Consider the following 124,833-nt stretch of genomic DNA (forward strand, 5'->3'; position numbering starts at 1 on the left):
CTAAATTCACCGTCGGATTACCAGCTCCTCGCAGCTCACGGGCAGAGCGTTCCAGTTCTTCCATCGGAACCCAGATAACAGTACGAACACTTCCCAAGCACCCGCTTGTACCACCGCAACCCTGCCCAACATCGAGACATGTCAACCGCCCTTGCCACAAAGCACCGCAGGTGGAAGCCTCAAGACGACTCCACCCTTCGCCATCCGACGAGCGACACTTCCAGCAGCCGTCTCTTTAACAGGCAAGCAAACCTTCCAGAACTCTTCGCCCTTCTCACAACGCAGCCGCCGAACGCTGATGAAGTTTACAAGCGTCACTGCGACGACGTTGCCGAATACGCGACACGAACACCGGATCTTGGCGCCTTTCAAACGATGGGCTTTTCAGCAGTGAACCAAGGACGAATTGGCGTTGGCAAGATCGGCGCTCCGCCATTATTTTCAAGAAACTACGAATGCCCAGAGAGAGGAAAATGCAACGCAAGCACATACGGTGTCGCCACTGGAGAGGACCGAGTCATCGTGGTTGAAAAACCAGAGTGGAAGGTTCCCACAGAATCGGACACGGTCGTGAGGAACGCGAGAGGAGTCCTGCCGGAGAACGGTTCATGTCGGGACCTACTAGTACCTACAGGTACCGGGATGATTGGTCCTGAAATATACGACCTAGTGATCGACTACAAGTTTTCCCAGCAAGCTCAGAAGATTCCAGAAGGCGCGCTGGCAGCTGTGAACTTGAGGCTGCAATCGGGAATACTTCTCGAGGTCAAGTTCTTCCGCGGCTCCTGCCAACATCCCGACGGCGAAGAGTATGACTGTCTCGACCGGTCGCGACCGTGCTCGAACGTCACCGACCGCATCTACCCGGAGGCTGGTGATGACGGAACTCTGCGCACTGCTTCCTGGTCGTCGAGGTGCGGTTGCATGAAAGAAAGAGCCCTCACTTACTCGTCGGCATGCCCAGCAGACCATGGAGCAAACATGCAATGCACGCACCTTTGGACTGCTAGAGGGGGACTATTTTTTTGCCGAGGCCGGAATCTAGGCTGCGGATGCGCGACGCACAAATCGCAAATCTCAACTAGAGACAGGAAGCCCTTTCGAGAGATCGGTGGCCACTAGCTGTAAGCTGTTTCGTTGGGAGGTCACGGCACTGCAACGTACACTGCGGCGAAGGTGTGCCACGAAGTCGAAGAACACTGCTACCACTATCGCGAAAAGGGGACGCCCACCAGCCCACAAAGAGCAGACGCCGATGACAGTGCGAAAGAGAGAGGTGAAGGAGCGGATGTTTCGGCTAACCCTTCCCAAGACCGAAGAGAAGCCGTCATCGACATCCATTCATACCCGGCATATAAAAGAGTTCGGCAAAGAGACTGATGCAGGCACCAAATTTCAGATAAACTGCACAGCCGTAAGAAGGACGCCGGTGCTGTTCCTTGTTCGGGCGCAGTCAACACGCGATGCAGTAACCCGGGATTGCCTACTTGATGAGAAGGACCGAACAGATTACGAAGACTGCGCGGATGAAGATGCAGAAGCCTGAATACACTATCGACGGAATCGGCACACAAGTGGACCACTGTCAGGTGAATTAAGCAGAGAAGCTTTTCCAGCTTAAAGCTATTCTGCGAAATTCCGCACGCACGTGGCGACCGGGCGTCAGGGAACTCACCTTGTTGAAGGAGCGTTGATTTGCGCGTATAGGACTAGTTATTGATTTGTGCTGTATCTTACGCTATCGCCTATTAAAACGTATCTGTATTTTGCCGTGTTACGGAGGTGTGGACGAAGCTTGATGATTGATTATTTGATTGATTTATATGTGAGGTTTAACGTTCCAATACTACCATATGCTTACAAAAGACGCCGTCGTGGAGGGCTCCGGAAATTTCGACTACCTGGGGCTGTTTAACGTGCACCCAAATCTGAGCGTGGGCCTACACTTCCGCTTCCATCGAAAATGCAGCCGCCGCAGCCGGGATTTGATCCCGCAACCTGCAGCTCAGCAGCCGAGTACCTTAGCCACTAGACCACCGCGGCGGGGCGCGGACGCAACTAACCGTCGTGACGATCTGGAAGATTGGCAAACTGCTTCATTCACAGATGCACAATACATAAGTTGCATTGTGCGCTGTCAGCCGTCCATACGACTGATCATGAAAAAGAGGAAACCTGAAACGTTAGGCGTTCGATCAAGCGCCTTGAGACCTACCTAATTAGAGCAAAAAAAGGGGGGTAGGGGGGTGGGGCAAGCTGCCGGAAACCAAAAAGGACGCGGATTCCTCCTCATTTGTGTTTTTTGTTTGCGCAATTTAGGTATGTTCAGAGGCATTCTATAAGTGCTACGTTTATCATATACATGCCTTCACTTACGAAAGCATCAGCTCACACGTACGAGTACTAGGCTCTGTGGTAGTTCAAGGCCGAGTCTTAATAAGCGAAACCCGTGCCAATCGCAATAAGCACGCTGGTGCTTGTGCATACAGAAAAAGAAACAGTGGTGTGCACATCCTCAGCTCCAAACTACGTGGCTACGTGGCTCATCGGAGATCGGCTCAACGTCGAGCGGCAGGATCCTTTTAGCTAAGATTTGGTTTGCTTTTCATTCCTTGAATTTCTTGTTAGTTTCTCTCAACTGAAACGTTGTTGGAGCCCTTTGGAGGTCAGGCAAGTCAGAATATTCTGATATCTTTCTCATCACCCGGCCAAGGGCACTCCCCTTGGGTGGCCTCACTACCGGTCAAGGATTGGCCGCTCGGTACGTTGCTACGCAGTGGAAATAGCTACGTTCCTGTAGCTCTGGTTCCTACATGTGGGGGTTCCATTCCAATGAAGAATTCGAAGGTGATACAAGTGGAGCTTCAGAAAGCCTCGTCGCTTTTCCAGAAGATTACTGAGGTCCGCCAGTTCGGCCGAGGGGGTATCCTGCGCTGCTCTGCAAATCAGGATTGCGTGCGAGAGCTTCTGAATTGCTTTGAATTTGCTGCACAGCCGGTGAGCCCATTTATTCCAGCTCATCTTGCATGTACGAAGGGTATAGTCCGTGGGGTGGATACGAGTCTGGCACCTCAAGAAATTCTAGACTTATCTGCTATAGCTGGGGGAGTTTCAGTCTATCGATGCACCCGAACGACTGATAAAACAAAATCTCCTACTGAATTAGGTATAGTAACTTTTGCAGGAAGAGTCAGACCAACAGGAATTAAGGCATGACCACTAATCTACAAAGTATAACCACTTTCCCCGAAACCTTTGCAGGGCTCAAAATGTTGGCGATTCAGCCACAGCATGAAAGGATGCAGATCACAGGCTAGATGTCGTCTGTGCGGAGAGTCATGACAGCTGTGATTGCAAATCTGATGACCAGAAGTGCTGCTTGTGTTATGGAGCGCACCCTGCAGACTATGCTGAATGTGGCACAAAAGAAAGAGAAATGGGTGTTCTAGAAATCATGGAACGCAGGCGTTGCTCTAGGAGGGAGGCGGTAGCAGAAAAGCATGAAATATGAAATATGAAATATCGAAAGGTTACGCAGGAATAACAATATATTATATATATATATATATATATATATATATATATATATATATATATATATATATATATATATATATATATATATATATATATATATATATATATATATATGAGTAAGTGAGTGGGATCCCACCTACAGGACGCCTCACCCATCCTCGCTGATTTTTCTTTGCGTTCAACTCCTTCCCTTTGTATCTATTGATGTAATCTACACCACCAGCTGTACTTATTCGAGTTAGCAAAGGTAAATAAACACACTCCAGTTTCAGTTGATTTTCATTCAGAGCAATACAATTCGTTCAGAGGAATACAGTGCAACACTTTTTCAGATATTGGTCATGAATTAAGCACTTGCATCAGGACACTGTATAAATATTTACGCAAAAAGAATTCAAATCTAGAGCATAAAATAAAGCAAAATAAACAAAAAGGTCTAGAACCCGAGTGAGGATGCACTCGAAAAAGAAAAGGAGAACGCAAATACACAATCACATCTACGCTCATCATCATAATTGCCAGCCTGGCTATATCCACCACAGGAAAAAAGCCTCTCCCATATTCCGCCAGTAAACTACGTCGTGTGCTCGTTGCTGCCACTTTAGACCGCAAATATTCTAATCTAATCTACCCACCTAACTTTTAGTCTCCCCCTAACCCGCTTTCTTTCTCTTGGAATTTGACTGGGACTTGCCTACGAAGCAGAGACCTGGATGATTACAAAGAGGGTTCAACTTATGTTGAGGATTACGCAGCGATCAACGGAAAGAAAAATAATATATTTAGCGGTAAGGGACAAGAAGAAAGCAGAGTCTTACAGAGAACAAATGGCTGTTGAAGACATCTTAGTCGAAATGAAGAAGAAAAAAATCACAGCATATCTACGGGGTGAATGTTGACGACTGGGCGAAGCTTCAGAGGGAATCATCGGTAAACCACGAATCTACTATATTTAGTTCGTTCTCCTTACCGGGCTGCAGAAATCAGGTGCCTTCTTCCTCTTCTAACCACAGCCACTCCCACCTTCCGACGACTCCGAGCGCGTGCCAACAGAGAGGCGATTCTTAAGAGCGAAAGGAAAAGAAAAGTGAGCCTCGTAACTGTCTGCTTCAGTGAGCGACACCTCAACAGTAGCTAACAAGGGATGGGGGTGAGGAGGGATAAAAAGGGGTAGGATTAAAGGTGTAGAAAAAAAAAGAAGAAGAAGAAGAAGAAGAAGAGAGGAAGAGACGTGAGGTGGTAGGCCAGAGCGAGCGACAACAAACTGAAGGGATAGAAGAGATAGGAAAGATGGACGCACGGTCACTGGAGTCCGAGGACGTGGCACACTTGCGAGAGTTCTTGTCGGCATCAATAGATGGCGTAGAGCAAGTCCAGTAAGTCAAAGCTACACTGTTGTCAAAGGTCGTCGGCGTCAGGAGGTGACGTAGGGCGAGCCCAGTCGGCCAGAGCTACGCTGATGCCGGAGATCGCAAGCGCGCACAACCGGTCGGCACGGAATCCAGCAAGCGAGTCCGTCGACTGACGGAGCGAGAATCGCACGCGCCAACAGCGAGCGATATTACAACGCTCCCCCTAGCGTACATCGCCGAACTGTTTGTTGCCTTCAACGAATGACACGCGCCATATGTGACATCATTCATATTCTAACATCTCGCATCTTTCATCATCCACTACAAGTACCGCCATCTAGTTTTAAATTTACCTACTACAAGCATAGTCAACTACAAGTACCCTAATCTAGTTTTAAATTTGTCAACTACAAGAATCATCAACTACAAGTCGTCCGTCAACCCGTCCGTGCTTCCGTCCGGCCGCGCTACCATTCGCGTGTCCATCTATGCGTCCGTCCATCCGTCCGTGCGTGCGTGCGTCTGTCAGTTTGTGCGTCTGTGCATGCGTCCGCTCGTGAGTCTATCCATTTGTTTGTACGTCCGTGCGTCTATCCGTCTATCCGTCTCTCTGCCTGCTAGTCTGTCCATTCGTACGTCCGCGCGTCCTTCTAGTGAACACTCCATGTACCGCCATCTCCCATCTCGCATCCCCTGTGGCACATACCGGCTCTAGAGCGGGTATGTGCCACCTGTGGCTACGTACTACTGCATACATACAAGGGATGGACAGACCCATGCCTTAAGGAGCTTCGTCCCTAAAAATTGGCCCCGTATCGGCATGTTACAATGCAAACGTCGTCGAAAATACGCGTCTGGAGAGAGTGAACAGAATGTTTATTTGATGTTCAGCGCAACAAAATAGGTGATTGGTATTCTGGAGGCGCTGCGTTAGAGTGCCTCGAGCGTGCAGGGGAGGCGAACAAGCGCATCAACTCGCGTCACACGTAAGACATGAATGCTATCTGCCAGTCAGTTATCTTGGAAAAGGAAGCGCGCGGCGTGCGTGCCTGTCTGGGAGGTGATAAGGTGTAGAACGCAGGGCGACGAGTAGGTGCCACCACTGTGTCGTCTTAGCAAAGCGTTGTAAACACTTGCCTTTTCGTGCAAGCGTTGCGTGGTCAGTGCAGCGTGATAAACGCTATGGCCCTTAAAATTGCTTATGCGTGCCTTTTCTAGTAAAAGACACACATACAGAATATTGATGTGCTGTTACGGCGCCTCAAATATGCGCAACAATTGTTTTTTAATTGACAATCACACAAGTATAAACGCTGATTCTTGAGCATTATTGGTAGGCGTTGCGAATGGGATTGACCGTTTAGTGTATCGTCTCGCGCTTTTTAAAATACCGTTTAGGGCGGCCGAACAGACAAAGGTGCAGACAGACAGACCAAAATTTTGGCGTTGAAGGTCCCCAAGAAAGACTTCAAAAAAGGTCAAGGGCAGGGACGTAGTATGAAACCAAGATAACCATTGGTCAACAAAAATTACAGACTGGAATCTAAGAGAAGGCAAATTACACAGCTACAAATTATCGAAGGAGAATTGTGTAATGGTAGTCAGACAGTAAATATTTCTTTTATCGGTGTTTTAATACAAATCAGATGGAAATATAATGCCCCCATCCGTTCTATTTTGCAGTCGCTCAGTTAAGACTTCGCTGCTCCAAGTAATATGTTAGAGTCAACGCAAAGACACACTGTGATGTATTTCCGTTTTTCCTGTCATTTAACATGCCGCGAAGGTAAAGTGCCACCATACCGATGTCTTAAGACTTCATTTTGTGAAACACTTGCGTGAATGTATTTCCTACGTAAGGATAACTTAAGTTTAAATCGTAGCCACTAAATCTTGTCCAAGCAGACGATGGGCACTACTAGATAAAATGTGGTCTTCTATACCTTCATAAAGGTGCTTATCCATGTTAACCAAAGATGAAATAAGTTTGCAGTGCGCTATTTGGACGCACGTGCTAACCCCGAATTTTCATTTCTTCTGCGCAGAGTCAACTTCCTAACACGGAAAAAATATGTCAAAAGACATTCGTATACGAAGGCCGTATTTTCTACACGTGTCTCGATAACTATGGCGGGCAAGCAAATGGACACAAAGGTACCAACTGCGATTAGCTCTCATAACTCGCAAAGATTTCTATGCGCATATTACAACTCGAATATGGCACGACCCCCCCAAGTTCTCTCAAATGGGTTAGTCTATATACACATCTTTCCTGTTTGACAGTAAGTGTATAGCTATTGAGGCAGTATAATCTTCGAATGATTGCGCACAGTGTCCACCCCAATCTCGTCAAACTCGGCTTGACGCGGCTGCACACTGCGCTGTATACGAAGTAGCCACATTGCCACCGCAGCATCGCTGACACTGCCACCCCAGCCAGTGCCCGAGGCATACGCCCCGGGCAGTGGCAGGGGTGGCACTGTGGGTGATACTGGAGTGGCTATAAAACCAGGCTGCCAAGTACGCAAGGTCACTACTTCTCCGCTACCCTAGCAATCGTCGCGTTGAAATGTTCTACAATGATTCTGCCAGGGGAATGAACCGTTGAGATGTTTTAAAGGCGACGCTATTTCCTGGAACACTTGGGATAATGCTTGATCAGTATGTTGGTCTTTACGTCCAATCATACAGCTGCGCGGCGGAAGTTTAATTCCTTGCTCAATGTCTACCCATCGGGATCTAATGGCTGCATTCATACTTGTGAGCATTGCCATTCAAGAAGCAAATGGTACGCATATTCGAGGTGCAACATCATTACGTAGTTATTACGTAGTTGGCTTTTTATTTATAAAATACATTGATGGGCAATTTTAAAGACCACAGCGTTTATTACGTTGGGCTGATAATGCGACGCTATTAACGAAAAAGCCGGTGTTTCCTACGCTTCGCTAACTCAACCCGGCGCTGCCTCCTACCAGTGGCTCTGCGTTCTAAAAAAACTTTCGTTGCTTCAAGGTACTAGCAGATGGCGCCATATCTTGCACAGCGCCTTCAGAAAGAAGAGACGTTCTTTGCAGCGAAGCGCGCAGACACGCGGCCAAATTTTCTTTATTTTGTAATTCGTCCTTGTACTCTACACGGTGTTACGTTTGGCCGAGACGGGCTCCAAGCCGCGAGAAGAAGACGCCGTGAGAAGGAAGAACGTAAGCTTTAAGGCGGCATACTTGCCGTAAAAAGATGTGCAAAAAATGACCCACGGCGTGGTACGTGGTCGATTATAAAGGCATGCCGCGAACGAAGGGGTTGGGAGCGCACATCAAGACACATGCGCGATAACAGATTATCGTCAGGAGCAGATGAGCCAGACTTAGGTGCTGGCTGATAAGTGGCGAGCGGTGCGTAGCGCAACAACGGATATCCTACGCTATGTATCCTAATGTCAAACAATGAGAAGGATATTCCAAGTTCTTGGGGAGGCAATGTTTCTGGCCACCATTTTCAAGTGGCGGGCAGCGATGTTTACTGGCTTACTGCGTGTATCTATTACAGCCGTTTGTAAGGAGACGATAAACCAGTTCGGCACATGGATGGTTTTAATTATTTTTATTTCAGTTTTAAAAAGAAACGCAGAAATGTTCGGTCCTGCGTTTCTTTCGCGTCTGGAAATAAAAGTTGAACTGCAAGTATTGGCTCTACATCCCGCGTAGGCACGTCACGTAAGGTAAAAGGTAAAGCAGAAACAGCAAAATGAAATGAAATTTCACGCACAAACCGAGCCTAAAATGCCGTGAACTTGTTCGTTGAGAGTACCATTCGCTTAGAAGACGAACACTGCACTGTAAAGTCTGCAGTAACGGATCATTTATATGCTTGAAGCGGGCGTGTATAGAAACATGTTTCAGCATTCCTACGGCAATTATTCGACGCGCATTTTGTTATTGAACAGTATCCGCACCAGCACAATAGTGAAGTTACTCGTTTATAATCCACTTGTCAAACTGATTCGGTTTCTGTTTTGCTGCGGGAGCAGGCTTACGGAGTTCCTCGTAAGTGTGCAAGAGTGTGCTTTTTGAGAAAGGAAGAGTTTCTGAATTATTGACCACATACACGACATACATGCGTTGTGTCTCTTGTGTGCGTGCGCTGGTGTCTAGAAAGAGTCAGCGACCTTGAAAACCGTCCAAGGCAAGCCGCACAATGGTAAGGTGTGTCGCCGTAATGAGTGCAGTGGTGCATCGTGAGATTGTATCGGGCCCCAAATAGTTGATCGCATAGGTCTCAACGCTAGGGCTTTATGCCCTTATGAAAGAAAAAACGATGTTGCTCGAGCTGCCATTGGTAAACAAATGATTTCTCGCATGTATCGCATGCGTATGGTCGTTTCCGTGATGGTTTCATGACGAGGTTGAAGTTGCCATGGCCACCATGCTTGCGCTGTTCCATACGCGTGGACCCAGTAGCACTTCTGCGAGTAACGAGAAACGAATTTCAATAAGTGTATTGACTGTTCTTTTATAGCGACATCAATTTTATGAACACTCTGGAAAGGTGGTTTGAGTCATGTGAAGCAAAAAGTCCTAATCGGTAGCATCCCCCGGCGCATGGTGTATTCCAGTCGCGAGTAAAAGCTTTCGAGCGCTGGCACCGAACGCGTGGACGAAGCCAGCTGACCATCAAATTCACATGGAGGGCGCATGCATTAACATGATCTCGCGTGCTAGGCCTGAAGTCGATTACTTCTCGTGCAGAAAGGAAACACCCTGTAGCTTTCATGGGCAGTACGTTAAATATCCCAGGTGGTCCAAATCAGCAGTGTCCTGCACTACGGCGTCTTTCATAATCATATGGTGGTTTTGGGACGTTAAACCCCACATACCAATCAATCATGGGCAGCGTCAAAGGAAGTAGATTCGGTCGATATGTGGAGTTTAACGTCCCAAAACCACCATAAGATTATGAGAGACGCCGTAGTGGGAGGCTCCGGAAATTTCGACCACCTGGTGTTCATTAACGAGCGCCCCAATCTGAGCACACGGGTCTACAACATTTCCGCCTGCATTAGAAATGCAGCCGCCGCAGCCGGGATTCAATCCCGCGACCTGCGGGTCAGCAGCAGAGTACCTTAGCCACTAGACCACCCTGGTGGGGCTCCAAGGGAAGTCAGGAAAGGGGTTTTGGCCTCATCGCTCAAAGGGCACACATTGTCAAGAGTCTTCTGGAGACGTCTCGGAAACTCAGTGTGTACTCACCGCCCACGTGAAGTTTAGAGAAGTGACAGCTCGAAAAACACTTCAGTTCTTTGAGGGGCTGTATATATTCCGAACAATCAGAGTGAGTGGTGTCAAATACGGCAAAATCTGCTTCAAGTGAGCTAGTTGCGAGTCTTATTTCACACACACACACACACACATATATATATATATATATATTTTCTTATACTTTTCTTGGCATCATTCTCTGCTAGATCTTATAAATGGTGTCAAAACACGAAAAAACGAGCTCTTAAGTACACACTTCTTACCCTTATTCATTAACGAGGGTCTCGTACTGGCAGACTTGGCACATTTAGGTTGTATACGAGAGGCTATTGGTCAGCTGTCAGCTCGTAATAAGTTCACGTGCTACGTGGCGCCAAACAGGCTCATAAAGAGTGTGCCACACTCGCCGCCATGGCTACTGGTGCCACTGACTTACACTTCCACGTTAAAATTCACACATATACCCAATAAAATGGCTGGAGGGATAGTTGTCGTGGTAGGTCAGTGGTAGAGCATCGAACGCGTTATTCGAAGGCAGGAGGTTCGGTTCCTGCCCAAGACAAGTTATCTTTTCACCCACTTTTCTTTCTTCACATTCAATATACAATTGCGTCTAATAACTTCCCTTATACTTTTTTGTCATAATTGTCAATTATATCTCATTAATATAGTGTCAAAACACGAAATAACAAGCCCTTAGGTATGCATTTCTTTCCCATATATATATATATATATATATATATATATATATATACGGACGGACGAAGATTAAAGGTAAAGAGCCGACCGACCCAACAAGGGGAAACCCTTTCTTTACGCACGCCGTCATGGACCCTCCCGCCACCGCGGCGACAATCTTGGGTGGCCCGACACACGTCGAGAACTGAACAGCACGTGATAAGAACCGTATGTGGACGTACACGGACAGTTGACTTCGTTCTCAGTGTTGACAGTGGTTCTTCCTCTTTTTTACTTTCTTTCTTTTCTTTCTTTTTATTTTTTACGTCTTTTTTCTTCCCCCTCTTTTTTTAGTTCTCTCTCACTCTCGCAAACATCTTTCAAGGCGAGAGGTACGCGGCAGCAACGAAGTTTGGAAGTTCATGTCAGTATAACTCATCCCCTGATGAAGGGAGGACCCCTCCCAAAACTGTTGGGAAATAAATATATTTATCCTTGTTGACAACGCTCCCGTTGTGCCATATCCCATACCTTATATATATATATATATATATATATATATATATATATATATATATATATATATATATATATATATATATATATATATATATATGGCATTATATAATCAAGGCATTATGCCTTGAAAAAGACGGGGTTCCTGTCGAAACGTCGGCACAATAAACAGTTGTTATGTGAAAGCGCATCTACTTTTATATATATATATATGTTGCCACTAGTACAAGTTTTTCAAGTATTATTTCCATAGATGCTGGCAGGCTTGTATGTTCCGCTGTTCAAAAAGAGGGCAAAAATGCACTTGCAGAGAAAAATGATAAAGTATTGCCGTTGATTGAATCGGCCTGACGTCCTTGTGTGCTTTTATCTACAGGTTGCAGTTACGCTGTTACGTGACACTGGTGGAGGTGTCGGGTAATAGTCTATGCACTGTTACAACGAGAAAGATCTCGGCCCCAACATCGGCGCCTTGGTGGAAACAGCCAACCTTCGACGCAGTCAGCGGCAACTAGGCCTACCACCCCGATTCGGCCCTCTTCCGGAACGCTCCAGAATCATGGCAAATGCGACAACTTCAAGCCAGACTGAGCAGACCGTGACTCCTGCAGCTCCATGGCCATCAGCCCCTCGAACCCCAAAGCCCTTCCATGGGGAGCCCTTCGAAGACGTTGAAGACTGGCTGGACCAATACGATCGAGTCGCTGTCGCCAACGAGTGGGACGAGCACCGGAACCTGCGGTATGTCTATTTCTACCTAGACGATTCAGCACGTATTCGGTTTGAGAACCACGAGGCTGCCCTGACAACCTGGCCGGTGTTTTGCACTCAGCTGCGGAACACCTATGGTAGCGCAGACCTGAAAGAACAAGCAGAACGTCGCCTGAATTCTCGCAATAAAAGACCAAATTAAAGCGTAGTCATGTTCGTTGAGGAGATGACTCGTCTGATCCGTCGAGCTGATTTTGCAATGACGGAAGACAAAAAGGAACGCTTTCTGATTCGGGGTGTCAAGGAGCAGCTCTTTGCAGAACTTGTACGAAACCCACCAGCTACCGTGGTGGAATTCCTCCGTGAAGCGACAACATTGAAGTGAAGACTAAGACGGCGGTCTTCACAGTATGAGTGGTCCGACAACCTTGCATGTATGTCAGCACCCTTGGCAACACCTGACGTCACGAGCGTGAGAGACCTTGCTGAGCTAGTCCGTAGCATTGTACCCGACGAGCTGCAAAAGCTTCGCGCAGTGCCTTCACTGCCTCAAGTGGCTGCTCTGACAGACGTCTTCCGTGAAGAGGTGCGGCAGCTGATATGACCATTAGTGGTGCCTCCAACAGAAGCTCTTTTGCTAACGCATGCGGAAGCGGTACGCACTCCTGCGCTGGCATCCGGTTATTTTCCCCGACGGACCAGCCTGCAGACGCCGCAACACTTCTCGGGCCTGCCGCACTATGAAAACCCATGACCGACTTGCCTGCAGATGCTGCAATGCTTCTCGGGCCCGCCACACTATGAGAATCCGCCACCTAATTTGCGGAAATCTAGCGTGTGGCTCGCTGTCGACAATCGGTCGCTATGCTACCACAGTGGTGAGCCAGGTCACTTGTACCGGGAGTGCTCGTACAGACAGATGGGCCTACCTGGATTTCGGCCAGACGCTCGTCGGCCCAGAGATGGGGAACGACCCCACGCTATCGCAGAATTCTTGGCAAGTCTACTATGTATGAATCTTCAGCGACGCCAATCACGCTCTCCGTCTCCTTGACGCCCTACGTCCTCGAATAAATACTCTACTTTCACAGATGTTGTTGCGGGACGATCCGCTAGGTACCCAGGTGCACGCCGGGGAAACTAGGATCAGCGACCTCTGCGGGTGGGACCGCTGTTAAGTTATCGTCAAAACAGCCTCCTCCAACTAATCCGCCGGCCTTACGATTCCTTTCAGTCGACATCTCTCATCACCGACGATCCCGTTTCTGCTGACATTGCCGTTCTTGTCGACAACCATCCAGTAACAGCTCTGGTCGACACTGACACCGAGTACTCAGTTATCAGCGCTGAACTTGTGGCTGACCTCAGAAAAGTTAGGACTCCTTGGGGGCATGTACCAAACCTTCGGACAACAGGTGGTCATCTCTTGACACCAATCGGGAGATGCACCGCAAGGCTGCAAATCTGTGAGTCGACGTTCATTGTTTCTGTCGTTGTGCTTCCCGAATGCTCCCGGAAAGTTATCCTTGGCATGGATTTCCTTCGCGAGCACGGCGCTGTTATAAATCTTCGAGACTGCCTCGTAACGTTTGCTGACGACTATAGTACGAAGCCTAGAGATACCAATCTGCAGAAGAATGCGCTTCGCATTGTCGACAACAACGTCACACTTCCGCCGCGCACCAGCATGTTCTTTACTGTACAGGGCGACATAGATCATGAGAGCAGTGGTATCGCTGAGGACAACCTTTCGGTGCTTCTGTCTCAGCAAATCTGGGTTGCCCGCGGCATAACTTAATTTAAACGCGGGATGACTGAGTTGTTGGTCACCAAATTTAGTGGAGCTTTACCAACATTTGTCCAAGCGAAAAACTATCGCTTATTTCGAATCCATTGACGATAAAGCGTTTACGACAATTGCCCCAATTTCTGCAGCCGTTGAAAGTGACACCGCGGTAGCAGATACAATTGCTGTCAATCCGAAGCTGTCATGTCCGCAGAAAGAGCAAATCCGCTGTATCCTCCACATGTTTAGTGACTGTTTCGCGTCTACATCCAAGATAAAGCAAACGCCAACCGTAAAGCACCGCATCGTCACAGACCGTGCTGAACGACCCATACGTCAGCACGCCTACCGAGTATCACATAAGGAACAAAAGACAATACGTTCTCAAGTGAAGCAGATGCTCGAAGATGGCGTAATCCACCCCTCGAGCATTTAATGGTCGTCCCCCGTCGTACTAGTAAACAAGAAGGACGGCCCTCTTCGATTTTGCGTCGATTACCGCAAACTCAAGAAAGTGACAAAGAAAGACGCTTATCCTATTCCGCGCATCGACGACTCACTAGACCACCTCCGACGTGCCCGATACCTCTCCTCTATGGATTTACGCACCGGCTACTGGCAGGTCGAAGTTGATGAACGCGACCGAGAGAAAACAGCATTCATAACGCCTGATGGTCTGTACGAATTCAAGGTGCTGCCTTTCGGTCTGTGTTCTGCTCCTGCGACATTCCAGAGGATAATGGATACCGTGCTGTCCGGTCTCAAGTGGGAATCGTGCCTTGTTTACTTAGACGGCGTCGTTGTGTTCTCCCTAACGTTCGAGTAGTACTTGCAGCGACTTAGATCTGTGTAAATTTGCTTCAATTCGCACGACAGGCCTAGCACTGAAACCAGGAAAAATATTTTCGTTACAACGAATTAACGTTTGTCGGCCACCTTGTTCTTCACGATGTTATTCGGCCGGATTCAGACAAAACATTGGCTGTCGCAGATTTCCTACCACCTGCCAACAAACGTGTGGCAAGGCGTCATCGAACGTCCTATTGCTTATGCGAGCCGGATTTTATGATCTGCGGAGGCGAATCACACATCCACTGAAAAGGAGGGCCTAGCTGTTGTCTGGGCAACAGGCAAAATTCAGACCATACCTGTATGGTCGCCCGTTCAGAGTTGTTACCGACTATCATGCGCTCTGCTAGTTGGCGAACCTTAAAGACCATTTCGGATGTCTGGCCAGGTGGAGCTTACACCATCAGGAGTTCGATTTGACAGTAGTGTACAAGTCTGGCCGGAAGCATACTGACGCAGACTGCCTTTCCCGAGCTCCTCTTACGACATCGTCAGGTGATCACGATCTCGACGGCCGTTTTCTCTGCGCCATTAGTCTATCTGACTTGGCTGAACAGCAGAAGAACGATTCCAAACTTCGAGAATTTATCAAATATCTTGAAGGCCGTACGCCGCATCCACCACCGGCATTGGCGTGCTTGCAATCATCGTTCTGCGTTAGCAGAAATATCCTCTGTAAAAGAAACTTCGGCCCTTACGAGACTGAGTATCTGCTTCTCGTACCGCCAGCGTTACAAGCCGATGTTTTGTCCACCTGTCACGATGAGCCTTCCTCAGGTCACTTACGATTCACACGTACCTTGGCCCGGATTCGCCAACGCTACTACTGGCCTAAGCTCGATCGGGACGTGAAGCATTGCGTGAAAACGTGTCACAAGTGCCAGAGCCACAAAGCACCACACCAGCGCCCAGCCGGCTTTTTTGAAGCCCGTCGCTCTTCCGACACGACCATTCCAACATATTGGCATGGATCTGCTGGGACTTTTTCCCAAGTCTCGTGACGGCAACCGCTGGATTGCAGTCGGTACTGTTTACATGACACGTTACTGCGAAACGAAGGGATTACAACGTGGCACCGCGATTGAGACTGCCCACATTTTAATGAAGAACATCGCCCTCCGACATGAAGCACCAGCAGTTGTCATAACTGATCATGGCACAGCTTTTACCGCCTGGATGATACAAGACGTCTTGCAGCTTAGCGACACACTACATCGAAAAACTACTGCATACCACCCACAAAGCAACGGCCTTGCAGAGCGACTAAACAAGACGATCGCCGACATGTTATCAATGTACGTTGACCAAGACCACAAAAACTGGAATGACGTCCTCTTTTACGTCACGTTCGTTTACAACACCGCTGTACAAGAAACAACTGCATTCACATCCTTCTGGTTGCTTCACGGCAGGGAGGTCACCACAATGCTCGATGCCATGCTTCTACCAGACAGGCACCAGATAAGCGTTAAGACGAAAGAATTCATCAGACTGGCAGACGCAGCTCGTAAGCTTGCAGTCGAACGAATCCATACGCAACAACGCATCGACTCGCTGCGGTACAACGCTCGTCGTCGCGATGTCTCTTTCCAACCCGGAGAACGAGTATGGTTGTGGACTTCTATTCGACAACGGGGCCGGGCGGAAAAGTTGTTACACCACTATTTTGGTCCTTATAGAGTTTTCCCTCGTCTCAGCGAAGTGAAATACGAAGTTCCTGACAAGGACATGGCTCGTCAATGCCGCCGTTTACAATAGCCACACGTCGTTCATGTTTCGAGAATGAAACCGTTTAACCAACCGCTGACTATTCGTCAAACTTCCATGAGTAGACTTGCAGTGACTGTGAACACCCCCTTGTGTACTGCTTATCGTACATGTTTCCATCTGGTAAATTTGTTGTGACAGAGGGACGATGTTCTTTTGGAAAGGAGGGGGGGGGGGTAATGCCACTAGTACAAGTTCTGCAAGTATTCTTTCCATAGATGCTGGCAGGCTTGCTTGTGCCCCTGTTCAAAAAGAGGACGAAGCTACACTTGGAGCGAAAGACGATAAAGTCATATTGCCGTTGATCAAATCATTCTGACGTCTTTGTGTGCTATTATCTTCATCTGCAGGTTTCAGTTACGGTGTACTGTGGCAAAATATTATATATATATATATATATATATATATATATATATATATATATATATATATATACTGATGAATGGATAAATAGACACGTTCAAAGTCGCCGAAGTTCGCCAAGAGATGCTTCGCATTTAAAATCTAAGGGAACGGATGAACTCAAACCTTGGAGGTCGCAGTCTTAAGGTATTGGGAACGACTGACATGGATACATTTGAGTGCACCTATGATGGCTAGACACATCACACGCCGCGAAGAGAATCTTCTAATTATGGCAGTGGAACTGCCATTCCCTGCAAAACTAACAATCAGCGCCAACACAGTTTGTCGAAGGTGCCACAATTGCACCTGATCTTCAATGTTTGAAAGAGGAAGGAAGACAAAAACGCTCAATATTGGGATACAGACTCCACACAAACACAACGCAGCGACAGCTACTTTGGCTCGGAAGGATCTCGTTGTTAGCGTAGAAACTGTGCCCGGAATTGACATGCCCCACAAAATAGCAGCATTACGGCCTGTTGAGAGAGGTTGGCCGTAGAGCATTGTCGCGAATATCTACAGCTCAGCTGAATAACTCAAGGCAGACTACACACCAAAAAATCTGTCTTGCTATGAATAGCGCGAAGCGACGTGACATAGTCATACTTCTTGGAGATTTCAACGCTTGGCATACAGAGCGGAACTACGAAAGAGATGCGGTCAAAGGAATCGGGCTGCTTAAGGCCACACAGGTTCCCGATATAGTCTTCGTCATGCAACCAGACTCCCCAAAAAAACCGAGAAACAACGTGGCTGAGACACCACTTCTGAGCAAAGTTTCCTGAACGACGAACGAGGATACACTTGGACTAACCCTAATGAAACAGTAAGGATCGATCACTACATCCTCAGCATCTCTATACAAACGGCAAGGATAAGACAATCGATCGGTATTGCATGTCTCACAGACTGGGGGATATTTAGGGAGTGCCAGACTAATGCTGACCAACTCAACACGACAAAAGACTTATATACGAGAGGTGGCAGACCCAAGCTATAAATAATTTCAAGCACCGAACAATCCAACCACCGACAACCATATCGACCATGGGAGGCAAGACGCAGCTCCATAAGATGATGGAAAAGGCAGCGGCTCAACCCGAAGCTGTGATAGCGCGTAAGGTAAATCACGGAGGTAGCCAATACGTACTAGCAGGAACTGTGCACGTCTAACTCGAGTAGCTTGCGTGACTCTACTCGCGAAAAACGAAGCACGAAAACACGTTGGGCAATCCTTCGTAATATGGTTACCCCTGGTACCACACCAAGAGAGAGCACGCTTGCCCTGCGCAGTATACCTAATGACACCGCAGGCTCAGAAGTGGGCCTTCTCCATGAGCTCCATGACACGTACATGTGAAAAAAGAGAACACCGGCAACGATTTCGCCCTATGGAGATCTGGCTAATACTGCCCTTGATGGACTCATATCACTAGCACAAGTGTGTGCACTGCAGCGCAACCTTCCAAGAACAACCCTGCACATGGTGGATCGTATACCACGAGCGCATGATCAGAAACTTAGCTAGTAAAACACGGAAGCACCTAACAAATTTCTTCAATGACACCATTTAGAAGGCAAGAGGATCCGGACCACCTGAATGGAAGTAGACAGAAATTTCAATACCCAAAGCCAGAAAAACCAATATCACTCCAGAACCTCTGACCTACATCGCTAAGCTCTTGCCTGGGTAAAGGTTTCGAGAAGGTCATCCGTACTCGACTTGGGAAGTACTTAGAGGACAACTATCTCCTGCCGAATTGCATGTTTGGCTTCCGTCAGGAAATATACACACATGATATCTTCCTTTTCTTTCGCGACGAAGTTCTAAACTCACCACATCGTAAAATGATATTGCTTTAGCGCAGCTCACTTTGAACGTGAAGAAAAGATACTATACAGTCAAGAAGGGGAAAAGTTGGCAGAACCCACGTACAGTGGGACTCGATGATATACGAAGCACAAATGAGGAGGGTTGAAAGGTCACTTTAAAATCCTCACAACGTTAAGAGGCGGAGGTAAATTATGCCGTACATGACTTCTATGTTATGATTACCATGTTTGGACGTTTCATTATACATTCGTCATCTATTAACGTCACCTGATACCAATTTTGGTATATATGGAGCTAGTGAAATGGTCGTGAGCGTGATATGAGCGTAGCATGTAGTCATGCTTTACATGAAAAGCATATTATAATTATCTGGTCTGCACATGTCATTTACCTTCGTCGTCCATTCACTTCCCGTGATACCAAATTTGGCTCATGTGGAGCTAGCGCAACGGCGGCGAGCGCGTCATGAAGGACCCAATATACTCCGACGCAACGTTGACGCACGCTCAGGCTGGGCGCAGCGACACCACGCTAGCAAAACGCGAGCACTGTATAGTGTGACACCAGCCGCGATTGGCGCGACCACCATCCGTCTTCGCGGCCCGGTGGCGACCGGCGTGAGTGAAATGCGACATGCTTCATTTCGCGCCGGCAACGTTACTTTGACAGCACCGCGTCTGCCTCTCTTCGTGACGGAGGGATGCCGTGTGTGCTCAAACGCGCATGCGTCAAAGTGACGCAGCGCGATGCGCGCCCGCGAGTGTGTGTTATGCAGATCCACTGATTTCTACTAGGGGGATATCAGCGCCTGGCGTGGCGTCGCCGGCGTGACGCGATAAAACGAACGCCAGCGCACACGTGCGCCGGCTCACGTCGAAGTGTATTGGCACCTTGAGTGTGGTGTGTATTTTCTTACATGGCACGCATCTCACGATTATCATGTTTGCACCAGTCACAAACCTACGTCATCCATTCACGTCTCGTAATAGAAAATTTTGTATATGCGAAGCTAGCGAACAGGCCACGAGCACATCATGAGAATGGCATGTAGTGTTGGTACATGACACGCATCTTATGATTATCATGTTTGAACTAGTCACAGACCTTCGTCATTCATTCACGTCTCGTAATACCGAATTCCGCATATTCAAAGCTAGCGAAACAACTGCGAGCACATCATGAGTGTGACATTTAGTCATGTTACATGACATGATTTTGATGTTAGGGTTTGTCGATTGTGTTCGCCATGCAGTTATGTCGTACCATACCAATTTTGCAACATGTCATGTGAATGAAACCAGCGTAAGAGCAGTGAAACCATGAGTTGTATATCATGACATTTATGACATGCATGTCATGAGTTTTGTGTTATGACTAGTCAGTTATGTTCATCATACAGTCATGTTATGCCATGTCAAGTTTGGTATCGATACCATTATCCAAACGGTCACGAGAGCTAAAAGTCGTAGGCGGCTAGATAGATAAATAGATAGATAAATAGATAAATAGATAGATAAATAGATAGATAGATAAATAGATAGATAAATAGATAGATAAATAGATAAATAGATAGATAAATAGATAGATAAATAAATAGATAGATAAATAAATAGATAGATAAATAGATAGATAAATAAATAGATAGATAAATAGATAGATAAATAAATATATAGATAAATAGATAGATAGATAAATAAATAGATAGATAAATAGATAGATAAATAGATAGATAAATAGATAAATAGATAGATAAATAGATAGATAAATAGATAGATAAATAGATAGATAAATAGATAGATAGATAAACAGATAGATAGATAAACAGATAGATAGATAAATAGATAGATAGATAAATAGATAGATAAATAAATAGACAGATAGATAAATAAATAGACAGATAGATAAATAAATAGACAGATAGATAAATAAATAGATAGATAGATAGATAGATAGATAGATAGATAGATAGATAGATAGATAGATAGATAGATAGATAGATAGATAGATAGATAGATAGATAGATAGATAGATAGATAGATAGATAGATAGATAGATAGATAGATAGATAGATAGATAGATAGATAGATAGATAGATAGATAGATAGATAGATAGATAGATAGATAGATAGATAGATAGATAGATAGATAGATAGATAGATAGATAGATAGATAGATAGATAGATAGATAGATAGATAGATAGATAGATAGATAGATAGATAGATAGATAGATAGATAGATAGATAGATAGATAGATAGATAGATAGATAGATAGATAGATAGATAGATAGATAGATAGATAGATAGATAGATAGATAGTGTGAGCGCTAACTTCGAACCCATACTGAGTGATCTTTGTCTCGCCCGTCTTGATGTTTTGCGGCTCTGGTAAGCTCGTGCAGACGAAGGTGTGAAATGTTTTTTTGGTATGCGGACAATTATTTGTTTTGTATTGAGTATTATTCCGTTGAGATTGAGCCACAGGCTGCAGGAATTCTGCCAATTATTAAGGAGCGTCTGGTACCACTTGAAGTGAAGTACCAAATACCGCAAGAAGGCACAATCCGCTTTCTTGGCCTTCGTCTCTCTTGTTCATTTGAACATACTTGCTGGTGCTATGAACCGCTGTCGGAAAAGCCTCTCTTGCAGTACGCTTCGGCGTATTCAGAGCCAATAAAGTGGGGGATTGCCAGGTTATGATTTAGAAATGCCCTGCTGAAGTCATGCCGTCACACTATGGCCGCTAGTTTTGCAGGTGTTGGTACCTGAGTGCCTGTTGAATGGTACACGCATGCGGGGACGAGCACAGACCAATGGTGAGCCCGTCACTGAGAAACCAGTGTGATTCTGTACGTACATCAGATTTCACAGCATTTGAAAAAGATAGCCCTGAGAGAAAATGTCCGCGTGGTGTTCTCTGCTCCAGACAAACTAAGCCGTCTATGTAAGCTTACCAACCCCAAGCAAGAGGTGCAACCCACCTGTGGAAAGAAGCATGTAACCAAGTTTGTTTAATGCGCCCTAGCTGTTGTCTACATGTTCCTGCTGTCGTGAGGCGCAGTTTACATTGGTGGGAAGACTGGTAGGTGTGTTAATGACCACTTGCGGAGCCCCCTTGAACTGTAAAAAGCAAGCTTTCTTCTGGTGGTTTTGTGGCTATGCATTGTAAGACATGTGGATGCACTCCATTCTTTGATCAGTGTGTCATCTTAGGCTGCAATCGTAACCAGTTGGCGAGGGAAATTACCGAGGTGAACACCATCGCAAAATGTGCGAAGCTGTGTGTGAGTACGCCATGTGTGGCCTTATCTCAAAAAGAGCAGAATTTTCTGGAGCACGTGCTGTGAAGCATTAGTATAAAATTGATAATTCGTAGTCAGATCACAACTAGGTTTCCTTGAGAGTGTGCTGTGCCACACGGTGCGGTTTTGTCATGTGTGTGGCGTCGTGTGGGATGAGCTATATAATGTACTGTAAGGGTACGCAATAAAGAAAAATTCCAAGTTAGCACTCACACTGTCATCTGTTTTTTCCGCTTCTTGACTGTACAGTATCTTTCCTTCGCGCTCAAACTGACTTGCGCTAAAGCAAAATCATTTTATCCTGCACAAACTCGCCCAGTCAGCAGTACTTGTCACCACATAGAAACATGAACTTAATCCTACTTGCATGAAATTTGCGGAAAGCTTTCGAGAACATATCTCATAGCACTATATTGACTGACCTACAAGAGATAGACTATGGGGAGAGAACCTACAAACACGTGCAAGGTTTTTTTAATAACAGAATGGGGTCTATAGAATTGGCTCATTTAGGAGGATACATAGCTAATAAAGTCACTCCACAGGGCTCTATACGGTCCCCCTATAATTCAGTATATGGATGCGGAAACGAGCTCTAGTGTTGGAGGAAGACAAAGAACTAGCAGTAGCCATTTACGCCGACGACATCACCCTTTGGGCGACGAGAAGATTCTATGTAGACCAACTAGACACGTCGCAACAAGTAGTTGACACAATTGACGAAATGCCAAACAGGCAGGAATGACATCAACGCCGGAGAAATCAGAATACATACAAATCAGGCCCAAGAACACCCGCGAAACAAGCTCCCCAAGCTTCAATCTGAAGCTAAATGGAAACCAGATGAAGTGTCACAGAGTAGGCTCCAGCCACTCCCTTGTTCGAGCGCTCTTCCTTGCTCCATTCGAAAAAAAAACGAGTTGGCCGTGTATCTGAGTGCTTCGAGAGCGATGCAAACGACGTCCAAAGGAGATAACCTTCTGTTCACAGGAGCTACGTGAGATATGGCACCATCTGGCAGCAATGTGAAGAAACTAAAGTTCCTTTTTTAATCGCTGAGCCACTGGTATCTGTCTAACTAAAGCGACCAGGTCATTTTACCTAAGGACCCTATATTTTTAGTGATGAGTAGGAAACATCCGTGTTTTCATTCGTGGCGTCGCATTTTCAGAACTTCGTAATACAGAACATGTTTTTTTTAGAATTACGCAACTATGCATTTTGTAAATAAAAAGACATCTGCTAAGCGCTTATGTACTTATGCTGCGGCGGTAATATGCGCAATATTTGCTTTTTGAGTGACAATGTGCACGATTATAAACGCACCCACCAGAACAAGCTGGCTGGGGGGGAGGGGGTCAGCAAAGAGTTAAACTGTCACTGGTGCCTGAATTGTGTGACAATCATTTTTAGGTTGAAGTATCCCAAAAAGTGTAGACATTAAATATTTTCCATAGTGAGGGCTCACCTCGAGTCGTATGCCCGCATTGTTTTCACCATGGCTGCTTGTGATGTGCTGGGGAACGATGGTGGGACTGGAAGATGGCTACTTTCGGTTTGCGTAAGATCTACAGTGACTGAAAAAAAAAATCAATTTTTGAGTCGGCACTTCACGGGCAAGGGAAAACGTGTTCGGGTGCTCAGCGACGTTCTTAAAACTTTAATTGATTGATTGATTGATTGATTTGTTGGGTTTAACGTCCCAAAACCACCATTTGATTATGAGAGACGCCGTAGTGAAAGACTCCGGAAATTTTGACCACCTGGGGTTCTTTAACCAAATCTGAGCCCACGGGCCTACAACATTTCCGCCTCCATCGGAAATGCAGCCGCCGCAGCCGGGATTCGAACCCGCGACCTGCGGGTCAGCAGCCGAGTACCTTAGCCACTAGACCACCGCGGCGGGGCGTTCTTAAAACTTTGGATGTGGTTTTAGTTGAGTAGGTTTCATTAAAGAGAGAGCAATACATACGTTTATCTCAATAAAACTGATGGTCAGTTACGTCCTGGAAAACAAAGGGCACATGATTTGTGCTTTCTTTAGAACGGTGTTTTGAGTCTCGCTTTGATTTTTAATAAATAAAATAATAAGTACTTTCCGTGTTAGCTCAAACGGTAGAACATTGGACGAGTAATTCGAAAGTGGTGGATTGGTAACGTTGCGACGAAAAAGAAGCTTTAGACGCGAAGCAGCTTGTGGCGGAGTTTCATCAGGTGTTTTCGTGCGGCATGACCACACTCATTGCGCATGCGCCAACTCTTCCCTTCTCACGTGAGTGCGAGGAGGACGGAGGACCGTCTCTTCATTTCAGCGGCGCGAGGAGGTGAGGATGAGGGGTTGGCGTGAGCACTACCTCCCTTCCACACACCTGCTAACATCTGTGGCTGCGCTGTAGCTAACCTAAGTCTCCCCACAACGTCAGCGGGTAACTGCTGCTTTTGACATGACCAGAGGCAATGGAAGCAACCACGAAAACGGCTAGTCAAACCGATGTAAACGGTGTGCACACCTGAAAGACCAAATCCACGAGTATATCTCACAAAACATCTAACGTGTCATTGTATTATTTCCATACTCTGTCAATAGGCTTTTGTTCACTAAGGTTTATGAATTCAGTAATCTTGGCGTTCTTTTTGATAACATGCTAAATTTTTCTGCTCACACTTAATGTGCTGCGGTGCGTGACCTTCGTTCTATTAGCTGTGTTTGCAGAATCTCTCGACAGTTCAGTTTTCCTAGAGCCTTCCACAAAGTGTACACCGCAATATGTCTTTCTCAACTTGAATGTGCATCTGTGATCTGGAATGTTATCGCAAAATCTGACAGTGGCTCCATTGAGCGAGTCCAAAAAAAAATAAGCAGAACTGACTCTGGATCTCGTACAAACACTGCTAGACTGTTATCAATGGCGTTACTTCACTGGCAACAAAGTTGCGCTGACGTGTTATTTTTTTACAAATTAGTTCATGTTGTAATATCCAGCCTCTCCTATTTGTGCAATTTTCGGATTCCGCGTAAGTTAGCCAGAGGGAATAGACCAGTTCATGTACCTGCTAACTATCTTCAACTCTCTATCTCTCACAAAATACAAAAGTTCTATAGTGTTTACTTTTATGGCTTTCATGTTTTTCACAAAGCAGTGTCATTGTTTTTATTACATTTTTGCACTGTCTTAGGATGATTTTTCAAATTGTAGAAATTGTTCCCTTTTCCGTCTTCGAGAAAGCCTTCAACAAAGTTTTGTATATCCATTGATTTTTCGCACCCGCTTCAAGATTCCCGTCTTGTCTTTTTATTCTTCCCACTTTTTTCTTACCTCGTTTTTTCTGTGCGTGCTCACGTTTTTAGTAGATTTCTTTTTCGTAAGACTGTCAATATTGTATTCTTTATTTTCATTGTTTTTGCGTGTTCCTCCACAAACACCTTGTGGATGTTCCTGGGCACATTATTGTTATTATTATTATTATTATTATTATTATATTATTATTATTATATTATTATTATTATTATCATTATTATATTATCATTATTATTATTATTATTATTATTACGTCCCAAAATCTCGATAGTAAGAGAAATGTCGTAATGTAGAGATTCAGAAAGTTCGACCATGTGTTGTTTTCCAACCTGCCCTGACATCACACAGAAAATACGCCTCAGGACCATTGCAATAAGTACCAGGCCCACTATTTCAGCCTAAAGCATTTTTGTGACCGTGTCATCAATACTACGTAATATTTTAAGGACTGTCTAATTGTTCTTAAGAGTAGTAGTTTCGACCATCTGGCTGGGAATAATGAGCAGCTTTTACAAGTAGAAGGCTAGAGCTTTCTTTATAGTTACCTCCCAAAGGCAGCATGATTCCACACTGATAGACACTCACATATCTTTAACCTGCGTTCTCTGATGGTGGATATATTGAAACCAGTACGCATACTCTGTTCAGAATGCCTGCACCAGACGACTTGAACTAAAATATATAGTTGCTTTCTGTTTTCGGACAATTGGACGATCGGCTACTATCTATGCAGATGCTACTGGAACAACGTCCTCGCCTTTCGTCGGCTCAGAAAGTAGTGAAAGCGGCTTTGTGCTTTTTGAGGACTACAGGCCCACGTGACAACCTTCAACTTTTGTGTAGTGCCACCGCTGCATACGCGCCAGCCGCTTGACTGACAATCCTCTTTTTTTTCTCTTTTTCTTCCCTTTCCCCTCTCTCATCGTTATGCCCCCTTCCCATTCCCCCAGCGTAGGGTAGTAAACCAGGCATTTGCCTGGTTAACCTCCCTTCCTTCTCTCTTGTTGTTCATCCCCCCCCCCCCCCGTTTGGAGACAATGCAGTGTTTCATTTAACGTTTGGTATTGCGTGAGAGATGGCATACTATTTACACGATTTGTCAAGCCACCAATAAAAGTATCGATGCGATAAAAACCGCTTTCCACGTACCAATAGAGCGAGATGTGTCTTCAAAAGGGCGCCAGAGGGCATATGGAGTCCTGCAGAAAAAGAAGATAACTTGACAGTCTGCATGCTTGCAGCAGACAAAAAATTTGCATTGCCGCAGCTGTTAAACACCGAGTATGACAGCCTATTGGTAGGTTACGCGAAGGAATGGGTGCCTCTAACTAGCCCTAACAGAGCAGAACAGAGGCGCAAAGTACGCGGCCGGTGCAGCGAGCGAAGCTACCTTCATGCTGTATGTATTGCTTCAATGCACTTTCTGACAACACAAATCGTGCTAAGGCATCAGCTGTAAGCTTTATCTGATCTAAAGAGCCATCCCGCAAAATTACGATTTGTTGTTCAAGGAGAGCGTTTTTTTCTTGCTGGAGGCACGCAGTCCCCCTCTCCTTCTTCCACCCGTTGTACACATTTTGCACGAAAGAGAACGCCGAAACACTTCATCTCAGCTTGAACCGCGACCGTCAAGAAACCATGCAGGTTTTCCTTCGTGGTCTATATATATATATATATATATATATATATATATATATATATATATATATATATATATATATATATATATATATATATATATATATATATATATATATATATATATATATAATAAAATAATAAATTAAAATTATAAAGTTCAAAACTGTTTATAGGACGTTTTGCAAACCAATCTACAACTTTCTCATTAGAGTTTTCGACCCATATTTTTTTTTCTTTCATAAGATAGATAAAAGGGTCCATATAAACAAATAGTCAGGAAACAAAAGTCAGAAAGATGCATTAGGTCACGTTGTAACAGCACGTGTCGGCATATTTTAAAACTGTGGCAAGAGATAACTGGGGCACCCTGTATAGGATGTTACGAATCCAGATTTTACATGGAACGTGACGCTGACACCAACACCGAAACTGCCCGAAGACGAGCATATAATTATTGCCGCAAAACGGGCAATTAATGCGCCCCTACTTTGTCAGATTCAACTGTCGTACAAACATCTGCTAGTGTGATTGATATATACTCAGCCGAAATAAATTTCGCAGGCAAGCATAACGCTGCATTTTACTGCAGCATCGTTCCACGGCCGTGACACAGGTGTGGAGAATGCAAGCAGTTTGCATGTGGCTCCTATGTTTCGGGATATAATCGAGCTGCGCATGTCTGCTTCAATTTCAAACAACGTAACGAAATGCCGTTAGTGGCGCGAGGGTATGTGGGGCTTGATAAGCAGCACCGCCCTAACTGCCAAGTGCCTAATGCTAATACAAGCGCTCCTTCATTGCCCTTCTTTGCATCGAAAGTGAAAGTCACCTCTGTATCGAAGCTCCTTCGTTGTCCGGACGTCTTCTATCTTGGAGAGAACTCTTAGAGTTCCTGCTATTGTAGGCCGGAGGTGGGGGACGGGTGGATCCGTATTGAGCCATATTCGCGTACTCTGAAAATCACGGAATGTTTAATAAAGCCCTTTGGTACCAAAGTCTACCCTGTTTCATATTTATTGGTTCATGAGTCAGGTTTGGTGAAAGAGTGTCAGGCAGACAGATAGAGAGTAGCGATTGGAGCAATGAGTTGAGGTTTACAGCCATGGCGGCACAACTACGATTAAACACCTATATTGAAGAATCATACGAAACATACGTTGTGAATTGAGTTACTACTTTCGTTAATAATACATGTTTGCTATAATATACAATTTTCGCGGTCACCTTCGACCAGTCACATAGTCCCTGCACATATGATTGTCTTCTCAACCACTTGCGACAAGTACGGCATTCTTGATTACGATACTTGTGGCAAGTGTTAAAACGCAGAAAAACCCATCCGTACCTTGAGCGGTGTTTGGCTGAGATCTCGGCGTACCAAAGGGATTCCTGCAGATTCCGAAATATATACAATGGTATCACGTGATCCGTTGGCGGTAATGACAACGAGTAAAAAAAGTGGTTATGTTGTCGTGTATACAATTGCGACCTATGCCGAAAGCCTATGTTTCGGGCACCCCAATTTTCTTGACAACTACTGTTAGACTCAACTTACCTCATGATCACGGAAGGTCTAACATGGTCACTGCAAAAACAATATTATATTTTTTATTGGTTTGAAGCTGGACTAACCAGCGCAAGTTTTGTGGGAGCAAAGCGAAAGATGAACGTGATAAAGAGGACACGTACCGGTTCATGATAATGATAATTTTTCATTAATTCAGTCTTTAATGCTGACAACACAATCGTTTGCACGTTTCGGCAATGCACCTGATCTAGATTTTTTAAATAAATCTGAACAATAAATAGGTGTCCTAGCGATGCGGAGTAGTTCACATTGTTTAGTTTGGAGTCTATCGGTTTCATAGAATAATTGAGTTTTTTCATTGACGTTGAGAGGCTTTGCCACTTTTGCACGTCAAACATTATATATATATATATATATATATATATATATATATATATATATATATATATATATATATATATATATATATATATATATATATATATATATATATATATGGTGGGAAAAATACACGCACACCCTGATAGAATTCTGCATAACGAAAAGACTTTCGTTGGTTTGACACTGTATATTTTCACAAATATATCGTCTCTTGGACGAGGCTTTATCATCTGGGTAAGTAAATCGTGGTGGACTTGCTAACTAACACCGCTAAATGAGATATATTCGCTGAGGTTATCTATAGCGAAAATGAGAAAATCTTAAAAATCTGGATGCAAGCTCATTGTGTTTTATTTTTTTTATTGAGCCTTTACAGAAATTTTTCGGTGAAGAGTAGGAAACATCTACGTTTTCGTTCGTGGCGTCACCTTGTCAGCGCGTCGTAATAAAAGCATGTTCTTTAGAATTACTCATCTATGCATTTTATAAATAAAAAGACAACTGCTAAGCGCATGTGTATTCAAGATGCAGCTTAAATATGCGTAATAATTGCTTTTTGAGTGATAATGTTCACGAGTATGAACAAACTCAATCGGATCAAGATGGTTGTGGGGGGAGGAGTAAGCAAAGAGTGAAACTTTCGCTGGGGCCTGAACACACAAACGGATAAGCAATCATTTTTGGGTTGAAGTATCCCAAGAAAAGTGTAGGCATTATTTGTATTCCATAGTGAGGGCTCACCTCGAGTCGTATGCCTGCATTGTTTCCCCCATGGTCGCTTGTGACGTACTGGGGAACGATGGCGGGACTGGAAGATGGCTACTTCCGGTTTGCGTAAGATGTGCAGTGACTGAAAAAAACAAACAAGTTTTGAGTCGGCACTTCACTGAGCAACAGAAAACGTATTCTGGTGCTCAGTGACGTACTTAAAACTTTGGATGCTGTTTTAGCTGTAGGTTTCATGAAAGAGAGAGCAATACATACGTTGAACTCTGTGAAACTGATAGACAGTTGTGTCGAGGAAAGCAAAGGGCCCACGATTTGTGCTTTCTTTAGAGCGGTGTCTTGACTCTCACTTTGATTCATAATAAATTAAGTAACGAGTACTCTTTGTGTTAGCGTAAACGGTAGAACGTCGGACGAGTAATTCGAAAGTTCTGGGTTCCTGATGCACTGACGGAAAAGAAGTTTTTAGATGCGAAGCAGCTTATGGCAGAGTTCTGTCAACTGTGCGGGCGAAGTGACCGCACTTACTGCGCATGCGCCAACTCTTCCTCTCTCACGCGATTGCGAGAAGGACGGACGACAGTCTCCCACGTGAACGGCGCGAGGAGTTGTGATGGAGAGGGTGGCGCGAGCACTGCCTCTGCTCCGGGCACCAGCTAATATCTGTGGCTACGCGGTATCTAACCTAACGCTCCCCACAAGGTCAGTGGCGAATGCAGTGGCAGCGGTAACTGCTAAAGATGAAACGCGGGTTTGTCATACTCAAACGCAACGGTAGCGCCGGCAAGCGACCGCGAAAAACATTCAGTCAAACCGATGTAAACGCCATGTGAACCCCCACGCTGCTTCACATCAATTCACGTGGAAGTTAGAAGTGTGGCAGGTTGGGCTAGTTGGTATGGCATGACGATAGTTATAGCGCGAGAACAAAACGACGACACAGCTCGTGTCTTTCGTGTCCTTGTCTCTGTGTCGTCGTTTTGTTCTCGCGCTATAACTATCGTCTCGTGGAAGATTGTGTCATTTTTTCATTCGCTTCACTAATAATGTTGTTGTTGTTGTTGTTGTTGTTGTTGTTAAAAATTTTACGATTCATCAATGAATAGAACGAGAACAATGAAGGCACGCTTACTTTTTCTCATTGAAATCGCTTCCCTGAAAAAACGTGCAACCTACTCTTCAGTTTTCTGGCGTTTAATTGCCGACTGCATCATAACACAGTCGTCAAGTGGAGGGAAAAGGTCTGAGACCTCTGTCTGAGAAACGATCAACGTGTTGGATTTTCAAGTCTCCGACATCTCTCTTCTCATTCCTGACCGATTCCGCCCACCACTTAGTGCAAAATTACCTGTGCACGCCAAAACAATGAGCCACAGCAGTCATTTAACAAATCTCCAAGATTTGCTTTCAAGAGAGAGGACTAGACGGGCTTTTAACATTAGTTGTCAGCCGTTGATTAATGGGAAGTTTAGGTTAACCTCACTGTCTCTTCCTTTTATTTATTTCTCTCTCTCTCTCTCTCTCTCTCTCTCTCTCTCTCTCTATCTCTCTCTACTGACAAACAAGTGTTGAGGACCGGTTGAGCAGTTTACGGAGTTTGTATGATGCAGCACGCCTAAGTTTATTCTGCAATATACCCCTAAAGAGGGTTGTGTATATATATCTCCCCACTGGTTCTACCCTGAACTTTTAGGTGCACTAAAGCGTAAAGATTGCGCGCACAAGAAGACTAAACGTTCTTCATTGAGGAAGTGAAAAAAGAGTTCTGGTTCTTTCTGAACTCCCTATGAAACCATTGTAAACGGGACCACAGTTCATATATTGCAATATTAGAACTAAAACGTTCCTGACAGGCCAGCGGAAGTTTGTAGGCAAACTGTCCACCACATGTGTGGAGTCGTTCAAGCTACTGTAAGTGCAGGTTGTCGCTGAATGTTTTGCCAAGGATTTTTTACCCGTTTTTAAAACCTCCTTTTCTAGGACTCCCATAGGACAACACTACGAGACACATCTAGCGGCCTGTCGCTTGATGTAAAGCTCGTCTGCTCATGCATTAGAAGCTTAAAACCATCCTTATCATGTGGCCCAGATGGCAGCCTTTCCGCCCTAATTATTGCATATGGTAGTATAATTAGCCCAGTACTGGCTACACTATTTAATAACTGTCGGAATTCTTGCACATTTACCAGCGCATGCAAAACTGTATGTGTTTTTTCAGTATTTTAGTCTGGCTGCAAAAGTGATATTTACAATTATCGCACGATTTTTCCACTGGGCGCCACAGCGAAGATCACTGAGCTGGCTCTTCGCAACGTATCACATGTTAGCGTCAAAAATGAATGATTCATAGTTAACAGAGCTTTCTCCTTGGTCGTTCAACTACGACCAATTGTGCTAGTTTCATGGGACATATCACCCCACCTGTTTCTCAGGGAAGACAGGTTAACATAGTCTGTGACCTGAACAAGACGTTTGACTTAGTCAGCCACTCACTGCTTTTGGTTAAACTTGAAAACTTATGTTGACTCATCTGTGGTGAATCTTCCGTACTACTATATGCTTAATCGATCATGTTGTGTTGCGATAAAATGACCGAAAATCTTTCTTGTGCTTTGACTAGTTTTGGCCCTCAAGGGTCGGTATGCGCCCACCCTTACTTTTAGTTTACTCAACGATGTTTTGTTTGTAATTTGTCATTCATTGCTTTTGCACGTTAATGACTTCAAGGTATATAAAAAGCTCATTCACTTAACGACTGTTGCTGGCTTCAGACAGATTTCTGGTGTTTTTCCAAATGTTGTGGCAGCAATAACTTTCCCCTCAACACCTCAAAGAACAATTTTAGGAATATATCTCGCAAAACAACCGAAGTGTCATTGCATCATTTCGATACTCTATCAATACTGTGTCGTTATGTAAGGCTTATGAAAGTAATGTTCGTGTTATTTTTGATAGAATACACATTTTTTGCTCGCAGTAAATGTGCTACTGTGCGTAGCCTGCGTTCTTTAGGCTGTGTTTGCAGAATATCTCGACAATTCAGTTTTTCTGTAGCCTTCCACAAATTGTACACCGCAATATGACTTCCCCAACTTCAATGTGAATATGATCTGTAATTGCCGCACTAAATCTGAAAGTGACGCCATTGAGCGAGTCCAAAAAATCATAAGCAGGATTGACTCTGAATCTGATATGTGGGGTTTAACGTCCAAAAACTACCACACAATTATGAGAGATACCATAGTGGAGGGCTACAGAAATTTCGACCACCTCGGGTTCTTAGGAAATCATAGGACACGGGCCTACAGCAGTTACTCTAAATATCATTCTAACACTGCGATATTATTATCATTGCCATCAATTAATTGCCGACGAAATTGCACTGACGTGTTATTTTTTTAAAATTTAGTTCATGGTAAATATCCTCTCCTTCTTAGTTATGTAAATATTTGGATTCCGCGTATGTTTGCTAGAAGGAATCGATCACTTCATGTACCTGCGAACTTTTTTTCAACTCTCTATTTCTCGCGGAACACAAATTCTTCATAGCGTTAACTCTCAGGACCTTGATGTTTTTCACAGTCCAGTGTCATGTCATGAGTAGTAACATACGCGAGTATGTTACTGACGAACAGTATGTTGATACATTTTGAACGCATTTTTTCCACGTGTATTGATTGTACCTATCTACAATCCATGTGACCAACTGGCATATAAGTGGTTACCATTGCTGTGTTTTGTTTCATTCTGACGAAGGCCGGGCCCACGGTCGAAACGTCAAGTAAAAAATCTTTTCACTTGTGAGTCAAACTCCTTTTATTCTCCTATTATTCCCGGATCCGGCGACAAACGCTCCTCCAATGTCTCTTACTCTGGATTCCGGTCGACCCACAGTGAAAAGAATATCATGGATGTTTCCAAGATGCCAGGTTTCCACAATCGTGTTGGGTGATTCGCAGACCAAGTATTTGCATCAACATTTCGATCCCGTTGTTCCCGGCACACCTGCATTTGTTTCGTTGTGCGGTGCTCTCATTGATGACGTTCACAACTTGCTCGACTTCATCCCGGATACGGCAAAGACTGTGATTATCCATGTCGGCACAAATGACCTTGCGTCCTCTTCAGGTCGCTTCGCCTTCAAAAAGTACTGCTCGCTACTAGAAGCGGTGATTGCACAGCACCCTAATGTCAGGCGCATTTACGTAAGCCTTATTCTTCCACGTTCCGAAAGTCGTCGAAGAAAGTTTAGGAATAGAGCATTCATTCGCCGTTGCAATCGAGAAGCATGTCACTTGAATTTTTTGCTACGCAACCATTGCCGATTCTCCCGACAAGTGTTCTTCATTGATCATGGGTTGGAATGGCTTCCCCCCAGCCGCACACTATGCATGGATGGATTACATCCAAGTTTTGAAGGAGTCGCTTTAATCGCCAGCCATATTCGCAGGCTGTGCGGTCCTTTTCCTAGAAGCACGCCCTCTTCATGGCGCGATTCCTCTTCGGTTGACGCTTTACCAAATGCCGATTTCACTTCCGAATTCCCTGCTCTACCTGCCGTGTCAAATGCGCACCCATCGCCAAGTCCTTTGCTGCGGCTTCCAGTCGACACCTTCGTGCCCGCCTCTACCCAGTCTTCCACCCTTCCTTCCACTACAGCGCCTGCGTCAATGACCTCTTCCAGACTTCCTTCCGGTTCTACTCTGAACTCTTCCCGTGTATCTGTTGGTACACCAACATTTGGGTCTCTTGGTGCACACCGTCAATCCTCTTCGCTTCCTGGCCCTTCTAGTTGTGCCCCTCCCGCGAGGACCAACAAGCGTCTTCGACGTCCTTCTGACTCTGGTTCTCCAAGCCCCCCACCTGTCCGACCTAACCTGACCTCCTCTCCACCTAGTGGCCATCGGGCCACCGCTTCTCCCCCAAGCGCTGCATCCTCTGGTTTTCTTGGCAACCCATTCGTTCAGTGCAGAAACTCTGATGCCACTACGTTACAGCCCGAATGACTACATGTTAGCAATGGTACGTATTCTGCCTCCAACAATACCTATTTTTTGCGCACTAGAAAGGTAGTTGAAAAAACGATACGATCAGAGTTGCATGTTTCCGCATTGAATGCTTACGTGTCAGAATCAGTGGTTCCTAAAGGTCTCATGATTGTGCATCATCCAGCCGTTAAATTGTCGCCCACTCACCAAGCAAAATGGGACGATGCACTAAAGAATGCGTCCTTGAATTTGACCCGTATCATCCTAAATCACTATGAACACTCAGCAAAATCTTTGTCGAACACTGTACGACAACTGCTTTCCCAATCAAGGTTATCATCAGAACAAGTAATACTTCTCGATGAGTATCGGCTTAAGAAACGAGATGAGATTGTCAAGATTAAGATGAGCAAACTTGCGCGTGATAATGTACCTATACCGGCCTCTCTGACGACTGTCGCGTCACGGGCTACGTCAAGAACTTCCTGTAGAACATCCGAGCATGATAACATAGTAAACCTTTCCAATCACTGTTTGTCAGATGACGAGAAGTCTGTATTATCACGTGGCCTCAATTTTTGCCCCGCTTCCGGTGGGTATAACGAATTTCAGTTCCTACAAGATTTAGACAACTTCGCCCGCAACATGAGGCTTCGAGAATTTTTCTATAATATGCCTACGTCGAGTAACTCTACTGCTCCTTTGTTTTCGAATAAGCGATGGACACCTCCAATTCAACGCGAGAAATGCCTAGATCTTTACATTGAAGCGGTCCAGCGAGATCTACTCGAAGCATATCAAAAACAACAACCATTTAAGAGCAACATTTCTATTAAGGAAAAGGAGGCAATAAAGAGCTTGGCTAACAATACCGACATTGTCATCAAGCAAGCAGACAAAGGAGGCGCCATTGTTCTTATGAATCGAGTTGACTATATTTCAGAGGCTTACAGACAGTTACGAAATGACACCTTCTACAGACGCTTGGAAATGGACCCCACTAACGATTTTAAATGTGTCATCAAAAAAGAATTAGAACAACTCGTGGCAGATAAAAAGTTAACAGTCAAGGACCTATCTTTCTTGCTCCCGCTAAGTCCTTCAGCAGGAAGGTTTTATCTACTACCCAAAATTCATAAGACAGGCAACCCCGGCAGACCAATAGTTTCGGCTATTGGTTCCGTAACTGAGAAGATTTCCAGTTTTGTTGACACCCTCATTAGCCATATTCCGCAAACTTACCCGTCCTACATCAAAGACTCAGGCCAATTCTTGAGCGACATTGCCGATTTAATTATTCCTGAAGGATCCCTCTTGGTTACTCTGGATGTTTGTTCCCTATATACAAACATTCCACACAAGGACGGAATCGAAGCTGTTCGTCAGGAATACGAGCGTTCGGCCTCCGACCATTCTATAGATGGCGCAACATTAGCAACATTATTGAAATTAATTCTTCAATACAATAACTTTGAATTCAACGATGACCATTTCGTACAAGTGAACGGGACTTCCATGGGGACTAAAATTGGCCCCAATTACGCTAATATCTTCATGGGTGTGCTGGAGAAAGAATTCTTGAGTAGTCAAACATTAACGCCACTTTTTTATAAAAGGTACATTGACGACATCTTCCTGATTTGGGAACACGGGGAGCATGCATTACTTTCATTTATAACAGCGTTCAACAATGTTCACAGTTCCATATCATTCTCCCATTCATTCTCGGACAAGCGCGCAGATTTTCTTGACATTACTGTTTTTTTGCGGAACGGCAGACTAAGCACCACGCTTTTCAAGAAGCCCACAGACAGGCACCAATATCTTCATTTTCACAGTAGTCATTTAAAGCACTGGAAGACCAGCATTCCATACAGTCAGGCACTCCGTTTCAAACGCGTTTGTACACATGAGTCTGATTATCACCAGAACTGCACTTCCCTGAGGGAATCTTTAGTTAAACAGAATTATCCTGTCCGTCTCGTAGAAGACGCTTTCAAAAAGGCTGACCTCGTCGAACGCAAGACCTTATTAAAGGCACCGAAAAAGACTGCCACCTCACGCCTAACCAACCTGGTCCTCACTCATTCAGCTTCGGCTCCCAGAGTAAACTGTATTCTTCAAAAGCATCATAATATCCTCTTGCAAAGCCAACGTCTCCGAACAATCTTCCCGATTCCACCTAAAGTAATCTACAGACGCTCTAAAAATTTACACGACTTAGTCACATCCTCTAAAGTTACTAAACCGCAATATTCGGGTTGCCATCCATGCAATAAATCACGCTGCAAAATTTGTGCACATATGACAACATCACTTTCAGCTCAGAGTACCGCCTCCGGTTTCAGTCTTAAAATAAAGGGTAACTTTTGCTGTTACACATCGAACGTAATCTATCTTCTGGAGTGCTCTGTATGTGGTATGCAATACATTGGACAAACCGAGACCAGCTTTCGTCTACGTTTTAATAATCATAAAGCACACGCGATTTCCCTTCCTAACTTACCGTTATCGAAACACGTTGCGCTTCCAGGTCATTCCTTCAGCAAGATAAAAGCTACAATTCTAGAGTCAGGCTTTAGCTCCCATCGTGACAGAGAAGTCCGGGAATCATATCTCATCCACAAATTCAGTACCATTGCTTTTGGTCTCAACGAAAATCCCGGCACCTTAACGTTCTTGCGCCAGTAATATGTCATGCGCATTGATCACCTTTTATTATTATATCCTTGAAAATTGTCCGTAACAGTGTAGGTGCTGTTTTTCACGTGTTAATCTTCTGTTATCGGTGTTTTTTTCGTCACCACATGAGCTGTCAATTGCTGTTGAATCTTCTTGTTACGCGAGTATGTTACTGACGAACAGTATGTTGATACATTTTGAACGCATTTTTTCCACGTGTATTGATTGTACCTATCTACAATCCATGTGACCAACTGGCATATAAGTGGTTACCATTGCTGTGTTTTGTTTCATTCTGACGAAGGCCGGGCCCACGGTCGAAACGTCAAGTAAAAAATCTTTTCACTTGTGAGTCAAACTCCTTTTATTCTCCTATTATTCCCGGATCCGGCGACAAACGCTCCTCCAATATATATATATATATATATATATATATATATATATATATATATATATATATATATATATATATATATATATATATATATATATTTCACGCCCGCTCGAAGAATTCTGTCTTGTCTTTTTAATCTTCTCATTTCGCTCGTATCTCTTTTGTCTGCGCGTACTCGCTCTTTTCACTAGATTTGTTTTTCGGAACACTGTCACTATTGTATTGTTTATTTTTATTGTTTTCTCTTTGCATGCGCCTCCACGGAGACTCCTGGGCACGATAAACAATTTATTAATCGGTTAATGATATTGTTACCACAGATGTAATTTAGGTATGTGCACCTGTGTAGCGGGGAACAGGGTGGTGGCAGAAGAAGAGGACGTTCGGTTGGGGCAAAAGCTCGCTGGTGCGCGTTAACTGCTGTATACCGTCGAGTCGGCCGTTACGTCGGCTCTGAATAAACCCTTCTCGTAGCCGTAACAGTGTAGTGGAGGTGCTAGGTACGGCGTGTCGACGTACAACAGAGCCACAGCTGTTCAGAGTTCGCCGTAGCCGTTGTCTAGCCGGTCTGCCACCGACAACAACCGTCATGGCCGAGAGCGAAGGTCGGAAATCAACTGCCTCGACTTCGCGCAGGTCTACGCTGGCTACACCTAGGCATCACTACATGAAACCCCGCCCGTTCGCGGGAATTGCAGGAGAAGATGTGGACGCGTGACCAACGCACTACAAAAGGGTGAGCCGGTACAACCACTGGAACTCTATCGATAAGCTGGATAACGTAGCACTGTTTCTCACGGACACTGCCCTAATGTGGTATGAAAACCACGAAGAGTCCATGACAACATGGGCTCTTTTTTTCTCAAGAACTGAAGAAGTGTTTTGGTGACTTCGACTCAAAGAAGAAAAGCGTGGAGTGGACTCTGGCTGGAAGAGCTCAGACTCCTAGAGAGACGTGCACTGCTTATATAGAGGACGTTCTTAAGCTTTGCAAGATTATAAACCCGCAGATGTCTGAAGAAGACAGGGTCGGACACCACTTGAAATGCATAGTGGAAGACGTTTACAATTTTCTGATAGGCAGGGATGACCTCACCTCTGTCTCCAACATCCAACATCACTGCCGCACGTTTGAAAAACTGAAGACTCGTCGCATTGCCCCGAAATTTGGCAGGCTGGCAAATCTGACAACGCTCGCCAGCGTCGACGTGAGCCCGCCCACCGACCTTGCCGCTACTATTCGGGCAATGGTGCGTGAAGAGCTGCGGTGACAAGGTGGTGGGGTTGACGAAACCATTCCTCACCCACCTACCAATCCACCCTACTACACGGCGGCGCCATTAGCTCCTTTGCCACCATCGGTATGTCTGACAGACGTCAGCGAAACTGAAACTCCGTGGCCATGTCGTGACGAATCCGAGGGCCGACCAGCCATATGGCCAACGCCTTCGTCACGGCCCCGCCACACAGAGGTGGGCAGCCCCCGCTCAGCAAGCTCGTCACCGACCCTCCACAGCTGAGCGGTCTCAGAATTGGTTCGGCGGGCGTCCTCTACCAGTCTGCTACAACTGTGGCTTCGAAGGCCACATTGCCAGGTATTGCAACTACCGGCAGCCGCCAGGGTACGAGCGATCATCGAGATATAACCGTTCCGGCGTTACCCGAGCACCGCCATTCTCGGGAAGCGCGTCTTACGAAATATCAGGACCGCTACGAAACCAATCTCCAGCCTCTGACCGCAGTGTGACACCGCCGCCTGCCCCTCGCGCCAACCGATCACCATCTCCTCGGCGCCGCCACTCCACGCCTCCTACAGAAAACTAGCCGGCGCGGCCGTTGGAGGGGAGGTCGCCGGACAGTCTTCGATTTCAACAGGTGTACCTCCGTTAGCTTCCATGTTTCGAAATAAGGTTCAAGTGCTTATCGATGGTGTACCAACAATGGCGTTGGTGGACACAGGTGCAACTATGTCAGTGATGAGTTTAGTTTTCACCCGCCTCCTTGGACGAAAAGTTATGTTTTGTTGGGACCATCCTGATAGGTTTCGTGGAGTGAGCGGAGAGGTGTTGATTGATTGATTGATTTGTGTGGTTTAACGTCCCAAAACCACCATTTGATTATGAGAGACGCCGTAGTGGAGGACTCCGGAAATTTTGACCACCTGGGGTTCTTTAACGTGCACCCAAATCTGAGTACACGGGCCTACAACATTTCCGCCTCCATCGGAAATGCAGCCGCCGCAGCCGGGAATCGAACCCGCGACCTGCGGGTCAGCAGCCGAGTACCTTAGCCACTAGACCACCGCGGCGGGGCGAGCGGAGAGGTTATAAAACCTGTTGGTGTCTGCACTGTGAATGTTAATTTGGCGTGCCAGAACTTTGTTGCAGAGTTTGCTGCTCTCCCTCATACTACGCATGACGTTATTCTGGGACTCGATTTCTTGAAGCTATGTGGTGCCAATGTCGATTGTCGCACAGGACAAATTACGGTAGATTCCGATATACCAGTTGCGTTTATAGAAAACTCGCCCTGTCAGAGAAGTGCTCTTTGCGTGTCCGTGGACACAAGTGTGCCGCCATCGTCTGCGAAATGTGTCCGTTGTCTGTTCACCTGCAAGCGAGAAAACATTTGACGCAACTGTGGAGCCCGTGCATCTCAGTTGCATAAAGAAGACAGTTTTAATACCCTACTGCACGCTATCGGTTGCGCAAGGGCATATTGGTTTATGGGTGATTAACTGCTCTGACGAACCAACAGTGCTGTCAGAGGGTCTTAAACTTGCACAGATTCGTGAACACCAAGTATTCTTGCTTGCCATCCTTGCAAAAAGCAGCAATTGCCCGGATAAGACCCGTTGCGATAATCTGCACGCCAGGGACACCACTGTTATGGTTATGATCGACAAGTCACTTAGCCCCAAGGAACGTAGTGAACTGGCGAGTATTCTGCACACACATGCCGGTATTTTTGATGTCGCTCAGCACGATTTATCGTCATTCCCTGCTTCTCGCACAAAGCACCGAATCGACACGACAACTCACAGACCTCTCCGACAGAAACCATATCGTGTATGGCCTTCGGAACGCGCAGTGATCAATGAACAGGTTTGCGATACGCCCGAGAAAAATGTAATTCAAGAATCATGTAGTCCGTGGGCCGCTCCAGTAATTCTAGTGAAAAGGAAGGATGGGACATGGCGATTTTTGTTGACTACCGCCGTCTCAACGCATTCACTAAAAAAGACGTATACCCACTCCCGCGGATTGATGATGCTATCGACTGTCTATCATCGGCCTCTTACTTTTCGTCTGTGGATTTAAAGTCAGGCTACTGACAGATTCCAATGCACGAGGAAGACAAGGAAAAAAAACAGCATTTGTTACAACAGATGGACTATTTGAATTTATTGTGATGCCGTTTGGACTCTGCAACGCACCTGCAAATTTTGAGCGCTTTATGGACAACATTCTGCGTGGGTTGAAGTGGGAAGTGTGGTTGTATTACTTGGACAACGCTGTAATCTTTGGGCGCACCTTTTGTGAGCACAACACATGCCTTGACCTCGTGTTGGACTGCCTAAGCAAAGCTCGCTTGGCGCTCAATTCAAAGAAATGTCGCTTCGGAGAGCACCAAACACTCGTCCTTGGACACTTAGTAGACAAAGAAGGCATACTACCGGATCCCGCCAAGAGGGCCGCAATGGAAGCATTTAAGCAACCTCACTCGGTGAATGAACTGCGCAGCGTTTTGGGGCTTTGTTCAAATTTTCGCCGATTCATTCCTGGCTTTGCCAATATCGCACACCCGCTCACGTTTCTGCTTCAGAAATGTGCGCAGTTTGACTGGACCCCTGAATGTGAGTGCTTTTTCGGAGTTTCTTTTGACGTCTCATCCGATTCTTCGGCACTTCAATCCTCTGGCTTCCACTGAGCTTCACACAGACGCCAGCGGCGTTGGTGTAGGTGCTGTCCTGGTTCAACGCTTGAATAACCAAGAACACGTCGTAGCGTATGCAAGTCGCTCGCTCAGCAAGTACGAGCGTAACTACACAGTCACAGAGCAAGAATGTCTTGCAGCAGTCTTCGCAGTGCAGCGCTTCCGGTCCTACCTGTACGGACGCCCCTTTACCGTCGTGACAGACCATCATTCTCTCTGCTGGTTGGTCAATCTGCGTGACCCATCTGGCCGGCTGGCGCGCTGGGTACTTCGTCAACAAGAATATGACTTCACGGTTTCCTATAAAAGCGGCCGACGTCACACTGACGCAGATTGTCTTTCGTGACTACCGCTTCCAACGACGGAATGTGACGCGGACAACTTCGACACCTACATCGCATCACTGGACCAACCATTTCCCAATGCCAAGACCTTTAAGGATGAGCATCAAAGGGACAGCACCATACAGCGACTTCTTGCTACCAAACCAAAATCATCGCGTACACACTTCTGCATCCGAGACGGGCTAGTTTAAAAAACGAACTACACCAGCACCGGCTCACGATTTCTTCTGGTGGTTCCGAAGAGTATTCGCGTTTATGTCTTACAGGATATGCATGATGACCCAACATCCGGTCATATAGGCACAGCGAAAACTCTTTGCCGTCTCCAAGAAAGATTCTACTGGCCCAAAATGTGCCAGACGACGGAACAATACGTGTCAAGCTGTAAAGAGTGTCAACTTCAAAAGCGCCCAACAAGTGCCCCTCCAGGGCGATTACATCTGGTGTCGCCCCTAGAACTCCATTCGAGCAAGTCGGGATTGACCTCCTTGGGTCTTTTTCCCAGTCTTCTGATGGAAATCACTGGATAGTCGTGTGCACCGACCATTTAACATGGTACTGCGAGACAGCTGCCATACCATCGGCAACTGCAGCCGATGCGTCTCTCTTCATGCTACGTTTTGTAATTCTTCGACATATATCTCCCAATATTGTAATCAGTGACCGTGGCTGACAATTCACAGCAGTCGTAGTGGAAGAGATGCTTCGTGTCTGTGCCTCAAGGTTTCGGCACTTCATATCATCCCCAAACGAAAGGTCAAACTGAACGAACGAACAGGACTCTCTAGAACATGCTGTCTATGTATGTCGCATCAGATCACAAGGACTGGGACAGTATTCTACCTTTCATTACATATGCATTCAACACCGCACAGTATGAAACTACCGGCTACAGTCCTTTCTTTCTTCTATATGCTCGACCACATCGTCATACCCTGAATATTATCTTCCCGTGTTTGGAGCACCACAATACGTGCATATACGACATCATCTGTCGGGCAGAAGAAGCTAGACGCCTTGCTTATTTGCGCACTCTTGCTTCGCAAGACCGCTCGAAGGCACATTTTGACCACCGACGCCGACACGTGACGTACAATCGCGGCGACCTAGTGTTTATGTGAACACCTAATAGAAAACGCGGTTTGAGCGAGAAACTACTAGCGCACTATGCGGGGCCTTACCTAGTTCTAGAACGTATCAGTGATTTAGTTTACCGCATAGCGCGTCTCCATTGAAACGGCCGGCAGTGTGCATAAACTGAACTTGCCCATGTTGCACGTTTGAAGCGCTTTATTCCTCGACAGACTGTTTGATTCGCCCAGTGGGCTTCGTCTGTGTGGAGGGAAATGTTACCAAATATGTAATTTAGGTATGTGTAGCGGAGAACAGGGTGGTGGCAGAAGAGGACGTTCGGTTGGGGGCAAAAGCTTGCTGGTGCGCGTTCACTGCTGTATACCGTCCAGTCCACCGTTACGTCGGCTCTCAATTAACCCCTCTCGTAGACGAAACATTATTATTATTATTATTATTATTATTATTATTATTAATTTTATTATTTTTATCATTATTATTATTATTATTATTATTATCATTATCATTATCATTATCATTATTATTATTATTATTATTATTATTATTATTATTATTATTATTATTATTATTATTATTTTTATTATTATTATTATTATTATCCGTTGTACTACGTCCCAAATGCACGATATCTTCTTAAAATGTGATGTACTGTAGGAATCCGGAAAGTTCGATTATGTAGTGTTTTCCAACGTGCCCTGACTTCACGGAGAAAATAAGCCTCATCACTACTGAAATAACCACCATGACCACAGCTCCAGCGAAAAGCATTTTTGCGATCATGTTGTCAGCACCACGTGTTATTTTAAGGACTGTAATGTTCGTTAAGTGTCGCAGTTGCGACGATACGGCAGGGATTGACAAGTGCATTGCTAGAGATTTCTTTATTGTTACCTCCCAAAGGCAGGGTAGTTACATACTGATAGGCATTCATATATCTTTAACTTGCGTTCACTGATGGTAGATATATTGACACCAGTACGCAAACTCTGTTTCGAATACATGCCCCAGACAACCTGGACTAAAATACATCGTTGCTTTCTGTTGGGAGGCAATGCAGTGTTTCACTTAACGCTTGGTGTTGCGTGAGAGACGGTATACAAATTTCACGATTTGTCGCGCCACCAATAATATCTATATGTGATAAAAACCACTTTGCACGTACCATTAGAGCGAGATGTGTCTTCAGAAGGGCTCGAGAGGGCAGCCACTGGGGCAGATGGAGTCCTGCAGGCAAAGAAGCGAACTTTACAGACTGCATGCTTGCAGCAGAGACAAAAAATGAACATTGCCGCAGGTGCTAAACATTGAGTACGATAGCCTATTGGTTTGTTAAGCGTAGGAATAGGTGCCACTCGCTAACCGTAACAGAGTAGAACGGTGGCAAAAAGTACGCGGCTGGTGCAGCGAGCGAAGCGACCTTCACACTGTATGTACTGCTTCAACGCAAACTTTCAGTCAACACTACGCGTACTAAGGCATCAGCTGTAAGATGACCTATTTTAAAGAGCCATCCCACAAAATCACGATAAGTTGTTCAAAGAGTGCGTTTTTTTTGCCGGAGCCACGCAGCCACCTTCCCCTCTTGCACCCTTCGTACGCCTTTCGCACAAAGGAGAAGGCCAGAACGCTTCATCTCAGCTTGAGCCGTGACCGTGCGCATACACACACACACACACACACACAATATTATATATATATATATATATATATATATATATATATATATATATATATATATTATATATATATATATATATATATATATTGTTAAGGCGTTTACTAGCCGGCAACGAGCGAGAATATAAAATGGCGACAGTCACAGCCAAGCACGGGCTCTCAGCGCGAGCGGCGTCCTTGTTGGGTAGCCCCACTAGAAGGTACTCAAGAGTTCGACCCATTTCAGCGTTCAGAGGCTTCGCTACAATTACCCCGGGGTCGAAGAGGGAGCCGCCTGGCGACCTAAGAGCTTGTTACTATGAGTGGGTCATAGTAAGCCTTCAGGCGCTCCACGTTGACGATGTCTCGCCCACGGCGGCGCATGTCCGAAGATTGTTCAACGGGTTCGATCAGATAGTTGACGGGTGAGGTGCGCTCGATGACACGGTAGGGGCCTTCGTATTTGGGACGTAGCTTGGAAGAGAGGCCAGCTGCAGAGGTCGGGATCGAGAGCCATACAAGCGCACCAGGAAGAAACGTGGGCTCAGAAGTGGTAGAGCCATCACGAATACTCTTCTGCCGCTCTTGCTCTTGCGTCGTAAAAGTCTTGGAAAGCTCGCGACACTCTTCAGCAAGCCTGGCTGTCTCGGAAATCGGTGTACACTCAGTTGGATCCGGCGTGTACGGGAGTATCGTGTCCATGGTGTGCGACGGGTGTCTTCCGTACAGCAAGTAGAAAGGTGAAAAACCAGTCGTGCTCCGAGGGGCGGTGTTGTAGGCGTAGGTGATGAACGGCAGTATATTATCCCAATTAGTTTGGTTGGCAGCGACGTACATAGAAAGCATGTCACCGAGGGTGCGGTTAAAGCGTTCGGTGAGGCCATTCGTCTGTGGGTGGTAAGCAGTAGTTTTGCGGGGGACAGAATGGCACTCCGTCAGAATGGCTTCGACGACTTCCGACAAGAAGACACGGCCTCGATCGCTGAGAAGCTCTTGGGGTGGTCCGTGGTGCAGTATAAATTGATGCAGCAGGAAGGACGCAACATCGCCCGCAGTAGCCGCAGGGAGAGCGGTGGTTTCGGCGTATCGCGTTAAATGATCAACGGCAACGATGGCCCAGCGGTTACCAGCCGACGTCAGAGGAAGTGGTCCATACAAATCAATACCTACGCGCCCAAAGGGACGGTCAGGGCAAGGTAACGGTTGCAGACCGGCGTGCGACATGTGGGCTGACGGTTTACGGCGTTGGCAAGTGAGGCAAGAGCGAACGAACTGCTGCACATAGCGGTACATCCCGCGCCAGAAGTAGCGTTGTCGAATGCGATGGTAGGTCTTGAATACCCCAGAGTGCGCGCATTGCGGATCAGAATGGAAGGATTCACATATTTCTGACCGCAGACTGCGGGGTATCACGAGTAACCACTGCCGGCCGTCGGCGTCGTAATTGCGTCGGTGTAGAAGGCCGTCACGGATGGTGAAATGGCGAGCTTGACGACGCAAGGCACGCGTGGATGGCGTTGTGGATGAATCAGAGAGCATGTCGATGAGCGGGCCGATCCAATTATCCTTTCGCTGTTTGGTAGCGATGATGTCAACATCAATGGCAGAAACAGCCGCCGAGGATACTGAGCAGAGCACATCCCCTTCAGGCAGAGGGGAGCGCGAGAGGGCGTCGGCGTCAGCATGCTGGCGTCCGTTGCGGTACAGCACGCGGATGTCGTAGTCTTGTAAGCGAAGAGCCCAACGGGCGAGACGGCCTGAGGGATCCTTCAATGATGAAAGCCAGCATAGTGCATGATGGTCGGTGACGACATCGAATGGGCGACCATACAAATAAGGTCGAAACTTTGTAAGAGCCCAGACGATCGCTAGGCACTCTTTCTCCGTGACTGTGTAGTTTTTTTCGGCTCTCCTGAGCGTACGGCTTGCATATGCTACGACATATTCAGGGAATCCGGGTTTTCGCTGCGCCAGGACAGCGCCAAGACCTACACCGCTGGCGTCCGTGTGCACCTCCATTGGGGCTGTAGGGTCGTAGTGGCGTAGAATGGGAGGCGACGTCAACAAATGGAGGAGCTTCGCGAACGCGTCGTCGCACTCGGATGACCATGAATTGAAGGGCCCGTTACTTCCAAGGAGCTTCGTCAGCGGCGATATTATCGTGGCAAAATTTCGTATGAAGCGTCGGAAGTATGAGCACAGGCCCACGAAACTACGCAGTTCTTTGACAGATGCAGGTTTGGGGAATTCGGCCACGGCCTGAAGCTTGGCAGGATCAGGAAGAATGCCGTCTTTAGACACGACGTACCCCAGTATGGTGAGTTGCCGTGCTGCAAAGCGGCACTTTTTCAGATTTAGTTGCAAGCCGGCATTGCTCACACGTGTGAAAACTTCTTTCAGACGTTGGAGATGCGTGCAGAAATCCGGAGCAAAGACAATGACATCGTCGAGGTAACACAAGCACGTGTACCATTTCAAGTTGCGCAGAACGGTGTCCATGATGCGCTCAAAGGTCGCAGGTGCATTACATAGACCAAACGGCATGACGTTGAACTCGTACAAGCCGTCTGGCGTGACGAAGGCGGTCTTTGGTCGAGCGTCGTCAGCCATGGGTACTTGCCAGTACCCCGAGCGCAGATCGAGAGAAGAAAAAAAATCGGCTCCATGAAGGCTGTCAATCGCGTCATCGATGCGTGGCAGTGGATAAACATCCTTGCGAGTGATCTTATTGAGCCGTCTGTAGTCCACACAGAACCGCACAGAACCGTCTTTCTTCGCAACAAGAACAACAGGAGACGCCCATGGACTGTCCGAGGGCCGAATAACATCGCGTCGGAGCATATCGTCAACCTGATCATTAATTACTCGACGTTCAGCATGCGACACGCGATATGGACGTTGCCGTAAAGGTGGATGGGCACCAGTGTCGATGCGATGCGTAACAACGGACGTGCGACCGAGAGAACTTCGCCCGACATCGAAAGAAGAACGATATTCTTGCAACAGGTCCAGAAGTTGGGAACGCTGTACGGCCGTAAGGTTGTCAGCGATGGAGGGGCCGGTTGCTGGAACGACTTGGGGCGGCCTGGCGACCACTTGCGCGTAACTCAGGGGCGCAGGAGCCGGAGGCTGTGGGGGGTGGTAAGCAGGCATTACCTCCGCTATTTCCTGTTCAATCGCTCGACGGATGGGAGGGAGAAGAGTAGTAGGCGATTGTTGAACAGTCGGTTGGTGGGCAAAGGGCAGGAGCGAGAACTGACGCGCGATTTCCTCACGGATGAAGGACTTTAGGTCTGCCATCAACGCCACTTGGTCACAACTGGCCTCCAAGCCAGCAAGCGTTGCAGCTCGTGGTGGGGAGCGTCGGGTCATCGAACGCTGCCGGCGGAGCTCCTCGTAGCTCTGGCACAGTGTGATGACCTCAGCCACTGTGCCGGGGTTTTTGGCGAGCAGCATCGTGAAGGCATCATCGTCAATGCCTTTCATGATGTTCCGGATCTTGTCAGACTCGGACATCGTGGGATCAGATTTGTTGGATAGGTCCAGGACGTCTTCAATATAGCTGGTGAATGACTCACCAGCCTCCTGAGCCCGTTCACGCAAGCGCTGCTCGGCTTGCAGCTTGCGAACAGCAGGGTGGCCGAAGACGTTGATGATTGCGGTCTTGAAATCGGACCAGGTGGCAAAATCGGACGCGTGGTTGTTATACCACAAACTGGCGACACCGGCAAGGTAAAACACCAAGTAGGTCAGCTTGCCGTCCTCGTCCCATTTGTTGGGGACGCTCACGCGCTCGTAAATGGCGAGCCAGTCCTCCACGTCAGTGCCATCAGCGCCAGTGAAGATGGGTGGATCGCGCATTCTGGGGACACCGGGACAAGGGGGTGGCATTGGAGGAGGCGTTTGCTGAGAAGCGTCGTGGTACATAGTAGATGGCAGGGTACGTGATCGTAGCTCCAAAGGCATATACAGAGATCGCAGCACTCTCTACCAAATTGTTAAGGCGTTTACTAACCGGCAACGAGCGAGAATATAAAATGGCGACAGTCACAGCCAAGCACGGGCTCTCAGCGCGAGCGGCGTCCGTGTTGGGTAGCCCCACTAGAAGGTACTCAAGAGTTCGACCCATTTCAGCGTTCGGAGACTTCGCTACATTATATATATATATATATATATATATATATATATATATATATATATATATTGTTAAGACGTTTATTGGCGGACACTCGTTGATAATCCACGAAAGCGACAGTCAATGCGGGGACCGACTCTCTGCACGAGCTGCTCTTATGAAAAGGGCGACCCACTAGAAGGCACTGGAGAGGACGACCCACTGTTCGACGGCTTTGCCACAACTACCCCGGGTACGAAAAGGGAGCCGCCTGGCGACCTAAGAGGTGGTTATAATGAGCGGGTCATGGTAGGCCTTGAGGCGCTCCACGTTAACAATGTCGCGTCCTCTACGGCGCATGTGCGAAGATGGTTCGATTGGTTCAATCAAGTAGTTTACAGGGGAAGTGCATTTGACGACACGGTAGGGGCCTTCGTATTTGGTCAATAGTTTTGAAGATAGGCCAGTTGCAGTGGTAGGGATCGAGAGCCAGACAAGTGCTCCAGGGAGGAACGTGGGCGCAGTAGTGCTGGCGTCAGCGCGAATGCTTTTTTGCCGCTCTTGATTGTGCGCAGTAAAGGTCTTTGCAAGCTCTCGACACTCTTCAGCAAGCTTGGTTGTAGCAGAAATAGGCGCCCACTCAGACGGATCTGGCTTGTACGGAAGTATCGTGTCGATGGTGTGCGACGGGTTCCTTCCATATAATAAAAAGAAAGGTGAAAAGCCAGTGCTGCTCTGAGGGGCGGTATTATATGCGTAGGTGACGAAGGGTAGAATGGAATCCCAATTTGTGTGATCGGCGGCGACGTACTTGGAGAGCATGTCGCCGAGTGTACGGTTGAAGCGTTCGGTGAGGCCATTCGTCTGCGGGTGGTAAGCAGCAGTTTTGCGGTGAACAGCGTTGCACTCTTTAAGAATGGCTTCAACGACTTCAGACAGGAAGACGCGGTCTCGGTCACTGAGCAGTTCCTGGGGTGGACCATGTCGCAAAATGAATCTGTGGAGCAGAAAGGAGGCCACATCGCTCGCTGTAGCCGCGGGGTGAGCGGCCGTTTCGGCGTATCGCGTGAGGTGGTCCACAGCGACAATGGCCCAGCGGTTACCAGTTGACGTCAGTGGAAGTGGCCTATACAAATCGATGCGAACGCGCCCAAAGGGCCTGGCAGGGCAAGGTAGAGGTTGCAGACCTACCGGTGACAGGTGCGTTGAAGCTTTTCGGCGCTGACAATCTATGCAGGAACGAACGAATTTCTGCACGTAGTGGTACATGCCGCGCCAAAAGTATCGTTGGCGAATGCGGTGGATAGTCTTCGATACCCCGGAGTGCGCACATTGCGGATCGGAATGAAAGAACTCGCATATGTCAGAGCGCATACTGCGAGGTATGACTAGTAGCCACTGTCGGCTGTCACCGTTGTAATTGCGCCTGTGGAGGAGGTCGTCGCGAACGGCGAAATGGTTGGCTTGACGACGCAACGCGCGAGTGAATGGAGTGGATGGATCAGCCAGCAAGTCTATCCGTTAGATCCGTTGATCCTTGCGCTATTCAGTAGCAATGGTATGAATGCTAATGGAAGAAATGGCAAGGTGAGACGCTGAGTTGTGGGCATTGTCGTCAGGCAAGGGAGAGTGTGACAGGGCGTCGGCGTCAGCATGTTGCCTTTCATTGCGGTACAGCACGTGGATGTCGTAGTCTTGCAGGCGGAGTGCCCACCGGGCGAGACGGCCTGAGGGATCTTTCAATGACGACAACCAGCATAGTGCGTGATGGTCGGTGACGACATCAAATGGACGACCATACAAATAAGGTCGGAACTTTGTAAGGGCCCAGACGATTGCCAAACATTCCTTCTCCGTGACGGTGTAATTAGTCTCGGCCTTAGTAAGCGTACGGCTTGCATACGCCACGACATATTCCGGGAACCCTGGTTTGCACTGCGCAAGGACAGTGCCAAGGCCGACACCACTGGCATCCGTGTGTACCTCTGTAGGGGCCGTAGGGTCGTAGTGGCGGAGTATGGAAGGTGACGTCAACAAACGACGGAGCGTTGTGAAAGCGTCGTCGGACTGTGATGACCACGAATGGGGAGGCCCGTTACTTCCGAGGAGCTTAGTCTGCGGCGATATCATAGTCGCGAAGTTTCGAATGAAGCGCCGAAAGTACGAACACAGCCCTACGAAACTGCGCAGTTCCTTGACGGATGTCGGCTTGGGAAACTCGGCCACGGCCCGAAGCTTAGCTGGATCAGGGAGAATTCCGTCCTTGGACACGACGTAGCCGAGTATTGTCAGCTGCCGAGCTGCAAATCGGCACTTCTTTAGGTTCAGTTGCAGACTGGCGTCGATCAGACGCGTTAAAACATGCCGTAGGTGTTGAAGATGCGTCGAGAAGACAAGACCGGAGCGAAAACGACGACGTCATCGAGGTAGCACAGGCACGTGTGCCATTTCAGGTCATGCAGAACAGTATCCATCATGCGCTCAAAGGTGGCGGGCGCATTGCACAGCCCACGCGGCATGACGTTGAATTCGTACAAGCCGTCGGGGGTGACAAAAGCAGTCTTAGGTCGAGCGTCCTCAGCCATAGGTACTTGCCAGTACCCTGAGCGCAAATCGAGGGATGAAAAGAATTATGCTCCTTGCAGGCTGTCAATCGCGTCATCTACCTGTGGTAGTGGGTACACGTCCTTACGAGTGATCTTGTTGAGGCGTTGGTAGTCCACACAGAACCGCACAGAGCCGTCCTTCTTCGTGACGAGAACGACAGAAGACGCCCAGGGGCTGCTAGAGGGTCGAATAACATCACGGCGAAGCATGTCGTCGACATGCTCGTTGATTACATGGCGTTCTGTGGGAGATACGCGATATGAACGTTGCCGCAGTGGTGGCTGTGTGCTTGTGTCGATGCGATGCGTAACGGTGGATGTGTGGCCGAGAGAAGGTTGGGCTACATCAAAAGAAGACCGGAATTCTTCCAACAGGCCCAGAAGCTGGGAACGCTGGCCTGGCGTAAGGTTGTCGGGAATGGAGGGACCGAATTCATCATTGGATGATGAAGCAGATGTCGAAACAGCACTAAGCGTACTGGAACTTGAGCAGTGCATGTCATAGGGTTGATCCATAACTTGTTCGTCTTCGATGGGTTCCACGCTGCCGAGACATTCTCCTCGCACCAACGTAACGCTGTACGGGGATGAGTTCACTACAAAAATAGTGGTGCTGCCGTGAGTGAGTTGCACGGTCGCGAAAGGAACCAGCAAGCCTTTCCTGAGGAAAACACGATGCGATGGCGAGAGGAGTGCAGCGGTGTCAGAAAGGCTTGCGCAGTAGACCGACACTGTCGCGCACGAATTTGCAGGCACTTGGGTGTCATCTCTGACGAATAGCTTGCTTGCAGCAGATGGACTGTCGGCCGGCGTCAAAGAAGAGAATTGTGTGAGTTCTATTTCAGCTGGTGCGCAATGAATGACGGCGCCATGGCGGGAGAGAAAATCTCATCCTAGGATGACGTCGTGGGAGCATGAAGGAATGTGATCAATTCGACCGCATACATCACGTCCTGAATCTTAAGGCGGGCTGTGCACATCGCCGTAGGGTGAATGCTTTGGGCGCTGGCTGTACGGAGGGAGAGCCCGGAGAGTGGCGTGGTCACTTTGCGCAGTAATAGGCTAAGTTTTGCGTCCATGACTGATACGGCGGCTCTAGTATCTACAAGGGCAGATGCACGAACGCCATCCATAAGCACGTCTATCACGTTCGATGGGCTTTCCTGAGGGCTTCCGCAGTTCGACAGCGTCGCAGCCCTTGCCTCGTGGACTGCGATGACTAGTTTTCCTGGTCGTCCTCAAGTGGACGTGGCCGCATCGGCGACAGTGAGCGACGTCGCGGAGATGGTGAACGGCGGGTAGACGGAGCGGGGCGGGACGACGGTGACATAGGCGGCGGTTGGTCATAAGAGCGACTTGATTGGCTTGGAAAGTTAGAGGCGACCTGCGGTTGCTGCACACGATTGCAATAGCGTGCTACGTGGCTGACGTGACCACAGGCAAAGCAGATGGGGCGATTGTCAGCAGTGCGCCATCTGTTTGCGGGTCCCATCCATGTCGTAGAACGCGATGGGCGAGCCGGCTGCTGATATGAGTGCATGGTGGGTGGCACTCGGGGCACGTGGGTGACGTCGGCGTATGTAGGCGACACAGTTTCTTCAAAGGCCTGGGGCCTCGCGGTGGTTTCGGTGTAACTTAGAGGGCAAGCCACAGAAATTGGTGGGGGTGGCCTGGCTGCAACTTGGGCGTAGCTGAGTGGAACAGATACAGAAGGCGGCTGGTGGTATTCAGGAACGACCTCCGCGATTTCCTCCTGAATGGCTCGGCGGAGCGGAGGTAGGAGTGTACTTGATGGCTGCGGAGCATGTTGCGGCGGAGCAAAAGCCAGTAAAGAGACCTGGCGGGCAACTTCCTCACGCACGAATAACTTGATTCGGCGAGCAAGGTTGTGTGGTCAGGAATCGCTGACAAAGCCGAGAGACCAGCATCACGTAGTGGCGGTCAACGGGTCATTAAGCGCTGCCACCGAAGCTCGTCGTAACGTTGGCATAATGTAATGACTTCTGCCACAGTGTGAGTTCTTGGCCATGAGCATGGTGAAGGCATCGTCGGCGATGCCTTTTAGAACATTCGTGATTTTGTCATCCTCTGACATGTTTAGGTCGACTTTCTTGCACAAGTCAAGGATGTCCTCGATGTAACTTGTGAAGGACTCGCTGGTCTGATGTGCTCGTTCACGTAAACACTGTTCGGCTTGGAGTTTACGAACGGCAGGACGGCCGAACACGTCGACGACAGTGGTATTAAAAGCGGACCAAGTCGGGAAATCAGATGCGTGGTTGTTGTACCACATTCCGGCCACACCCGTGAGGTAGAAAAACGGGTTACCGAGTTTAGCTGCCTCGTCCCAATGATTGGGGACGCTCACGCGTTCGTACATGGCGAGCCAGTCCTCGACGTCGGTGCCATTCACGCCGTTGAAGACAGGAGGGTCGCGGATGCGGGGGACACCGGGACATGGCGCCGGCGTAGAAGGGAGCGTTTGCTGAGCGGCGTCCTGGTGCATGGTAGAAGGCACGGTACGGGATCGAAGCTCCAAGGGCATCGAATGCGAACCCAAGATGTTTGAAGGGCACAGCACTCTCAGCACTCTCCACCAAATTGTTAAGACGTTTATTGGCGGACACTCGTTGATAATCCACGACAGCGACAGTCAATGCGGGGACCGACTATCTGCACGAGCTGCTCTTCTTCTTATGAAAAGGGTGATCCACTAGAAGGCACTGGAGAGGACGACCCACTGTTCGAAGGCTTTGCCACAATATATATATATATATATATATATATATATATATATATATATATATATATATATATATATATATATATATATATATATATTGTACTGAAAAATACGGACTCTGCTATAGAAACGACGAAGAAGACGCTTGGTGTGGCGGAGGCTCGTGCTGTTGCAACTGCTGCTGCCTCGCTTCTGTTCGGCCCTTTAACGGTTGCTTAACCCCTGCGTGGCGTCTAACAGTATTCTTACATTTGTGGCCCGGGCTCTGCCTTAACCCCCCGCCTCGCCAATCGATGACATGACCCAGCCACCTGCAGTGATAATCCCATCTGTCACCTGTTCCGGAATGCCACGACCGCGAGATCCAGTGATTTTCAACGCGACCAACGAACAAGATGCCGAAGACTGGCTGCCCCTGTATGAAGCGGCAACCGCCCACAATAAGTGGGACGACACAGACAAGCTCGCTTACCTTAATATGTATCTGGCGGGTGTGGCAGTACTGTAGTTTAACAACCGCAAAGCGGAAATACCCTCTTGGTCAACCTTCAAGACGCGCTTTGCAGAAGTCTTGGGCCGACCCGCTGTTCGCAAGGTCCGCGCCGAACAGCATTTGCGCTGCCGCGCACAGCGCTCTGGGAGTCCTTTACCTCGTATGTTGAAGATGTTCTGGACCTATGTCGTCGTATTGATTCCGACATGTCTGACACTGACAAAATATGGCACATCATGAAAGGTATCGAGGACGACGCCTTTTACATGCTCGTTGCAAAAAACCTGAACCATCGCCCAGCTTATTCAGCACTGTCAGAGTTTCAACGAGCTGTGGAGAGAGCGCATTTCTACTTGACGTCCAAACCTCGACACGATCTCTACATGTGCGTTAACCATTGGCGCTGTTTCCTCCGGCCAAATTACGTTAATGCGGTAAATCAAGCAGTTCCTCCAAGAAAAAGTGTCACGCGAATTGTCTTTTGTGCCGTACGTCCCAACCAGTGCGCGCACGCTGACCCCAACACTCCGCAAGGCAATGGAAGAGCAAGTTTCTGACTCGCTGTCTCCCACATACCATCCTTCGCCTATCTCCGCCCCTCTCACTTACGCTGAGGCCGCCAGACGATTGCAGCCGTCGCTACAAACCGTCACGGATCTTGCTAGACAGCCCCATCCCCGCTACGCAGCAAGTCCACCAAGTCGTTCCCACCCACCTCCTGTTCACCGCCCCTCACCACCATCAACTAACCCTTGGCCCACACCGGACAACAGGCCATTTTATTATTCCTGTCATCTTCCCGGTCATGTAGCACGCAACTGCCATCGTCGGTATTAGAACCCAACTGCTGGTGAGGCGACTTACGACACCTATTGTCCAGAGCCACAACACTCGCCTTCGTTCCCTCCCATGTCCGATCAGTCGCCGCCACGTCGCCGCGGCTTCGACAGGGATCGGTCGCCCTCACCACGTCGCTGCTCTATTTCTCTGATGTTTCCTAAAAAACCCCCTGGCCAAACGAAAAACTGACCATGGCAGTTCCTAAGGCAAGAGCTGCGCACATATTGAAACCTTCAAGGCGTCAATTTTTACCTGATAATGAAATAACTGTGCATATTGATGAACCTGCGAAAGCGTACGTTGATACTGGTGCTGCCGTGTCTGTGCTAAGTGGTGAACTGTGCCGCAAGTTGAAGAAGCTTACGCTGCCACTTTCCGATGTCTTTCTCCACACGGCCACTGTTCATCACATCCAACCTTCTGCGGCCATCACAGCTCGACTGGTCATCCAAAATATTTTTTATGTAGTTGAATTTGTTGTGTTTTCTCCATGTTCACAGGATATCATCTTAGGCTGGGATTCCTCTGCGCTCATCATGCCATCGTTCACTGTGTGCATGCCGGATACGAGTTGTCGATGATGTGTGAACTGCCCCTGTGTGAAGCGCCGACGTCTGAAAATTTTTTCAAGCCGCTATCTTCCCGCGTCACCGTGGCCGCGGACATTCACATCCCTCCTCTATACTGTGTTCTTGTGCCACTCTTCTGCGACGACGCACCCTCTGTCACCGCCCTCTTTATGCCCTCCGACGTCTTCGGCTCTCGCAAAAGCTTCCTTCTCCCGTTTCCAGTTGTCACCGTAGAAAACTCACATGACTCCATTTATATAACAAACTAGCTTCCTTACCCAGCCCTCGGTCACATTGAGGAAAATGATTCTGTTTCATCCAGTCACCTACCTGATGTCTTGCCATCATCTCGCTTAAACACCATTACCTCTGATACCGCTCCCACTTCGTCTCCGGAGGTTTTTTTCCCTTCGATTGACCTTCAACTTCCCGCTGCTCAGTGCACCCAACTCTTGGCTCTACTCGGTCACTTCAGGATGTCATTTGACCATAGCCAACCTTCTTTGGTTCGAACGTCTGCCATCATTCCCGAAATCGACACCGATAGCCATGCACCTTTGCGCCAGCACCCATATGGAATTTCTCACGTTGAACGCCATGAAATTGATGATCATGTAAACGATATGCTTCGAAGTGGCGCATTACAACCTTCAAACAACCCTTGGGCCTCTCTGGTTGTACTGGTGAAAAAAAAAGATGGCAGCATAAGATTTTGCATTGATTACAGGCGTCTGAATAATATCACGAGAAAAGATGTTTATCCGCTGTCCAGAATCGATGACGCCCTCGACTGCCTGGAAGGAGCAGAGTTCTTTTCTTCTTTAGACCTTCGATCCAGCTACTGGCAGGTGCCTACGAATGAAGCCGACTACTCCAACACTGCGTTTGAAACGCCTGCCGGATTGTACGAGTTTAACGTCATGCCATTCCGCCTCTGTAATGCGCCTGCCACCTTCAAGCGTCACATAGAAAACATCTTTAGAGGCGTTAAATGGAACACATGCTTGTGCTATTTGGATGACGTCGTCGTTTTCTCGAAGGACTTCGACTGCCACCTCAGCCACCTCGCAAGCGTCCTGACTTGTCTTTCGGACGCTGGGCTGCAGCTGAATTTGAAGAAATGCCACTGCGCCGCCCGCCAGTTTACCATCTTACGGCATGTTGTTAGCAAGCATGGTGTCCGTCCTGATCCAGCCAAGCTTCGCGTGGTCATCGACTTTCCTAGGCCAGCTACACTAAAGGAACTCCGCAGCTTCATCAGCCTCTGCTCATATTGTCACCTTTTTGTGCGCGATTTCGCCACCATAATCACACTCCTCACGCAGCTACTTTTCGACAACCAAGATATCTCGGCGTGGTCTCCAGCATGCATTGAAGCATTCGCCTCTTTACGCCATCTTCTGACATCACCACCTATCCTACGCCACTTTGATGCAGACCCTCAAACTGAAATCCATACGGACGCCAGTGGAGTTGGCCTCGACGCAATTCTTGCTCAGCGTAAATCTGGCTTCGATGAGTGTGTTGTATCCTATGCTAGTCGCACCCTCACTATAGTGGAAAAAAATATTCAGTCACCGAGAAAGAATGCCTTGTCATTGTTTGGGCAATCTCAAAATTTCTATATTACGTATATGGCCACCCATTTGACGTCGTGACTGAACACCACGCATTGTGTTGGTTGTCGTCATTTCATGACCCATCTGGTCTCCTAGCCCGCTGGGCACTACGTCTCCAAGATTACGACATTCGTGTAATTTATTGGTCAGGTCACAATCATTCCAACGCCGACGCTCTTTCTCGCTCGCCACTTCCCCACGATCACGTTACAGCGTCTGTTTGCAGCTGCGAATGTTCTTCACTTGAACATGCTGACATGTCCGCTGAGCAACGCCAGGATCCATGAATAGCGTCTTTTTTAGAGTACCTGTCTCAGACGTCTCCACGTACCAACAACCGTTTACTTCGACGAACTACACGATCCGTGACGGTCTTCTGTACCGGCGAAACTACCTATCTGAAATGGTTGCTGGTAATCCCTCGTTACCTACGTTCTGACGTCTGTGCCTCCTTCCACGCGGATCCGCAATGCGCCTACGCAGGTGTAGTGAAGACGTATGCTCGCCTAGAAATTCGATATTACTGGCGCGGAATGTACCGCTTTTTTAGGCAGTACGGCCGTTCATGTTTCCTGTGCCAACGCCGGAAGAGCTCTCCTCGCAATGCCACAGGGCCACTCCAGCCACTGCCTTGTCCTTTTCGGTCTTTCAGCCGAGTCGGAATCGACTTGTACGGTCCCCTACCATACACAACAAATGGAAATCGCTGGGTCATCGTAGCCGTGGACCACATTACGCGCTAGGCCGAAACTTCAGCGCTTCCCGAGGCCACTAAGCGTGAAGTCGGCTTGTTCATTCGGCCCAACCTCGTGCTTCAGCGTGGTGCACCCCGTGAACTTCTCAGTGACCGCAGGCTTTCCTTCTTGTCGGAAGCTTCAAAAGCCCTTCTACGCGAAAGCGACATCGTGCATCGAACAACCACCGCATATCTCCGCCAAAGCAACTGGATGACCGAGCGATTTAGTCACACACTGGTTGACATGCTCTCCATGTATGTTTCTGATGACCATACGAACTGGGACCGCATACTGCCATTTGTTACTTATGCTTACAACAGCGCAATTCGATCGACAACTGGATTCTTCCCGTTCTTCTTTCTTTATGGTCGGGAACCTTCATCGTTCTTGGACACTATTCTTCTGTACCACCCAGACCCTTCAGAATCGACAACTTTGGCCGAAGCCGTCACATATGCCGAAGAATGTCGACAGCTCGCACGTTCGCTCACTACGCAAGATTAAGCTCGCCAGAAGCACTCCCATGACCAACGCTCATTCCCATCGTCATACGCGCCTGGAACAATCGTGTGGCTCCGCGTGCCATCGTCCGCCCCAGGCCTTTGCTCAAAGTTCATACCCAACTATGACGGTGCGTGCCGGATCCTGCGCCCGACATCACCTGTGAACTACATGGTTGAAGCTATTCAGCCGCCTAAAGAACAACGGCGCCGCGGACGCGAAACTTGTACACGTCGACCGTCTAAAACTTCACTACGACCCACCAGTCCTGTCTGTGCCATAGGTCGCCAGGATGGCTCCTTTCGCGTCGGGGAGTCAATGTAGTGAGAAATACGGGATCCGTATAAAAACGACGAAGAAGACGTTTGTTGTGGCGGAGGCTCATGCTGCTGCAGCTGAAACCACCCGCTGCTGTCTTGCTGCTGTTAGGCCCATTAAACGGTTGCCTCACCCTGGCGTGGCGTCTAACAGTAGTTGACAATATATATATATATATATATATATATATATATATATATATATATATAGTCAAGTAGATCCTCCGTGAGCGGTCACAACGTGGTTTATTTCGAACTTTCGGCCTAGAGTCTGGCCTTCATCAGGATTGAGGGTACAGTTTGTTGGTGCTCGGCTTATTACAATCCTAAATCAAAAGAGGAGAGAGAAAAAACAAAATAAATAAAGAAGGAAAAAAGAAAAAAAGAAAAGAGACAAACGGAGAATATAAGGTGGATTTCGCCAGGCGCCCCCTTTCACTCTTTGTTTCCTTCCATCTCTCTCCCTTTCTCCTTTTCACCTTTAGGGTGTCTGCGGTCTGTCTATCCTACACACACATATGCATATATATTGTAGTGAATATGAAAGACGTTGATACCATCGGGTCAGCTATCATCAGCACAAGAAAAAGGCACGAGATCGGCGATCAAGCACCGTCATCTGGGTCCGCCTGCGTTCCTTTAGAGCTACCACCCGCTTGCTCAGTCCTTCAATAAACCCCCTTTACAATATATATATATATATATATATATATATATATATATATGTATATATATATAATTAATGCTTGCAGATCTGCCTTGTCTAACCATTACCGCATACACTAGAAGCTCCCGAAAGCATCTAGTTCTAAGAATCTGCTTTCGGGAGCTCCTAGTGTATGCGGTAGGGGTTAGACAAGGCAGATCTGCAACCATTATATATATATATATATATATATATATATATATATATATATATATATATATATATATATATATATATATATATATATATATATATATATATATATATATATATATATGTGTGTGTGTGTGTGTGTGTGTGTGTGTGTGTGTGTGTGTGTGTGTGTGTGTGCAACCCGTGCCAGCGGAGACGTCCTTCTTTGTGTCTCAGATTTTCACAGTCGCGTCTCCTTGTACGTTTCTTCATGCTCCTAGCGCGTGACAGCTGGTAAAGGTGCTGGGTACTGAAAACTTCTGCAGTTCTTCGCGGATTACAGAGCGTATGAGCTCTCGGAAGAAGTCGACGTGGTTCCCAAGACCGCCCATGTAGTCCGTAGCAGAGGCAAAGTTCACTTCTCGCTCGTACATCTGTGTCCGTTGCCAAATCGTGCTTTCAATTTGGACGGCTTCAGCAAGAAACTCTGACGTGGTCTTTGGGGGGGGGTGGCTGCGTAAAATACCACCGAACAACTGCCCCTTCACTACACGCATCAGGCATCGCACCTTCTCTTCCGGCATTTGAGGGTTGGCTCGTCGAAAAAGACTCGTCATGTCCTAAACGTATATTGCTACGCCTTCATTTACCATTTGCATACGGCTCTGGAGTTCACGTTCAGCTCGCTCATGGCGATCGGGCCTTGCATATGTTTCGAGAAGCCGGCGTTTGAAGTCCACCCATGATGTGAACAGACCTGCCCAGTTTTCGTACCAAACACACGCCCCGTCATTCAAACTGAAGTAGACATGTCGGAGCTTGTCTGTGTCATTCCACATGTTATGAGCGGCAACGAAGTCATAGTGGACTAGCTAATTCTCAACATCCTCATGGACAGCACCATGAAAGGGATTCGGCGTTCGTGGTTTGAACAGCGCATAGTGCATTGGCGTTGTGCCTTCCATACCGGTTGGGTTGGAGCCATTTGGGATGGCGCTGCCTGGGATAGTTGGGGCCGTCATGCTCTCTGAGAGAAGTCCGACCTCGGGGTCCAGTCCACGAATCCTTCGGCTAGCACGGTGAACAGGCGTAACCACCGGTATGGTGCTTGAGCTTCTTGTACTGGGAGGGGTTCGGTGCACAGGGTACCCAGCACCTCCACTAGTTGTCGCGCGCTAGGAGCACGAAGAAACGTACAAGGAGACGCGACTATCGAAACCTGAGACACAAAGAAGGACGTCTCCGCTGGCATGGGTTGCTCGTCTTCGTCTTCTTCGTTCACTGGCACAGACCTGGCTCACTGTTCTCTGGCACAGAACACCAGGTGCCAATATACATATATATATATGCATATATGCTGCATATATATTAATATACATATATATTAATGATGACAAAAACAGTGCTCAGGCATGGGCCGCATACCCGGCTAGAGAAGAGAGAAGAACGAAGTAAAAATAAATAAGAACAGCTGGCCCAGGACTGGGTGTTGTCTCTTGTTCTCTTCATTACAATGGCGCAGTCTGACAAGTGAACCCTCTGCAGAAAGCCACCAGTATGCGTCTTCGTGGTTCGTCGGTAGCGCGGGCTTCTCCATCATGGAACGCCGTTCACGCTTCCTCAGCGATGGGGTCCCACCCGCTGCTTCAGCAGCCACCCTTCAGACCACCTGTGGACGGCGTCCAGGCCTCCCCTGTGGTTCTAGGCCATGACCAGGTTGAAACCCTGCCACCGTTTCACGGCAGAGATTCGCACCGGCTCCTGTCCCTTGGGAATGCCGCTCACGTTTCCCATGGCCTACATTCCCGTTGCGGTACTCTTTCAACAAACGAGCCGCCACAGAACGCCGTCCAGGCTTCCCTGCTCGTTGACCTCACCGACGTGAGTGCTGAATCCGCTACTTATTCGAAGACCGTGGTCACCGACTCTTCGGGCTTCACGCCCGAGAGCGCCGCGGACCTGCGGCGTACCAACGCGCTACTACACGCCGAGACTAATGATCTGAGAGCGCTGATCGCCGAGCGAGCTCCTACAATGTTGCCAGCATTGTGCGACATTAACGCAGTCTTGGATGTTGCTGCCTCATACGACCTTGAGGCAAGCACACCGGAGCAACGCAGGCAACTTTGGTCTTCTCTCATCGAGCTCTCACACCAGCTCGACGGCTTCGCGTCGGTGGTCTCTGCGTTGCCACCTGCTATTTCACAATCACCAGCTGTCTGCGAACTACCGGAATTCCACGGGGTCCGGAACGACGCCGACAGCTGGGTGGCAATCGTCAACGCGCTAGCAATGCGCGTGGCCTGGACAGAGAAACAGAAATGGTATGCGGTCATAGACCGTCTTCAGGAAGGTGCAGCGGCGTGGCACCGGTATGAAGGCTGGAAGCAGCTGTCATGGGCGGAGTGGAGCTGCAAACTCATAGCAGCTTTTGGTCGTAATCCTTACCACCTCTCTACTACCATCCCGTCCAACCTGACCAGTACCGAGGATGGAGTTCAAGAAGGGTTCCATCTCAAGGCTCACGCTGAGCACTCCAGCTCTCCACATGAGCTTCCAGACTCGTCGCTGGTACCGGACCCAAATACGTGTCAGCCATCGGCCACCCCGTCTTCTTTCGTGGAGGGAGATACAGAGGGGCACAAGGTAGCTGGACCACTTGTAAACGTGCCCACTACTATATATCGAGCCCAAGTGGGGCGGCAGCTCGACGTCTCATCGCAGTCCTCCAATCTTACAACAGGCAACAAGACCACCCTCGAGCTTTAGCTATTGGCATTGCGGCCTTCGAACCCGACACTTCCTGGGCACGTGGAGTTGTCCAACCCTGTCTTGCCGGATGGGTCACGACATGACACATCCTACCTGTCTACGATACCAACAGTTCCCAGTAATGCCAGCGAGGAGAGCAGACTCAGTGATCAGGCGGTGGTGGATTTGCCTACTACGTGGCAGTCATTGGCCGAGGGTGTGAGTGCTTCACTCAATCAATCCATGTCTGCCGAAGACCGATTAATAGACTATATGCCAGTTTTATCTGTATCTGCCCACCACGCCTTGGCCGACGGTAGTGATGCACCGCAAGCAGGCGAAGTCAGCATCAGCACTTCCGGCCTCCCGGCGTACAGCCCTACTTGGGATCACGGGCAATGCAATATAACTTTGAGACCATCTGAATGCCATGCGGATCACCAGGAGGCAGTGTGCATTGTGGAGGAATCAGAGGTAGATCGGCCAGCCGGCGACCAGCTCGCACAGAACAGCGAGGTGAGGTCTGCGTACGACCCTGGTGTCTGCAGCGTGATATGTAGCTATAGTGGCTTAACCCCTGTGGACGCCGTTGTACACAACCACCAAAAAACATCCTGATTTCTTGCGACCACAGAACAAGAAGAGGCAGAGATGGCAGCGCAGAGGCTCCTGCGTCAAAGCATGATGCCTGGGCATCGCAGCCTGTCCAGAACACCAACGGCAATGAAGACCAGTGCCCCAAACTGTACAAAAGAAATTGCCTGCTAAGCGTGCTGTGACCACTACGAGATAGCCATGGTCATCGACCAGAGTGTTCGACAGCCCAGCAAGGCGAGTCATCGCGTCCACGAGAAGGACCCCACAGATACAGCCAATACCGTCCGCCAGAAACGGTATTGGCAACTCAGGGTTCAGGACTTGTGGGCCGGCGACAACCATTGCGAAACAGCCAGTGCCGCCCTCCAGAGGCATTAGTTCTACCTATGGGGGTTTATGGCCTAGGTCCTATAAATGTTTCCACCTTCGAAGACAGGACCTGTGCCAGCGCAGGGCAAGCTTGGAAGGACTGCATGCACGGAGCGTGGCCGAGGGTAATGATGAGAAAAGCAGTGCTCAGGTACGGGCGCATACCCGGCTAGAGAAGAGAAGAACGAAGTCAGAATAAGAACAGCTGGCCCAGGATCGCGTGTTTTCTCTTTTTTCTTCATACCTATATATATATATATATATATATATATATATATATATATATATATATATATATATATATATATATATATATATATATATATATATATATATATATATATATAGATTACTCTTACTTACCAGAACAGACACGATATAACTGTTTATACGACGTTTTGCAAACAAATCTACAACTTTCTCGTGGAGTTTTCAACCAATCTTTTTTATTTCAGAAGACAGTTAGGTTAAAGTGTCGAATTAAACAATTGAACAAAACACAAAAATAGTGTGTTGTACCCCACACAACTGTAAGAAACGTGCATTTGGTCGCGTTGTAAGTTCGCGTACCGGCATATTTTTATACTCTGGTTAAAAATAGCTGTGGCACCTTGTATATTATGTTACTGATTCCGATTTCATACGCATCATGACGGTGACGCCAACGGCGAAATTCGCCTGAAGACGTCCATACAATTATTGCAGCAAAACTGGTAATTATGGCGTAGCTACTTCATCAGATTCCAATGTCGTACAAATTTTTGCTAGTATGCTTCCTACACAGCCAAAATAGATTTCGTGGTCAAACATAACGGAGAGTTTTACTGAAGCATCGTACTACGGCCGTGCCACAGGTGTGGAGAAAGCTCACAGTTCGCATGCGGCTCCTTGGTTTTGAGATACAATGAAACTGCACATATCTGGCTTCGATTTTAAAACACATTGCAAAGGCCCTAAGTGCCGTGAATGAATGTGGGGCTTGATTAAAAACTCCACCTTAACTGCCAAGTGCCTAAAGCTAATACAAGTACTCCTTCATTGCCCTTGTTTTAATCGAAAGTGAAAGTCACCTCGGACTCTGTATCGATGCTCCTTCGTTGTCCGGTCGTCTTCCATCTTGGAGAGAACTCGTAGAGCTACTGCTATTGTAGGCCGGAGGTGGGGGACGGGTGGATCCGTATCGAGCCATATTCGCGTACTCTGAAAATCACGGAATGTTTAATAAAGCCCTCTGGTACCAAAGTCTTCCCTGTTTCATATTTATTGGTTCATGAGTCAGGTGTGGTTAAAGAATGCCAGGCAGACAGATAGAGAGTAGTGATTGGAGCAATGAGTTGAGCTTTACAGCCATGGCGGCACAACTACGATTATACACCTATATTAAAAAATCATACGGAACATACGTTGTGAATTGGGTTATTACTATCGTTAATAATACATGTTTGCTTTAATATACAATTTCCGCTGTCGGCTTCGACCAGTCACATACTCCCTGCACATATGATTGTCTTCTCAATCACTTGCAAGTACTGCATTCCTGATTACGTTACGTGTGGCAATTGTTAAAACGCAGAAAAAACCCACCCGTACCTTGTGCGGTTTTAGGCAGGAGTCTCAGCGTACCAAAGGGGTTCCTGCAGATTCAAAAATAAATACATTGGTATCACGTGATGCGTTGGCGGCAATAACAATGCGTTAAAATGTGGTCATGTTGTCGTGTATCATTGCAAGCTCTGCCGAAAGCCCATGTTTCGGGCACCCTAATTTTCTAGACGGCTACTGTTAGACTCAACTTGTCTCACGACCACAGAAAATCAGAAATGGTCACCGCAGAAACAGTATTATGATTGTTATTGGTTTCAAGGTGAACTAACTGACGCAAGTTTTGTGGGAGCAAAGCGAAAGATGAATGTGATGAAAAGGAGGACGCGTAGTGGTTCATGATACCAATAACTCTTCATAAATTCACGTGTTCTACCTATACAAGTACTGGCATTAAGCGGACACTCTAAGGACCGCTCTCTCGGGTGTGTGCCACCGGTTGTTACTACGATAACGGGACGATCAGGTGACCCCATGAGAGCTTCGCCCCTATAGAAACAAAGCCCTAGTACCAAGGACACAGTGGGGCGCGAACCCGGGTCCACTGCGTGCCAGCCCAGTATTCTACCACTGAGCCACTTCGGCGCTTTGGAATTGTTCGCAAACTTGCAATGGCCGGTTTGATGTCAGGAAAGGAATCGCGTTAATATCAGATAAACAACGAGGCTTTACACAATGCGAATAGCGTAACCAGTGGGTCGTCCGATGCTGCAACTCATTACAAAAACTTTTTTATTGTTCACCTAATAACTGTGGCGCATACCTACTCCAGGCATAATTCCTTATCGTCGTCCGCCTCTGCATAAACAATCGGCGCGAAATTCCATGCAAGTGTTTAGCGGATACAACGCTTCTCAGAAGAATGACGAAAAAAGCACAGTAAGTGCTGGTCTACTAGTTAGAAATCATTATTAATGCCGTAGTGGGCATCAAGCAAGCGTGCTTCCAGCAGTCTCTCAATGAGTGTTATGAAAAGTCTCTGAAGGGCCACTCGTCTAGCTTTCGCTGTGAGTGTGCTGCGCCTTCCACGCAGGCCTGGCGTTTTTTGGCAAGTGTTCGACGACGTACGAGACGAGATTGTGATCCTTTTCATGTGATGAACAGCGAGTCGTAATCGACAAACCATCTTACGCTCCTGTATTAATTTTTGTGGACCCTGAGTTAAGGAATGTGATGATGAGACCACGGAGATGTAGGCTGACGGAAGGACGGATGGACAGACGAATGGGCACAAACAGACGGACGGACGGATGGACAGACAGACAGACAGACAGGCAGACAGACAGACAGACAGACAGGCAGACAGACAGACAGACAGACAGACAGACAGACAGACAGACAGACAGACACAGACACACCCACCGGTTAGTGTGTATTCTCTGTTGTACACGTCTTTTTTTTGTCGCGAAGTCACACTGCAGTATTGTACTGTCGAAATCACTCCAAACAATCCGAGCTTTAAGAATATGTCGGTGGTAACAATGAGAAGCTGCGGCATCGACAAACTTTGTTTTTCAATAGTTAAATTACTGGCTTACAGATATACCTGCACGTCGCATTATCGGTTACGACAATGAATTCTGACTGTTGGGTGTTCATGCCCAAAGTTAATAATACACAAAATCCCTGAAAAGGAACAAGAAATTGAGAAATCTACCGAGCGAACACTCAGCCACCACCCCGATTTGCCCCAGCGTCTTGCGGATTAGTGGTAGGCTTCCTCACAGCATGATAACATAATGCAGCAGTTGTGCTTCAGTGAGGGACCAGTACTGGTTTCTTTTATTCGCTTTCGTGTACATGCAATACGAGTAAAGCGTTGATAGTTTGAATACGTTTTGCGTCCGAAACGGCAACGTTTTGTTCTATAAGATTTGTGGTGGTCCCATGAAAGCATGCAAGTTTGGAAGTATCGCCAAAAAATCCACAGCCATGATATTTCCATCGTTGATAACCGTTGGCATATCCCATCAGGTGAAATAGTTGTCACAACAGCCTGCCGCCCTATTTATCTTTTTGTCGTGCAACGAACTTATAGGACTTATTTGTTATAACAATAGGATTTCATCGGCACTTGAGTACTGTCGTAAGTTGGTTCGACTGCATTACCAGATAACCGAAAACACTACTCTCATTGGGCTCCTCATTCACGTGACAAATTCTTCGAGTAAGCTCCGGGTACTTATAAAGTGATGGAGGACTTCAAGGTTCGACTATTATAGCTAGTAATTTGAAGTCAGTAGCCGCTTCTGTTCCATAATGGACATTGTCAGAACTTACCTGCCTGTGAATGTCCGCATGGCAAAACCATCAAGAGCCTTCAGCGTAGTCTCCGAGTTGTTCCATCACAAGAGTCGAACAAATCAGGGCTTCATGACGAAAACGAGGCCTCAAGGCGCAAGAAAGCTTTCAGCACAGCAGGTGTCACTGAATGCTACGTTTCGACATGCGGACTTGTCCTCATCGCTGCTGCCTCTGCAGTGACACGGCTACGTGTCGCAGAGTTGGAGCCAGTCACGTGTCTTGTTCAAAGATTGTTTCTTTCTACCCGCCGCGGTGGTCCGGCGGCTGAGGCAATCGGCTGCTGACTTGCATGTGGTGGCATCGAATACCGGCCTCTGCGACCGCACTTTCGACGGGGGCGACAATGCTTGAGGCCCATGTACTTAGGTGCACGGTAAAGAACCACGGGTAGTCGAAATTCCCCGAGCCCTCCACTATATGGCGCCTATCATAATGAGATAGGAGTTTTGGGACGTTAAACCCCTGAAATTATCATGATTGACTGTTCCTTTTTCTACCATTTGATTGATTTGTGGGGTTTAACGTCCCAAAACCACGATATGATTATCAGACACGCCGTAGTGGAGGGCTGCGAAAACTTTGACCACCTGGGGTTCTTTAACGTGCACCCAAATGTGAGCACACGGGCCTACAACGTTTCCGCCTCCATCGCAAATGCAGCCGCCGCAGCCGGGATTCGATCCCGCGGCCTGCGGGTCAGCAGCCGAGTACCTTAGCCACTACAACACCGCGGCGGGGTCCTTTCTCTAATAAAACAAAGATTACTCGACAGTTGGACTCACCTCGGGTCGAGTGCTTGCATTGTTTCCAATGTGGGTGCACGTGATGTGCTAGGAAACGACAGCGGGAATGGGAAGCGGCTACTTCCGGTAATGGTTGGCTGTGCTGTGACTGAAAGAGAAACATTAAATTGGTACTTTACTAGGCAACACGAAACACATTTTGTAGCAAACAACTTGCCTATAACTTTACATGTCGTTTCATTGTAGGTTTCATGAAAGTGTGAGAGGAAAATGCATACATTCAACATAATGAAGCTGATTGACAATTAAGTCAAGAAAAGCAGAAGGGACATTATTCGTGATTACTCAACTCTTCGCTACCAGGCTTACTCAAACGAAACAGCGGTGACTGAAGCATGGAATCGTCGATTTTTGCATGTTGAATCGGTTTCTCAAAAACAAACAACTTTCTGGTAGATGGCACAACCAATGAACTTTCAGAATCACATGGCATTCACCCTTTCCGGTAACATAGTTATCTTTTACTAACTATTTACGTGAAAAATGGGTGCGTGTTTTGTAATAGCACTTCGCTGATTAACTTGGGAGATATGCGTGCCGCTCGTTATTATGCTTCAGTAGCATGAACAGCTGATCGCCACGCAGACGGCCTTGAATTTGTCCTTATAAGGAAAAATTAGACCACAAAATTAATTTCTCTGTTTTATTTGCATCCATTTGCATATTTCTTTGAAAACAAGATAATTTTTTTGCTCACAGCCAATGACGCTGACCGAATAATTTCGCTGAAACGTGCTATTCAGCGCTATCGCCTTAACAACAATAACGACAACAACTAAGGGTTTCAGTCGCAAAACCACGATATGATTATCAGAGATGCCATGGTGGAAGGATCCAGAAAGTTCGGCCATCTTTTCTTCTCTAACTTGCCTTGAAATCCCACGGAACACAAACCGCCAGCATTTAGCCGGAGGCGAAACGCCACTGAGTGGCTTCAGAAACTTCCTTCTCTCGCATCTGAATTAAGTGTGCGTTTCATGGGCGGCCATGGTCTTTCTACAGCCCTCTGCGGTCTCTATCCGGTTCTGAAGAGCGCCTATCCTCAATTGCATTATGTGGGACAATGCAGGCGGGGTGGCGTGTTTATTCGAAAAACAGTTGTGACCTTGTTACCAATACTATATATTATAATGAAGAACTGTCGAATGTACTTTCAGAGCATGAATTTCAATCATACGGTTCGAAATGATGTGGAGCGGTTACAAGTCGAGGGCCAGAACTTCCGTTTGGTTACCTCGGAAAGGCACGATGATTCCATAGTGACAGCACTGTTGGCGTGTGTAGTTATATCGTGTGGGGCCGATGGGTCTTTATCTGTAGCACGAACGGCGGAAGCAGAGCGAAGAGAGCACATGCGCGGGACGAGCATCATCATCGCAAAAAGTGACAAAGGACGGAAAAGTGAATATATATACATACATACATACTTTTATATATATATATATATACATACATACACACACACATCTATATACATACATACATACACACACACACACACACACACATATATATATATATATATATATATATATATATATATATATATTACAATATATATATATATTGCAACGAGCAAGTTTGCGTAAAAACACAGGCTATTATTCGAGAAACCTTAGCCGCAACAAGCTGGTACAGGCAGGAACCCGGCAAGCACGAGCCACACACGGATATCGTCTTCTTTCACGCTAGCACAGAGCTGGCGCAACTATGCTCCGGTACAATTACTCTCCGTGCAGAAAGGAGCCAACCTGGCGACCTAGGGAAATGACACGACAAGGGGGTCATAACACGGTTTGAGGCGTGATACGTGTAATGTTTCACGCCCACGGCAGCGTTGGTCCGAAAGTGGATCGATGGGCTCAACTTCATAGTTGACGGGAGATGTTTGTCGCACCACGCGGTAGGGGCCATGGTATTTCGACGAAAGCTTCGGGGAAAAACCGGGAGGGGTAGATGGGACCCAGAGCCAAACCAGCATTCCTGGGTTATAGGGGACACATGACGCAGAGGCATCGTGGTAAGTTTTCCGGCGCCATTGGTCTTGTGTGGTAAATGAGCGAGCGAGTTGACGACACTCTTCGGCATAAGCAGCTGCTTCGGAAACAGGCGTCGCTTCGGAAACATCAGGCCTGTAAGGGAGAATGGTGTCCATGGAGCATGATGGCTCACGTCTGTACAAGAGGAGGAAAGGGGAAAAGGCAGTGGTTATTTGTGGCGCAGAGTTGTATGCGTACGTGACAAAAGGGAGCACTTGGTCCCAATTAGCGTAAGCGCCAGAGGCGTACATGGCAAGCATATTTCCAAGGGTACGGTTAAAGCATTCTGTCAAGCCATTGGTTTGAGGATGGTATGCCGAGGTTTTCCGATGGACAGTGTGACATGCCTTGAGCAGCTCGTCGACGGCGTTCGAGAGCAATACGCATCCACGATCACTCAGTAATTCACGAGGTGCACCGTGTCGCAAAATAAGATGGTGAAGAAGAAAGGACGCAACGTCTTTCGCAGTGGTAGCAGGCAGCGCAGATGTTTCAGCGTAGCGTGTCAAATGATTGATGGCGACGATAATCCACCGGTTGCCTCGAAGAGTGTAGGGTAGAGGACCATAAATATCAATTCCGACGCGGTCGAATGGTCTCGCTTGGCAGGTTAAGAGTTGCAAAGGGCCAGCAGTGCTGTAAGAAGGCGTCTTGCGTCGTTGACACGTGGTGCATGACCGAACGTACTGGCGAATGTGCCGATACATGCCGCGCCAGTAGTATCTTAGATGAAGGCGAGAGTAAGTCTTAAATACTCTAGCGTAGCCACACTGGGGGTCATCGTGAAAGGCAGCGCAGATGTCCAAGCGCAAATGACGAGGGATGACAAGGAGCCACCTACGGCCATCCGTCACGTAATTGCGGCGATACAAGAAGCCTTCACGGACAGCAAAGTGTCTTGCTCGACGAGAGAGGGATCGTGAAGTCGTTTCTGATGAACTATGAGAGAGAACGTCGAGCAAAGAATTGATCCAAGGATCCTTGCGCTGCTCGGATGGCATGTCTGTGATGCTGAACGATGACGAATCGCAAATGGCAGTTGATAAGCAGGCAAGGTCAGGAGGCAGTGGAGAACGGGATAGTTCATCGGCGTCTGAATGTTTGCGTCCTGAGCGATAAACAACACGGATGTCATATTCCTGAAGGCGTAAAGCCCAACGAGCGAGGCGGCCAGTAGGATCTTTCATGGACGCTAGCCAGCATAAGGCATGGTGATTGTGACATCAAACTGGCGTCCGTCAAGGTAAGTGCGAAATTTTCCTATAGCCCAAATGATAACCAAGAACTCCTTTTCCTTGACGGAATAGTTGGACTCTGCCTTTGTTAGGGTACGGCTGGCATATGCGACAACGTACTCGTCGCCGCCATTCTTGCGTTGAGCGAGAATGGCACCGAGGCCGACACCGCTTGGCTCCGTGTGAATTTCAGTGGGTGCATTGGGATCGAAGTGGCAGAGAACTGGCGGAGACGTGAGTAGCCGGCTCAGTGCCGTGAATGCGTCATCGCAGTGGGAATTCCAGCCAGAGAGGTCCGCGCTACGGGAGAGAAGCTGAGTCAGGGGGGCAATTACAGAGGCAAAATTGCGAATGAAACGCCGAAAATAGGAACACAAGCCTACAAATTTACGAAGCTCCTTTAGGGTAGTAGGCTTGGGGTACTCGGCAACGGCACGCAGTTTGGTAGGGTCTGGCGATATTCCTTCTTTTGAAACGACGTAGCCGATAATTACGAGTTTTCTGGCGCCAAAACGACATTTCTTGAAGTTCAGTTTCAACCCGGCTGCCGTAAGGCACTGGAGAACTTGTTCCAGACGGGACAGATGAGTTTCGAAATTCGCCGAGAATACAACTATGTCGTCTAAATAGCAAAGACAGATGTGCCATTTAAGTCCCCTGAGGACACTATCCATCATTCTTTCAAAAGTCGCAGGCGCATTGCAAAGACCGAAGGGCATTGCATTAATTTCATATAAGCCGTCAGGGGTCACAAACGCCGTTTTTTGATGGTCTAGTTCGGCCATTGGCACTTGACAATGTCCAGAGCGCAGATACAGTGAAGAGAAAAACTCCTCACCTTAAAGGCAATCCAAGGCGTCATCAATGCATGGCAGGAGATAAATATCCTTGCGTGTGATCTTGTTTAGCCGACGATAATCTACGAAAAACCTGATGGAGCCATCATTTTTTCGCACAAGGACCACTGGCGAAGCCCAAAGACTGTGTGAGTGCTGAATAACAGCACGTCAGCATCTCGTCGACGTGTTGAATGATGAGGTCACGCTCAGCCTGCGAGACGCAGTAGGGGCGCTGACGAAGTGAATTATGATGACCGGTGTCGATATGGTGAGCGACAACTGATGTGCGTCCCGAGGGAGGTTGTCCGTGGTCGAAGGAGGCGCGGAAACGGTCAAGTAGTTGAATGAGCTGATTGCGCTGGTCTTGCGTAAGGCCGTTGTCTACGCTGCGCAAGAGAACGTCTTCGTCAGGTAGTGAGGGCGCGGTGGCAGCTGTGACAGCATCCACGGACATCAACGTCGTATCAGAACGGGCATCGAAAGGAAAGATGTCATCATAAGTGTCAAGACTCCCAATACATTTGCCGTGCAATAAGGTAGCGGGACAAGGGAACGGATTGCACACGTACACGGCACTGGAGCCATCGGCAAGTGTTATGACGGCAAACGGGACGACAAGGTTCCGGCGACGAGCGCATTCTTGTGAAGGCATAAAGAGGGCAGTTGAATCGGAAACGGAGTTGCACAAAAGAGATACCGCGGCGACCGAAAAAACAGAGATGACGACGTCAGCGGCGACGATCACCTATTTGAGTGAGCGAGGGAGATCTATGAATGTCGTGCTGAATGGAAACAAAACGAGTTGAGCACGAGCACAGTCGACAACCGCATGATTAGCGGAAAGAAAGTTCCATCCCAGGATGATTTCATGAGACGCATGCGGAAGGACGACAAATTCAACGATTTAAAGCACTCCTTGAATCCCAACACGAGCAGTGCATGTTGCAGAAGGTTGGACGTGCTGCGAACTCGCTGTGCGTAAGGAAATATCAACCAGTGGAGTCGTAAATTTGTTCAGTTTGTGGCATAACACTTCACTGATTATACAAATAGTGGCACCTGTGTCAACAAGAGCAGTTGTTGCGAAACCGTCCACAAACACGGCAATCTCGTTAGGGGGCGAAAGAAGAGGCCTTGGAAATTTCGTTGGTGGCGCAGCTCTTGCCTCAGGAACTGTGACTGTTAGTTTTCCTCCTGGGCGTGGTTGGAACGACGAAGCATGGGGGAAGGAGACCGAAGACGGGGTGAAAGAGATCGACGTCGGCTGCAGTCTGGTCGACGTGAGCGGGGGTCATGTGCATCAGGTGTCACATGCGATTCTGATTGCCGAGGTATGTTGCCGGAATGCTGAGCATCATTAAAATAGAATCCATTGCGATGACAGTAGTGCGCGACATGTCCTGGAACACCGAAGTTGTAGCAGACGGGCCGGTTATCCGGAGTACGCCAAGAGTTTACAGGTGCTCGAGGTGGTGGAAAGGGCCGATTTACCGGATAAACCAAAACTGGTGACCTGTAGTAGTTGGTGGCTGGACTGTATGAAGGGAGTGGCGGTGGAGCAGGAGGTCCGCGGACGGCTTCTGCATAAGTCAGTGGTGCAGCAACTGATATTGGGGACGCCGGCGAAGGGAGAGCTTCGGCAACTTGCATCTGAAGAGCACGGTGATGTGAGTGGTCCAGTGCTGTAGGGGTCGCGTTGATGGTGGCGACAAGAAAGCTGTCGAGCAACTTCCTCACGAATGTACTATTGAATTTGAGGCATTAGCACGCTGTAGTCGGGGCCACTGCTTTTGCACTCTAAAGCCGAGATATCAGCTGTTTGCGTATTAGCGCGACGTGTAGAAATTCGTTGCTTGCGTAGCTCATCGAAACTTTGACATAGCTGAATTACGGCCGTGACGGTCTGTGGGTCTTTGGCCACAAGCATATTGTCACGTGCTACAAAAGGTTTTCAACTAGGAAGAACTGAGCCGGCGGGGAGACGCACCGAAAACTGGCAAGATGGCTGCTTCAATAATAAACAACTGGCCAGAGCACGCGCTGCCCCAGAACATCGTCTTCCATTCTCGCGGGCAGCCATGGCTTGCGCTCGCCGTAACTAGCGGCGAAGTGGCATTATTCCCCCTCCGAGAAAAAAAAGGCATCACTCTGTTGCTCGGAAAGTACAAAGGCAAAGTCGGGGCGAACCAACAGAAAATACGCGCATACACAAAAACAGCGATATGGTTCATGCGCTGTCGCACTACCGCGTAAGTACGGCTTCAGGCGCACCACGTGGACAATCTCTGAGGAGTGCCTTCGCCGTCGTGGTGAGAAGGCGCCGTCAGGGACTACCTCGTAGTTCACATCGCTTACGCGTCGCAAGACTTTGTATGGTCCGAAATAGCGACTTAGCAGTTTTTCAGACAATCCCTTGCATCGAAATGGAGTCCACACCCAAACTTGATCGCCTGGATGGTATTCAACTTGTCGATGGCGAGCGTTGTAGCGGCATGCGTCTGTACTCTGCTGGTGCGTAATGTGTAGGCGTGCTAACTGGCGTGCTTCTTCGGCGTACTGGGTAAGCTGCACAGCATAACAAGTGATCAAAGCATCGCAATTGTGCGGAAGCATCGCATCCAGCATGGTCTGGACCTCACGTCCATAGACAAGACGGAAAGACGTGAATCGAGTAGTTTCCTGGACGGCAGTATTGTACGCGATTGTGACGTATGGCAGCACCTGGTCCCAGGTCTTATGCTGGACATCTACGTACATAGATAACATGTCAGCGATGGTCTCGTTGAGTCGCTCTGTCAAGCCGTTGCTCTGTGGATGATATGCCGTGGTCTTGCGATGGCTCGTGTAGCTGAGCTTGAATACGCCATGAATGAGCTGGGCCGTGAATGCTGTTCCTCTGTCTGTGATTACGCACGACGGGGCACCATGGCGAAAAACGATTTGGTCCATAAAGAATTGGGCGACGTCGGAAGCAGTAGCGCGTTGTAGTGCCTTTGTTTCGGCGTACTTTGTCAAATAGTCGGTGGCTACTACGATCCACTTGTTGCCGGGAGATGATAGTGGAAAGGGCCCCAGTAAATCCATTCCTATTTGATCAAATGGCGCTCTGGGTGGTTCTATTGGTTGAAGAAGCGCCGCGGGCTTTAGTGGTGGGTATTTGCGGCGTTGACATTCCCGGCAGCTTTTCACGTATCGCTTAACTGATGCAGAAAGCTTAGGCCAGTAGTACGCTTGTCGAACTCGAGCGAGAGTTCGAGAGGAACCTAAGTGACCAGATGTGGGCTCATCGTGGCAGGCAAGAAGAATGTCGTCACGCATGTCTGTTGGCACGACTAGAAGATAGGTTCTCTCATTGCCGTCGGAGTTTTTTTTATACACGACCCCATCTCGCAGACAGAACGATGAGAGACTTCGAGAAATACATCGAGGTATAGACGAGTTGCGTCCTTCAAGGTTTTCGATAACTGTGCGAATTTCATCGTCCGCACGCTGTCGCGTAATCAGATCTGTTGTTGTAAGGGCCCCAAGGAAACCATCGTCGTCCTCGGTGTCGTGGCCACAAACTTCAACAGGTGCACGGGATAACGAACCAGCATCTTCGTGCTTGCGGCCCGATTTGTAAGCGATCGTGAAATCGTATTCCTGCAGACGAAGACTCCATCGTGCCAGTCGCCCACACGGGTCCCGTAGGTTGGCTAACCAGCACAACGAATGATGGTCGGTCACTACCTTGAAGTGGCGTCCGTAATGGTAAGGCCTAAATTTCATAGTGGCCCATACAACAGCGAGGCCCTCTTTCTCTGACGTGGAGTAGTTGACCTCGGCGCGGGAAAGAGTGCGGCTAGCGTACGCTATCACTCGCTCTGTGCCCTCTTGTACGAGGACAGCACCAAGACCCACGTTGCTGGCGTCAGTATGAATTTCAGTATCAGCGTCTTGGTCAAAGTGAGCGAGGACTGGTGGTGTCTGCAAACGCTCCTGTAGTTCAGAGAAAGCTGCGTCCTGTTTTTCCTCCCAGACGAATGGAACATCTTCACGAGTGAGTCTAGTGAGTGGTTCAGCAATCCTAGAAAAATTGACTATAAAGCGGCGGTAGTACGCGCAGAGCCCCAGAAAGCGACGCACTGCCTTCTTATCACGTGGAACAGGAAACGAGGCCACGGCGGTACTTTTGTCAGGGTCTGGTCGAATACCATTCGCACTGACAACATGGCCGAGAAACTTAAGTTCCTTGTAACCGAAATGGCATTTTTCTGGCTTCAGTGTCAGGTTAGCAGAGCGGAGCGCTTCCAGCACAGTCTGCAGACGCTTCAGGTGCTCCTCAAAGGTGGAAGAAAACACGACAACATCATCGAGGTAAACTAAGCAAGTGTGCCACTTTAGACCGGTAAGAACAGTGTCCATCATTCTCTGGAATGTCGCAGGTGCAGAACAGAGGTCGAAGGGAAGCACCTTGAATTCATATAGGCCATCCGGTGTAACGAAGACGGTTTTTTCACGATCTCGTTCATCAACTTCGATCTGCCAGTAGCCACTTTTCAAGTCTATCGATGAAAAATACTTGGCTCGCCGCAGTCTGTCGAGGTAATCGTCGATGTGAGGCAGCGGATAGACGTCTTTTTTAGTCACGCTGTTAAGTTTTCTTTAGTCCACGCAGAAGCGCAGTGATCCATCTTTTTTCTTCACGAGCACGACCGGAGATGACCAGGCACTTTTCGAAAGTTGGATAATGTCATCTTGCAACATCTCTTTGACTTGAGTATTTATAACGTCACGTTCCTTTGCCGAAACGTGGTAAGGGTGTTGTTTTATGGGCGAGGCGTCGGTATACGTAATTATTCGATGTTTGGCGATCGGTGTCTGACGAACCTTCGTGGTGGACGTGAAGCACTCTTTAAATTGATATAGCAGTTCACGTAGCTCGGTCTGTTCCGAGAGGGTCGAGTTGACATCGACTTTTCCAAGTAGTGAAGTCACGTCGCTTGGTGTCGGTCGAAGCCCGTCGTTGGCTGATGTAGATGCGAAGCATTCAGAAACGTCTGCGATAGGGTAGGCGAAAGCGATGGCGGTGTCACGAAACAGGTGCCGGTACTCGCTACTAAAATTAGTCACAAGGAGGGCAGAGTGTCCGTCATAAAGCGTGAGGAGGCTGCGTGCAGCGCAGATACCTAGCGCGAACAAAAGCGTCAAGTTGCCTTCGGCGACAACCTCACCATCCCATAACTTGTCAGACGCCACATCAACTAGGACGCTTGAACGCGGAGGCAACGTGATGCTGTCGGCAGAAGTGTGAAGCGTGCTGTCACGGATGTCGTCAAGTATGTCGGAGGATCCAGCTGTCGAAAACGTCACGGTACGCTCTAGAAGATCGATAATAGCGCCGTGCTCCCGCAAAAAGTCAGTCGACTCCGAGGATTAGGTCTCGGGAACAGTCACGAAGTACGAGGCAGCTGGCGAGAAACGTACGTCCCTGAATGCTCACTCTGATAGTGCACATGCCGATCGGGGTGACTACGTGCCCGCCGGCAGTATGAATTTGTGCTTCGTACCAAGGCGTTACAACTTTATGTGCGCTGCTAGTTTCTTGCTTATGATCGAGTAGTCCGTACCTGTGTCCAATAACGCACTAACGTCGTGGTGACCGTCGACTACCACATGTATATCCAGAGAAAATCTGTTTCTGGCTTTCGTCGCTGTCGTCGGGGAATCGCTCCGTGTCCGTGCTTGCGTCGGTGGGAGGCCTTGCTTGCGTCGAGTGTCAGCGGCCTCGCTCCCGAAGGTCGCTGTCGTTAGTTTTCCCGCCTAGGGCTTGGCGAGCGCGCCGGCGCCGCTCCAGGGAGGCTCCGAAAATTCGGAGAAGATCGCTTTGGGGATGGGGACCGTGACTGCCGCCGCAGTGGCATGCGCTGCTGTGAGAGGTAATCTTGAATAGCTCTCGGTCTTTCGCCAAATCTCGGCCGTGGTGCGTCGACGGCAAAACCCTGTAGTCTGAGCCGACGATAGGGACATTCCCGGGACACATGTCCAGCTTCACCACAGTGGTAACACAACGGCCGTCTGTCTGGTGTGCGCCATACGTTGGATTTTCTGGGAAGTGGCTGCCGATTTTCTAAGTGCTGAATTGGCTGCAGCGAAGGAAGTGCATCCTGATGCATAGGATTAACGAAGCGCGGTGAAGCAGTAATATCAGCTTACAGCTTCTGCGTATGATGCACGATATGGCTCCGCCGGGACAGGTGGGACATAGCTGGAAGGCGGAACTTGGAGAGCCTGTCGTACTTCGTTTCTGACAAGGCTGCAAATAGACCCTGCAGTAGGTTGGGACTGGCACTGAATCTTTTGTAGTTCGTCGCGCACCACCGATCGAATGAGATCGCAAAGAGACTCGATGTTGATGTTGCCTGCCGCACCTCCGATCTGACCTATTGACGAAGCAGCACTCACTTGCCGGTCGTACACAGTAGAGCGCTGCTGCAGCACTTGCTCCATGGTTGTGGCTTCGGTCGAAAATTCCGCCACGGTCTTTGGGGGACAGCGAACGAGGCCAGCGGAAAGCTGCTCCTTCACTCTTCGCGTTAAATGACGGACCTTTTTTTCTTCTGCCATGTCGGGGTCAGCTCGACGAAAAAGGCTCGTCATGTCCTCGACGTACATCATGACGCTTTGATTCGGCATTTGGAGGCGCGACTGAATCTCTCGCTCGGCTCGTTCGCAGCGATCGGGATTGGCCCAACTTGCCAGCAGGTGTCGACGAAAGACGCTCCACGAGGGAAAACGCTCGCGGTCTTCGTACCAAGTACGAGCGCCGTCCTCCAAGCTGAAATACACGTTCCTCGTTTTGTCGAAGTCGGTCCAACCATTGTAATCCGAAACCCGTTCGAACTGGGCCAACCAGTCTTCGACATCCTCCAAGACGGAACCGTGGAACTCTTTCGGCACACGTGGCTTCCACAGCATATGATGCGTGGTCGCACCGCTTTCCTGTGCGTTGGAGGCTGCAGCGCCTTCCATAGCGTTCGGGGGTGTGACAGACGTCATCTCCAGAAGAGGTCCACACTCAGGAGGTAGTCCTCGGAGTCTTCGGCTTGAGCGGTGGACAGGTGTTGTCACTGCAGGTACAGGGCTACCTGGACGCGTTTGGAACATCGGCTGGGGGTTACCCAGCAGCTCCACCAGTTGTCACGTGCTACAAAAGGTCTTCAACTAGGAAGAACTGAGCCGGCGGGGAGACACACCGAAAACTGGCAAGATGGCTGCTTCAATAATAAACAACTGGCCAGAGCACGCGCTGCCCCAGAACATCGTCTTCCATTCTCGCGGGCAGCCATGGCTTGCGCTCGCCGTAACTAGCGGCCAAGTGGCAATATGAAACGCGTCGTCATCAATGCCTTTCAATATATTCTTTATTCTGTCAGCCTCCGTCATCCTCGCATCAACTCGCCTACAGAGGCTGATCACATCCTCAATGTAGCTCGTGAAGCTCTCACCATTTCGCTGAAATCGTCCTCGCAGGCCCAGTTCAGCACGAAGCTTGCGCATGGCGGGACGACCGAAAAACGAGGTCACGGCCTCTTTGAAAACCGACTAAGTGGGGATGTCGGCTTGATCGTTGGTGAACCATAGGTTGGCCAAATCCATCAAGTAGAAGACGACGTGAATCAGCTTGGCAGGGTCATCCAAGTTGTTAATCGCGCTGGTACACTCGTACTCTGACAGCCAGTCCTCGACATCTTGATCTTCAGTGCCGTTGTATACTGGTGGGTCACGCAGACGAAGTACACCAGGGCACACGACAGGCGCCAGCGTGGAAGAGGCTTGTGGGGGATTGACGCGCTCGGTCATCGCGGACTGAGATGGTAGCTTATGGCTGCGGAGCTCCAGGACGTTACCCAGCACGTTTCCACCAAATACAACGAGTGAGGTTGCGTAAAAACACAGGTTATTATTCTAGAAACTTTAGCCGCAACAAGCTGGTACGGGCAGGAACCCGGCAAGCACGAGCCACACACGGACGTCAGCGTCTTATTTCACGCTGGCACAGAGCTGGCGCCACTATGCTCCGGTACATTATATATATCAGGGAAAAATCTGATGAAGGCCGGTCCCCAGCTAAAACGCAGGAAAATAAAAAGTTTTCGTTTTGCCCATCCTCTACTTCTTGGTATTTCTGAACTGGATCCAAGGACCCCTATATATATAAAGAGAGAGACCTGCGCATGGAGGATTATTTAAAAATGTCCGCTTCAGGCAGCCTCATTTAAACAGGTATCGTTACTTTCTCTTTGTGAAGGAATAGAATGTTTGTTACGTAAGACATGTACACTTATCTCAAAATTTTTACGCCACCAATAAAACTTTAAATAGATTAAAACCTGCCTCCACTCACCGTTAGCGTGAGGTGAGCCTTCATAAAGGTGATCCGGGGCCGACCCCGTGGCAGATGAGGTCCTGCAGGCACAAAATGAAATGCTCAAGCTGCATTTTTGCAACAGAGACAAAAATGAACTTTTCCGCAGGTGAGAAGAATTCATCGCGATAGCCCATTGGTATGTTATGCGATGAAAAAAGTGCCGCTCATTAGCCGTAAATAAGCAGTACAATGGCGAAAAGTACGTGGCCCCTGTAGCACGAGAAGCCACGTTCGTGCAATATGTATGGCTTCAACGTAAACTTTCCCTCCAAACAATGCAAAACAAGCCGATTCCCTCTAAAGTGACAACACGCTTAATAAAACTTAGCTTTCCAAAGTGGGCATCTTCTGCTGGAGCCATGCAACCCCCCTCATCCGCCTTTTGCAACATTTGTACAAATTTCGAATGAAGAAGATGGTAGGGGAGCTTCATCTAAGCTTGAACAGCAGCCATCGGGAGCCCACGTAGGCTTTCCCTCGCGAATATGGCATGCGATGCGCTGGGCTATGTTATCTAGTGAGAGTGTTATGTAGATAGGACGTTTTGCAAACCAATCTACAACTTTCTCGATGGAGTTTTCAACCTATCTTTGTTTTTCTTTCAGAAGCTAGGTAAAAGGGTCAAAGGGTCAAATTAAACAATTGAACAAAATACAAAAATTGTTTGATGTACCCCAGACAACAGTCAGAAACATGGATTTGGTCGCGTTGTAAGTTCGCGTGCCAGCGTATTTTTATACTCTGGCAGAAAATAGCTGGGGCACCTTGTATAATATGTTACAGATTCTGATTTCATACGGAGCATGACGGTGACGCCGATGACGAAACTCGCCTGAAGACGTCCATACAATTCTTGCAGCAAAACTGGCAAATAAGGCGTAGCTACTTCATCGGATTCCATTGTCGTACAAATCTTTGCTAGTGTGCTTCCTACTCAGCCAAAATAGATTTAACATACGCGGAGTTTTACTGAAGCATCGTTCTACGGCCGTGCCACAGGTGTGGAGAAAGCTCGCAGTTCACATGCGGGTCCTTGGTTTTGAGATATAATGAAACTGCACATATCTGGCTTCAAATTCAAACAACATTGGAAAAGCCGTAAGTGGCGTGAATGAATGTGGGGCTTGATTAAGAGCACCACCCTAACTGCCAAGTGCCTAAAGCTCATAGAAGTACTCCTTCATTGCCCTTGCTTTCATCGAAAGTGAAAGTCACCTCGGTCTCTGTATCGATGCTCCTTCGTTGTCCGGTCGTCTTCCATCTTGGAGAGAACTCGTAGAGCTACTGCTATTGTAGGCCGGAGGTGGGGGACGGGTGGATCCGTATCGAGCCATATTCGCGTACTCTGAAAATCACGAAATGTTTAATAAAGCCCTCTGGTACCAAAGTCTACCCTGTTTCATATTTATTGGTTTATGAGTCAGGTGTTGTGAAAGAGTGCCCGGCAGACGGATAGAGAGTAGTGATTGGAGCAATGAGTAGAGTTTTACAGCCAGGGCGCCAGAAGCACGATTACACACCTATACTGAAAAATCATACGGAACGTACGTTGTGAATTAAGTTATTACTATCGTTAAGAATACATGTTTACTTTAATATACAATTTTCGCTGTCGCCTTCGACCAGTCACATAGTCCCTGCACATATGATTGTCTTCTCAATCACTTGCAAGTACTGCATTCCTGATTACGTTACGTGTGGCAATTGTTAAAACGCAGAAAAAACCCACCCGTACCTTGTGCGGTTTTAGGCAGGAGTCTCAGCGTACCAAAGAGGTTCCTGCAGATTCGAAAATACATTGGTATCACGTGATGCGTTGGCGGCAACAACAATGCGTTAAAAAAGTGGTTATGTTGTCGTGTACAACTGTGACCTATGCCAAAAGCCTAGGTTTTGGGCACCCTAATTTTCTAGACGGCTACTGTTAGACTCAACTTGTCTCACGACCACAGAACGTCAGACATGGTCACTGCAGAAACATTATTATGATCGTTAATGGTTTCAAGGTGGACTAACCGGCGCAAGTTTTGTGGGAGAAAAGCGAAATATGAATGTGATGAAAAGGAGGACACGTACCGGTTCATGATAATGATAATTCTTCATGAAAGGAGTCGTTAATGATGACACAACACAGTCATTTGCACGTTTCAGCAAAGAATGACGTCTTTATTTTTATATAAATATAAACAATAAATGGGTTCTTTAGCAATGCTGAGGTATTCGCATTATGTACTTTGGATTGTATTGTTTTCATAGAATATTTGTGTTTTATATTGACACACACACACACACACACACACACACACACACACACACACACACACACACACACACACACACACACACACACACACACACACACACACACACACATTGGTGGGGTGAAGCGTTTGTCAGTCCGTCCGTGTGACCGTCGGTGCGTTCGTCAGTGCGTCCGTCCGTTTGTCCGTCCGTCCGTGTGACCGTCCGTCTGTCTGTCTGTCTGTCTGTCTGTTCGTTCCTCTCTCTGTCTCTCCATCCATGTGTCCATCCGTCCGTTTAACTAGAGAACACTTCAAGTACTGCCATCTCACATCTTTTCATCACGTGTTCTACCTATACAAGTACTGCCATTAAGCGGACATTCTAAGGACCGCACTCTTGGGAGTGTGCCACAGGTGGTTACTACGATAACGGGACGATCGGGTGACCCCATAAGAGCTTCGCCCTTGTAGAAACAAAGCCTTTATAGAAACAAAGCCCCCCCCCCCCCCAAGGACACAGTGGGGCACGAACCCGGGTCCACTTTGTGCCAGCCCAGTATTCTACCATTGAGCCACTTCGGTGCTTTGGAATTGTTCGCAAATTTGCAATGGCCGGTTTGATATCAGGAAAGGAATCGCGTTAATATCAGATAAACAACGAGGCTTTAAACAATGCGAATAGCGTAACCAGTTGGTCGTCCGATGCTTCAACCCATTACAAAACCTTTTTTTTATTGTTTACCTAATAACTGTGGCACATACCAACTACAAGCATAATTCGTTATTGTCGTCAGCTTCTGCATAAACATTTGGCGGAAATTCCATGCAAGTGTTTAGCGGACACAACGCTTCTCAGAAGAATGACGAAAAATGCACAGTAAATTCTGGTCTACTACATAGACATTATTATTAATGCCGCAGTGGGTATGCAGCAAGTGTGCTTCCAGGAGTCTCTCAATGAGTGTTTAGAAAAGTCTCTGAAGGGCCGCTCGTCTTGCTTTCACTGCGATTGTGCTGCACCTTCCACGCAGGCCTGGCGTTTTTTGGCAAGTGTTCTCATGAACAGCGAGTCGTGTTAGTGAAACCATCCTACGTTCCCGTATTAATTTTTGTGGGCCCTAAGTTAAGGGGTGTGATGATGAGACCATGGAGACGTAGGCTGATGGACGGACGGATGGACAGACGAATGGGCAGACACTGACGGGTGGACAGACAGACATACAGACAGACAGACAGACAGACAGACAGACACACCCCCCGCTCAGTGCGTGTTCTCTGTTGTACAAGTCTTTTTTGTCGCGAAGATGCACTGCAGTATTGTACGGTCGAAATCACTCCGAACAATCCTTGTTTTAAGAATATGTCGGTAGTAACAGTGAGAAGCTGCGGCATTGACAACTTTTGTTTTTCAATAGTGAATTAACCAACTTACAGAAATACCTCCATGTCGCTTCAACGGTTAAGACAATGAATTCTGACTGTTGTGTGTCCATGCCTTAAGGTAATTGTACACAAAATTCTTGAAAAGAAAGAAGAAAACGAGAAATCCACCTAGTGAACGCCCACCCACAACCCCGATTTGCTCAGTGACCTTCGGATTTGTGGTATGCTTTCCAACAGCATGATACCATGTTGCAGCAGTTGTGCTGCAGTGCGGAACCAGTGATGGTTTATTTTAATGCCCTTTTGGTACGTACAATACGACTAAAACGTTGATATTTCAAATATGTTTTGCGTCCAAAACAGCAACCTTTTTTTATGTAGGATTTGTGATGGTCCCATAAAAGCATCCAAGTTTTGAAGTATGCCCAAAAAATACACAGTCATGTAATGTAATTGTTGATATCGATTGGTACATCCCATTTCGTAGGATAGTTGCGACAACAGCCTGCCGTCCCATTTAGCTTTTTTTCGTGCATCGCGCTTATAGCACATATTCGTTATAACAATGAAATTTCATCGGCACTTGGGTACTGTCACAGGTTGCTTCGTCTGTATTACCAAATAACCGAAAATACTATTCTCAATGGGCTCCTTCTCATTCGCACGACATAAATTCTTCAAATAAGCTCCGGGTACTTCTAAAGTGACGAAGGACTTCAAGGTTCGACTCATATAGCTGGTGTTTGAAGCCGATAACCGCTTCTGTTTTATAATGAAGGTTTTCAGAACTTACCTGCCTGTAATGTCCACATGTCAAAACAATTAAAAGCATTCAGAGTATTCTCCGAGTTGTTTTATCCCAAAAGTCCGAACAAATCAGAGATTCAGGACGAAAACGAGGCTTCAAGGCGAAAGAAAGCTTTCAGCCGCAGGTGTCACTGAATGCAACGTTTGGACATGCGGACTTGTCCTCGTCGCTGCTGCCTCTGCAGTGGCGTGGCTACGTGTCGCAGAGTTGGCGCCAGCCACGTGTCTTGTTCAAAGATTGTTTCTTTTTACCCGCCGCGGTCGTCGTGTGGTTAAGGCACTTGGCTGCTGACTCGCATGTGGTGGGATCGAATACCGGCTTCTGCGACCGCACTTTCGACGGAGGCGAAAATACTTGAGGCCTGTGTACTTAGACTTGGGTGCACGGCAAAGCAGCACAGGTAGTTAAAATTTCCAGAGCCCTATATTATATGGCGCCTATTATAATGATATAGTAATTTTTGGACGTTAAACCTGAGAAATCATGAATTTTCCTTTCTCTATCAATTGAGTGATTTGTGGGGTTTAACGTCCCAAAACCACCATATGACTATGAGAGATGCCGTAGTGGAGGGCTCCGAAAATATCGACCTCCTGGGGTTCTTTAACGTGATCCCAAATCTGAGTACATGGCCCTACAACGTTTCTGCCTCCATCGAAAATGCAGCCGCCACAGCCAGGATTCCATCCCGTGGCCTGCGGGTCAGCATACGAGTACCTAAGCCACTACACCACCACCGCAGGGTCCTTTCTCTATCAAAACAAATAGTATTCGACAGTTGGGCTCACCTCGGGTCGTGTGCTAGCATTGTTTCCAAAGTTGGGCCACGTGATGTGCTGGGAAACGACGGCGGGAAGAGGAAGCGGCTACTTCCGGTCATGGTTGGCTGTGCAGTGACTGAAAGAGAAACGTTAAATTGGTACTTCACTGGGCAACGGTAAACGCATTTGAGTAGTAAACAACTTGCTTGGAACTTTACATGTCGCTCCATTGGTAGGTTTCATGAAAGTTTGAGGGGAAAATTCATACATTCAACATAGTGAAGCTGATTGACAATTAAATCAAGAAAAGCAGAAGCGACAATAATCGTGATTACTCAACTATTCGTTACCAGGCTTACTCAAATGAAACAGCGGTGACTGAATCATCAAATCGTCGATTTTTGCATGTTGAATCGGTTTCTACAAAACAAACAACTTTCTGGTAGATGGTACGACCACTGAACTTTCAGAATCACATTGAATTCGCCCTTTCCGGCAACATAGTTATCCATTACTAACTTGTTGCGTGAAAAAATTGGTGCGTGTTTCGTAAATGCACTTCGCTGATGAACTTGCGATAACTGCAAATACAAGTAAATTTTTTGCTCACAGCCAAGGATGCTGACCGAAGAATTTTTCTGAAACATGCTATTTAGCGCTATCGCCTTAACAACAATGAAAACAAGTAAGGTTTCCAGTTGCAAAACCACGATATGATTATCAGAGATGCCATGGTGGAGGGATCCAGAAAGTCCAGCCATCTTTTCTTCTCTAACTTGCCGTGAAATCGCACGGAACACAAACCGCAAGCATTTAACCGGAGACGAAATGCCACTGAGTGGCTTCAGAAACTTTCTTCTCTCGTATCTGAATTCAATGTGCGTTTCATGGGTTGCCATGGTCTTTCTGCAGCCCTCCGCGGTCTCTATCCGGTGGTGAAGAGCACCTATCCTCAATTGCATAATGTGGAACAGTGCAGGCGTGGTGGCGTGTTCATTCGAAAAAGAGTTGTGTTCTTGCCGCCAATACTACATATTATTTGAAGAACTGTGTTATGTTTTTTCAGAGCATAAATTTATATCATACGGTTCGAAATGATGTGGAGTGGTTACAAGTCGAGGGCTAAAGCTTTCGTTTGGTTACCTCGAAAAGGCACGATGATTCCATAGTGACAGCACTGTTGGCGTGTATATTTATATAGTGTCGGGCCGATGGGTCCTTACCTGTAGCACGAGCGGCGGACGCAGGGCGAAGAGAGCAAATGCGCGGGACGAGCGTCAGCATCGCAAAAAGTGACAAGGGACGGAAAAGTGGATGAAGTCCCTAATGAAGGCCGGTCCCCGGCTGAAACGTAGGAAAAATAAAAATTTTTCGTTTTGCCCGTCCTCTACTTCTTGGTATTTTGTAGCGTTAGCTACACTGGCCTCGCTGAGCCCATTTCGCGTGGCACTGGTCTGCGCATGCGCAATGATACTCCGCCGCCACCGCCGCGCGCGGCTCGCCGCCGGTGTGCGCTCAATTCGATGCGCCGCGCAGACGATCAGTGGTGTCACGCACCGGAGCCGGCACCTCCCTCGCACTCGGCCTCTGCCGCGCGCGACTCGCCGCCGCCGGTGTGCGCTTTCCAGAGGATTGCCGTCCTAGCCTTGGTAGACATATGGACGCCGACGCGCGCGCCGTCCCTGTGCAGTCGCCATCTGACACTGCGTTGGAACCGCTTGATAGCGCCTCTGACTGGCGTTTGCCACTGTGGTATAGCCATGGAGAAGAGTTCAAATGCTGCTCAAAGGTGCAATAAAGCGGAGAAGCTTAACTCATCGGATCCCGAAGTAGTTGCCCGGCAAAATAAATATACATGTGCCACATAATACGTATACCGTGTGTGTGTCATTGGAACAGCTGTAAGCATGATATCTGGAAAGCTAAGAATAATCAGCTGAACCTTTGCTAACGCTACGTATATCCTGGCATAGCTGAGCTAAGCCACTGCCATTTTTTTCCACTGGATCCAAGGACGCACACACACCCACACACACACACACATATATATATATATATATATATATATATATATATATATATATATGAGGGAGAGATCTGCGCATGGTGGGTTTTTTAAAAATGTTCGCTCTTCAGGCCACCTCAACAGGTCTCGTTGCTTTCTTTTTGTGAAGGAATAGAATTCGTTACGTAAGACATGCATACTTTTCTCAAAATTTTTATGCCACCAATTAAACATTAAATAGGTTAAAACCCGCCTCCACTCACCGTTAGGGCGAGGTGAGCCTTCATAAGGGTGATCTTGGGCTGACCCCATGGCAGATGGGATCCTGCAGGCAAATAATGAAATTCACAAGCTGCATTTTCGCAGCAGAGACAAAAATGAACTTTTCCGCGGGTGAGAAGAATTCATCGCGATTGCCCATTGGTATGTTATGCGATGGAAAAAGTGCCACTCATTAGCCGAAACTAAGCAGAACAATGGCGCAAAGTATGGGGCCCTTGTAGTGCTAGAAGCCACCTTCGTGCAATATGTATGGCTTCAACGCAAACTTTTCCTCGAAACAATGAGAATCAAGCCGATTTTCTCTAAAGTGACAGCACGCTTAATAAAGCTTAGCTTTTCAAAGTGGGCATCTTCTGCTGGAGCCATGCAACCCCCCTCATCCGCCTTTTGCAACAATTGTGCAAATTTAGACTGAAAGAGATGGCAGGAGAGTTTCATCTAAGCTTGAAACGCAGCCATGGGGAGGCCACGCGGGCTTTCTCTCGCGCATATGGCATCCGATGCGCTGGGCTATGTTTTGTAGTGAGTCTTTATACCGAAAATGACGGCGACGCCGAAGGCAGAGAGCGCCTGATGCAGTTTATGGTATCATTGCAGGAAAACGGGAAATTATTGGGCAAGCACTTGATACTGCTGTCGTACGAATTGCTACTAGGGCTATTGCTACTCAGTGCAAGTTGATTTGGGAGGTAAATGTAATGCCGAGTATTATTAGTCGAGTCTAATTGCGTTGCCCTGTCGTAAGCATGGATATCGCAGTTCTCACAAGGGACTCCTTGGTTTTGGGATTGAATCAATGTGCACTTGTGTGCTTGAATGTATAACTTAAGGAAATGCCCTAGGTGGTACGAGCAAACTTGGCGCTTGACTAATTTTCCCATCCTACATGTTAAGTTCATGTAGGTAATACAGGGACTCTTTCATCCCCATTTTTTACATCGAAAGTAAAGCTCACCTCGGTCTCTTCGTCGATGCTGCTTCGTTGTCCGGACGTCTTTCACCTTGGAGAACAGTCATAGATTGAGAACTATTGATGGGCGAGGGCGCGGCACTGGCGGCTCCAAATCGAGCCCTACTCTTGTACACTGAAAACCCAAGAATGTTTAATAGAGTAGTGATGCCCACTTGTATAAAGATAACGTTGTTTGGCGTTTAACTGTCCATGAGTCAGGCATGAGGAAGTATTGCCAGAAGGTTGGATAGAGAATATTTAATGACGCAGTTAGGTGGGCAGATGAATTCAACGAGGGCGGTACTAAAGTGATTGAATGGAAGCGACCCTCAGACGGTTTTTAGAAGTTTTGTCCGCGCTTAGGCTACAGCATCACCGAATCATTCACACCCAAAATTTTGCGAGAAACCTTGCGCCAAAGCCGCTGTAGATAATCATATCATGCACCCCAGCCGTGCCTCCTGAACTTATGGGAGACGCTGGCATCGCCAGCAATTGCAGGGCTCTCCTGAGAGCGCTCGCTGGTTGAGCTTCGCCCAGTCTAGACCTCCAAGATTGCAAGCCGACAGGTTTTCCCAATCTCGGGAGTCATCACCCACGACTTTCACCGCCCCGCTAACTGGCGACTTTCCCGCGCATTCTACAGCCAATCTAAGCAGCAGCCTGGGTGACGTAGCGTTACCAGACGATGCCGTTGTGTGAATGGGCGTTGAAAACGCGCTTGGTGGAGAAGCAGCCATCTGCAGCGATTCGAAACTTTAATGGGGTGGTGCCACCAACATTTTGGCATGCCTGTTCTTTGCTGTAAGCGTTTCCTTCAACTCCGGGAAGCATATTACACGCACCAAAATTCGTGTATTTTCACAAAATAATTTACTATTGCTTTACTTATGTGGACAATTTTCGGTTCCGGTTTCGCAGCCCCGAGTTGGGTGATGACGTCGATGCATAGGTGGCTTCGTCACGTGACCACACAAGGCTGTGACGCACATCGTGCCGAGTTTCGTCTGCTCTCACACGCACGTGCCACACAAGCGCCAGCAAAACAAACGTGCTGACAGTCGCCATGGCCAGATACAGTAGCATCCCGGCAGTGGCAAGGCAAAAGGCAGCCAGAAGGAAACAAAGCGTTTATATTTACAAAGTATGTACAAAGCATGCATGGACGAGGAAGCCGCCTGACACTCGATTAGCCGGCCTTTTATAGGCGCCGAGATGCTGATGGAGGATGAGACAGCCGCGCTGTTGGAAGCGCGCAGCGTCTCTGAACGACGCGTCGAGTGTCTTTTCGAAAGCATTCAGAGTCCTCGATGGACGCACACCACGCCTCTGCAAGGGGCGCCGGCGCACTCGTAACAGCAGGCATGCTGGTTCTCTCCTTGCTCACGAAATGCGTTTCGAAGACGGCGGAGGCCACTCACGTCACTACAAATCTGGTGTGACATCACAAATGCCGTTGCTTTTCCTATTCTGAAACGTCAGTGTTGCTGCGCAAGCGATTTGCCTAGATAACGAGAGTGAGCATTCAGCTACACCTTCAGAAGTGAATTGAAGTATGTTCTACGCGTTTGTTGTGTCCGACTGTTCGTGTGGAGAGTCCTTGCACACAGAGGAAACCCACAACAGGCTTGGGATAACCTCGCAAATTGGTGTCAACACCCCTCTAAAGTGTTCTAATAAAATGCGCAGCTTACGCACAAAGCCTAATTCAGTCTGTAAATGACCTTTGGGACTAGATATACCAGCGTAATGTGTTTGTATAAAGCCCTCGAAAACGTTTAATGGTCTCTTAATATGTCCAGATACAAGAATCGTACGGAACGCACGTGGCCGATTGAGTTGGCTAACCTTGATGGCCTTACTCTGCCTCAATTTACAATGCTTGCTATGGCCTCCGACCAGTGAATGAGTTTCGGCACCTATGATGGTCTTCTGAGCCGCTTGCAAGGAGAAGCCTATTGCCGATTTTTATACGTGTGGCCTACAAACTGTGAAAACGTAGAGAAGAAGGCATCCGTACCGTATAGGGTGTTTGGTTGGCGAGTCTGGTAACCAAGAGGGTTCCTGCAGATTCAGAAAGAATCACATTGGTATACGATATGTTACGTTGTTGGGGATGAAAAGTAGGTAATAAAAATGTTTATGTTGCCATGGTCAATTGAGATGTGCGCCGGAAGCCGAAGTCTCGGATAACCTTATTTTCTAGAGGGCTAGCGTTAGGCTCAATTAGTCTCATGACCACAGACAAGTGAGCATGTTCACTGCAAAAAGAGTATCAATAGACACATACGTCGCTCTATAGAGATCATCTCAATGAGGAGCATCAGTGCCAGTGACTACTTGAGCATTTGCGTTATTTCATCTTGTGTGCCACGAAAATAAATTATGTGTCTATCAAACAATGCTCATTCTTTGGTTTCAGGCAAACGGTTTTGTCGCTATTTTCTTTAGCATCGTGTAAAGGTTTTCTAAACTTTCTCGCCTGGTTTGTCGGTGCCTGCACGTGAGATTTGAGAAGCATGAGATTTCTTAGGGTTGCACAGGATTGCGTCAGTTTCGTTGGAACAGGAACGATTGTGCGTCTTACGCAGAACCCCGGCCCCTCGTTCTAGGAAAACATTTAGACGCGGGATCAATCTGACTAGCGTTAACCTATTGTTAACAGAGATAGGGCGGGGATGCCTGCCCACGTCATGGATGAGTTAGGCAGTGGCTAACTTAACCATTCCCTAAGCAGCGTGTAGGAAGAAGAACAAACTTTATTTGCGAGAAAGACTTCGTCGACACTAAACCAGGGCAACACCGCGTGGTCGGGCCCCTATTTCAAGGTACCGCTGGCTCTCGTCATCCTCTCAACCCTCCTGACTAGCCACAGCTAGTCCTCAAGGGTCGGGCTGTGCAGGAAACTTATTTTGATTTAGTGCACTAAGTACAAAGTGAAAGTGGCCATTCTTCAAGAAATTCTTTTAAACATATTTTGGATAGGTTTGAAGCGCCAATACAACGATACTGATACACACAAAGTTAAAGACTTAAATAAATCTCGAAATGGGGCGTAACATTTTAGACAGGATTCCAGCTGTCCGGACTGTAATGAAACCGATTGTTCTTTAGCACACATGCTTTGGCAATGTGCCACGTTGTCTAACGGCCATTTATCCAGAAAAGCTGACTAAGAAGAGGCCCTCTGGAACTTATTGCTCTATAAGGAACTCCAGGCAATCGAAAACGCCAAAGAAAGAGTAGAAAATCACAGCGTGTCAACCCCAATTTCGACGCGGCCAGTGGTTTCCGGGGGTTCCCAATACGGGTTCGCATGAAAGCTCAACAGGATCACATTACAATATTTCTCTGTCCGTCTGTTTGGGCGTTTGTGTGACCGAACCAACCCAACCCGACCCGAACCGACCGACCGACCAACCTAGGAGCAGTAGTCATCTGCTTCATACCAAAATGCAAGTTTCGTCTTCTGGGTTGAGCCGCATGATATGGATCACTGTATCAGTACAAACAAGCGTCCCGTTTTGTGCGTGTCGTAGCAGAAAGGAAGCAGAGTATTCCCGCATGCTCTAAACAGAATATTCTGAGACTTCTATACCACTGACTGTTCGAGCGTTTCCGGATTAAACAGACCCCCGCACTTGCAACATGTATCGCAGGAGCCCGGATACGGCAGCCTACATACAACATATCCAATGGTTTTAGCTGCGTTAAAATGAACCCCGATATAAGTAAATTGCATCAAAACCTCAAGAACCACCTCTTAGTTGCTCCATTCAACAATTTAAAATGTATGAAGTCTCACCGCTCGTTCCACCATATTGCAGCCACCCCCTCCATGCCTGAACTGTATGCGTTGGCCACTGGATGCCAGCCAGTCCTGCTGGTCCCAGGCATCCCGACCTGGACGATGCTGCTGGAGCTCCCGTCTGTGTTTAAAAGAAACACAGGCGTTAATCCGCCAGTTTGCAGCAAAACGTCGTTACATTAAAACACAGACTCAGCAGAATTTGTGACAGGACAGGAAGGGTTAGCAAAGTTTTTCTTATGAAATCCTGCAGCAGCGCTGCCAACTGGCATATTTTTGTCACCCGCACACTGCGTATTTAAGGTTGTGACAAAATTCGAGCACATCTTTTACGTTAGTTTATATCGTGCTGCAAAATGCACCTATATCGCTGCGCAAGTGACAATGCCACAATCGAAGATATTCTTATTTTATTACACGTGATAAACTACCTTAATTTCGGACTTCTGCAACATGCATCGGCTTTTTGGGTTATGGGAGCTGACATGTCATCTGAAGGTGACTACACTGACGACATGCTATTGGTTTTTGACTGGCTTGACCTGACGAGCAGTGTGCAGTATGGTGTAGCCAGATCGCACAAGTGAAAGCTAAATACAGTAAAAAATCCTTCATATACCTGGTCGCAAAGAAAAATTAGAGATCATCTCCTCGAAGGGAGACCTGATAAGATGTGAAAGAGCAGCGGTGCGCTCAGCGTTCACCCGGTCGGAACGGGTTTGGACGTGGTTACTATAATAACGGTTTGAAGCGAAGCTCGGTGTAGCGTTTACTCAAGTAAACGTTTGTTCAAAACTCAAGGACATGGAAGGTGGTTTGGGTTTCGTGTAAGTTTGATCGCAGGTAAGCGAGCCGAAGGAGCGTTTGCACTGGACACGTGGTCGAGCGTTGCGGGCGGTGGAGAGGGTGAAACTAGAGAAAAGTATGTTGCGAGTGGGCGGAGGTGCCGGCAGGTGCGGACGCTGCGGCGAGCGTGCTGCGGATGAGGGCGATAGGGACGTCAGCGTGGACCTAACTGCGAGGAAGGCATGCGAAGAGAGCATGACGTCAACGCGCAGCTGCCACTTGACCTACTTGGCACAGCTCTAACATCTGCGGCGAGGGGGATCGCGTTGCGGTGCATTCGTAGGGACGCACGTACAGGGTTACACACGTTAGTCAAGGAGATGCTTCGCATCTATTAATTTTGTTAAATGATGTACTTCAGAACAGTGATTACAATACAGTCGGCAAAGGTGGCAACGGCACACCAGCAACTCAAGGTGAAAACGCACACAGAGTTTTTAGTGAGTCGAAAATGAGAAATGCGGCGGATGCCGGCGTTGCCAAAGAACGGTCTTGCATGTTAGCCGTGAAATGCCCCCGGCCTACTTCTGGGGTCCATAGACAGATTTAGTTGTCGGTCCGCAGCAGCCGTACGAACGCAGCCGGCCAGCCATTCGCAATGGCAGGCTGCGTCCGTATGGCTGCTGCGAACGCTCAACTAAGTCTTTCTAATTTCTACACCGAACTACATGTCACACGTATTGGATGCAATGCAGTCCCTGTTGAAGGCAACTTTCTTTAAAGACGGTAGAATTTACTTCAACGGAGAAATTTTGGTCTGTCTGTTGGTGCCTGTCCAACGCTTCACCCACTCGGCGAAAGTTGAACCCCTTGCAGAACGCCCACCCATCTTCATTTTATTGCTGCGTTTTCCCCTGTGAACAACGTCAATCAGAAAGCAAATAATACGCATTTGCGAGGTGCAATATTACTGCATAAGTGTTAGAAGTGTAAGACGGTGAGTATTTTTATTTCTATTACGCTGACATAACACGATGCTATATAAAAAAAACAGCGGGCATTTCCTTCGTTTCACTAAAAATAAATAGGGACTTTTGTTTGCTCACATTACTTCCATATGGCGCCTTATCTGACGTAGCTCCTCAAGATAAATGGTTTTTTAGACGTTTCTTGCAGCGAAGCATGGATATCGGTGGCGATGTTTTTTTTTTGTAACGTACAGAGCGATACAATATAGATTTACAAGAAACTGATCAATAACATTTTTGTTACGTGGACATTTTTTTCGTCAATTTTCTTGATTTTCATCCCACACGTGCCATGGCCGTTTTTTTTTTCAGGATGGAGGACACTGGTTTGAACTTCACGTGCGAAGTTTTCGAAGACAAGCTATGTCAGTTTCCACTTTAACGCTTCACCATTGCTTCGGGCCACATATGCTGCATTTTCTCGCCTGAAATAAAACCTTCTCTCGCGGTTTTTATCACCCCATTTAATACTACTTGAGGGTAGCATATGGGTTCAATGCCGAAATGCTGTCGTGAAAAACTGATTCAGTACCAAGTAAAATGCAGCATCAGTAAACAGGGCAACCAGCTTAAGGAAGTGGAGCTTTCGGATGGCGTTCTTGAGTCTGCGCCTAGAAAAATTTTGTGCATGATAAAAGAGGAAAATATCTTGACGTGCGCAGATGAATTAACAGCAGATATAGAACGACAAGCACGTGGTTGCTTAATGATTGCATGGCATTTCACACCGGTTGAAAGTTCATCGACGATTACAATTCTGCCTAATGAAAATTTTTAGAGCGTCTTTGTGCTGCGTCAAGGCCAAGCAGATTTAAAGTTTTGGCTTTGAACAAAATTTCTACTACGTCCTAAATCATTTTTGTGAATTACCATAGGGCCCACAATGTCATTATTCCTCTTTCTATGGATAAGCAAAGTACCAGACTGAGGTACCGGAATTTACAAGCACCAGGATGGCTATGTGGTAAAACACTCGACTGCCCCGCAGAGGGCCAGGTTGAAATCCCATCGGATCGTGGGTATTTGTCATTTCATTTGGTCATGCCTATTTTTTACGCCACCAACGGGGACAGCAGCGGCAACGTACGTCTGACGGGGAAAGAACTGCCGCCTAAGAGCTGTGCTCTAAACGGGTCGCTGAGAGATATGATGTACGTTCTATTTTCCTGGGAAAATATTATTGGTAGAATATGTGTAGCCATCGATAAAAAAATGTTATGAAGAAAAACACTTGAGACATTGTAAGAAGTTTGTTGATTGTAAATCGGGTGTCACGCACAGTCTGCAACACTCGCCTGGTGTGGTACTTCATATATTGTTGAAACAGGGTGCCGCCTTTGATGTTCATTTACGGCAGCATCCCAGCACTTCCAAAGGCCCGCCTCACGCGAACTCAGCAATAAGTATTGAACTCTAAAGAGTTCGATGACTGCGCCACTTTCTGAAGCATCGCAGATTCTATTTGCGCGGAAACACCAAGAGAGCAAAGAGCTTGTAAAAAAAATGTCACGTTTAAGACAGACTAGAAGGTAAGTCAGCCACTATATAGAACTATCAAAGACTCAATGCGCATATGTTTGGTGACACAGATAGGGATATTTTGGCAGCACTAACGTTCCTAATTTACATAAAAAACAGCGCCAATAACGAGGGACAAGAAAAGAAGGAGACAGACAGCGGCTCTGACTTACAACAAGATTTATTTGCTAGAACCGCACAATATATACTTGGGCAGTATCTGACAAAAAAAGAGAAAAATACAAACCAAAGAAAACAGAATTCACCTAACAACCGCGTAATCATCGTCATAACGCACCATAAACAACAGATACTGTCAGATACTGCACAAATATATATTGTGCGGTTCTAGCTAATAAATCTTGTTGTAAGTAAGTGCCGCTGTCTGTCTCCTTCTTTTCTTGTCCCTCGTTATTGGCGCTGTTTTTTATGTGAATCATGTCGTACCACCTTGCCCAAGCAACCACGCTAACGTTCGTATTTACTGCTGTAGCATGACAATTATTATTTTTTTTTTTGCTTTTTACGAAGGTAACAAATGTTTCTTTTTCTTTCATTATTGAACGTGCTCCTGATGGCACTCGTTGGTTGATTCCTTGCCACTTTCGTGCAACTCACAGGCAGTGGGCCTTTCCAGTGTATTCACCTAGGGGCCCAGTTTTCTTCGCGCTACATCTCCACGTGAATTGGTCAACGTTTCCAGAGTTTCGTACTTGCGCACAGTTTCCTCAGCACAACGGTTATTCGAATGACAAAACAAAATTCTCTTTCATAAGATAGTCGTCTGCAACATAGGAGACGCTTCAGAAACGTGAGAGGATTTCAAAAAAAAAAAACAAGGAACACTTTACGGTAAAGAATGGAGAGCACAAAGCTGGTGCCCCCAGATTTCCGCTCAGTCTTTTGTTGTTGATCTTGCTGCGAATGTGGCACACAGAAACAACGACAATACTTCAAGTGGTTCATTTATGTATGCCACACTCACTGCAGTCATTTGATTCTATCTATCGTTTTGAGTAAACTGCCTTGGTTATGAAAGAGACAAGGTCAATCGTCGCTACGTAATGCCTCGTCACGCCCACCACTACGGCCATCTTTATGGTGCTGGGTTGTGCCACCGCAACTGCTGGTAACGATGCTGGGCAGTGTTTAAAGAGTCAGTTATGCAGGTGTAGTCATTTATTACCAGTCATGAAAAATTAATAATTAATGAAGTAATGAGTTAGACGCCTGGCTATAGTGCGCCAGCCAATATAAGAGTTCAAATTTTATAGCAAATTTATAGAAGGGCATGTGTTGATACGGATAACTATAAGTAATTTTGGTTTTCTATGTAAACTCCAACTTTTGCACGATTTGTTACTCCTTACTAGAAAAGGAACTTGAGCGAATCGGTGGTGATCCATCGTTCACATGCTATAGCGTTAACCAGACGAGGATGAAGTCAAGATAACAACAAGGTACCTTCAATTTGTGACCTACAATCTTAGCGTACTGAAACTGACCTATACGCTAGCCTCAATACTAACCCCTTGAAATTGCCACGTACACAATTGTCTACATTACTTGTCTTCACCATTTGCATCAAGTAGATGATAAGAAAGCAAGATATTTCATATTTTGGATGAATTGAACCTTCTGCATAATAAATTAGTCTTAATCTATCGTCATTTTGCAGTGTGCCGATACATATAATCATTTTCCTGAGGGCAACAACACCACGTTCGACGAGTTGTGCGGTGTGCCCCTTCCGGCGAGCGATGTGAAAAAAAGAATTTTTCTGTGTTCAAAATGATCATATCAGAAAATAAATTTGTAATACAGTCCTTGCCTGAAAGCTTGTTTTCATTTATGTGAAAAGTAAGCATCTATGACTTTGGAGTAAATGGATATTCAATTGAGGTAATTAGGATGAGTTGCTAAAACGCCCCTAAATTCAAAAATAATCTCACTATTTCTGTCGCAATAACATACTGAGTGCCTTCCAGTAACGTTGTAGCGAATTGGCACATTTACAAACAGTTCTTTATTGGTGGGTTTTTTTTCAAAGAGTTAATTTCCTTGATCCCATGCTACTACAAGTACATTGTCGCATTGAACTTGTAACTGAAAAACTTTCCATACATACAGTGCGGGGAATGTGCGCCGTAAGCCACGTTCTGTTGGAGATTGAATGCACCCATAGGATTCCTGCAAGTCCAAGAAAAAGTATTAACGCGAATCAGAGGGTACACATCACTTTCAATGTAACAATCACAATATTTTTTTTTGTAAAAGCGATGAAAAGTGTCAACATTGAGTGTAAAAGCCACTCTGATGTCTCATAACCGTTATTGCCAGCGGAGCAAACGAAAAAATATAATGCCCCTGATAAGTTGCTTGAAGGGGAAGACGCCACGAATTTTCTCAAGATGCCGACGAGTCCTTTCCTAAATTTACCGTGGCTGTACAAAATATACGCCACGTGCTTTCGTGACACTTGTTTGTGGTGCGGCGGTTCGCCAACGTTATATCAGATCTCTTGGGAGTGTGCTCGAAACCCAGATAATTTGAAATCTTTTTTAAGGCAACATTATTGTATAAACTTCGGAGCAGAGGGAGGCGCAACTTGTCAGTTCGTACACAAAGGGGCAATGAGCGCTTCTGAGTCCCGTTATATGAGCCCTGCAAGCCAGTGGGGCCCTGGACTTGGGGGAGGGGCAATAAACATTTTCCTGATTGATTGATTGATTTGTGGGGTTTAGCGCCCCAAAACCACCATATGGTTATGAGAGACGCCGTAGTGGAGGGCTCCGGAAATTTTGACCACCTGGGGTTTTTTAACGTGCACCCAAATCTGAGTACACGGGCCTACAACATTTCCGCCTCCATCGGAAATGCAGCCGCCACAGCCGGGATTTGATCCCGTGACCTGCGGGTCACCAGCCGAGTACCTTAGACACTAGACCACCGTGGCGGGGCAAAACGTTTTCCTGAGTACCCCTTTTACAACTCTACTTTTAAATTAAAGTTTTGTCTTTTTTTCTTCTGACTAGATTGTCACAATACATGTTACATTTGTCAGACGAGGGCCGTTCACAGAAGCACTGCAAAAGGGAGACGGAGAACGTTTTCTCTCTCTCTCTCTGTCTCTCTCTCCGTCTCTCTCTCTCTCTGTCTCTCTCTCTCTCTCTGTCTCTGTGTGCGTGTGCGCGCGTGCGCGCGTGTGTGCGTGTGTGTGTGTGTGTGTGTGTGTGTGTGTGTGTGTGTGTGTGTGTGTGTGTGTGTGCGTGTGCGTGTGTGTGTGCGTGTGTGTGTGTGTGTTTTTAGGGTGGCGGACGGCGAGGCTGCTGATGATGCGATCCACTCAAAACAAATAATCTAGATGACTGTAGCCTGAGGATCACCTTACGTTTTGTTTTCTTTTCCGTACTCTGCAGAGCATCAGAAGCATAGAGACGTACCACCTAGCTCTTATATCCGCCTTTTATTTTAAATGATGAAATAGGAGAGATTAGTGCCACTATGGTGGCACCGGCTAGTCCTTTTCTTTTCTTAGGCAAGATATGCCAAACCATCAACAAGAAGGGCTCAAAATTCGAGACTACAACATATGATGTGAAAGTACACAATAGTCAAACTTCACAGGTCAGTTCACTTACAGCTAATAGGTTCACATGTTTCACACACAAGGTCAGTTCACCTCACATGACAGTTCATATTCGCCTATTAGATACATATGTACACAAGTTCCCCATGCAAGGTCAGTCCACACTGAGAAAGATTACACATGTGAAACAAGATATATAAATATTGCATATAACCTTTTCATGACAACAATGCATACGGTAGGTCAATATTTCCATAACAGTGCCTCCTGTACAAAAATCTGTGCCGGGCACACCACCATCGGAGGGCCGTCAAACGCCACTTTTTTCCGCTCCCGCTAGGGGCGCTGGGAAAACAGGGTGCCGCTGTTGCCATTCTGTTCGGGTGTTGCGTGCATCCCGTTCAGTGGTGCGCAACTTCGTTTTGTGAGACAGTTTTCGGCAAGTACATACGTAGAATGCTTTACGATTGCCTACTGCTGTGTTCCGCTGTAGAAATCGGACGGGAAAAAGAAACCGACAGGGCTTTTCTTTCATGAACTACCCGCTGACGCAGACGCTCGAGTGCGCTGGCTTGCCGCAATACGACGAGACAAGTGGTCTCCGAACACCACCTCATACTACACCAAAGTATGTAGTCGCCACTTCAAAGAAGAGGACTTCATCGGATGATTGATTTGTGGGGTTTAACGTCCCAAAACCACCATTTGATTATGAGAGACGCCGTAGTGGAGGGCTCCGGAAATTTTGACCACCTGGGGTTCTTTAACGTGCACCCAAATCTGAGTACACGGGCCTACAACATTTCCGCCTCCATCGGAAATGCAGCCGCCACAGCCGGGAATCGAACCCGCGACCTGAGGGTCAGCAGCCGAGTACCTTAGCCACTAGACCACCGCGGCGGGGCAGGACTTCATCGGAGGGAAGCAGCGACGCCTAAAGGAAGGGGCTGTGCCATCAGTTTTTGAAGAATACCAGCCCCATCTCCAGTCGAAGTCAACACCCGTGAGAAATACAGCAAGCATCGACAAACGAGTGAGTGCTACAATGGCACGCAGCGACTCCGCGAGCGGCAACGTTGCTTTAGCAGTGGCGAATATGTCGGATTGTTGCGCAATGGACACATCGTCGGAGGCCAACTTGCGTGGTCAAGGCGTCCAGGTAGACAACAGGTCAACCTCAAGTGTGCTTGTTGCTGAGAAAGCGAAGTGGAGAAGAAAAGAAAAGGAGTTGACGAGCCAGCTGCTTCGACTGCAACAGACGGTCGAAAAGTACAAAATGGAATTGAAAAAGATGCATGAGGACGCCCTGGTTGCCGATGTTTCTTACATCAAGGAAAGGGCGAAAGAAAAGGAACCTGCTGCTTTATTCTTGATTGATCAGATTGAGAACTTCAAGAAGAAGAGGCCGAGCTGGTCTGAGGAGACAAGCCGACGTTTTGTAGTTTTAAGGCATTTGTCGACAAGGGCGTACGAACACATCCGCGGTGAAATGCTTTTGAAGCTTCCTTGCGGAAAGACTTTGAGCAACTACTTAGGAACCACCAGTGGAGAAACGGGCTTCAGCAAACTCGCCGAAGCTCGCCTCAGAGTAGAAGCCGAAAGGTTGACTGTACCACCGTCAAGGGTCTGTTCACTCATAGTCAACGAAATAAAGATCAGGTAAAAGCTGCAGTACAACAAACAGCAGGACTGCTTTGTGGGGCACGCCGATGTCTCTTTGGAACAACATGGTGGGGACCTCACCTTAGCAAACTCTCTTCTCTGCTTTTTAATTACAAGACTCTCGACGTCGTATCGCATTCCAGTGGCCTACTATTTTACCAAGGGGTTAACAGGCCCACAGCTTCACAAGTTCTTGACTTTTTGTGCTTGAAAAAGTAGAAGCCTGTGGTTTCAGAGTAGTTCGCTTAGTGAGTGATAACCACAGAGTGAACGTCAATGCCATGACACTTTTCGGCGATGGTCTTCTTACGTAGCGGATAGAAGATCCCTGTGACTGCGACAGGCTCCTCTTTTTAAGTTTTGATGCATGTCACGTTTTAAAAAACGTAAGCTCGCAGTTTCTGGCCCACGACATTGGTCCAAAAGGAGAGGTCTCATCCTGCTACATCAAGAAGCTCTATGACCTATAGGAGGACCTGGTTGTAAAGCCTGTCCACTACCTCAGCCGAAAACATGTCTATCCGAATAACATAGAAAAAATGAATGTCGCAAGGACAATTCCGGTCTTCTTGCCTGATGTTACTGCAGCCCTGAAGCATCTCAGAGACCAAGCTAGGCATACGAGTGTATCATTCGCAGCTGCAGGCCAGACCATCAATTTCATGCAAAACATCTATCGATGGTTCGTGCTGCATGATACAAGCAATATGACCCAGCACATCCACAAAAAATGGCCTGACACTCGGCAGTTTGACGATGCTGAATATGCAAGACTGGAGTGGCTCGAGGTCACGCTGCCCATGTACTTAGATGAACAGGAAAAAAAGCTGTCGAAGTCAAAAGGAATTTTTGACGAAAGAAACGTATGAAGCATTCCTCCTGACCATATATTCCACAGTTGCCTATATCAAGTAGCTGCTCACAGAGGAGAAGTTCTTGTTTGTGCTCACGTGTAAGTTTAATAGTGACCCCATCGAGTCGCTGTTTGGATCACTGCGGATGTCCTCTGGCTGCAATGACATGCTGAATGTTCGTTCTGTTTTGCAAGGGCTGGAGAAGGTTTTAAAAACTGGACGTGCCGCATCCAGCATAGCATCAGACGTTTCACACAGAGAATTTGCCCAAATGTCAACAGGCACACTGCTCACTGAAGCTTCTCCTTCGCTAACACAACAGCTGCCTCAGCTACAGAGAGCTGCATGTGTTTTGCAACGGCTCAATGCAACAGTCTTGCCTGAGCACTTGCCGTCACTTGAGATGTCTGCAACTGTTTATGTTGGGGGCTATATTGTCCACGTCATAAACGAGCACATGTGTTGTGGAAGTTGCACTGCTGTCTGCACAAAGCCAGCGAGCAATCAACCTATCTTGCAGTTCACCCGCAGCCAGGACCGAGGTGGGCTACTTTACCCGTCAGACCAGTTTCTGTTTGCCGTTGATGTGCTAAGGGCATTTGCGGATCGTGCTCTGAAGGACAATCCGACTCTAAAAAATCCATTGTCTTCCCTGGTTAAGTATGCTGTGCCAGCACTGTGTGCTTCAAACCTGCTCAAGTGCAAGGAGATGGATGACACTCACAGAGCTAAGCCCATGGAGCTGATATCTGTTCGCTTTTTGCGGCCCCTGCTGGTGAACTATGCATTCACTGTCAGTGACAAGCATGATGCTTTCAAGTACTTCGCGAAAAAGCCCCTGTCAAGAAAATATGCAAAACTGTGAGGCTACTGCAAAATAGAGGTACTTACAATAAATGTTCCTTCTTTTTTCAAAATGTATTCGTATCGCATCAATTCGGTTGATTTTGCAGAATAAAGAGCTGCTACGCATGGCAAGTCAACGTTGGAAATTCATGTATATCTAGTCCAAGCATGTAGGTGCGTGCGTACACGGCATGTTTTTGGTATTCATTTAGCGAAGCGCTCTTCGCTTGCGGCTAGTGCGTGAAAGCTGGCACCCAGATCCCTGAAACACTCGGTAACATAATTCAGTGATTACAGCCCCGATATATTGAGGTTTGAGAGCAGAACATTAAGGATTTATTCTGTTTACTTTTCAGCGCGGAGCCAGAACCACGGCGGCTGCGGCACGTAGCGAACTCCGGCACCCTGTTTAGGCGGCGGCGCCTGGTGTCGAGGCGCCGCACTCGCGCCGACGGAGTAGTCCCATTGTTCTCTTCCGCTTTTACCGGGCACTAAAAGTTATAAAGGAGGTGTTATGTTTTGCCGCTCATAAGTTGATCGTGCGGATGGGACAGCACCAGAAGCTACGTTATTCAAAGCTTCTTTCTGGGATCTCTCTCGGCAAGGTCGCAAATTGCTTTCTTTGAGCATGGGACGACAGCGCGGGAAGCTACGTTATACAAAGCTTTTTTCTCGACTCTCTCGGTATGCCCATGTAACTGTACACCACTTATCCTCTGGAATGCAAACTACGTCCGTCTCCTCCGCTGCCGGGGACAAACACACAATGTGAAACGAACCCACTCTGCCAACCGGCTTGGAATGTTTGTGGTTTAGAGACAAGTCGCCGCTGCCGGGGGCAAACGCACAATGGGATTAAGCGACCCCGTCCTGCCTCCGCTGCCGGGCGCGAGCTCAGTGGGAGTAGGCGACACGCTCTGCCCTGGCGATCGGCTCGAAGTCGCAGCGATGCACGACCCGAACACAAGGAAAGCGGAGAAAGTCAAAGGCCGCTTGCTACCTGCGGGGGCAATAACGTTCCGCGCGCAATCACTTAACTGATAGATCGGTGTGGAGAGAGAGAGACATGACGGGAAAGAGTACCAAAGCGCCTGTTTAAACTGTAGGAGCGCTGCTGTCGAGAGTAAGGTCAGCGCAGTAGGGAGTGACTTAATCTGAATGGAAACAGATTGGATGAGAGAATGTTGAGGCGGACCAGCAGTGGCAACCTCCCCCTTTTCTTTGTTACCGCAAGATACTTAGGACTGGACGGAATCCGTTTCTCTTCAGTCGAGGCTGCAATAACTTAACTGATAGATCAGTACGAGTCAGTACGATGCAACTTTTGTCTGGGCCGTAACCCCTTGGTGGTCGAACAGTGAGACTAAGTACTTTGTATGTAGTAACAGTGTTCTAGGCTCTAACTTAAGAAAAGTTAAGTAGAAGAGTAAGACGCTGTTGATGTCTGTGTTATCATGAGTGTGCTTCGGCAAGATGTACATATGACTGTAAATACTTCGCTGTAATATACCTTCAAGTTTTCATTACCTCCAACCTGCCTCCTGCTTCATTACCTCCAACCTGCCTCCTGCATCATCCCCTTGACGGGACTTCAATCCATATCAAGGAGATCAACGAACGAGAAGGAAAACTTAACTGGAGGCACTGTCCATAATATATTTTATTCTTCAAGAAACTTCTTGAAGGCGACATGTGCTTTTTTCTGAAGACCTGCAGTTGACCATGCATCTAGTATTTTCGTGACTGTGAAGGGCCTCCTATCTAAATGTTGCAAACTTCCTCGTAATACTTTTCTTCATGTTTTATATTTCAGGCCCTTCAGAAGCAGGCGACATACATCTTCGTCAGGGTGGCCGCAGGAGCACTCTGTATTAGGCGCACGTTTTATCCTGTGTAGGAAGTGTCGTGTAAAGGCTGTACCAAGCCGTAGGTGGTGTTTCAAATCTATTTTCTCTAGACTCTTATGGGATGCCTAGTTTTTTGCAAGAAATAATTACATATAAGTATGAACTTTTGGATTTTTCGTCGAACCATTTGTCTTTGGTGACGCTACAGGTTATCTGTCTGAGAAGTAGACGCATTTCAGTGTGTGAATTTAGCACAATTTTCCCTTCATTAGTAGAGAGTTTTAGTACTGCGGCATGGTGCTACGTACGCATCACGCAAGCGCGTTGCGTTACGTGGCGTCGTTTGCCACTAATCGGCTTTTAGTACGCCGTAGTACTCGCGTACGTAACGAGCGTGAAGCGTGTTGCGCCACCTGGTAGATCAAAATAAAAGCAGGTGTTGTTGACAGCCAATGTGAGCCAATCCAAGTGTTATAGCCAGATTATGGCCACATTTTAAGCCACAGAGCCGGTCGGTGCTTGCCTTCGATGCCGCCATTTGGCAAAACGAAGTCTCGCGCTGTCGCGAACTTGTTCGAGAGCGGCGCGATCACCTCAAACGTACGCACGCACGCATCTCATGCGTGCGTAAGTAGCGGCTGCGTACGTAATGCGATACGTGCGCGTTGCGGTCTGCGCATGCGCATTTTGCAGAACGTGGCGTCCTTACGTATGCAACGCCGCCACGTACGCAGCATACGCAGTACTAAAACTCTCTATTGTGGGCCCTATATGCCGCGGCGTCCGCTGCAGTGTTTCCTGGAATGCTGCAGTTACCTTATCATCTTTTCAGGCAAACGCCTGGGTGGTCGTTTGAATAAGTCCTGGACAATTCTAATGTAGGCCGAAGGATTAAGTCATTAAGAAGCGTCATTCTGGCGGCTCGATGCTACACGAGAAAGCGAAGTTTACTTTGGAAATGATGGCAGTGTCAAACAACAGACTTGCAGCCCACATATGTTTTCAATTTTGAGCCCCTCTCTTATCCATGGACCACGTTGTCTTCCTGGAAACAGCAGCAGTGGTAACGTCATAGCAAATTACTATGAAACGACTAACCTACGCATGTGTAAGTGTGCTTGGAAGTAAACAACGTGAGAGACGCAGCCATTCCATAGCATCGGCTGGCGCATCCACTTATCGAAAGTGGCAGCAAACTGGCCGAGGGTAAGAGTAGGGAGGGTCTAAGTTGTATTATGACTTGTTTTAATACATAGCAGTAGTGCTTATCTTGAAAACATTGCTTTAAAAATAGTATGAGCACCGCTTTGGGACAATCGTATTTCTGGGCAAGCCACTGGTACTCAGGCTACACACTTCGTCGCAGCGAAGTGAGGTTGGGGAAAACACTCGAAAGCAAGTGTACTTTGCAGTGAGAATTAAGCCCTGAAATTTCCCGTGGGGCAGCGATAAACTACAATCCCAGGCCTTAAGCGCACCTTTGAAATTAGTTTGTTTTGGCAGATTTGTTAGCCTTTTGGCCGGATGTAAGAACGAGCTTGCTGGTGGTGACGCATCGTGAAAAGTCGTGGTGCGTAAAAAAATACGTGGTCTAAGAAAGACTACGGGTCGGGGCATCGTCCCGTTACCTTTCTTAGTACTGTTATTTTCGTGCGCCACAAGTTTTCACGATTTAGTGTCCTTTTTTGTGTCATAGCCAAGCAATAAGCAATGTATAACATTTATTTGCTCCCTTAAGGTGTCACGATAAATGCAGTACTCACCTCAAATAGTTTCCCCAAGTGGCTGGTGGCCGCACGAACTGTTCGTGGCTGGTTCTTGGCGGAGCACCCAAGAGAGGGCTCCTGGGAATTGGGTCATCGATTCGAGTTTCGTTACCAGTTGGACCTGTCGGCAGAGAATCGCAAGTTTTTGTTGGTCACTGTGTGATATGCAACGCTGTGCTAAAACATTGCACTAAAACAAGTCAATCAAACGAGAAGCTTTATCCAAGTGAGTGCTCTTGGGCAATTCGGTACACTGGTGTTATGGCAACGCACTCCCTCATAAAACTGCAGATTACTTCGACCATGAAAGTAACTACAAGAGTTAATTGATAGATATGTGGGGTTTAACGTCCCAAAACACCCATATGATTATGAGAGACGCCGTAGTGGAGGGCTCCGGAAATTTCTACCACCCGGGGTTCTTTAACGTGCACCCAAATCTGAGCACACGGGCCTACATTTCCCCATCCATAAAAAATGCAGCAACCGCAGCCAGTATTCGATCCCACGAGACCGCAATCAAAATGACGTCACAATATGTGAATGAATTGATGGATGCAAAACAATATCGCTAATGCCGATGTGCATGACTTAGCGCGCAGCGGGCGGCTCCTGTATTGGGACTTTCAGAACAAAACGTTTCTTCGCAACAGCAACATGGCTCGGGTTCTGATTTTGTAGTCGGGGTAAAAGGTCTGCTATACCATCAGCCTCAAGTGACACCCGCCCCGCCGCGGTGGTCTAGTGGCTAAGGTACTCGGCTGCTAACCCGCATGGCGCGGGTTCGAATCCCGGCTGCGGTGGCTGCATTTCCGATGGAGGCGGAAATGTTGTAGGCCCGTGTGCTCAGATTTGGGTGCACGTTAAAGAACCCCAGGTGGTCAAAATTTCCGGAGCCCTCCACTACGGCGTCTCTCATAATCATGAAGTGGTTTTGGGACGTTAAACCCCACATATCAATCAATCAATCAAGTGACACCCGAACAACAGCATGCTTTTGCGATACTTTAGTGCGCACCGTCGGCTTATCACCACGGACGGCCACGGAAATGCGCGCAGAGCTGCCAAACAGGATGCACGTTCCAGTCAAAGGTGATAACTGGACGGTGTGTACTATACCATCACGGACGCTTGTAGCTGTTCGGGTTTCATTCGATGCTGATGGTACGTGATAAAAAACGAACGCATCAGACATCATACGCGTGCACCAGTCGCTCTGTACAAGTTTGCTAAGTGTCGCTTTGATGGACCACTGAATGTGAATTTTCATCAAAGGAACATGATCGCGATCGCTGGAGCGGGCGCAATCTCTGCGAATTTTTCGCATACTCTTGTACGTGCTGTGTACTTTCACTACTTACATCGCGTTGAGACGACATAGAGCACTAAAATCCTTTATCTCCTGGAACAGTCCTATTTCCTTACACTATAGCGTTTGCTACTTCGTATAAGAAAAAATTGTTGCCATAGGATTTATTGCTTCGGGATAAAACAGATTTTTGCTTTCGTTAGACATATATATATATATATATATATATATATATATATATATATATATATATATATATATATATATATATATATATATATATATATATATATATATATATATATATAGATAGATAGATAGATAGATAGATAGATAGAGATAGGTAATGTGGTGTGTATCGTCCCAAAATCAAACATGATTTTGAGAGACGCCGTTATGGAGGGCTTCGGAAACTTAGACCACCAGTGATTCTTTAACGTGCATTCGAATCTGTACACACGTGCGTACAGCCTTTTCGCCTCCATAGAAAATGTTGCCGCCGCAGCCAGAATTAGTTCCCGCGACCCACGTGTACGCATCCGAGTACTGATTTCGTTATTGTTAAGTGAATATTTGTCAATCCGCTGTTTTGCGGACATTGCATTTATTGATTGGCGCATAGCGTTGTTAGCGATGATGTACCAGTAAGCTAAATTACCGAAACTTTTCCAGCGTAAGACAATATATGACTATATGATACATGTTGCGTGGCACTTCGTATTTATTCGACTCTTTCAGGGTGTTTTTCGTGCACCGAAATCTAAGCACTCTTGCGTTCTTTGGCTCGGGCCCTGTCGAAACACGGCCGCTGTGGTTAATGGAGCACAGACTCTGCTGTAGTATAAAGCGGGAGCTCGCTCACTAAAAAATGAAAGAATGCGTTAAACCTGGACAAATCATTGTTGGCCAGATTGGACAGATTGAGGAGAAATAGTGTGAAGGATTGGACTAGGAGAAGAGAGAAGGAATATAGGTACGGTATGGATAGAATAATTACAGTATGCTACCCTATACAACTGTGTAGAGGAGGATTGGGAAGTAAAAGAAAGAGAGAAAAATGCACACTGCACACCACACACCCACTGGTGGGTTTCCCAGGTGATCGATTAGTGTTGTTACCTTCACATACTGCAGTGGGGTCCACGTGACCTGCCAGCCTAACGAAAACCAGCTGTTGGCCGTCATGGCTACTTGCAGCGCTGACTGATGCCCCCATGTAGAAATACACAATATTTCACACAAAGAGAAAGGAGGGATGACTACCACCGACGCTATTTAGTAGAGCACCGGATGCGTTATTCAAAGGGCGCAGGGTAGGTCCCAACAAGCGAGAAGCTATATCGTTCGACAGGTTATGTTTTTGCATATACTTTAAAATTAGTGCAGATAACGGCTCACAAAATCACCTTTAAATTCTTGTCGCTTGGTTTCTATTACTCTTTAGCCTAACAAAAAAGCCTTTAAAATTCACCTCATTGCCTTCATTCTGTCTCTGGCCTCAAGGCAAATCAAAGGGAGTGAGCTTGAAGAGCATACATTTTCCTTGGCCACATTATTGTCCTTGATGTTTATACGGACCATCACGGCAACGGAAACAAGTAAGATATAGCAGGAAGAGAAAAACACTTAGTGAAGGACGCCTACTCGAGGAGGGGAGTGTTCGATCCACTTGACGGTGCTGAAGATTCGATGGCTGGTCGTCTGAGGTGTCCTGAGGAGTCCTGTAAGCACAAAGCACAGAAACGTGGTCAAATTTCCGTTTAAAACCGACAATAACAAAAGCAGCTTTATGTCAAAGTGGGAAATTATGAGCAAAGAGGCTTGCGCCAGTGCGGGGAGCAAGCGAGTGAGGCCTCGCGGTATATTTTAAGCGCTCATGCTACTTCAGCCGTTAGCAACTAACAAACAGTGAATCTTTTCCATCTACACACTTGTGAGAACACTCGATGACTAACAAGCATTTGTTATCAGAACCTAACAAATTACGGGGGTAGGAAGCATGTTATTCTCAAGGAAAATATTACATGATGTCGATTGTTTTCCACTTCCCTTTTTAGAGCAGTTTAACTTTTTGGTAAACGTTTATATATCATAAGCATAAGTAATCTTCATTTCTCTGGAGAGTTCTATTTAGCCTTGACATTGCGAGCCTGGGCTTTTAGGTCAATGAGTGCGTGCGTAGTCTTTGCCGAATGCTGCAATGTTGGCTTGTTGGTCAGGCAATTCACAAAATAATTTTATATGTAGCGCGAAGCGAAATACGGGAACAGCAACGCACACAAGCGCTCTATTCTGTCCTTTTGTGCTTTCCTGTTCTGTATTTTGCTTCATACTACAAAAAAAATTATAAAGTAGTTCTTGCGTCACTTTACAGAGGGAGAAAAAACTTATAAGTGAAAGATAGGCAAGTTAACCACAGTTGAGCCTGGTAGGCTACCCTGCACTTGAAAAACGGGAAGAAAAAAAAAGGAAGGTTAAGAGGAGGAGAAATAAGCCCTGCGGCTGCCTATGCAACAACAGTTTCTCGCCTGACATCACAGGTGGCGATGTCAGTCCCGTCGCTGAAATCGCATCAGCGCATTCGTTGATTGACGCAACTTGTATGCGCCGTCCGATACATCCGAAATTTTGCTGACGATGAGGCTGTGGTGGTGAGGCAGTTATAGCCGTACAGCGACAAGGCAGACACCGCTATAGCATCCGTGTGTTTCTGTTGGAGCGTCTGAATCGAAACGATGCAGTATGGGTAGTGTTGTGAGCAGTTCAAGAAGCTTCGCAAAGAATGGAGACCAAGCGGATAGATTGCGGTCTCCCTGCAGTAGGTGTGTCAGAGGTACCATGATCGAGACGAAATCGCGGACGAAGCGGCGGAAGTATTTCACGACTGGGAACCTAGAACGATGGATACTGTAGAGCGTTAGATTATGTTTACAGTAACTCTGAATACCTGGCCCCATGCTGCGCTCTAATGCTTAGTTGGCGTGTTATTGGAAGCATTGATGACCAAACGGCAGCATCTACTGACCATGCCAAAAAAGTGTGGCAAATCAACTTCAAGCTCCATGGGAGGTGTCATAAATGAAACCGCGAGTTTCCCGCGTAGCTTGGGTAGCTACGCGGGAAAAATGCTGTTGTAACGAGAATGCGGTGATAGTAGAGATAAGGAAGCCATAGCCATGGCAAAGGCCCTCATGAACATCATTTGTATACTGTTTCCTAGCATTAACAGTCAGGCTGCTAAGAGTGAACTTTAGTTAGTGGATGCGCTGAAACTGGTGCTATGAAGTCAAAGGAGCTTCGATTTCTCAGCGGCATGCCCGAGGCCTCAAGCCCAGCATTTATGATATTCTTTCGCTAACTTTTGTCTTTTCTTTCACTCTTCCTCTCTCTCTCTCTCTGTTGGTGTAAGTATTATCGATTTCCTATTATCTGTTACTCCCCTTACCCCTTTCCCTAGCACAGAGTAGCCAGCTGGTCTTGTGATTGGGTAACCTCCCTGTCCTTCCACTTATTTCTTTCTTCGTGTGTTACGGAATGAAGGGCGCTGTGACGTTTGGTCTGGTTTGGCGGCGCGTACAGTGACCAGTTATCTTCGAAAGAGGCGCTACGTCACGCAGTTAGGCAATTAGTTTGCGGATGATAAGCCGTTGTCATACAGTAAACCAAGTTGCATTGAACGAGCAAGACTTGGACATCTGACCGCTAAGTAGATAACCTGCCACTCAGAACTTCACGGGGTACACCATGTCCCAAGAAAAAGTTGCGTATGATGAAATGCAAAGCCTTTTTTAACTGTTTTCACAGACATTGCGACAGAGGGGTAAAGGCGAAAGAGAAGGGGGGGGGGGCCAGCCCTACACATTGACGATATATGGAGGGGCGAGAGGGGGGCACGAACTGAGGGCCTTGCATTGACATGATAGGGATGAGGGCCACTGCGACGAACCTTCGCCTAACCCATGAAGGGGGAAACTTCGCACTTTTGACTGTTGCTGTGAGCAAAAAGCAGCAATTTGTGGGTAAAGCGTGAGATGATCGACGCCGACGATAATTCACTTGTACCCAGACACTGCAGCTCCAGACGGGGCGTGCGATGCAGCACAATTAAGTTCAAAAGGCCGCGTCATATCTTCACTACGATGTATACAAATTATAAATTCACCCAAGTCTTTGGCATGAACAAAGCAAGTAAATGCTCTCGAAGAAAATTATATTGTCTGCTTGAGTTCGTCCAATGAAACAGACGTAGATTGTTAAAAAAATATGCATGCGTAATTTCCCGTGTCATGTAAGGGCATCGCTCTTTTTCTGAAAACGTAACGCTCAAACACGCACAGCTTTTTTCACGCTCAGTAGACACGCGTCTTGAGCAAACTGGGGTTTCACAAGTACTGTACACCTCGTATCATTTCGGAGCATCAACGAATGTGTTTTGCGCGTTCGCCTGTTCCTGCGAAAACAAGATACATATCGCCTTATGATACATTAGCCTGGTCGTGTTCGATTGCTCTAGGACAACCTGGATATGCACGTCAGGTTCGGCCGGTCAAAGTTGTGTGCACTGACTACGTTCGGCCGTTCTTTTTTATGGGTTGATTGATTTGTGGGGTTTAACGTCCCAAAACCACCATATGATTATGAGAGACGCCGTAGTGGTGGACTCCGCAAATTTTGAACAACTAGGGTTCTTTAACGAGCACCCAAACCTGGGCACACGGGCCTACAAGATTTCCGCCTTCACCGGAAATGCAGCCACCACAGCCAGGGTTTGATCCCGCGACCACCAAGTCAGCAGCCGGGTACCTTAGCCTCTAGACCACCGTGGCGGGGCTTTTTTCACGGGCGAAGCTCCTTAAGCCGTAGGTCTGTACATGCATGCCTCTCTTGGTACGTGAGCGCATAGTTCTATGACGCACTCAGCAGGTGCGGACGGACAGACGAATGGACCGACAGACAGCTCATGGTTTACCGATAAAACCCTCCGAAGCTTCGTCCCATTCATCATCATTCACTCCGGGGATATGCTGCTATTTTTTTGAGAGCTCTACACTCCAGCTCGGACTGTCTCCCAGGTCTTAGCACGCGACTACGGCGTCTCGTCTCTTTGCAATAGAAAACATAACGATGTGTTTGTTATTCCAGGGCGCCAATTTCTTTGGCGAGCGGCTGCACGGTCCACTGGGACACGCCTTCGGTGACTCGAATAAAGATCTGGCACCGCTTTGTTTCAATGGGAATCGGAGATTCCCGAGTCCAATTTATCGTAACATTTAGCGCCCCATTATTAGCTCCACTTACAGCGATGTCTCGGTACTCAGTGAGCGGAGCTTGCTTTCGTTGTAGCGATTCGCTTCAGTAGCAGTGTACTCAAACAAGCACCCAAGTTCTACCTTTTTCCGTTAGAAATTCAACTGGGTCACGGTATTAAGACCACCTTAGCAGCGAGAACTGAAACCAAAAGTTGTTACTGTGCCCTGCCATTTATTATTACGCCAAAGTTTTAGCCAAATGAAACATGGGTGGCATTATGAGTAGAGTCTTTATAAATTACGAATAAATACCACTTTAATAAGCAATGGGTCTAAAAATACCACATTTTTCCCTGTTGGTTCGTCTTCAAGCCGCGGATAAGTAGCATTTAAAAGAGCAAACTATAAAAAAATTATACCACGGGCATACAGCTTATTAAAAAACAACAACTTCAACGTGATCTGCGCAGGGCTGTGACAACGCAGAGGTGGTAAACACGTTTCAGTTTGTTTTGTTAACCATTTGTGCAAAATGCTTCGGTAGTCAATGTGCGCGTGCTCGTTTACAATGATCATTTTTTTATCAGCCACACATGACAAAGCTTGACCATGACAGCCCTGCTGTAAAAGATTTAGATCCCACCACTTAATGAATAAAACAATTTCAGCCTACAGATCAGTAGGTACATCACACGTCGAGAAAACGTTTTCTTGAAGCTGCCGACAAAATTGGGTCAGTAGAGTTTACTTGAGGTAAGCCTGGCTTCATATTTTAGAATCAAGTTAAACATGAACGCATCAGGTTTATTTTGCATCGTATCTCCGTTTTTGTCCAGTTCAGACGAGAGCACACACTGCATGTCGGAAATCCTCGCAGACGCGTGCACGTAGGATAGTCGTAGATGGCGGGCTGCAAAAGCAGCTTGCTGACCGTGACTTTGCGAAACTACACGCGTTGTGCCCACGCCGCATATTCAGACGTGCTAAGCATTGCGCAAAGGTATCTCGAAGCGCATCGGTCTGCTGGTGTGTCACGATGCGCGCGAGCATAGTGCAAACTGACAGGAACGATTAAAAACTATTTAATGTACCGGCAAGTACATATAAAAGGGGCTATATATACATATAAAAGTACATATAAATGCGCCAAATCAAAGTTTAATTGTAGCCATAGATCCAAGCCAAACTTTTTCGAAAAATTGTGTGGAAAAGTAGTCATACTGGTGCAATTTAGCGAACAGAGTCAACCCTCATTCAGGGCCACGCTGAGAGCAGCTTGGCCATGACGTGCAGGAAGTGCAAATGCAGTGAAATATTGGCCCAGTTAATAAAGCAGCGTTTCATAAAGGACGGAGACGACAGATACGGCTCTGGCCTCTCTACATCATCGTGTCCAAAGGCGTCCTTAATTATTTTTTTATTTATCTACAAGCCTGGCGAAGCACACTGCTGCCGAAGAAGGCTTTGCCTAGAGCTTCACATGGAAGACGAATCACCCAATAGGCTCATCGACTCTGATCTTTCCAGCTGGAACACATCCCTGAATTATTTATTTCATACGCCGGAGAATACGGACCCTTCAACCACTGATACAAAGTCGCTCTTTTCTGGTGTAAGAGTCATTCTAAGCGGGATCGCCTGCCTCGCCTCGGTGGTCTAGTGGCTGAGGTACTCGGCTGCTCACCCGCGGGTCGCGGGATCAAATCTCGGCGGCGGAGGTGGCTGCATTTCCAGTGGAGGCGAAAATGTTGTAGGCCCATGTGCTCAGATTTGGGTCCACGTCAAAGAACCACAGGTGGTCGAAATTTCCGGAGCCCTACACTACGGCGTCTCTCATAACCATATGGTGGTTTTGGGGCGTTAAATCCCACACAAACATCAATCAACCAATTCCACGGGATTGCATACGTCTTTTAGAAAACATGCCCCCACACCTTCTTCAACGTGCTAAGCATGAAAGCCAGCTAATTAATATATATGGCACGCTTTTTTTAGCCATGTGAGGCATTATTGAAGAAAAACGTTTTCATTGGAAGCTCACCTGAACACTTCAGTCGTTCTTGCCTTTTCAATTGCCGGCACTCCATGGCAGCTGTTGTCTGAATCCGCGAGAACATCTACAATTATCGGCGTTTCTTCATCACTCTGTAGAAGGTCCGATGAAGAATCTGCAGAAACTGGGCTGCTCGTCTTCGGTGCTACGTCGGGGTTGTGAAGATCAAGAGCTGTGTTTGCGCTGTTTGTTTCGTTGGCCATGCCTGATGTTGCGACTGACCAGTTTTGACGTCCCTTACTGACATCGCCTCGCCAAGCCCCAATGCATACGCATGCCTTTTGTCAAATGAAGAAGGGAACGAATTATTCGCATGGAATGCTGGTCTAATCCTGTTCGATCTAGAGTTAAAGGAAGGAACGGTAGAGTGTGACACTGTGTTGAACACTGAGCATGCGCTTTGCGCGTCATGACTGTAGTCGGCGACAACGTTACTGAAAAGAAAACAAGGGGGGCGGAGCTTCTGCACATGTACCCCTACGTGATATAGTCCGAAATGCCGCGCGTCTTGTAAGGCAATGGAGAGTGACAAGGAAGCACCATCAGCGTTTCATGTGGACGCAGACGCCGGTTGGCGTATGAGGTACACGTAAAAAGGCGCCAAAATCTCGAGTTTTTAACAACATGAAGTCCTTACTATCTCAAAGATGGGAGCTGCGTCCCGTCTCACATGGCAGCACGTATAAAATAAAGGAGGAAATTTTATATTTCACGGTGAAAGTAAGGGCGCTGTTGTGGAACTACATTCGCTGGTGGTAGGATATACGCGATTTGGCTTTGTGGCCTTCGCTCCAATGCCTAGAAAAGTCGCCGTGTATAGCGTAATTACATGCACACAGATTTTTGTCTGACACATACTCACGCACTCAGTACGAGCTACGCCACACGAGTGCGTGGCCCAGCGCGCTGAAAAGTTGTACATACTGTATTGACGAATATGAAATAGTGCCACATCATTTTCGTGCGACCCAAAACCTCTTTTAACGCTCATTACGAACACAAAAGTAATTAATGTGCATGTGGATGATATTTCTTTGAGAGAATTATATTACACTGATGCTCAGGCGTCCGTAAATAGTGCTCATGTCTGTCGCTGACTCAACAAAGTGCTCACGTGCACCACAGCGAAAGCCGTACGCGTCGCAGAATGCGCAACTGTTGCCGTCACTTTTTGTTTCTAATTATGTCTATTTTCTTCATTTTTTTCTCTGCGATTATACGTTGCTTCTTGCCTTGTTTTCTTTTTATACGTGTTTTTGTTGGCAGTACTTCAAGCGATGACGACTTCTCGGGCCTTTAAAGTGCTTCAGGGCAGGTTTTAGTGCTGCCACCGCCCCCAATCTATTCTGTTAACAGGGGAAAGCAAATTTGGCGGCATCCTTTGACGTAATAGAGGGAGGGGGGTGTCACGATAACCCCAGCCCCCTTTTCTTTTCCAATTAAAGGGGCACCGTGCGGAAGACTACGCCTCACAGTTTTTAAAGTATGAACTGGAATCTCTCGAGTCGCCCCACATCATGAGAAAGGTGGTGCCACAGTTAGCGCCTGGCTTGTCACGAAAACTTTGTGATTTCATTATGTGCCACCTTGTAAAATGCGCCTGCGCTTTTGGTGCAGAAGCTAGACTAAGTTTAACAGGTTCGATGCCGTTACTGTGAACCGTTGCTTTGAAGGGTAGGTGTGAGAAATACACAGAAAGTGTTTGTGAAGTCAAAAACAAGAGCGCTTGGCTCCTACCCCCGCGGACTAAGAGGTTGAGGATTCGACTGTCATAGGTGATTACTGACGTATATCCGCCACGAAAACCCACCACTCTAATGTTGGTGGGCCCCGGCATTATTCACTTGTTTTAAACTGGAATTTCTGGTCAAAATAGCCAACAGAATGTTCAGGTGGAATCATTGCAAAACATAGGGAATGGTGGTATACTCAAAAAGTGTGACGCTGACCACTAACGAATTCCTTCTGAACCCCCTTTATTCACTCACCTATTAACATCTCACTTTAGCCCAGATGTTAACTGCCAAAGAGAGGACGCCAGTCTTTACCGTATCCTCTGGAGCTGCCCTTGAACGAGGGAACAGTATTATCTTCAGACTGTGCATGTCACTACCCCTCGGCAATAGGAGGCAATATTGCTCGGGTCCCAACCGGAAACACAAGTGAAGGTCTCGGAGTGCGCAGAGGCAGTCACTAAGGCCAAAAGTATTCTGGACAGCTCACCAACAGTGAAATCTTGTCGCTGAACATCAGCTCCATCGCATCACATTGTTTCTCCTCCTCCTTTAGCACACGGATTGTCACTCGATCTTTATGGATGAAGTGAATAGGCATGCTAGGCTTGTTGAAACACACAAGATCACGTCGGCCACCGTAGCGTTTGCATGTGAACCAATCCTCATGCTTCTCAATCGCTCCTTTTCGAAATCAGGGCTGCACCTACTGAAATTATCTAATCTTACTACTCAGAATTACAAAAGTTTTTATTTTACAATAAAATTGTTGGGGGTCAGTCAGGTGAACATCTGCATCATACAGCCTGAGTGTGCCTGGAGGCCTTCACATGACAGCAGTAACACCAAAACTAGCATACACACACGTTTTCAGTACATATGTCCAGAGAAAAAGATATACTCTTTTAATGAAATTGAGAAAAGCGGGAGATATTAAATAACACTTACAAATACATCATAACTATAAGAATAGAAACCTAATGCATTTAGTGCAAGGAAATGTCAAAATGCATTGCTATACATAAAAAACAGGGGAAGTTACAACACTAAAAAAATTCCCGCATATCCACAAAGCGGATGATGTAAAGGAGCTTGCTCCATAGGATAAATCCGGTAAACCGTTAATTCTCTGTACATAATCTCCATCATCATCATATAAAGACAAGACCTGAGAGTTGTGGTGTGATTGTATATACACGTTGTATACATAGTGTTTATTAATTACATATAAATGTACTATATACAGATGTATACAAGGTGATGCAGTATATACATTTTGTTCAATACCTTATTTACGGATCACGCAAGCTCGGAGGGACATTTTCCTCTTAGTATAATGACTTTGTGATCAGTAAGGTATAAAGCCAGAGAATCTTGAAATATAGGATGTAGTGGGAAGTTCGATAAGGGTCGTGACAGCGAGCCCGCGCTGCAGCAGCAGTGCGAGCCCTCCGCCCCGCCACCTTGGCTTCTGCGGTGTTCATAGAGGGTAGCCGCATTCAAGTGCACTGAGTTATGTCCGGCGAAAGGGAAAGGAAGCTCGCCAAGAGCGAGCACTTTATATAGGCGCGGCCACCTAACGGTCTCCTACTGAACCAGAGCACGAGCCCAGAGCGGTGAGAGAGAGAGTATAAAACATTTATTTGCGACCATGGAAGGAATGTCGGTGAGTGGGCTCCTTTGTCCGGGATCCCAATGACACGGGCTGCTGTCCTCGCTCGTCTCACGAGGGCCTCTTGGGTCTTGAGATCCGAGCTGGACAGAGCTGCCTCCACCCTGCAGTGCTGCGTTGTGCAAGCGTCGCCTGATCGGCGGGGCACCATCTAGTGAGCGCTCTTGCAACAAAGGACAGCTGCGCCTCTAGCGGAAGCAATGAGAACTAGCGTACACGCCAGCGCAACAACGAGAGACAACTCCCAATCAAAAAGAGCAAACTCCTAAAAATCACTAGTATAATCATGGCTGTGTTGTACAACGGTGTAAAACACTGTTTATTGAAACACTGAGGGAAAACTACATTTACAAAATGCGAAAATGTAAGAACTGTTTTGTTTATGCCTACACTCGCACTTAAAAAAGTATCCTCAAATTCGTGCGTCAAAGCATTTTGAATAAATGTTTTCTTTTCCAATTTATTTAGTAAAGAAGGTAGGTAATATTTCAATGACTGCGTCAGATAACTTGCGCCCTCGTATGGTAGGGACCACATGTGTTATAAACAATTGCGCGAGTCAGTTTTTATGTATTCAAGTCGTGACGTATGTTTTAAAAAGGATTTCATATTGCTGGAGCCGTAACAAAATGAATAATGTTAGACAACGTCCAAGATCACCCCGCCGCGGTGGTCTAGTGGCTAAGGTACTCGGCTGCTGACCCGCAGGTCGCTGGTTCGTATCCCGGCTGCGGCGGCTGCATTTCCGATGGAGGCGGAAATGTTGCAGGCCCGTGTGTTCAGATTTGGGTGCACGTTAAAGAACCCCAGGTGGTCAAAATTTCCGGAGCCCTCCACTACGGCATCTCTCATATTCATATGGTGGTTTTGGGACGTTAAACCCCACATATCAATCAATCAACGTCCAAGATCCTCGAAAATCTTCTTTTTTTGTCTCGAGTGTGTGCCCCACAACCCAAACAGGAGTATTGATAATGAGTATGCACATATGAGAAGATAGAACGCATGAATAAAATTCATGCTTAGTTTCTAAGCACACTTGAGTGGCCGGCCAGGCCAAGACTTAGGTGGGAAAGGTACGGCGAATGAAGGATTTAAGAAATGAAGCGTGAACTATCTCAGAGGCAAGGTCTGAGGAACCTTTTACTGGAGTGACAAAGTAGTTGAAAAGAGATGTTCATTCTCGAATAATGGAAGTTCCGAGGTATCGTGATTGAAACTTCTCACACAATCCGGGAGTACGAACAGGCGTTCAAAGTAATACTCAATCTTGAGGACGAAGAGCGACGTCTCAACAAAAGCTGTCATAGCGTTGCTTGCGGTCTTGTTGACTGGCCTCCGTGTTTAGCCGAGCACGTTTGCGTGTGTGAGCGAGCATGGAGACGGAAGGTTCTGGTGTAGTTGGTGAGGTTTTCGTCGTTGCATTGAAGAAAGAGGCGTCGATGATGAATATCGGCGCATGACTGTATACGAGAAAGAAAGATGAATATCCGGTAATTCATTGAACAGCGGTGTAGCACGCAAACGTCACGAACTGCAAGGTTTTGTTCCAGTTATCGTGGTTTTCTCTGATGTACATGAATGTCATGTCGGTTAGAGTCCCGTGAAATCGCTCTGTCAGGCCATTTGTTTGCGGGTGGTAAGCTGATGTCTTATGAACTGTGCAACAAGTTTTGATAGTTTCTTCAAGAACTGCGTACGTAAATGCTTTGCCTCGGTGGCTGATCAATACGCGAGGTGCACTTTGATGCAACACAATGGCTTCTGAAAAGAAGGTGGCAACGTCTGAGGCAAATTTAAGCCGTAAAGGAGCGGTGTTTGTGTATTGTGTGAGGTGGTTGACAGCTGTGAGCATCCAGCGTTGGCCTGCTGGCGTTACGGGAAGTGGTCCGATGAGGTCTATTCCAACAATGACAGAAGGTCTTTCGGGACATGCGACGGCCTGTAATAGGCCAGTGGGAGCTGAGGTTGGCCGTTCCTGGAGTTGAAAAAGTGCGCAAAAAGTAACGTAAGTAGCGCCAAGGTAGAAATACCAGGCTTGACGAAAGGCTCCTACTTGGTTGTACGTCTTCTGAAAACCCAAGTGAACAGCCTATGGATTGTCATGCAGTGCTTTGAGAACTTGTTTTTGCAGCGAACGTGGAAGTTCTGGCGCCCACCGATGCCCATTCGCATTGTAAGAATATAGTGCTGCAAGACATTGTTCCCTACCTTGAACTGCTGTAGCTGACGACGAAGTCTGGAATTAGGAGGAGAAGGCCTGCCACTTAGGTATCCAATGATGTGGTTTCAGTAGGGGCCTATCTGCTTCATCCCGAACTTACATTTCTCCCACTTAACTGTGAGGCCCGCTTCGCTGGCTGTGCAGACATTCTTGTTGTTCTTCCCATGAGGCACCCCAAAATACAACGTCATCGATGTAGATATGTACCCCAGTTAGCCTATCCGAAATCTTTGGTTATTATCCTTTGAAAATTCTCTAGAGTCGACGTGATGCCAAAGGGCAGTCTTAGGAAGCGGTAAAGATAAATGAACTGCTTAATGTCACGAGGACCATTCAACAAGAGGTATTCGGTGGAAACCGCTGTTGGCATCAAGAGAGCTGAAATATTTCGCCCTTGCCAGTTCGCTTTCAATCTCTTCCCTGCGTGGAAGTGGAAAGGGTTCTGTTTTCAAAATGTCATTCAATTTTCTGGGATCCATGGAGTTGACCATTATTTTTTTCGAGCAATAACTCAGTCAGAAGGCTCACACACCCTGGTCTGCGCTGCCTCCAAACGATCAAGTTCTTTCAACCGGGGTTGAACTGCGTGAGGTACACGCTGCGCCGACTAGACGCGCGTTATCTTGAAGCGCCATACTGTAGTCTTGCTATAGTAGTCCGATGTCCGTAAACAACTTCGAATACTCTCCACGAATGCACTCCGACAAATCATTTTTGTTGACTTCTCTCATGCTCACAAGACCAAACTTTGTGCAAGCGTGCAGTCGTAAGATCGCCTGTCGACCTTTCTTCAACGATTGTATACTCTCGCAAACGAAGTAGTCAGCGACCGAGGCGCCCAGACAAATTCTTCAGTGAGGACAACCAGCATAGAGCATAATGATCGGTAATCACAGTAAAGTAGCGTCCACACAGATACGGTCGAAATTTCTGGATGGCCCAAACTACAGCAAGACATTCCTGTTCTGTTATCAAGTAGGTCTGCTCCACAGGTGTTAATGCGCGGCTGGCATACGCAATCACTCGGTCACGTGAAGTGTCGTCGCACTGGAGAAGGACAGCACCGATTCCGTAGCCACTGGTATCTGTGTGCAGGTAAGTGGGTGCGCTCTCATCGAAGTGACGGAGGACGTGGTCTGATGTCAAAGCACGCTTTAGGGCTTGGAAAGCACACTCGCACTCGTCAGTCCATGTGAAAACCATTCCTGACCTCAGAAGCTTGTGTAACGGCCCCGCAATTGCAGCAAAGTGACTCTGAAGAGAGGTGAAAACTCATGACCGTAAGTTGCGTGGAGTAACCAGTGGCCACCACCAGCCGTCAACAAAGTACTTGTAGCGGTGCAGCAGTTGCTCGCGAACGGAGTAATAAAAAGGTTCGCGTCGGATGGTTCGAGCGACAGGGTTCTTTCACAAATATTTCTGAATGAAAACCTAACAGCGCAAAACAAACAGCTTTTCTGGAAGATGAAAACAAGAGCAGTTGAACGAGAATATCAGTTTGTGTGGCATAAGAGTGGTAAATTGTTTGTTCGCCGTAGCCCACGCGATCGTGTAATTCGGATTATCACGATGGATGACCTCGAAAAGATAAAATAGGGCTCTCATGCATGCTGCTTGTCATTGCACGTGACGTATAAAAATGGCAAGGTTCAATAAATATTATGATAAGGACGCTTTTAAGGCTTCCGCCGCATCATGCTCTAGAAACGATTTGTCTATTCTGCATTTAAATGCGCAAAGCTTGAAAAGTAAGGAAGAACGCGTTTGCATGCTCCTTGATGATTTTAAATACAACTTTGACATTTTAGCCTTTTCTGAAACATGGTTCACCGATGAATATGAGGTACAATTCCCAGGTTACAGATGTACAACCGTATCCAGAAAAGAAAAGCGAGGAGGCGGGGTAGCATTTTATATCAAAAACGATTTGCATTTCGAAACTGTGACAGAGTTTTCAGTCGTAAACCCACACTACGAATCCCTCATGATGAAGTGCTACCATACTGCAATTGTGGTAATTTATAGGCCGCCCTCTGGTGCCATAGATGCCTTTTTTAACTTTTTAGAACGTATGTTGAATTTTTGTTCCGAACTCGGTCTGACTATTGTTACGACGGGTGACTTCAACATCAATATGCTGTCTCTAGAACGCAACAAACAAGTTCTTCTTGATCTATTTCTCTCTTACGGCCTAGAAAATGTAATTGATGTACCGACAAGAGTAACAGATGTCTCCGAAACTCTAATTGATCTATGCTTTATCCCACAAACGAATGTCATAGAAGCAGGTGTCTTGATATCTGATGTCAGTGATCACATGCCAATTTTTGTTTTCTTCAACCCTCATTCAAAAACACATAGAATGCGTGCCAATAAAGCTTTTAAACTTAGAAAGATTAACAAAAGCAATGTTTCTGCTTTTCAAACGGCTGTTAGTGAAACCTCATGGTCTTATCTGTATCAGTTAACGGATCCTGTCATTGCTTACAATTATTTTATCAATCACCTTAAAAAACTTTATGATGAAGCATTTCCTGTAACTACTATCAAACAAAACAAGAAATGTAGGAAACCTTGGATTACCACGGTGCTTCTAAGGAGAATGAAGGAACGAGACAGACTTTTTAGCCAATTCATTAAAACTAGACAACCTAATCTCCTAACTGTTTATAAGAAAATTAGAAACAAACTAGGGCGTGATATCAAAGAAGCAAGAAATTGTTATTACGAAAGAAAGTTCCAAACCATTCTAAATGACCCCAAACGTGTGTGGCAAACATTAAAAGGCCTACTGCCGCAAAAAGAGCCACTCAGCGTCTCTGAAATTGTAGACAGCGATATAACTTATACCGGTATATCTTTGGCTAATAAGTTTAATGAACACTTTTTAAAATGTGGAGCATCGGTAAGTGATAACTGTGACAGGCATAATTACAGGTCATACATTATGCATAACTCCTTGAAGTCTCTTTTCATGGAGCCAACAACAGAACATGAAATTAAATCCCAAATACTAAAGTTAAAGAATGCATCCGCATGTGGCCAGGACGAGATAAAAGCCGAGCCGATAAAAGCAGTTGTCAACAGTATCAGCAATCCTTTATCGCACATATGCAACCTCATTTTGGCTACAGGCGTGTTCCCTGATAAACTAAAAATCGCTAGAGTAACAGTTATATTTAAGGGAGGCGATAGAAATGACATGAACAACTACAGACCAATCTCGGTACTACCACTGTTTTCAAAAATTTTCGAACAAATGATTAATGTAAGAATTATGAATTTCTGCACTAAAAATGATGTACTTACAGGCAATCAATACGGCTTTCAGAAAAAGAAGTCAAGTGAAATGGCTCTTTTAAGTATCAAAGAAAAAATAATTCAGAATTTTGAAGACAAAAAGTATACTCTAGGGATATTTCTTGATTTTAAAAAGGCATTTGACTCTATTAAGCATGATATCTTATTA

General features: G+C 47.1%; 1 protein-coding gene and 1 pseudogene across 5 annotated transcripts; one reads left to right on the plus strand and one right to left on the minus strand.

Moving 5' to 3' along the window:
- Window positions 1–8,477: 8,477 nt before the first annotated feature.
- Window positions 8,478–116,302, minus strand: LOC119181680 (uncharacterized). Of its 5 annotated transcripts, none has more exons than XM_075875692.1 (23): window positions 115,724–116,174; window positions 110,078–110,154; window positions 107,122–107,245; window positions 98,689–98,750; window positions 93,226–93,349; window positions 91,441–91,484; window positions 89,424–89,469; window positions 88,450–88,511; window positions 86,209–86,317; window positions 82,722–82,765; window positions 82,202–82,331; window positions 80,963–81,024; window positions 68,443–68,551; window positions 65,345–65,388; window positions 64,825–64,954; window positions 44,167–44,228; window positions 29,584–29,692; window positions 28,489–28,518; window positions 28,279–28,322; window positions 27,763–27,886; window positions 26,442–26,491; window positions 23,462–23,570; window positions 8,478–9,354 (listed from the first exon to the last, which is right to left on the minus strand). In XM_075875692.1, the coding sequence occupies exons 1-23, from the start codon at window positions 115,936–115,938 to the stop codon at window positions 9,174–9,176; spliced, it is 2,091 nt and encodes a 696-aa protein (XP_075731807.1). In that variant the 5' UTR covers window positions 115,939–116,174; the 3' UTR covers window positions 8,478–9,173. The 5 variants fall into 5 exon arrangements, with proteins under 5 accessions (XP_075731807.1, XP_075731805.1, XP_075731808.1 ...); XM_075875690.1 differs by having other exon boundaries at window positions 89,424–89,553; XM_075875693.1 differs by lacking the exon at window positions 23,462–23,570 and having other exon boundaries at window positions 89,424–89,553; window positions 115,724–116,302.
- On the plus strand, window positions 101,264–103,530 carry LOC142774851 (uncharacterized; annotated as a pseudogene).
- Window positions 116,303–124,833: the final 8,531 nt, after the last annotated feature.

This window comes from Rhipicephalus microplus, chromosome 10 (assembly GCF_043290135.1).
Source record: "Rhipicephalus microplus isolate Deutch F79 chromosome 10, USDA_Rmic, whole genome shotgun sequence".
Classification (NCBI taxonomy): domain Eukaryota; kingdom Metazoa; phylum Arthropoda; class Arachnida; order Ixodida; family Ixodidae; genus Rhipicephalus; species Rhipicephalus microplus.

Coding starts and splice junctions, on each gene's coding strand:
- LOC119181680 (XM_075875690.1), bottom strand. CDS start 115,938: ATGGCCAACGAAACAAACAGCGCAAACACAGCTCTTGATCTTCACAAC. Junction 89,554..91,440: donor CCAACCAAACACCCTATACG/GTACGGATGCCT, acceptor TTGGGTTTTCAG/TGTACAAGAGTAGGGCTCGA. Junction 28,519..29,583: donor ATGCAGGCATACGACTCGAG/GTGAGCCCTCAC, acceptor TTGTTTTTGCAG/TGACCATGTTAGACCTTCCG.